Source organism: Peromyscus leucopus, chromosome 5 (assembly GCF_004664715.2).
Source record: "Peromyscus leucopus breed LL Stock chromosome 5, UCI_PerLeu_2.1, whole genome shotgun sequence".
Classification (NCBI taxonomy): Eukaryota; Metazoa; Chordata; class Mammalia; order Rodentia; family Cricetidae; genus Peromyscus; species Peromyscus leucopus.
In genome coordinates, this window is record NC_051067.1 from 127,779,334 (window position 1) to 127,921,614 (window position 142,281).

Here is a 142,281-nt window from a genome sequence, read left to right on the forward strand (position 1 = left end):
ATGGCTGGGCAGTCAGAGTGCACTTGTTACCCTGAGTTCCATTCCCAGCACCCACATGGTGGCTCAACTGCAGCAGGCTTTCTTGGACCGCCAGCCCCCAAATCATGACATGGTGACTTATTATGAATGCCTGGCCTTAGCTTAGACTTGTGCCTAGCTAGCTTTTTTTAAACTTAAATGAACCCATTTCTAGTCATCTGTGTGCTGCCCCCAGGCTTGTTTACCTATCTACATGCTGTCCATCCTGCTTTCCTGCTTCCATGCCTGTCTGTCTGTCTGTCTGGCCCCCAGCTGGCTGGCTGGCTGGCTCCCCTTTTCTCTCTGCCCACTAGCTCTGCCTATTCCTCCCCTGCCTAGCTATTGGCCATTCAGCTTTTTATTAGACCAATCAGGTGCCTTAGGCAGGCAAGGTGAAACAACAACACATCTTTTTATAATTAAACAAATGCAGCAACACATCTTTTCATAATTAAACAAATGCAGCATAAACAAGTGCAACATCTTTACATAGACAAATATCCTGTAGCACAAACAAATGCAACTCATCTTTACATGGTTAAGCAAATATTCTATTCCACAACACTCAACCATCTGTAATTCCAATTCTGGGGGATCCATCATCCTCCTTTGGCCTCCTTGGACACCGAACATGCAAGTAGTGCACAAAAATACATGACTATTAGAACACCTATACACATAAAAATTTTAAAATAAAATGATAATTTAAAACAAACAGCAAGGTTGATAGTACCTAAGGAATGACAGCTGAGGCTCTCCCTGGTCTCCACACATGCACACATGTGTACACAAACCTGAACACATATATGTATCTGTGCATACATGAACACACACAAAGGTGGTCCTGAGTGGTACAGGTATAGTAAGGGATATAAGAGGAGTACTGTGGGCAGGTACAGTGAACACAAAAGCATGGTGAATTATGGGAGTAATTTGGGTAGGATACAAGATAGGTATGGATTCCAGAGAATTACCTGAGCTGGGGACAGATAGGTGGATTATGCAGAAGGAAAAGTCACTGTAGTTAAGGAAACCAGTCACATGGCTACAATAGATGCGGGGGGGGGGGGGGGGAGGGCACAGCTTCTGGGTGGTAGGAGTGTATCAGTGCAGTTAGAGGTGACGTCATCTTTCCCCATCCATTCGATTCGAGACCAAGGCAGTGCTTCTTTGCCATGTTGGTTCAAATCGGTGATGGCTAAGACAGCATTACCCAACAGCACCTTTCCACTTTCTGGGGAGTTGATCAGCAGGAGTTGGCTCTGCAGTCCTTTCAGAGCAAGTTCAACTCGGGAGTTTCCTGTATAGGCCACTTCTGTCTTGCCAGCCCTGCCTGTGTCCAGCGTCCTGCACAGCTCCATGGACTGGACTCTGAAGAGGTGCACTGAAGCCAGGGCTCTTACTTGGTGGCTTGGAGCAACTCAGGCATGACCCTGATTTCCTTAGCATGACTTTCTGATGGTCACTTCCCTGTAGTTCAGCGGTTCTCAACTTTCTTAATGCTGCGACCCTTTGATGCAGCTCCTCATGCTGTGGTGACCCTCAACCATAAAATCATTTTGTTGCCACTTCATAACTGTAATTTTGCTGCTATGAATCATTAATACCTGATACGCAAGGTATCTGATAATGTGAAAGGGTTGTTCAACCCCAAGGGGTTGTGACCTGTAGGTTGAGAATCAGTGCTGTAGTTAGCCTTGGGGAAGACCTCATTGGGAGGCTTCACCCAGAGCGCTGCTTTAAGCTTGTACTCAGAATAGAGCTGTTTGTGGATCATTTTGCCTTCAAACCTCTTAAGTGTTTCTAGAATACTCAGTGGTCAGTATGCTGAGCTTTAGGTATTTACACAATATACTTGTCTGCCTTTTGTTAAGGGTGGAGCATAAATTTTTCCATAGGAAATTAAAAAGCAGAAACCAAACCTAGTCCTTTCTACTGGGATCTGCATACCCTTCCAAAATGGACTCTGCTGGAGCTCTGGTCCAAGCGGGCAGAGGCCTCAGCTCTCTAAGCCCTGATGGCTCATGGAAGTGGGACTCCACCTCCCCCGGGCTCTCCTTGAAAAGATGGAGTCAATTGATGCAGTGCCCCCTTTAATAGGTCATCTCTATCTCCTTAGATTTTTTTCCCTAATGTCACGTCTAAACTTGGGCTGGGGAGATGGCCCAGTGGGTGGAGGTGCCTGCTGCCAAGGCTGACAACCCAAATTCAACTCCTGGGACCTGTATGGTGGACCCCTGAAAGGTTTGTCCCATGATCTCCACACAACCAATGTGGCACATATGCCCTACCATATACACAAAATAAACTTAAAAACTCTAACCAATTGGACTCCATCCTGGGAGTTGGTTTGGCGATGCTTTCCGAGCCCCCGACAACCTGCTGGCAATGATCTACAGGCTTCCAAACCCACACGGCACTGCTTGCTGGACAAGGAGCCCAACTCCTAAGGTGGAAAGTACCAGACTTGTTCCTCTCACTGGAGTTTATCCTTTAACTCACCTCATTCTTGGAGAAGATGCTGACACCTAGCAGGGGAACATCACTGTAAACGTGGCCTTATGAGGCTCCAAGGAGGTGTGGGAAACCAGCCAGAACTCGTGTTACTCAACAGCCAGTCACTCATACTACCGAGTTGTATTTTTGGAAATTCTTACAAAATGGACTTTACACATAGTGGGCTGACAACAGAACCGCGGCCCCACAAAAGCAACAGATGACCGGAGTTCTTAGTTCTTTCATGACACAGCAGCACTGTCATTAAATGTCCAAAAGGCACTTTAATGTCAATCACAGACACTTACGAGACAGTAAAATCATGAAAGGTGGACTACAACCAAGTGTGCCGACAGCAGCAACCAGGAGTGGGGCCTGGGCCCTGGCTGGCACTCAGCAGGGTCACTAACTGCAGAGACCGACCTCTACAGCCCATGGGAGTGGGGCCTGGGCACTGGCCGGCACTCAGCAGGGTCACCACCCTATTTATCAGTCTTGCTCCTCAAATGAAAAAGACTCCTGTGGCACGTGAAAGTCTGCAGCTTCGGCAGGGTCCATGACGGCACGGTCACTTGTTCCCGCTCCTCTCTGGTGCTGACAAAGTACATCATTTAGCTACCCTGGAAGAATTTATTTTCTTGATATCAGTGGGGCTTAGAATCAATGTCCCATTTCTGAATTTTCCAACTTGTCCAACTCGTCCATTTGACAAAATGCTGGGAGCCGACTTCTTGGATCTCCTGGGTTGATGGTAAGAGAAAGGTGTCAGACAGTTAGAGCAAGCAGGACCACAGTCTGCGGCCTCTTCTTGTGCAGGCCCCACACCTGCACTGGTCTCTTGCCTCAGGAAGGTGTGGAACACTATTTCCAGGGCGACCCCTCCTCTCTGACGTGACCTCCTGCGCACCCCCAGCCATGTCCTCCAAGCTCCACTTTGCAGGACTCGCTAGCAGCAGACATCACAATGTATGACTTCACAGGTGGGTGCTCCCTCACTGCCATGTCCCTTGAGGGACACGACTCCCTTGGGGCGACTATACCTGGGCACCAACTCTTCCCTGGCACAGAGTGGGCACTCAATTGGCAAAGGCAGTCCTGTGAGAAGGGGCTGAGATGAACAGCCTGGTGTGAAGCACGGCGCCCAGAGGAGAGGGGAATCCTCACCCAAAGCTAAGACAAGACCCAGGCCCTTTGCCCACTATTTCCCCATTTTGCATCAAGATGTTCCACTGTGAGTGTGGGGCATGTCAGGCCAGCCATGCCACCCGGCTTTCTCAAGAGGAAGGCAAGGCTGGTCAGAAATGCCAACCTCAGCTTCTCATGAGTCACTGGAGGTGTCTAGCTTTGATAATAGAGACCAGAGAAGGTGCTGGATTCAGTTCTGATGCAGCTGGCCGATTTGGGGCAGTTTCCTAACCTACCTCCTCTTTACAGGCCCAAGCAGGTAACTGGAGAGGGCTGGGGTGCTGCACCCTCAAGATACCGTGAGGGAACCAACCACAGGCTTGGCCAGTGACGACCCAGCCACTGTGGCCACCACTCACCTGTCCTCCTGTCCTTTCCTCTTCTTTCTCTTGAAAATGTCTGTGTCCCGGGCCTAAATTAACATTAAAGACAATATGTCAGTGATGGATTGTGAACATTCAAAAACAGGGCAAAAGGTTTGTGACAAAAAGCCATATAAATGTCATTTTAAAAACATTTTCAAGTGGATATATTAAACATAAACCAAAAAGTGTCACCCTGAACCCTGTTAGAGAATGTGACAGGCTACTGGGATCTTGTGGTGTATACCTGTGACCTGTACTCAGAAGGCAGAGGCAGGAGTGACAATTCTAAGCCAGCCTGGGCTACATAGTGAGACCTGTCACAAAACCCCAAGGGTTTGGCTGTAGCTTCCATCACTGCCATGACCCCTGGAGGACAGGGCTCCCTTGGGACAACCACAGCCAAGCACCAGCACCTACTGGGCACAGGCAGGCACTCAACAGGCAGACACTGTGGCCACGTCTTTACCCATGACCAGGCCAGAGGCTCAGCTGGCCTGACGAAGTTCAGCTGATCTGACTGGGGGAGGGGGGATTTATTAGGCAATGCTGGTGTCCTGACTGCTTGGCAAGCTGACGGCCAGCATGCCAGCCACCAGGCAGCCCCACCCGCTCAACAGAGGCAAGTGCAGCCACATCACACTCACCACTCTCTTCTCTTCCTCCAGGGCTGCCTTTTTCTCTTTGATTTGTTTCTGTAAAACCTTATAATTCACGTAACTATTTTTCGGAGGCTGAAAGGGAAGAATAAAGACACACCATCAGTTTTTCTCCCACAAACATTAAAAGAGCAGTCCCAGTGCCCTGGCCTGCCCCTTCCCCCAGGCCTGGCCACAGCAGGCGGCCCCTCACCTTGGCCCCCAGCATGATCGCCCGCTCCCGTTCCAGGACTCTCTCCTTTCCTTTGCCGTAGCCTGTGATCCCAAAGCGGTGTACTTCCAAACGAGCCTGTCGGTGCACAGCAGTCAGACCAGCCCCCAACCGCTCCCAGCAGCTCTCAGCCGTGCTGCCCACAGCCAGAGCACTGCAGTGCGGCTGTGGCTGAGGAGGCACCGGCCGGCCCTCGAACCCCTGCTCTCTGGTGGTTCCTCCAGGTTTTATCTCACAGCTGAAGCAATGGATTGTCTCTGCATGAACTAGTGACAGCGCTGGGATTCGGGCAGCACTCGGTACTGTGACTGGATGCTCTCCGCCGAGCCAGTACCAGAGGGGCACTGCTTAGACGAATGCACTTCTCCAAACACGCTGTCCACACGTGGAGGCCGACCACAGCAGGTCAAACACAACTGTTTGCAGGAGGTGGTCACCTACTCTCGGTTGCTGAGTGACTTCCTCCTCTCCCTTTCTCAGGCATCTTAGAAACCTGCTACACTGTGGACACATGTCCCCGTCTTTCTAATTGCCCCTGCATCACTGGCCACTGTGCTGCAACCCTGTGGTAGTGAGTCAGTCACGTGAACACTGTGAGACTAGGTTCACCATTTCCCTAGCCTTGGGACAAGACTCTCCGTTAAAGCTGTCAGTTCATAATAAACAATACAAACTTTAAAAAGGAACTAAAAGCTACCTCAAAGTGCTTACCTTTTCTAGGTTAAATTCTTGAACACCCAGATCTTTTTCAAGAGCCCTTGTTTTATTCTGCAAAGAAAACCAATTTGTATTAGAAACTACCAATTAGCCAGGTATGGTGGCACAGAGCTGTAATCTGAAGAGGAAAGAGGCAGGCAAGTGGCTGCAAGTGTGAGGCCAGCCTGGGCTACATCACGAAACTCTGTCTCAACACAAACCACCCAACAACTCTGTGGATATGTGTATAAAATAAAAATTAAAACACAGCAAAACATCCCCTCCCCAAAGCCCCCCCCTCCCCCCCCGAGAAAATAAGAAATGTTGGCAAGGACACTGAGAAACTGAAGCCCTAATGCCCTGTAGGGAAAAATGCTAAAGGGAAGCTGCTATGGGCACTGTGCGGCGTTTCCTAGGGACAGTAGAGACACTGTGGGCACGTAATTGAGCAGTTCCACCCTGGCAGAGGCTTCCAGAGCTATCTGTGCACTGTACACTAATGTTCACAGTGGCAGTGTACACAACAGCTAAAATACAAGGGCAACCCAGAGTTCCAGTGACAGATGAACAGGTTAAGTGGTTTATGCTTAGCCTCTGTAAGAGAGGAGTCTCTGGGTTGGGTGTAGTTCAGTGGCAGAGTGCTAATGTAGCAAACATAGTCAACCGCTTCAAAAAAATGAACCAAAGAGCAGAACTCTGATACATAACATGTCACTGAGGAACAAGAGGGCACTGTGATATAAGCCAGGCACAGAGGGCAAGTAGTGACCCCATCTTAGAAGGGGCGTTGTCATTTAAGAGGGAGAGCAGAACAGAGGTGGTGGGCTGGAAGAGGGACAGCGGCAGCTCTGCAGGAGGAAGACACTCTGCAGCTGGCAGCTGGCGATGGCTGCTCACCAGTCATCAGTTATGTACCAAACCCTGTTGTGTGTATCTCATCACAAAGAAAAACTGTAAAAGAGGCCTTGGAGCCAGCCCACCATCTAAGTACCAATTCCACACGCTGCCCAGATCTTTACAAACAACTTGCGGAAAAGAGGTGGAGAGCATGCTTTTGTTCTGAAAGGTTATTTTTATTTTATGTGTGCCTAGTTGTATGTATGTGTGCTATGTGTGTACAGGAGTCTGAAGCGCTCAGAAGAGATGCTGTCTCCCCTAGGACTGGAGTCACAGATGGTTGAGTCACCTTGTGGATGCTGGGAACTAAACCTGGGCTCTCTGCAGGAGCAGCAAGTGAGTGCTTTTAACAGCTGAGCCATCTCTTCAGCTCTGAGAGCATGTGTTTAAGGACTCAAGGCTGGACGGTGGTGGCGCACGCCTTTAACCCCAGCACTCAGGAGGCAGAGACAGGAGGATCTCTGTAAGTTTGAGGCCAGCCTGGTCTACAAAGTGAGCTCCAGGACAGCCAGGGCTACACAAAGAAACCCTTGACATGTTTTCTGTTGTTGTTGTTGTTTTTTCTTTTTTTTTCTGAGACAGGGTTTCTCTGTGTAGTTTTGCGCCTTTCTTGGAACTCACTTGGTAGCCCAGGCTGGCCTTGAACTCACAGAGATCTTCCTGTCTCTGCTTCCTGAGTGCTGGGATTAAAGGCGTGCACCACCACCGCTGGCCCCTTGACATGTTTTAAAGACAGGATCTCACTATGTAGCTCTGGCTGTTCTAGAACTCATGATCTAAACCAGGCTGGCCTTGAACTAACAGATCCTCCTTTCTCTGCCTCCCAAGTGCTGGGATTAAAGATGTATACAACTACACCTTGTAGCTGGAAGGTTTCTCCAGTACTGCCTGGTCTTGAAGCCGTGCCCCCCTCCCCCCCCAAAAAAAAGGAATCAAGGCTTTAAGAGGGGAAGACGAAACAAGAAAAAGCAAAGAAACATCTGTCTGTCATGGATCAGACAGAAAGTTGTGCTTGGCAAGGAGCTGGGCAAAGCACAGCTGTCTAAGCAGACGTTTGGAATCGTTTTCCCTTTGTGTTCCTTCTTTCCCAGCGCCCTTCCTTCCCATCTGCTGGGATGACAGTTCTCGGAGAAGCATCATTCCTGGCTAGGGTGAAGCTTTGCTTCCTAATTGTGGGTGGCACTGCTGCTGCTGCAAAGACTTTCAAAATTGTGGCTTTCAAGTCATACCCCCTGGCCATGGCTTCAGTCTACAAGACCTCTAGAAGCTTGAGACCTGGAGACTACTGTCAAAGACAAAGACACTTGACCAACAACAGTCACCATCCAATCCCAGGCCCCGTCTGTCACAGCAGCAAAGGAGAGTTGTAAATGCCATACAACCTCTAAAAAAGACGTTGGCCCCCATGAGGGACAATGGTGCCAGCCAGGGTGGCTGTCCTGCGTTCTCAGGGCAGTGCCTGCCCTACATAGCAAGGCTATCCAATCACAATGCAAACCTCATGTCCCCTGCTTTCTTCTCCATAGAGGACCTGGGCTAGTGAACCTGTCTGTGGGCTAGCTGACTTACCCCAAAGCATTTTCTTCTGTGTTGCTTGGATTTAAAAAAAGAAAAAAATTGCCAGGTGTTGTTGTGGGATGTCTTTCTGTATGCTGTGAATATGTGTTGCTCTGATTGGTTGATAAATAAAGCTGCATTGGCCTATGGCAGGGCAGGATGGAGCCAGGTGGGAAAATCCACGAGAGATAGGGAGAGGAAAAAGGAGAGGCAGGAGACACCAGCCACCACCAGGAGAAGCAAGATGTAAAAGTACCGCTAAGTCATGGCCACATGGCAACTTATAGATTAATAAAAAATGAGTTAAGTTATAAGAGCTAGCAAGCAAGAAGCCTGACATAGGCCATGCAATCGGTAACTAATATTAAGCCTCTGAATTATTATTTTATAAGTGGCTGAGGGACCGTGCGGCCGGGCAGTACTGGAGAAACCTTCCAGCTACAAGGTGTAGTTGTATACATTTTTTAATCCCAGCACTTGGGAGGCAGAGGAAGGAGGATCTGTTAGTTCAAGGCCAGCCTGGTTTAGATCATGAGTTCTAGAACAGCCAGAGCTACATAGTGAGAACCTGTCTTTAAAACATAAAACAAAACATCACCCCACTCAAGAAAAGGAAATGTTATTAGTGGGCTATTGAGATGACTCAGCTTTGGATAAAGGCATTTTCCACAGAGCCTAATGACCTGAGTTTATTCCGTGAGTCCAACGTGGTAGAAAGAGCGAGCTAACTACCAGAGGTTGTCCTCTGACCTCCACACAGGTACACCATGGTGCCCATTACTCCATGCACAAATAAAATGTAGACAAGCTTTTAAGATTATTAGAGTGGGTGGGTAAGTAAACACCCTCTTTTTTTCAAACAAAGACAGTTTTAAAATTAGTAAGGACTTACTCACTTTGGCCAGTATGAAGTGCCTCAACTAGATGACTCTCTTCCTAAAACCTGATCCCCAGGGAGCTCAGAATGAAGAGGGTGAGCTGGATATGCACTCTGTTGTCATGGCTATTTGGCAATGACCTGAGGAGGTATCTTCAGGTCTGGTGATGCCTCTGGCTCCTCCCATTAGTCTTATCAAAGGCCACAGAACCCACATAACCTGTATTCTATCTCCCAAGCAGCAGCTAAGTACACAGCCTGGAAGCCAGAGAGAGCCTGGGGTCAGAACCTGACCTTGTGCTCACTTCAGATCCACAATCCTTTATCTGAATGGCCAGGGTCAGGGTCAAGTTCTGCCTGCTATATTGAACAGTGAGAGGCACAGGACCTTCAGGTGGACTGGAAACCCATCAGCATGTACCTCTATGACAGCTGGGGGCATATCTCAGAGGGAGAGGCTTGCCTGTGTGTGCAAGGCCCCTCCCTGTTCCATCCCTAGCACCAGGGAAATAAACTACTATCTGTAAATTTCATGTCAAACAGGGGAAACAGAAGTGATGCTGAGTGGCCCATGTGGTAAGCAGTGCACTTAAGTGCATACCAGCAACATCACCTCAGCAGACACCAGGCTCCTCTGTGAGCAAACACCTGGGGGAGTCCTGAGGCTTCAGGGAGGCAAGAAGGGGTCAGTGGATGGGAACAATCAACAGCATGTGGGGGCAATGGCAATGGTCGAGCAGTTCCTACAGCAGAGCACGGAGACGAGGACACAGGCCCTTCCCTTCCATCCTCCATTCCTGCCTCTGTCCCCACCTTTTGTTCTGAAACAGGGTCTCTTTATGTAGCCCAGGCTGACCTCTTGAATTCGCACAGATCTGCCTGAGGGTGGGACTGAAGGTGAGCTCAGCCATGGCCTGCTTTGGTCCCTTTTTTTTTTTTTTTTTTTTTTTGGTTTTTCGAGACAGGGTTTCTCTGTGTAGCTTTGCGCCTTTCCTGGAACTCACTTGGTAGCCCAGGCTGGCCTCGAACTCAGAGATCCGCCTGGCTCTGCCTCCTGAGTGCTGGGATTAAAGGCGTGCGCCACCACCGCCCGGCGCTTTGGTCCCTTTTTAGCTAGCCCACTAAGGAGCCTAAGATTCACAGAGCAGTGACAGTGGAGACTGGGCAGCTGGAGGAGGACAGCCCTACTGACACTGCCCTAGGAGCCAAGTGCCACCTGATGGCTTCAGACTACCTGACATACTCACTGCTTCAAAGCCCAAGACTGTCCTTCCTCTCATGAATCCTGTTAAAACAGCTTCTTCCACTGGCTCCTCAAGCCCCAGTCTAGGCCATCCCTATTTCCAACTCAGAATGCTGAGAACAGCCCCTCACTCACTTTGTTGGTTATAATTCATTCGCCACCCAGGGTTAGTCTCTTGAAAACAAGAATCAGATCACCTCCTGCCCCCACTGGAAATTGTCATAGCTGCCCACGTACTTAATTGATTTTTCCTTTGTTTTGTTTTGATTGGAAGGACCTCATCATGTGTTCAGGCTGGCCTGGAACTCTTGTTGGTTTTGTCTGTAATCCTGGCTGGTCTAGGACTTGCTATATAACCAAGGCTGGCTTGACTTCATGGTAATCCTCCTGAGTTCAGGGATTATAGGGTAAGGCATCATATCTGGATGTCTTCATGTACTTTAAAGTACAAAATCCCACAGCTGCCTCTAAGACCTGGGAAGGGATGGCTTCCCAGCTTCTGTGCGTCATCTCATGCCACTGTCCCCTCTGTCCTACTCCTACTGATCTTCCAGCTCTTTGAACCAGTCAGGCAAGGCTGTTTCTCTTGCTTATGTGGCTCCCCATTCCCCTTCCAAGTACCATTTAATACTGAGCATTACCTGCTCAGGGCCTTACTCCCCTGAATACTCTAGTATTAGTCTCTGCCTGTTCCTCTCAGCACCCTACTTGTTTCTGTACATTTGTAACTTTCTAACCACAAACAGCATAGCATTCACACATTCCACTGCAGGTCTCCAGGAACAGCCAGGGAGCAGGCGCACAGTGACCGTGGAATAAAGAATTGCTTACCTAAGTTTCCTAAGTAAAAGGACTTCTGTAGCCACTGTATCAAAGGCAGGGAAGCCTGGGGAGTGCACTTGCAGGTTAAGACATTTGGAGTAGAGCAGCACTGAAATAGTGCCATGATCCCAGATAAGCTCATTAAACCTGTGACAATGTGTGACACAGCTTCATTGTGGAATTTATGCCTTGGGCCCAAGTTCTGTGGGGAAAGGTCATTTTCTGGGTTTAGGCAGGGCCAGACAGCTGGATTATTTCCAAAATTCACCACCACCTTTTCCTTTCTCGAGTTCTCCAATTCCATGAGTGTCTAATGGAGTTCATCACCAGTCACTGTCTCTGCCACCTGCCTTATGATGGTGCTCCTGCTTTGAGGGAACAAGGCCCAATTAATCCTCTGCCACACCGCACTTAGCATGGCTACCTTATTGGCCTCACCTATTAAATTCTCCCCGTTTGCTTGGCATCCCCACACCCCTGCACATCTGTCCTCGGTCCTAGGCTTCAATGCTGACACTACAGCCTCTGCATGGGTGTATGTGTATCTACAGGGTTCACCTGACTCCTTCACTGCGCACACACGCTTTCAAAGGGCAGGGAGCATCTAGGACGTGAAAAATGTCAGCAGATGTAAGAAGTTCCAAACACAGAGGTTCATGAGAAAATCCAAGTACAAGGGAAAGACTCTTGCAGGGGAAGAGACAACCTGACAGCCTGCAGGCATTCTATTATTGAGGGATGGGGACATCCAGACTCACACAATGCCAACTCCTTTGCCCATTCTATTAGTAGGAAAACTTTCCACTCTCAAAAGAAGGGCAAGAGTGAGCACAAGAAGAAAAGGACACTTGAATTAGTGAGGAAGGGTACGGAGAAAGGTCATGTCAGTTTTGAAACTTGGTTAACACGGAAAATACAGCCTGGTCTACAGAGCGAGATCCAGGAAAGGCGCAAAGCTACACAGAGAAACCCTGTCTCGAAAAACCAAAAAAAAAAAAAAAAAAAAAAAAAAAAAAAAAAAACACTGAAAATAATGTTTTCCTACCTTCCCACACCATGGCACAACAGAAAAGACATATCCTTGTAAGCTTCTAAAGTAAGAGGAGATGGCCAAGGGCCATTCCTTGGCCCACCTGTGACAGGTCCCATTGTTGATCATTGAAGCATGAGTGGGAAGCTGACCTAGAGTCCTAAAGAGCAGGTATGACTGACTGCAGCCTGGGGTCCTAATAATCTGAGGAAGAGCTGTGAGCAAGCTACATATGAAATGGCATTTAAATTCAAAAGCACTAATGAATTTGTTTGTGTTTTGCAATACTGCGTAAGGAACTCAGGACCTCCTGCATGCTAGGCAAGGGCTCTATTACTGAACCCCTCAGTCCAAGGAGCACTGTTTAAAACAAGAAGAATGTGGCAAAAATGAGCACTAACACACATTCATACACCCATAGAGAACAATGCTGAACTGTAGCTATCAAAAGATAATGGCCGGCTGCGCGTCTGGAAAAGTCTAAAGGTTAGATTGTAAGCAAAACCGAAGTCATGTTTCGAAGACCTGTTACAGGTATTTCATCAGTTCATAAGACGTCAGTCTGAGGTGGCCAGCAGTTTGGTTCTTGAACGATCTATGAACCGTGTTCAGTTACTTGGGCGAGTAGGTCAGGACCCTGTCCTGAGACAGGTGGAAGGGAAAAACCCAGTCACGATATGTTCTCTGGCACCAAATGAGATGTGGCGATCAGGGGACAGTGAAGTATACCAAATGGGTGACGTTAGTCAAAAGACAACATGGCACAGAACATCCGTGTTTCGACCAGGCCCCAGAGATGTGGCGTATCAGTATGTGAAAAAAGGGGCTCGCATATTTGTGGAAGGGAAAGTGGACTATGGTGAATACATGGATAAGAATAATGTGAGGCAGCAAGCAACAACAATCATAGCTGATAACATTATATTTCTGAGTGACCAGATAAGAGAAAAGGCATGGAACGGATGATTCTTCTTTGATCATTGTTTGGTACAGTCTCCTTTCCAAATCATGTATAGTCTATAGTTTAAAGATAAAGATTAAAAAATTTTATATTAAAAAAAAATGGCCATGTCTCAATCTCAGAAACCTGTTTATGGGACCTTATCTGGAAAAAGGATCTTAGAGTACAATTAAGGCTCTCCAGAGGTGAGAAGCACCCTGGATTTCGGGGAAGTCTTAAAACCAATGATAGGTGCCCCGAGAGAGAGAGGTACAAGAACTACGGGCTTAGACCCATGGGGCTAAGAAGCATGTAAAAGCAAGTTAGAGACTACAGTTATACCACTAGGAGCCATGGGGTGCACAAAGCCACCTTGCCAGAGGCCAGGAAGGCTTCTCTAGCCCTAGAGTCCTCAGAGGGAACATGGCCCTGCCATACTTAGCTTTGGACTTCTGGCCTCTATAATTGTAAGACAAATAATAATTCTCTGTTGCTTTGAGACACTATGTGGTCATTTCTAACAGCTGCCTTAAGACAATGACACAAATCCCATTTTCTTTTTTGATAGATAAAGGTTTATGGGGCATGAGGAAGAATGGCATATATCTGGATTTTAGCAATGAATTTGAAAACCCATTAGTATATTCTTGGCAATGAAGTGGGCGGGGGACACAAGACTATTTGTAGGAGTAACTACTTCACCTTAACAGACTGAATTTGGGGTAAGATTTACAAGTTATCTGAAGGAGAGTGCTGCATAAGAAAATAAAATTACTTTTCCACCAGATTTGAGTTCATGGAGCAAGGGTTGGTGTTTTGGTCAGTGCTCTGTCTTAGAATAGTTGCTGGCATACAGCAGGAACGAGAAAGAACTGGTTTTCTTCTGAGTACTAACAACCAAAAGGCTTATTAAGTAGGAAAGGTTAGCTAAGCATGCCTGGGTTTATCAAAACCTGAAACTCTTCCTTTTGGGGAGGTCGGGTCTCATCAGATAGCTCTGGATGACTTGGAACTCACTATGTAGACCAGGCTAACCCTGAATTCAGAGACCCAACTGCTTCTGTCTCCTCCTGAGTGCTGAGATTAAAAGTGTAGCTATGTGAAAAATGTCAGCAGATATAAGAAGTTCCAAACATAGAGGTTCATGAGAAAATCCAAGTACAAGGGAAAGACTCTTTCAGGGGAAGAGACAACCTGACAGCCTGCAGGTATTCTATTATTGAGGGATGGGGACATCCAGACTCACACAATGCCAACTCCTTTGCCCATTCTATTAGTAGGAAAAGTTTCCACTCTCAAAAGAAGGGCAAGAGTGAGCACAAGAAGAAAAGGACACTTGAATTAGTGAGGAAGGGTACAGAGAAAGGTCATGTTAGTTTTGAAACTTGGTCAACAATGAAAATAATGTTTTCCTACCTTCCCACACCATGGCACAACAGAAAAGACATATCCTTGTAGGCTTTTAAAAGTGTAAGCCACCAATGCCTGGCTAACCCTAAAACTCTTAAGATAGTCTTGGTTCCTTGATTTGCAGCCGGCTATCTCCAAAGCACTTAGCAATTAATATTCGGCTGACTAGAGTGTTTCTGTATACTTGAGGTCTCAAGGCACTAATGTCCTAAATTGACCCAACATTCACACCAATACCGAGATGTCCCCTTTGTTTTGGGGTATTGGACTTGGGAACTCTGGTTGGTTGGTCGGTCAGTCAGCCCACCCACAGATGGATAAGAACCCAGTGCTGAGTCCTGAGAATCATTTACCAAATGTTAGAGCCTGAAGGTAGCGTTGGGGCCCCAGTTACAGTCTATGGCCACCTAAAGTACCCTAACCACCCAGGCACAGACCAGCAGATTCATTACCTTTGTGTGCTCCTCTTGATCTGATTTTGGCTTTCTTTTTTTACTGTTGCTTTGAAACTCCACCACTTCCACTAGCTTGCTGTTGTTCTTTAGGGGAGAGGGCGATACTGCAGTAGCGGCAGGGACTTCTGGTCCTGAAGGGGGAGCTGAGGGGACAGCAGGAGCAGAGTGCAGCTCTTCTTTGAGCTCCTTGAAAAAGCTGGAAGCACTCTTCCTCTGGCCTCTTACAAGAACTCCAGGCAGAGGAAGTGACTCTGCTGTCACATCTGCTATTGTTTCCACGTCTCTCTTCTTTTCTCTCTTCTTTCTGATCCTTTTATGCTCTTTTTCAACCTCCGTCTCTCCTGTTTGTTTCAACATAAAAGAAAATTTTAGAAGTATTTTGGTTTAGTTAACCCCAATACCCAATGAATGTCACTGTGCATATGGCCCAGGCCCAGGCACCCATGTGTACAAATAAACAAACTGTCTGGGACTAGAGTGCTTGCTGCCAAGCCTGATGACTTAAGCTTGATCCCCAGGACCCACATAGTGGAAGCAGAGAACTGACTTGCGTTAAATTGTCTTATTTTAACAGGGTGGAGGTGACAAATACACACCCATACAGATACCCCCCTGCCCATAAATAAATGTAACCTGAAAAGTAAAAACACAACTTTGTTTTTTTTTTTAAAAAAAAAAGAGAAAGAAATTGTTTTTCTTCAAGTAGGGTGTTTCTGCACCATTTTTAGAAATCAAAATGTCGTCATTCTTGCCTAGGTAGCTGTATGTGTATCTCTGACCATTATTAATACGATTGCTCTAGCCCTCACACTTGATCCTTACTTAGTGGCATCAGAATCGTTAGTTCCCAGGACTGTAACTCAAAATCCGCCCATTTGTTGTATTAAAAACATTTGCCCCCACAGGAGTATTGCTTTTTACCGCATCGCAGGGTTACAAGTACGTGTCCCTGTCTTCCTCTTTTCTTTCAGTTATGAATTAAAGAAAATACAGGAAAAATGCCGTAATTTAAATACCTTTACTTTCTACTAAATTTCTCATCTTCTGTTTGTTTCCTCTGCTCAGGCTCTCAACAGAGACCTGAAATCTGAACCAGAATTCTAGGCCTCATTACTGACCTACAGTATGAGCGAGAGCAAGAGCTCTCTAAACACCGGCTGTGTGCTCACTAAACGTGTACTTGGAGCCAACTGAACTCTGGCAGTATGGGTCTAAAAAACGGTCCGGGTCACTGGAGCAGCTAACAGTGAATTTCACCATATGTGGACATAAATCGGATTTAGGATTTTAAAAATTAGTCTTAAAACTAGGAAAGTCGAAGGTCAAGTCTTGTCTGTCCTCCACTCCATGGACACAGAGAACCTATCTATTCAGGACAAGTCAACCCAGCGCAAAATGTGATATTAGGCCCTAGGCCTTGAGATCCGAGTTCTGAAGGGTAACCTTTAACAAGTTCCGTTAGCTATTGGTGCTTGTTTCTCTGTAACAAAGAGATCCATGTAGGGATATGTTAAGGGTTGCTCTGACAGTAAATGGGAACACACAAGAGCATGTACACCCGGTACGTTCTTCTTCATTCTAAGCTATGTCTTTAACCGTGTAAATGAGCTTAGAATTTTGAGTAACCGCTCCAAAATAAACATAATACAGCGTTTGCAACGTGTTTGGTTCTAAAACTCAGGTAATCCACATGTGAGCTCTTCAGCCTGCGAGTAACTGTCCTTTTGCCTATGTGCCAGACAGTTGCCTGTCTTAAGTAATACGCTCTGATTTTTCTTTTCCGCACAGTGAGAAAGAGAGCGAAAGGTCGGCCAAGATGTGGCTGAGAAAGTCTCAGAGAGGGAGGCACCGCAGGGGTAAGTCCAGCCCGCCGGCATGGCGCCAGGAGATCGGGTGACCCGGGCTGGCCCCAGGTGGCCCGGGGTCCCGCCGTCCTCGGCCGCCTCTTCTCGGGAGCCACGCTCACCCAGGTCGTAGAGGTTCCGAAGCACGGCATCCAGGAGTGTCTCAGAGCTAGGAGGCTCGGTGGAGTCCGATTCTCGTTCCGCCGCCATGGGACTCTGCACGGATCTCCAAATCCAGCCCACAATCCACCACTTCCGCTTCCGGCGCTCCTGCGCGTGCTCCACTGGGCCCTGCGCGGCCTCCGTCCTGGTTAAGATGGCGGCGCCCGGGGTCCCGTGCGGTGGCCGTACTGAGTGCCACCGCCCTGGGCAGATTGGAGCCGCCCCGTTCGAAAGAACCGCCCCCAGCCGCTGCACCCTGGCCGCGTAGCAGACGAGCCCAGGCCCCGCCCGGGACGGCAGCCGCGCCATGGACGTTCCTAGCTCTTCCAGTTCCCGCTTCTCGGTCAGCTCTGCCAGCCCCGGCACTGTGCTCCTCTATGCGGTAGGCGCCTAGGGGACTGAGGCCCGGGGCGACGTCTCGGGAAAGGACAGCCCCTCCTGACCCCTTGTCCCCAAGCCCATAACCCCTGTCTTAGAGAGCAGGTCATGACGTCCCTCCGTGCAGGATTTGGGTACTTGGCTTGGTATCCACAGCAACCATGTGTCTGCGTCTCGGTAAACGTGTCTGCTTCTACAAGTTTCTGTCGATGGTGGCTCCCCTGTCCCTTTGCCCTGTCAGGCCTGGAGCCCCGCACACCAGCACTAAGGGGGAATTGGAGGCTCCCCTGTCCACCGAGGGCGTGTCGGCAGAGTTCTGCCGGTTGAGAAACCTGCAGGCTGACCTAGCCCGAGAAGACTTGGCTCTCCACCTCCTGCCTTTTTTTTTTTTTCTTCTTTGAAGTATTCCTGGGAGAAAAATATTCGACAAGAATATGCGAGTAGAGTTTTTTAACACTCTAATTTAGGAAGACTTGGAACTTCTGGAAATTACTGTCTTTTATTCGTTATTTTTCCGCAAGTTGTTGGATAGGACTCCCATTACCTCTGCCTTCACTACAACTTGCCTCTACACCCCCCCCCCTCCAGAATTACTTCCTCTTCTGGTTTTAACTGGTGGTTTGCCTGGTTTAGTTTCCAACAGAATGTTGGTCGCTTACAATATTCATGAGCTTACAGTATTCATTATCAAGGTGGAAGCTTTGTACCCCTTCACCCCGTGAGATTGTACAATCCTGGGGGACAGTTTATTATGTTGTGTGTATGAGTGTTTACTTGCATGTATGTATGTGCGCTATGTGGTCTGGAAATTGAGTTAAAATTGTGACCTGCCATGTGGGTGCTGGGAAAGGAATTGCTCTTAACCCTTGGAGCTATCTCTCCAGCCCCGAGGAATTTATTTTTAATAGCTCATTTTTGAAACAATCTTCGTGGTTTGTACTCTGCTTTGACATTAGCTATGAAACCCCAGGCTGTCCTGGACCTTGCAGTCCTCATGTCCTAACCTCCAGAGAGCTAGCACTACAAGTCTACACCACCACTCTTGACAAATAATGCCTTTAAAAGGATATTTCCATGGCTTGGCAATTAACACCAGTTTCTGCCTTAAGTCCAGTGTAGTGTTAGCTTGTGTAGAAATATCAAAAGAGAAGAAAAAAAAAAACCCACGAAAGAGCAAAGCAAACAAACTTCCTGGTTTCTAAGAAAATATTGCTACCTTGAGACTAGGACAATATCTTTTGGAATGTGGGCAAACTTCCTTCACTGTCTCTTAAGAAGTTTACATTTATGATTTCTGTGAACTGCTGCTTTGAAGCTCATGGCTGGAGCCTCTCTCATTGACCTCACCACACAGTTTGTTGGAAATACTTCATTGTTTTACAGTTTGTTCTTCTAACGCAGTTGTGTTGGGAAAGGAGATTATTGTATAGATCCAACTCAAGAAACTTCTTGGCCTTTAAATGGGTTTGTGTGGGGATTGGAATTTTCCTTGCATATGTTAATAAAAAGGAGTTGGTTTTTACTTCATCTATGTTTTCTTAATCATAAGACATTTGTCAACTTTCTGTGTGAATAACTAAGTCAACTGGCCATGAGCATTTCCACTTTTGAAGCTGGACAGTAGCCTCCTCCCTTTTCCACCTTTGGTGTTTTGAGACAGGGTTTACTCTGTGTGAGTTCCACCTGCCTCTGCCTTCCACCTGTGTGAGTTCCACCTGCCTCTGCCTTCCACCTGTGTGAGTTCCACCTGCCTCTGCCTTCTGCCTCTGCCTTCCACCTGTGTGAGTTCCACCTGCCTCTGCCTTCCACCTGTGTGAGTTCCACCTGCCTCTGCCTTCTGCCTCTGCCTTCCACCTGTGTGAGTTCCACCTGCCTCTGTGCCACCACGGCCTGACTCAGTCACCTTTAACAGATTCTGGCTAATCTCTGTGACTGCACAGCTGATGACCATGATAGCCTACTGCAGACTGCCTAACTTCTTCCACTACACTTTTAATTGTGCAATACTTTCTGTCTAATCTGTAGTTCTTTAGTGATATTAAGATATTGCTAATGATGGCAAACATTAGGAGTGCCTGCAGTCTTCCAGTTTTTATTTTCAGTGCCAAAGACTGCCTTGCCTCTAAGGACACAGGAAGTGGTGAATGTAAACAGTACAATTAAGTGGGATAAATAAGGGCAGTGACTAAAGCATGCATTGAATGTTGTTGGAGTCAAGGGAAGGGACATCTGGTTCATTTGGGGATTTTAGAAGGATTCTAAGAAATGACACCAAGACTGTGTTGCTGTAGTGTGAATGCTGGGAGGTGGGGACTGCTGAAGTAATTAGGTAAGAAAATCACTGCCTTGCATGTGTGGGGAAACTGATTAGAGAATGATAAAGAAAACAGAAGACAAAATTAAGAACATAAGCTAAAGATGTTTCCTAAAAGAATTTCACATATCATGGGTATTCTGGGTATTTGTGCCTTTTTATCAAGGATTAAATCTTCTCAGTGTGTTTATGCTCTAGAAAGCCTAAGAAAACCATTAGGCTTCTGGCATGATTATCTGCATTAGTAATGTCTTTCATTCTGAAGACTGTAGGTAGGAAGAAACTCAGGGTGGGGAAGATGTGTGACTCGTAAGCATGGAGATCAGTTAGGACAAATGACTAAGGCAGGCAGGGGGTGAAGCCCAGTGAGGCTGGGAAGCACAAAGCATGATGGTTTTATGTGTGATACTTAGGGCAGGAGATCCTTGGCCTTGGGAACCAGTTGTATCTGGGACGCAAAGAAAGTGGGGGCAGTCTGAAGTAGGCTGTTGGGTTCCTGTGGTTTGGCAACTGGGCAGATGATGATCTCTCAAAGATAGGAAGTACAGGGGAGGAGCAGGTTTAGTCAGGTAACAGAGCAGTTTCGATCTGGGATGTAAGATTGTCAGCTGTGGATTATCAAGATCTGGACCAGATACATCCTAAATGTTTGGGAGGCATCTGAGTAGAGTTAGGAATGTGGTACCCAAGCAAAAGAGGAGGGCATGGATTTGGCAAGTCAGTGATAGGTAGAATGTTTTTGAAGCTAGAAGTGCACTCTTGCCCTGAGAGAGTGTGTGTGTGTGTGTGTGTGTGTGTGTGTGTGTGTGTGTGTGTGTGTGTCAGTGTGTCCCAAGTGCACAATCCAGATCCCTGGTTGCTTGTTAAAGTTCCAGTGAAGGGTCCAGATCCTTAGGATATCCCACCTCAGACCTGCCATTGCTCCTGCTCTGATTTTATCAGTCTAGTCCTGCTCACTGGACTTCACCACCCTGGCTTTGTATTTCTCAGGAAGGAAGTGTTCATGGTCCCTTCTGTGTGGCAGAACTTTATCTTGCTGACTCTTTTTAATATCAAGGACCCACCTCAAACATTTCGTGAACCACTCAGTATAAAGTTTTATCTTCTTGAGCTCGTTCAGTGGTGGGTCACAGTGGTCTTTGTACTGGCTGGCCAGAGCTAATTGTTAAATATTCATGGTATTGGTAAGCCCATTGGTAAAACATAGCCATTAATGAAAACCAAAGGTTAAGTCACATAAATTTATACTTAAATATATTTTATACAAAATAAAGATAAGTATTACTGAATAGCATTTCCCAGTTATTTACTGAACATTACTGTTTTCTCTGTTTGAAAGTTGTCCTCTTAGGGGAAGGTAGCACACACTCCTGTATCATCTGCTGCTGCACATCTGGAGGTCATTCTGGTGTGAGCTGGCCTTGGTGGCAGTACATGTGCCACAGAGTGCCGAAGCCTGGGCTCCACTGCATACTGCCTGCCAGTGAATCACTCAGTGACCTGATCTTGTCTGTGTGTGCTGAAGGGCATTTTCCTGTCTGGATAGTGTCTGCTTGCCCTCTTAGTGCTGTATTCCCAGCCTGTAGCAAGGAGCCTGGTGCACAGAGAGCTCTGAGGGATCACTTGCTGAAGGAAAGCAGTGGAGAGGGAGGCTGTGGGAGGGCCCAAGGTACAACCCAAGGTGGGGGACGTACTTCATCCCGACCTTCCTACTGGACTGTGTTCTTGGGTAAGTAGCCATTCGAATGTGTTTACTTGCTGGCAGAAAGTAATGCTTCTGCATGCTGCTGTCCTTTGCACAGGAGGAGCAGGTGGTGGGGACCATGCTGATCTGGGTTCATAAAAAGGTGTGGGCTTAGCTTTACCGGAACTAGAGAACCAAGGTGATGGGGGTAGAGGGTTGGGAGGGTTGCCAAACCTCATTGTCAAGCTTTTTCAAAATATATATGCCCGGTCCTCTTGCCCTCTTAGTCCTGGACTCAATGCATTCCCTGCTGATAATGACACTGTCCTCTTTCCACTCCTGAGACCACTAATGGGAAGCTTCTAAGTTCCCACTTGCCCTTACATTATATAATAGTAGTTTGTTGAGTCCAGGTTTGAGCTGTTACTTTATTGAGAACTGTAAAGTTCAAGAAGGCTTTCCAGTCTTACGAGCTGCAATTAGCAAGGACAAATGACAGGTCCTGCCTTTGGGATCATTTTTAGCATGCATAGGTATGCAGGTACAGTGTGAGCACATATGTATTAGATGTGACTAGCAGGCAGAGAGGTCCTGAGCAAGGTGTGAGTGATTCTATGGAGAGTTCCTGAGAGCCTTCTCAGTGGAATGATGCTGCAGCAGGTACAGCAGAGCAGCAGGACCATCCAGACAGATGCCCACATGTCCAGAAGGATGCCAGCAAGTCCTCTTGTGGCAGAACAGCACACTAATCAGGGAGTAAACAGTGAGTTAACTGTGTCTCAGCGGACAGGTCAGATTTAACAGATCTTACCTGACTCTGAAAGTGACAGGCCTTATTCTGAGCAGTTGGAACTCATTTAAGTATTTTTAAGAGTGAGGGATAGCCTGTGTTTTGAAAAGCATACAATTTGCTGGCAGAAGGATGGACTCGGTACATTTAGGCAAGGAGGCTATTGAGATTATGAGTGCAGGCTGCCGGGTAGCCTAGCTGAGGGTAGGTCTGTGGATGCTGAGTAGATGTTATACATTCTCAAAGGCCACAATAACAGAATTGGGTGGAATGATGCCCAAAGGTGTAGCTCAGGTAGTGGTTAATAGTTAAGATTTCAGGAAAATAATCATGTTGTAGAACCACACCAAAAGTGGGTAGGTTTTGGAGAAGTGTTGGAAATTCAGAACTTATGATGGGAGAAGAGAATCAGGTGCAAGATTCGGAAGCACGTGTAATTAGTGTTTTAAGCTTGCTGTGGGGCCATGGAAGTGACTCAGTAGGAGAGCACTTGCCTAGTATGCTTGCTAAAACCCCTGGATTTCATCTGTAACCCCCCCCCCCCACACACACACAAATAAGATGAAAGGAGAGGAAACAAAGCAGCCAATCCAGGGAACAGGTGAGTACCCAGCAGGTGTGGAAGGCGAGGGACAAGGGCTGGAGGAGGTGAGGGGAGAACTCCCCCAGCTTAAGTCATTGAACTGGAGGAAGGAGGTAGGTTTTTCTCCAGAGAGAGCACTGAATTAAATACCAAAGTGGGGAATTTCACTGGAGGTAGGGAAAGAAGAGCAGGCGAGGCTGGCCCAGCCAAAGCAAAGGCTCACACAGAAAACGCTGTGGGGTTGTGTTTAAGGACAGTTGTGCCTTTTCATGTAATTCCAAGAAGTGAAATGCAACCTGAGTGTGCCACATTAAGGTTAATTACATTAAAATAGAGGAAGACAAAAATAATGGAAGAAATTTAAATGACAAGGAAAGACGTTTATGACATGTGAAAAAAAAGTTGGCAGTCTCAGTGTGTGTCTGTTGGGAGAGACATGTCCCTGTGCTTAGGAACAAGCATTCCTTAGAGTAATCTCTACATTAGGGGATTACACATAAAGTTAGAGGTTTTTTGTTTGTGCTTTCCCTGCATTTTCTGAATTTTTAAGTGAGCACAAGTCACTTTGGTAATTCAAAAAAAAAAAAAAAAGATGAAACGTGGTTAAAAAAAGATGTTGTGAAATATGGTAATTATGTAGCAATTAAGATGTTTTTAAACAGTATTTACTATAAGGTAAATTGTATTTGGCATGGCCCCTGTTTTGAATAAGATATACTCATATTTCTGTAGGTGTAAATAAAAAAAATATGGAAGCTACTTCTGGGCTACAGTGCTGATTGCCTAATGTTGCCATAAACAAGTGTGGCAATCAGTGTAAGGAGCCACAGATGCTACCAAGCTGTGTCTGTGCTGCTCCTAGGAGGCAGGTGACCCTGAACCTTGGGTTTCCTGTGGACTGGTGAAGACAGCTGCTCAGAGGTTGTAATGGAGATTGTTCTTATCCATGTCAAGCTCTCAGAATAGACCTGGCACTTAGCAGCTGGCAGCGGTCACTGTGATCATTATCATTATCACTCCTCATTACTTGGTCAGGAAAGCACTGTTCTAAGAGCACTCCTGTACTCTGAAGCCAGTGCAAGGGCTTGGTGGATGGAAACAAGCTGGACCCACAAGAGCTGAGCACAAGTGGTGAGGTAGAGCAGATTGCTTATTTTATTGACATAGTTTTGTTTTGAGACAGTCTCATGGTAGACTAGGCTGGTTTTGAACCTTGATGGTTTTCCCCTACCTCTGAAAGGCAAGGACTATATAGGCTTGCACCACCACACCCAAGTTTGAGGCTTCGGATACATGATTTATTTTTTTAAAGCTAAATAGAGGCAGACGAAACAAGTTTGTCAGTATAGTACTGAGTTTACAAAGATAGCCATCAGAAATAGGCTGGTCAATAGGCCGGGGCCTCTGCTCAGTGTTGGAGGGCTTGTAAAGCATGTAACAGGCCTTAGTTCAGTCCCTGGTCCAACCAAATCAAACCAAACCACAGGTTCCCATTCCTGGTGGATTAGCCTATAATCCCAGCACTTGGGAGGTGGGCAGTGGAGATGAAGATTAGGAGTTCAAGGTTGTTTTTGGCTATATAGAGAGTTTGAGGCCAGTTGGGGCTACATAAAGCCCTGTATAATATTAATAATTTGGGACCACATAAAACTATCTAATGATAATAGTTCAGTATCAACTTATTGATCATGGTGTTGACATTTTTTTTCTCTGTCTAGGAATCTAATATTAGAATACTCTTGCTCGAGTGCTGTGAAGTAAACATTTGGGCGGAGGGAAACTTTAGTAATCCATCCTTTCCCAATAGGGGCTCCTCACTGTCTTTCTTTTCCTTCACAGAAAGAGCTCAAAAAGTGGGATGAGTTTGAAGACATCTTAGAAGAGAGGAGGCATGTCAGTGACTTGAAATTTGCCATGAAGTGCTACACACCCACCTTGTATAGGGGAGTCACTCCCTGCAAGCCAAGTGACATCAAGTCCATTGTTCTCAATTCTGAAGAGATTCACTATGTCATTAAGCAGGTAAGAACATCGTTCTTCAGGCACAGCCAGCCTCCTCCACTGTAAGAGGGACCTTCTCTTGGTTATCTGAATTTATTTTATCATCTCAAATATACTTTTAGGTTTAGCTACATGACACTCCAATGTGTGCTGTCATTTTGTTAAGACTGGAAGGCTAGTCCAAGAAGTAGTATGGTGCCAGTGGCATAGTAAACTATGAGACACAGCTTGCTAGTGGAAGAGCCCACAGTCTGAATGTGCTAAGTAGTTATGAGCAAAGCTAATTTGGTGTAGAGAGTAGGGAAGGTTTTGTTGTTGACAGGAGCTCCAAGTCTTCCTAGTGAAGGGGGTGAAGAGAGTTCTTAGCTGAACAGATCACATCAGACCTCCACATTAAAACGTCAAGAGAAGCTCTGAGGAATCCTGTGTCTGGTCTCACTCCTGTATCTGTAGCTTTTCAAGAAGCCCACACTTTGGGAGCCACAGTTTGTTTTCAGAACAGGAGGTCGAAGAGAAGGTTTACGTAAAATGTTGGAAGTGGTTCAGTCTGAGCAGCGGAGGAGAGAGACAGTGGTGAAATGCAGCAGACTCCAGTGGTAAGGGAGGCTTAGCAGGGGCTTGGAAGCCCCGTGGAAGGACTGGGTTTTGTTTACACAGTGCCATGCCCTCAGATGCTCAGATGGAGTGTGCCATCCAGATGGATGCAGGAGCACTGTTCTGGTTTTACCGTAGATACCGACTTTGACCCATGCCCTTAATCGCTTCCTTTGCGTGGCCTCTCACATCATGGAGATGTTATCAGTTCTCTGTGGTTAGGCCTGTTTCATGACAGAAGACAAGTTTCCTCTCCAGTTAACACTCAGGGACAGTACTCTGGAGTACCCAAGGCATTTTTGCAGTAAGTTAACTCCAGTCAGGCATGTCTGGGTTAGATGGGCTGGGTTCTCAGATATGCATCATTATGTGGAAGCACCATGGCATCCTTACATGAAACTAGGGAGCACAGTTCGCATATCCCTAGGCTAAGTGGTATGCGTATATGGTGGAGCTTACTGCTTATTGATCCAAGTTGAACAAAACATAAGATTAAATCAGCAAGAAAGAAAATGATTCTGTCTGTCCTGATTAAATATTTGATACCTGAGGGTGTCCCTAGAGAAGCAGCATACTGCTTGTTTTGTTTTGATTTGGTTTCTTTGCCACCCTAGGGATGGAGTCCAGGGCTCTTTACATGGTAGGCAAATGCCCTACAACTGAGCTGCATCTCCAGCCCCATGCATATGGTTTTTTTTTTTCCAATGTGCATGGGAAGAGACTTTGAGACAGAGTCTCCTGTAGCTCAGATTGATCTTTAGTCCTTTTGTTCCTACCTTCTCGGTGCTGAGATCACAGGGACGCATCACCAGCTTGACTTAGAGTGACTTTTTCCTCCATATGTTGGGAGGTATGTGTGTGAATAATAGTGTACTATATAGTAAGTACGTATGCTAGTAGCATGCTTGTTTATCATTATGCAGCATTGCATGCTAGGCATAATTATTGGGGCTCTCCTTTTATAGGCTGGCGGTTCTGTCCTTCTCTCTGTGACCTTCTCCAGTGCCTCTTGTGTGGTGGACATTCAGGAAACCTCTTTGAACTGATAAGTGAAGCAGCATACCTTGACCCCTTTACAGAGATGGATGCAGCAAGGCTGGGCCATGACCCAACTCTCAACTCTTGCTCTTCTCTCGACCCCATCTTCCTCCCTTCCTGGTTTAAAACTCCAGAAGAAATCCCCCACTCTCTGTTGTTTTTCTTGATGGATTGGTTTTGTTTATGAGCCAGTTTCTCAGACTTGCCTAGAACTCATTTTGTAGCTCAGGTTGGCCTCAAGCTCTGGGTCCTTCTGCCTCTAGCTCCCAACTGTAGGGATTTCAGACTTGAAGGACCACACCTGGCCCAGGAAAGCTTTGTTGTTTGTGTTTCTTTATTTTGTACGGGTTTCTTGTTTGAACTTTCATCTCTCTATTTTCATCCACACCTTCCAGTTCCTCTGGCTTCTTCTTTTCTCCCCTGCCCCCTGCTGTTTAGTCCTTGGGTGACTTGGTAATGTAGACTCTTTGTTTGCCGAGTCACTGTTTGAGATAATCTATTGAATAAAAGGAAGGGGCACTGTAAGAGGTGATTGTTACCCAGCCCCTCCTTCCTGGGCTGTCAACTGAGGACAGATAAGGAGTAGATAAGGGATGTGGCAATACTGCACTCGTGTGTGTGTGTGTGTGTGTGTGTGTGTGTGTGTGTGTGTGTGTGTACGTGTACACAGACCAGAGAAGGTCAACCTTGGTTGCCATTTCTCAGGTGCCATGTGGATTCTCTTTGAATTTCTAGCCTTTAAACCTGCTTAAATTGAATCATTTTTCACTGAACATGTTGGTGTACCCCTGCAATCCTCGAAATCAGTGGGGGGGGGGGGTCGAGGAGTAGGAGGATGGTGAATTCAAGGCCAGCCTGTGCTCCATAGAGAAACTTCACCTAAAGCAGGAAAGAGAATGACTTAACATCATTTACTGTGTTAGTGAGTTGGGTTAGGTCTAGTCAAGAAGAGCACACACTGTCTTAGAGTTACAGCAGAGGGTCAGTTTGGAATTATTCACGTTGGTTTGAGTGAAAGGAGCTCTGGTTTCTGTTTTTCAGAATTCATCCCTGCTCTGCCTTCCTTTCAGCTTTCCAGGGAGTCCCTTACATCTGTCGACACCCTCCGAGAGGAGGCCACTGCAATCTTGGAGGAAATGAGCCACAAACTTCGTATGGGAGCCATCCGGTTCTTTGCCTTTGTCCTGAGCAAAATCTTTAAACAGATTTTCTCAAAGGTGTGTGTGAATGAAGAAGGCATTCAAAAGGTGAGGATCACTGGTACAGACATTCTTGTCCTCTGGTATAGTTGATTCTGAGACATCCCACTTGGACTGAATGCTGAGGGATGGGGGCGGCGGTTATGAGGCATCCACTGTGGGCCCAGGGGGCATGCTGTCAGCAGCTTGTCCTTCCTTAATGTCAGACTTACAGGCTTCCAAGTTAGTCGAGTAAGACTTCTAGACCATTTGTGTCACATGTTCACAGGTTACAAAAGTAATAGAAGGAATTTTTAATCTGCACTCATAGAGATTCTTCTCTAACATTTCCTTTACCGTCTCCTATACTGGTGTGATTTTCCTGTAAACACATGTTCTCTTAGGATATGGTGGTCAAGGTCAATTAACTTGGTTATAACACATGTGACCTTACTGCCAGCTCATCACTTGCCCCGGTTTTACTCTGTGTTGCTTCCCTGCTTCCTTAGATGTCTTTATTTAACTTATTTATTGACAGGATCTCTAGCTCGTATGAACTAGATCTCTTGAACTCCTCATATAGCCAAGGTGACCTTGAGTTTGTGACCTTTCCACCTTCATTTCCCAAATGTCCCAAATGCTGAGATAACAGGCCTGCACTACCTCAGCCTCTCAGGTTCTGGGATTGCAGGTGTGAGCCACCGTGCTCAGCCATGATTTACCTTTCTGTTTTCTGATTTAAGCTGTGATTTTAGTGACATGACAACTAAAATTCTTGAAAACCTGACTTTTTTTTTTTTCAAGCTACAACGAGCTGTCCAGGAGCACCCTGTAGTCCTGCTGCCCAGTCATCGGAGCTACATTGACTTCCTCATGCTGTCTTTTGTTCTGTACAACTATGATCTACCTGTGCCAGTTATTGCAGCAGGAATGGGTGCGTGCATAGTCTTCCTCCACGTTTTTAAACTATACAGACTTGGCATTCTAGGGTGATGATAAGGGTACCAGCTTTCCTGGGCTCCTGTCTCCCATGGTGGGGTGGCCTAATTTGGACCCTGTGTTGTAATCCCATGACTGAGCAGACATGGAGAGGCCTCTGTACACATGGGTTCTTTGGTTTAGATTTGAAAAGAGAGGCTGTCCCACCTTGTCATATTTCCTGCTTTTTAAAAGTTTGATAATATAGTCCAAGTGATCATTCTAGATCACAAATAGATATGGGCTTTAAAAAAAAAATGCTCAGTTTTTGTAAAATACATGTAACGTGAAGTCTTGGCTTGTTTAAGTGCAATCTTAGAGGCACTGGGTGCATTCCTATTGTTGCACCTCCATTGTTCCAGTCTGCCCCAGAACCCTTCGCGTCTTGCAAAACTGACACTTACTAACCAGACACTGTGCTTTGCTTTTCTCCTACCAGAGGCAGCCACTGTTCCACTCCCTGCCTCTGCAGCCACACACTCTACATACTTCATATACTCGAAATTGCCAGTATGCACCCTTCTGTGACTGACTGATTTCATTTAGCATAATGACTTCAATGTTATAGCTTGTATCTGGATTCCCTTCCCTTTTAAGGCTGAGTAATAGTCCACTGTATGGACGTACCACATTAATTTTATCCTTTAACCTATCTGTGGACACTTTATTTGCTTCTGTCATTTGGTTATTTCAGGTAACTGTAGCTGGAGAGTTTCTCTCCAGGTCCCGCCAAGCCCTCGCAGTTCTGCAGCCCGTGTATAAAATAAACACACAGACACTTATATTATTTAAACTGTTTGGCCTAATGGCTCAGGCTTCTAGCTAGCTGATCTTATATCTTAAATTAACCCATTTCTATTAATCTATAAATTGCCATGTGACTCGTGCCTTACCGGTATCTTAACATCTTCTCATGGAGGCTGTTGGTAGCGTCTCTCTGCCTCAGCCTTCCACTTCCCAGACCTCTCCTCTCTCTTTGTCCTGCCTATACTTCCTGTCTGGCTACTGGCCAATCAGCGTTTTATTTATCAATCAATCATCCACAGCATCTTCCCCTTTTTCTTTGTTTTCAAAAAGGAAGGTTTTAACTTTAACATAGTAAAATTATATATAACAAAACAATTATCAAGCAAGAATTAGAGTTAACAATATTTAGTCTATTTATAATATCTAGTCTATTTGTATTTGGTAAAATTAAAGAAGATATCCTATCTATCTTATATTTGTGAGTCTAAGGTTTTATATTTAACATCTCTTATCATAACTCGAAATTATAACTATCTAGTGAACTACGTCAAAGACCTCAGAAGAATAAAATATTACCTGAGAAATGGGAGAAGGACACAAGCAACTTTCGGGAGTCTTGCGAGAGTAGACAGAGGCAGCTGGTAGCCTGGACAGTCATCCAAAGTTTCTCTATAAAGTTGGGGCATCTGTTTTTAGCCCACAGGCCTAGAGTCTCTCAGTCACTTTTCTCTGTGTCCTGTAGAATGTCTGGCAGTTTCCTCTGCGAAGCAAGAACCTGAAGGACCATTTTGCCAAGCAAAGTTCAGTGGTCACCTTCCTATGGGTTCTGCATGTCCAGTTGATCAAGCAGTCCAGGCAGGAACAGTTTCTTGCCCAAATGGCTATTTTTGCCAAGAAGAAGACACTCCATATAGAGTGTCTTTTGATGCCCACCCTCCTCTCTGAAGTAAATTGGTGCTGCCTTTCCTCACTGTGTCTTAGTTAGGGTTACTGTTGCTATGATGAAAAAAAAAAAAAGTTGGGGAGGAAAGGGTTTATTTTGTTCCCAGTTCCATGTAACAGTTCATTATCAAAAGCAGTAAGGGAAGGAACTCAAACAGGGCAGGAATCTGGAGGCAGAAGCTGATGCAGAGGCCATGGAGGGCTGCTGCTTACTAGCTTGCTTCCCTGGCTTTGCTCAGCCTGCTTTCTTATAGAATCCAGGACAACCAGCCCAGGGATGGCACCATCCACAATGGGCTGGACCCTTCCACATTAATAACTAATTAAGAAAATACCTTAAAGCTGGATCTTATGGAGGCATTTTCTCAATTGAGGTTCCTTCCTTTCAAATGACTCTAGCTTGTGTCAAGTTGACACAAAACCAGCTAGGACACATTGTTATGAATGTGAGATTTAAAAATATTTACTTATTTATTTTGATGCTGGAAATAGAACCCCAGGCCTCAGGCATGCTAGACAAGCCCCTCTGTTATGGATGCTGTTTCCACGAGTGCTGTGGACATGGGAGTACATACATTAGTTAGGGTTTGTAAGCTGTGATAAACACTGTGATCATAAACTGCTGGAGGCCGTGGGAATATACAACAGATGGCAATTAATAGTTCAGGTGTTAACCCGTCAGAAGAGTAACCCTCTGATGGAAGAATCTCCTCAGCAAGACTTACAGGACCATAGACTGAAAATTGGTTTCTTCTGTCTGTAATTTCTCTCATGTGCCATTACATTTCTACCCTAAAAACTGCTATGGGTATTTTTCCCATTGCTTGTGTTTATCTCATGAAAATATTTCATCTTTGGGCATATTTATAGCTGTGGATGGTCAGGAAGATGACTTTTGCTTAAGCTTTATAATTTTTATTAATAGAAATAATACTAGGATATTTTTCATAACTAACATAGGAAAGTGACAGTATTCTCAGTCACAAAGACAGCTAATTTTAGACTTAAGAACAAATTCAAAACAGACTAGCTACCCCTGCAAATAAAACACATAAGGACAAGTTCCCAAGTGTCAGGCATGGAGCAACTCTGGTAGACATAACCCCCTGTGGTAATTGACTTTCTACACGTACTCCTTATCACTCAAGGCTTAGCAAACCAACTGTTTATTGTATACCTAAGAAAAAAGTTTCCTCTTTAAATTTCCTTAACTCCATGTTCTGCCCATTAATATGTATTTGTTCCAAATATACAACTCTAATTCAGGTAAACTTTTTATCTAAAAATATTTTATTGCAGTTGGCCACTCAAAAACAAATTATTGATCCAAGATTAATAGATAAAGCTAATTCCTAAAAAAGGCTATTCTTTTGTCATTACTCAAATTCAGAATATTTATTCACATTCAACAACATCATGTCAGAGAGTGGCTGAGGAGATTGGCCTTCTGACGTTCTTGTCATGTTGTCTGCCATTGTGTCCCCGATGGCTTGTAAATACCATGGTGACAAGAGAGGTACAAGGTCTCCTCCCAGCAGGTATCTGGCTCAGAGTCCCTTACATAATCCTACTAGATGGCCTTTGTTTTCATTTTTATTTTTGTGTGTATGTGTTGTATGATTGTGTGTACATGTGTGAGGATACACATATATATATGCATGTGAGTGCATGTTTGTGTATATGTGTGAGCATGGGGCGAGGGATGTAGAGCAGAGGTTGACATTGAATGTCTTCTTCTATTGGTTACCTTATCTCTAGAGACAGGGTCTCACTGAACCTGGACAGGCTCACTGATTCGGGTAGACTGACTGGCCAGTGAGCTCTAGAGATCTTGTCACTGGTTCCCTTCCGGCTCTGGAGTACACTGGAGGAGTGCGCGGCCATGCTCTGCTTGCCACGTGGGTGCTGGGAATGAGTTCAGGTCCTCATGCTTGCGTGGCCGACACTTGACACTGAGCCCTCTCCCCAGCACCGTTCTGCTGTTCTCCTGGAGTTAATCTCACAAGTATAACTATTGCCGTCACAAGGCACATGTCTTGTTCATGAACTTCTCAAGAGTGTTTACATTTAGATCTTTGTTCCCATATTGCCCCTACCTTGTGTTTTAGACTTCCTGGGAATGAAATTGGTCGGTGAGCTACTCAGGATGTCTGGAGCCTTCTTCATGCGGCGCACCTTTGGCGGAAATAAACTGTACTGGGCCGTATTCTCTGAATATGTGAAGACCATGCTACGGGTAAATGCAGGTGCTCCAGGGACCTGGAGCTGCAGAGCAGCTATCTTGCTCTTCACTTATGAATAGACCCCTAGCTGTCTTTTCCCCTCAAGGAGCATACCAACTCCCAGTGGTCCCTCATCTGAGAGGCGTCCTTGTTAAAATGTTGCTGTGAGTGGTGTTTGTTCAAAGGGCAGAGGGCACTTGGGATAAGGAGTCAGAAGAAGCCATTTCTTAGGCTGGGGATGTGGTTTAGTGGTAGAGTGCTTGCCTAGGAAATGAGAGGTCATGGATTCAGTCCCAGAGTGTACACATACACACACACACACACACACACACACACACACACACACACACACACACACGGGGTGGGGGCAGGACACAAAAGAGGCCTGTGTTATTTTGAGAGTAGACAATGGGTTTTGTGTATTTGTTGTGTTCTCTTTTAAAGAATGGTTATGCTCCTGTTGAATTTTTCCTCGAAGGGACAAGGAGTCGCTCTGCCAAGACCTTGTCTCCTAAATTTGGTAGGTCCCTTGTATATTAGAAGCCTATAAAAAAGCCCCAGACCTCAGGTGTGGTGTCACTCTGGCTGCCAAATAGAACTTGATACTTCTTTGACAAGATACTGTTTTCTTTGTAAATAGAACTGTTTCCTTCAGTGTAGTTGGTTTTGGACACTTTGGATATCTTTTTTTTTCCCCCTGCCTGGGAATGGGATTGGACAGAAGCATAGAGAATCAGAGCACTGGGCACAGATAGCAAGAGCAGACCCAGCCTGTCATCATTAGGGTAATTTGGGGCTCCCCTGGAAAATGGATTGCAGTTGTAACCTTCATGTATATTTGGTTTGATTTGTTTCTCAGTCAGTAGCCCATGCTGGCCTGGAACTCACTGTGTAGCTTCAGCTGGCCTCAGACTTGCTGCCATCCTCCTGCCTAAACTTCCTGAGTGCTGAGATGATAAGTGTGAACTGCTATGCCCAGTTTCTGTCAGTTTTGGGTGAGTTCGTGAGAGGCAATAGCTCAGATGGTGTGGAAGGAAGGCTGGCTGTATATGATGCTGGTTTGACTTCCTGACTGGGTTATTTCTCCTTTCATTGTGGGGTCAGTAACAAGACTGACCACCAGCTGGGCAATGACAGATTTTATTCTTGAGCAAGAATGGGAGATGTTGGAGACAGATTTAGGATTCACCTTCTAAATCCCACAGGTGGGAGGCTATAGGTACAGTGTAGAAGGAAGGAGGGAGATTGATATATTATTTTTGAGTCCTTGTGTGCCCTGCTCTTCAGTGTACATGGTAAAATATTTCTCCCTGTGCTTACAGGTCTCCTGAATATTGTGATGGAACCATTTTTTAAAAGAGAAGTTTTTGATACCTACTTTGTCCCAATTAGCATCAGTTATGATAAAATATTGGAAGAAACTCTTTATGCCTATGAGCTCCTAGGAATTCCTAAGCCAAAGGAATCCACCAGTGTAAGTGAAGATAGCCAAACTTGATTTTCTTTGAGTGTAGAGAATACCCTGGCTTACACATCCACTAATTTGCAGATGTACTCCTGTTTTCTTTCTCCCTCTTGTGATGCCACCAGGGGCTGTTGAAAGCTAGACGGATTCTCTCTGAGAACTTTGGAAGCATCCATGTGTACTTTGGAGACCCTGTGTCACTGCGCTCTCTAGCTGCAGGGCGGCTCAGTCGGAACCCCTATAACTTGGTGCCAAGGTGCAAGGCCTGTGTTTTTAATACCTGACACAGAAATGAGAAGTAAAACCCACAAGTGTGAATCGGGACACTTGAGTTGACGGCCTCTGAGACCAAACTTTGGCTTGCCTGAGCTCTCCCAGCAAATTGCCAGGGAAGCCCTGGCAATTACATGTTCATCATTGGAAAGCTTCAATTAAAGAACCTCATGCTTGAAGCCAGCATGGTGGGGCATGTCTGTAATACCAGCCCTCAGGAGGTGGAGGCAGGAGGATCAGGAATCCAAGGTTATCTTCAGCTACACAGCAAGTTTGAGATCAGCCTGGTTTACTTGAGACCCTGTCTGAAATAGCAAACAAATAGAGAACTGTTTGCTACACCCCTCCCCCAAAGTGCTCACCCATAAAACACAAAAAGATAAGCTATACACTGTGTGTGTCAGTGTGTAGCCAGATGATTGGTCATCCCCCCGGGCTCCAGCTTAACAGTGAGGAGAAATAGCACCATTGTTCAGAAGCTCACACACAGGGATGGTGGACATGACCACAGGGTGGCCAGTGTGTCCAGAGCACTGCTTTAGACCCTAGGAAGAAGTCCAGGGTCTGCAGCAGTGAGCAGGACAGTGCCCCTGTTCTCAGACACACTGGGTTCTCTAAGCGTTCAGGGCACAGATAAGCATCTGTGTTTGTATTTTTCTTTCAGTTAGATTAATTGATTTATTTTGTATGTTTGTGGGTGCATGCAGGTTGCCAGGCTTGGCAGCAAGCCTCTTTATCCACTGAGCCATCTCACCAGCCCAGGCATTTGTGTTTTCTTAACTTCAGGGAGTCCCCGGGGGAAGTAAAGCAGACATACCCTATTCCCAGTTAGCCCCTCAAGTGGCACTGTAGCTCTCGCAGGTCCCTGGCAGTGAGGTGCGTGGCCAGCAGCCTCGCTTGTTCCTCCAGAAGCAGATGTTCGTCATTCACTGTCACAGAGCCCTGGCCAGTTACTCCAGTGCACGGCAGCCTCTTGGCTGTCACCTCCCCTTGAACTACCTTCTTCCATAGCTTTGTGGAACCCCTGCACATTTCTGCTACCAGAATGGGCAGCGGAGATGCTGCCCACGTGGCTCTTGGAGTGCAGACCCATGATCCAAGCAGCTGTGCTTGTGACAATGATAGGTTCTGTTTTTAAAGTAAAAAAGAGGGGCTTTGCTTGCTTTTTTTTTTTAATTTTTTAAAAATATTTTTAATTTTTTTATTTCAACTGCATACTTTGGAGACATGGGCAGGTCACACTGTGAAGCTAGGGAATGCTGCTAGTATGTGGTCTGAGAGAATTTGGTTGGCAGAAGCATGGCACGCCTTCTGGTGGGGCCCTGGCCACCGGCGTGTGGGTAGCTGAGCTGTCGCTCTTCTGTGCCCCTCCTTTCAGATGCATCCCTCAGAAGCAGCCCGAGGATGTACATGCCTTTGTCACTGAAGTCGCCTACAGGATGCAGCTTCTGCAAATTGAAAACCTGGTTCTGAACCCATGGCTTCTGGTAGTTGCCATTCTACTTCAAAACCAGTTATCCATGGACCTGGACACCCTGGTGGAGAAGACTCTGTGGCTGAGGGGCATAACCCAGGTGTTTGGAGGGTTCCTGCTTTGGCCTGGTATGTCTATGGGAGGCACGTGGTTCGTAGACTAGCCTTTCCTTTCCTAATCTGAGACCCCGTGAGGGATCTCCTCGAGAGTGATTGCCCGTGTGTTGACTCACTCTGGAGACTAACCCTCTAGGACTGCAGGGCTATTTCCTTGACAGCTCCAGACAGAGAATAATGATGTGAGTCCTTCCCCGCCACATCCACTTCTTTTTAATTAACGTTTGGAGGGGTTGGTGTGTGTTTACCCATGTATGGTATGCATGAGCCTGTGGAGGCCAGAGGTTGATGACAGGTGTTTTCACTTTTGCTTCAGTTTTGGAGCCAAGGTCTTTCAGAATGTGGAGCTGGCCAATTTGGCCAGGCTGGCTAGCCAGCAAGCCCTGAAGATTTTCTTATCCTTGCCTCCCCTGTAGCTTCAGCTGGGATTACAGGTGTGTTTTACTTCCTCAGACTTTTATGTGGATTCTAGGAATCAAATGCAGGTTCTACTTGACTGACTGAGAGGCAGGGTCTCACTGTACAGCCCAGCCTGGCCTAAAATTCACTCTATAGCCCAGGCTCATCCCAGACTTGGGGCAGTTCTCCTGTGTCGGGATTACAGACATACCCAGCAAGTGTACTGTTTGCTACAATGTATCTAGTTGCTTTTAAAATTATTGTTGGGAGATGGGAGGTGTTGAGGTCAGAGTACAGCTTTGTGGAGTCAGTTCTCTCCCATCACCTTTATGTATGTTCCAGGGACTGAGCTCAAGTTTACTGAGCTTGTGTGGCAAGAGCCGTTACCCACTGAACCATCCATTTCACCAGCCCCAGGGTTGGTTTTGTTGTTTTCAGTACAGGAAACTGAACCTAAGGCTTTGTGTATGTTCTGTCCACTGAGCTGCAGCCTCAGTCCTCTTTAAAGCTCATTGGGTTTGTAGCCTGGCTGCTTTCTAGTATGCAGCTAAGGGCTTTCCCTAGCTCTCTAATACTAATTCAGTGAGCAAGCATGCCCATCACCTCAGCACTCAGGAGGTGGAAGCAGAACATCAAGAGTCCAAGGGCAGCCATGGCTACATGAGACCACGTCTTTATTTAACAAAAAAAAAAAAAAAAAGAAGAAGAAGAAGAAGAGCTGGGTAGTGGTGGTGCACACCTTTAATCCCCAGCACTTGGGAGAAAGAGGCAAGTGGATCTCTGCAAGTTCCAGAACAGCTAGGGCTACACAGAGAAACCCTGTCTTAAATAAAATAAAATAAAATAAAATAAAATAAAATAAAGCCGGGTGGTGGTGCCTTTAATCGTAGCACGCAGGAGGCAGAGGCAGGCGGATCTCTGTGAGTTCGAGGCCAGCCTAGGCTACAGAGTGAGTTCCAGGAAAGGCACCAAAGCTACACAGAGAAACCCTGTCTTGAAAAATCAAAAGAAAAAAAAAAAGAAGAAAAAGCTAGGTGTAGTGGTGCATACCTTTTAATCCTAGCATTCCAGAAGACAAGGGCAAAAGCAGATCTCTGTGAGTTCCAGCCAGCCTAGTCCACATTGCAAGTTTCAGGATAGCCAGTGCTACACAGAGACCCTGTCTCAAAAAGAAAGAAAGAAGAAAAAGAAAAAGAAAAAAAAAAGAAGAGGAACAGATCAGTAAAAACTTCACTGGAGAACCAGGGAGGTTCAGTGACTAAAGGTGTGTGCCACACACAAGCCTGGCACAACTTGGATTTAGTTCCCAGAACCAGGTCAACAACTGGGCATGGTCATGTGCATCTGCAGTCCCAGCATGCTTCCCATCCAGATGAGAGGAGGAGGAGGAGACAGGAGAATTGCTCACGGGCCAGGCAGCGGGAAGAATGCTCAGCACTTGGGAGCACTTGGAGTACACAGTGCAGAGTAAGAGTAGAAAAGAGACCTGGGCTGGAAGTGTGCTCAGTGCTGAGGAGCCCTTGATGCTCTCACAGAGGATCCAGTTCAGGTCCCAGCACCCACGTGGTGGCTTTCAGCCATCTGTAACTCCAGTTCCAAGGGATCACACCCTCTCTTCTAGCCTCATCAGGTACTGCACCCATGTGGTATGCTTATATACAGGCAAAATACTCATATACTGAAAGTGTAGAGACCCTGCCTCAAAACAGAGTGGGAAGACAAAAACCGAGTCCCAGAATTGTCCCCTGACCTCTGTGTACACACCATGTCAAGAGCGTGCACATACGCACCCCTCATTGGAGTTATGGATACTATGCTGTGAATTTCGGGGCTTGGGGGTGGGAGCCTTTCCCAGTACTTAGTATAAACTGAAAATCACAGACATTGCAGCTAGAGTGTAATCACTGAAAGACCAGCTCATGATTTTTAGCCAAGCACCTCCCAGTTCACAGAAGTGGACAAGCTGACCTGGGTCTCTCCTGGTTCTGGTAGGATAGGGCACTGTGTGATGGTGAGCTAGTGCTGTGGTCAGTGGGATAAGCCTGAGTGCTGTGGACAGCCCAGGGCCTGAGAATCCTTGGGAAGAACTTGGCCTCGGGGATTTTGGAGTTATGGCTTTGGAAAGGAGATCTTCAGAAGCTGAGGACAGATGAAGCTTGGCTCCTGGATGAGGAAGTAGTGGTGGGGCAGGAGCTGATGTGTGACTTCCGATAGTGCGGCGGCGTGTTAGAAAGCTGGCTTTTCAGTTCCGAACAGAAGGGGCGGGGGGGGGGGGGGGGTGTTTGACCATAGGAGTCTGCTGCCTTGGAGCCTGTAGGTTCTGGGAAGCATGGTGGAATTGGAGGCTGCCTTCTCATTGAGTTCACTCTGCTGCTCTCTGTAGATAACCAGCTTCCTGAGGAAGTGATCCAATCCAGCATCCTCCTGCACTCCAACCTGGCCAGCCTTGTCAAAGACCGGGTGGTTCTGAAAGTGAACTCTGGCAGCTCAGAAATGGTCAATGGACTTGTGTTCCAACACACCACCCTCCTCATGTGCTCGGCCTACAAGAACCAGCTGCTCAACATTTTTGTCCGTCCGTCCTTAGTAGCTGTAGCCTTGCACATGACACCTGGGCTCAGGAAAGGTAATTTTCTTGGAGCATGGCCTTGAATTTCCAAAGAGGCCAGGCCCCCTAGTTCCAGAAAGGGAGCAGCATTGAAGCCCTGTTAAGTGCAGCCCCCCCGCTATAATAAAGGAGGCTGCCCTGCCTGCTTACGGGTCCAGAGTGGGAAAGGATCGCATCAAGTGGCTTAGCCCCAAATACTCAGGTTGAGGCAGGAGGAGCTTCCAGGAGTTTAGGGCCAGCCTGGACTATGGAGCAAAACAGTTTCAAAACAACCAAAAGAGATAGTTCAGTGGTTAAGAATGTGTCTGTTCTGTCAGAGGAGCCAAGTTAGTTTCCCAGCACCAATGTTAGACAGATTACAACTGCCAACAACTATACTCCAGGAGCCCTGACACCCTCTTCTGCTCTCCATGGGCCCCTGCACACATAGGGCATACACACATGCACACATATGAATAAAATGAAAATAAATCCTTAAGAGAAAAATAAAACTTCAGAACTGGAAAGACCTAATGACTTCCTAATCAGTACTGTACTTTTGGGCTGGGAAGATGGCTTAGTGGATAACTGTTTGCTAGGCAAGCTTGCTTGCTGAGTTGAGATTCTTAGAACTCATGGAAAAAGCTAGGGGTGGTAGCATCTATATGAAATCCCAGCATTCCACAGGGAGGCGGGAGGCAGAGAGCGGAGACCGGCCCCTAAGCTTGTGTACCAGCTATACTTGAGGGTTCAGCTCAGCAGCAGTCGAGAGGCTCTGCCCACAGTGAGGTGGAGATCAAGAACCAACTCCTGAAACTTGCCCTCTGATTTCCCATATGCGTGTTTGTGGCACGCATGTGTCCTTAAACATACAATAAACTAACACCAGCTGTGCCTTTTATAAATAAGGGCGATTAGGTCCAGAGAGTTCTGTAATTCCTAGAGAGGCTCTGCACTGGGAACACCATTGTCCAGGTGCTGGTCTGATGCAGTTTCTGCTGTGACACCCTAGCAGAGGCAGATAGGACACCTCCACCATCACTGTACAGCACAGCGGTATCAGATCACAGCGAGTTGAAATGAGTTATGCAGACTGGGTCTACCCAGATCTGCCTGAGGATCATGGGGCCCCACCCCAGAGAATCTTCTTCAGTTGGTCTCAGGGACACACCGTGGTCTTTGTGTGTATGTGTGTCTGGTGATTGACTCAGGCTTTCACACAGAGTGCTAAGTGTGTGTGTGTATGTTTGTGTGTGTCTGTCTGTATGTCTGTGTGTGTCTGTGTACATCTCTGTGTGTGTGTGTGTGTGTGTGTGTGGTGATTGACCCAGGCTTTCACACAGAGCACTAAGTCACAGTGAAGAAATGGTAACAGAAAAGGGGAAGTGCTGTGGGATAGTCTTTCTGTATGCTGTGAATATATGTTGCTCCCATTGGTTAATAAATAAAGCTGCTCTGACCCTATTGTAAGACCAAAAAAAAAAAAAAAAAAGGGAGAAGCTGGGAAATCAGGTCCCTTCCTTCTTTGCTCAGAAGGAAGTCCCTCTTCTGAGGAACGTCTAAGGATGGTGACATCATGCCCATTTGTAGACTGAGGGTTTTGAGGCCTTGTTTAATTTATATTCAGCCCTTTTAAACTCTGCTGGCCTGTAGTCTGTCCTTGGGATAAACTAGGGTTGGCTTCACTTCCTCTAAGGACTCAGTTATCTCCTTGTTGCACACATACACACATTTGAAGGGCTACAGAGTCAAAAGCAATGTCTTAATGTTGTAAAATGGGTTCTTTCCAGAGGATGTCTTCAGTTGCTTTTCCTTCCTACGCAACGTGTTTTCAGATGAGTTCATCTTCCTTCCAGGAAACACACTCAGGGTAAGTTCTGACAGCTCAGAGCAGGCATGCCACAATGCATGTTCCAGAAGTGACAGATGAGGATCTCCAGCATGCTTCAGCACAGCAGCCTATTTCCTCTGAGAGTGGCCTGCCTGGCAGTGGGACAGCTGTGTGGTCTGTGGGTTTGCTGGTGTGGGCAGAGGCAGACAGAAGGTGCTATAGGTTTCTGTGTGCTATGCTAAGGAGAGGCTTTCCCTGTGCTCTGGCAGTTGGGGTGGGAGAAGTGAGGGCTGGCAGGGTTTGAGTCTAAGTCCACTTGTGGCTATTTTCTGGAGTTGCTATTAAATTTAAGGAAGTGTTGCAGTGCCAAGTGAAGAACATCTGGTGTGTGTGTGTGTGTGTGTGTGTGTGTGTGTGTGTGTGTGTGTGTGTCCTGGGCCACTGTTTCACAAACACTGTATGTTTACATGTTTGAGCTTTGGCTCTTGAATGTTGGACCAAATGCTCCCAGCTTCGGTGAATAGTCAGGCGGCTCTGGGGAGCTGTAGGACTAGAGATGCTGAGGGTACACAGACCAGCATGTCCATGTGTCCTCCCCTTCCCCTTTCTAGGACTTCGAGGAAGGCTGTTACTTGCTGTGTAAAACTGAGGCTATACAGGTGACTGGGAAGGACATCATCATCACAGACAAAGGGAATGCTGTGCTAGAATTTCTTGTAGGACTCTTTCAACCTTTTGTGGAATCATACCAGGTATGTGAAGTTTGCAAATCCTGCATACCCCCATGTCAGTATTGTAAGACTTTCTTCCTGAAATTATTTCTGGTGTGAAGAGTGAGCATGTGCAGGTGAATAGTGGACCTAGAGAGCTAAGTTCCATGTCTACTTAGGGACAAGCAGGAGGAGCTGGGCCTATCATAGGCTGAGGGTAGCACCCCTGTGAGCCCATGATTGCCTCAGAACTACAGTCATGCTGTGTCTTCCTGTGTTCTTTGTATGGCTCCGTGTTGATACATAGTGGTCGCTAAGTGAGCACAAGACTTGAATGCCTTCTCCTTTAATGTTACTGAACACTCATTCTGCTTCTGGGGGGAACAAGAGCAGGATCCTGTTCCGACAAACCAGGAGAGGGCACAGAACTGGGTTTGGATGCTGTGGCAGGATTCCAGGGAGGGAGGGAATTTGAAATGGTGGGGTATGCCAGCCTTTCAGAAAAGAGGCATCTGTGTCTCTCAGCACTTTGCTTATCCCCTGGCTCTGAGCACCTGTGATGGTGGTGGATCATAGTAACTGTAATCCCAGAGGTGTCCACATCCTCCCACAGTCTAGCATGGAATGAGTACTTGATAAACTGGAAATCAGCCAGTGCTTGAGGACCTGCACTCTGTGCACTCAGAAAGAAGGGCAGAGTCAAAGACAGTAGGTCCTCTCTCCCTAGGCAGCCCAAACTGGAAGTGATTGTCTTGCAGTCAGCTGAGATGAGAAATTAAACTCTTACCAAATGTCATTTCAAACTGTCCCTTTCTAATTGTAAGAGCTGCTGGAATCAAAAGAGCTATCTATGTTAGAAGTTGCAGACCATGGAGGGTGGTGTTCTTAAGGAGGGTGGTGTGTTCAATGTGTTCTTATTTTTGGCAATCTCCTTTTCTCTGTTCCTTTCATTCTCCATCTTGAAATCAGATACTTTCCAAATACCTCTTGCATGAAGAAGAGGCCTGCTTCACTGAGAGACAGTACTTGGTTGCAGCTAGGAAGTTCATCAGTCAGCTTCTGGATCGAGGTCAGGCACGTCTCTGTGGGTGGTGGCTTCTCAGCCGAGAATAGGAATGATTGCTGGCCCTCTTCCCCTCTTTGCAGGTGCCTCTCAGTGTTACGATGCCTTGTCTTCCGAGCTGCAGAAAAATGCCTTAGCAGCTTTTGTGAGACTCGGGGTGGTAGAAAAGAAGAAGGTGTAAGTACCGGGTGCTAATGGGGTCAAGGTGCGGAATGGCACTGAAGCCGGAGAGCCAGCGACACAGGAATGTGTCCTTTAGGAAGTGTGCAGTGCCACGCGTCCCTCCCTCTTGCCCTCAAGATCAGTGCAAGTTTCCGGGGAATCCACACGTCACAAAATTAAGAACGTACTCTAGCCCAGGTTTGGCTTGACCTCAGACTGCATTTCCTAGATTGATTAATTACAGAAAAGAGCATAGGGTAATTTAGTGTGTACATGCACATATATGGATGGAGAGGGACAGAGCTTCTTATTGAATGAGTATCCCAGTGATAAAGCTGAAGCCAAACTCCTAATTGTATCTTATGTGGTCAGAAGGTAGGTGTGTGTGTGTGTCTGTGTGTGTGTGTGTGTGTCTGTGTGTCTAGAGCAGTGGTTCTCAATCTTCTTAATGCTGCAACCCTTTAATACAGTTCATCTTGTGACCCCAACCATAAAATTATCTCATTGCTACTTCATAACTGTAATTTTGTTACTGCTATGAGTCATAATGTAAATATCTGATATTCAACCTCTGTGAAAGAGTCTTCCAACACCACCTCCCACCCTGCCTCCAGGGGTCAGGACCCACAGGTTGAGAACTACTGGTATAGAGTCTCCTCAGTGAACAAGTATTTTGAAGCCAAACTCTCGTCATTGTGTATCTCGTGTGGTCAGAACAGGAGCAAGAAGCCTGTTTCAGCTACTTCAGACTGGGGCTGTTGTTGTACCTGGGCTGTGGTAGAGCACTTGCCTACCACGTGTGAGGACCTGGAATTGGTCCCAAGGCCTGAAGGAATAAAAAGTAAGATTCATGACACAGACCTTTGGCAGTCCCGTGATAGGATATACAGTTAGGAAGAAGTTATAGTGAAAAGATGTCTCTGTCCTAGTTCACACAGTAACCCAGCTTTTCTTCTCTTTAGAGATAGTAACTATGTGTTTAGTGTGAACGAGCCTGCCACAAGCAAATTAGAAGAAATGCTCGGTAAGTACAGCTGAATAGGCTTAGACCCATTTTCCCTATTGTGTAAGTAGACATTAAGGTATGCTGTGGCATGAGTATTCTTATGGAAGGAACAGCTGTAGATTCTAATATAAACAAGCTGAGTATAGGCCAGAATTTCCTTAAGGAAAAGTGCCAATCACGGCACTTGGTAGATGAGGCAGGAGGACTGCCATGAGTTCAAGACCAGCTTTGGACTGCATAGTGAGTACCAGGCCTTCCAGGGCAAGACCCTGTTGTAGCTGTAGTTTGTTCCGGTCCCACCTGGGCCTGCAGCCACTCAGACCCAAATAAACACACAGAGGCTTATATTATTTTCAAACTACATGGCCTAATGGCTCAGGCTTCTCACTAGCTAACTCTTACATCTTAAATTAACCCATTTCTATAAATCTATACTTTGCACATGGCTTATGGCTTACCGGTACTTTACATCTTGGTTTTTCTAGTGGCAGCTAGCAGTATCTCAGCTCTGCCTTTCTCCTTCCTCTCTCTCTAGTTGGAATGTCCCGCCTAACCTTATTCTGCCTCACCATTGGCCAAACAGCTTTATTTATCAACCAATCAGAGCAACACACATTTACAGCATCGACATTCCATAGTACCCTGTCCTAACAAAACAAACGAGGTAGAGGAGGGGGCAGGGAAAAAACAAACAGGTGGGCGTTGGGGAGGAGTGAGAAAGATGGGAGACTTTAAAATGGTAGGGGGATCAATGCTGTGTGCACTGCTTACAGTTTTAAAAGAGCAGACTGTTACAAGGCCAGAAGGGAAAGAAAGTGCAGCACAGAGTGTTAAGTAAGAGGACACTGTGAACTCCAAATGGGCAGTGCTTACAGCAAGGCCAGCTGCTCAGGCCTCCTCTCCATCAGCACAGCCAGCTGCTCAGGCCTCCTTCAATTGTCATGCATCCTTTGTGTTCAGCTCTGGTGAGGAGGATTCTGTCCTGGCTCAGACTTTTGTTTTTCCTTTTTTAATAAAGGATTTTATTTTATCTGTATGGGTATTTTTACCTGCATGTATATATATGCAGCACATGTATACAGTGTCCATAGAGGCCAGAAGAGGGCATTGGATTCTCTAGAACCAGAGAGCTGTTTTATGTCTAAGTGCAACAAATGTTCTTAACCACTGAGCTGCCTCTCCAGTGCTGCCCCGCCCCTTTTTTGAGACAGGGTCTCTTTATGTAGCCCTGGCTGGCCTCAAACTCACTATGTTTGTAGACGAGGCCAGCCTCAGACTCACAGAGATCTGCCTGCCTCTGCTTTGCCCCCTGTCTCCAGTGCTGAGACTAAAGGTGTGCGCTATCATACCTGGCCTTGTTTTTGTTTTCTGAGACAAGGTCTGATACTGGATCCCAGGTTGATCTAGCCTCACACTCACTATACTCACTCTGTAGCTCAGAGTGGCTTCAAATTCATGGCAATTCTGTCTCAGTTACACCCATCTATGGTGATGTTTACTATTCCTCTGAGGTCTTGGGTACTCTGGGTGAATACACTTTCTAGTACGTGATGGAGCTAAGAGCCCTCTGGATGCTGTAGGCTGAGAAAGAGGAACATCTAGAAAAGGCAGCCACTGGCTTTGTAAAGAAAGGTCAGTAGAATCCAGAGGAGCCAGCTAAGTGATCAGTGAAGGTCTCAGTGTTTGCAGCTTGCCTTGCAGAGTGAACTACGGCCTTACTACAGAGCTATGGCAACAAGCAAGACCACCATTATCTCATTAGCTGTCTCTTTGTCTTAGGTTGTAAGACACCAATAGGAAAACCAGCCACTGCAAAACTTTAATAATCATGAAGCAGCTGTAGAAAGCACAGTTCCATAGTGACAGTCACAAAGGACTTACTTTGCCACACATGGGCATCAAGAGGAGGATGTGTCTTCTATCTCCCTGAGACCTTGTGAGCCGTGCTTCTGCCAAGAGGAGGAGATGACCAGTGAGAGCATCAGTGTGATCTTCCTGACATGACGACTGCGGCACTCATGTCAACCTGTGTGTTCTGAAATAAAACAGTTTTTGGAAAACATTCTTGGAAAGCAGAGCTCAGGCCCCATTCACTGCCACTCAGTTTCCACACATGCTCCACTTTCAGGCCGACATATGAATATGATAGTATAACAGCAGCTTTGACCACTCACCTGTGCAGGAAAACACTGAAGAGGAGACACAGGTGAGTGTCCAGCCCACAGCCTGAAGCTGGGAGCCTGAGCATGACAAGAGAGTCCTCTCCTGAGCTCCCTGAGGGTCCCAGTCAAAACACAGGTGCACTAAGAATATTGCATATGGTTACCTTTAGTCTGTGTGGGTCAGGTGCATATAAAACAAAGGAAGTTCATGTCTAGACTTAGGCCAGATCTCTGAGACATTTTGTTTGGGATCAGCAGATCTTCCAAAATCTAAAAAGCAGCACAGTTCACTGTTCTTTGTCAGTGCATTCAATAAACTGTTCTTGCTGAAGAACAACAAACAGCTTTAAATCTAACACACTTCCTTCCATCAGAAGCATTTGGATAAGGGACTCAACCTATATCTTAGAGTTTTACTTTAATTAAGTTGCCTCAAACAAGTACAAATTTGACAGAAGTGTGTAATAAATTATCTAGTTTACTTTAAAATTTACACCCAGTGGTTTTATTAACAAATTGAACTAAGTGTGTACAACAAAGAGATGCTTACATGATGTGCCATGAATGCATGGAGGGAAGAGGAGTTTAATTAAATGGGATAGCTCTTCAAATTAGTCACTCTGGAAGTGACCGAGGACCCCGCAGCATTGGTGGAACTATAACGGGGTGGGGCTGAGTAATAGAGGAAAAGACTATGGGTGTGTGTAGAGAGAATTGTGGGCGCAAATAGGTCCTTGGGGCTGCCAGATTGGAAAGCAGGACCTGCAGAATGCATCTAGCCATGAATTTCTTGTTCTCTGAGAGCTGAAGTCCAAGATCAAGGTGCGTCCACAGTAGGTTCACCTTGGCTTTGGACGTGGCTGCTGACTCTGTGTGACTCAGGACCTCTTTGTCTACCCACAGAAAGTAGGCTGGATATGGTGGTACATGCTTGGATTCCCAGCAGGATTGTGAATTTAAGGACTCTTAAGAAAAGCCGGAAATGACCACTATCGTCATGAGAGGCTCTCCCTCATCAGTATATGAATCTGGGTTCTAGTTCAATCATCAGGGACAGGCATTTGAAAGTAAGACCCAAGGAAGGTCACTGAAAAGCCCACCCAGTGTAGTCCTATCTCTCCAAATTCCCCAGGTGGTGCATCTATTCCAGAGCCTAGGACAGCCATTGCACTGACCCACAAGTGACAAACAGGCCATTTGGTGTCATTTGCTGCTTTGGGAAGCTAGAGGGGATCCCTGCATGTTGAAGTGAGCAGTACCATTGAACAGTGATCCTGGCTGTGGACTCCAGGTCACAGCTCTATCAGCCACTGTCACTTGCCACATCTCAGCACACCATTCTGCTGAAGTGAGCTGAGCTGTGCACCAGCCACGTGCTGGCCTTGAACTCACTTGGGATCCTGACGACTCAGCGCTGAGATTACAGGCATGCACCACCATGCTGGTTTATGCAGTGATTTTGCAGTGCTGGGGACTGAACTCAGGCCTTTGTGCATGCTGGGCAAGCACTGTACTGAGCCTTATCCCCAGCTCAAAAAAGGATTATTTGAAGTATATAAATCTGGGGTTGAAGAGATGGTTCAGAGGTAAGAGCTCTTCCATTGGACCTGAGTTCAGATCCTACCACCCATATTGGGTGGCCCACAATGCCTGCAACTTCAGCCCTGGGAGATCTGACACCCTCTTACGTCACCACAGAGACACACATTCACTTTTTTTTTTTTTTTTTTTTTTTTTTTTGATAACACACTTTCTCCCAACACTCATGAGTTGGAGGGGAGGGGAGCTCTGTGAACTCAAGACAAGCCTGCTCTTAAAAAAAAAAAAAATCTCGGGGCTGGCGAGATGGCTCAGAGGTTAAGAACACTGGCTGCTCTTCCAGAGGTCCTGAGTTCAATTCCCAGCACCCACATGGTGGCTCACAACCATCTGTAATGAGATCTGGCTCCCTCTTCTGGCCCACAGGGATACATGCAGACAGAACACTGTGTACATGATAAATAAACAAACCTTTAAAAAAAAAATCTCACCACAATAAGGCTACTTTTTAATCACAAAATGAATAATTATGATTGTTAGAAACAAATTTTCCTGTATTATTGGAGAGAATACACAACTTTCCCGATCATCAAATTTGGCAGTGTTTATCTAAATTAAGAAAGGATAGTTGTCTGGGGTTAGGTCGACATCACAGCAAATGAACCAAAAAAGCATCATGGGTAAATACGGGACCCACTCTGTTACCTCCGGGAAAATGGTGAAGAAAATTGAAATCAGCCAGCATACTACATTCACTTGTTCCTTCGGTGGCAAGACCATGCAGAAGAGATAGACCTGGCATTTGGCCTCATGGTTCCTGATGAAAACTGACAAGAGGGACTCACACCTACTATGCCATACCTGCCACAGTCAAGTCTGCCACCAGAGGACTGAGGAGGAACTGAAAGGCTAGTAGAAGCACTACCATTGGAGATCACCCCCTCAAAACAGATGGGTTAACATATGTAACAAAAAGGGGACAGTTTGGCACAGCAACACCTAGAAATAGATTATATACATATATTCCCATAAATAAGGAAAGGTGCATACATATATATGTATACACACATCTATCCATATGTAAGCTTTTCCAGGTTTTTAGAAATGTTTTACATGTGCATGTGCATGCACACGCAGTACCCAAAGAGGCCAGAAGAGGGTGTCATTCTCTGAAGCTGGAGTTACGATTTTGCTTACTGGAAACTGAACCTTTGTCCTCAAGAGCAGTAAGTGTTCTTAACCACTCAGCTATCTCCCCCAGTATCATCATTATCGTGTGTGTGTGTGTGTGTGTGTGTGAGAGAGAGAGAGAGAGAGAGAGAGAGAGAGAGGGGGGGGGGGTGTCTTTCTACATAGTCCTAGCTGTCCTAGAATTAACTATATAGACCAGATTGGCCTCGAACTCAGATCTGCATGCCTCTGCCTCCCAATAGCTGGGACTAAAGGAATGCACCAACCACTACACCTGGCTTTGTTTTCAGGCAGGGTCTCACTGGATAAGCCCTGATTAGCCAGAGATTTTTCCTTCTGCCTCCTGAATGCTGGAATTAAACATGTGTGCCATAAACTGGGCGTGGTGGCGCACGCCTTTAATCCCAGCACTTGGGAGGCAGAGCCAGGCGGATCTCTGTGAGTTCGAGGCCAGCCTGGGCTACCTAGTGAGCTCCAGGAAAGGCGCAAAGCTACACAGAGAAACCCTGTCTCGAAAACCAAAAAAAAAAAAAAAAAAAAAAAAAAAAAAATGTGTGCCATCACATCCAGCTGGAAATATTTTCAAGTCATAAGCCCCTGAAGCTACCAGAAAATGAAAAAACATGATGTATTTAACTATGGAGACTACCCCATCACAGAAAAACCCCAGGGAAGTACAGTTAACAGTGAGGAGGAGATGCTTTGAAATACTAGAGTGAATAAAGCAAGAAAGGGACTGTATGAATTCTGTGGGAGGGTACACACAGTTTGTCAGGGTCACCTGGCAGAGACTGTTGGGGCTTTCCACAGGGTGAGGACCCTGCTGCTTTCCCTTACACACCTCTCCCAAGCTCTGCAATCCCTTCAAGCAGGTCTCTTCCAGACATGCCCACAGCACACACTGTGAGAAACTGCTACATTTGAAAGTACATTGTTTCTGCTGAACACCGCTGGTTTTGTTAACTTTGTCCTATTTTTAAACATAGGAAGAGACCAGCAACATGAAGCACAGCATTTGGTCCTTGAACTGTATAATGGCTTCCTTATTTTCTACCCACTGTTGTGAGATTTTCCTCAGTCAGCGATCTGCAGGTAGCATAAAACTTGACTTTTAAAATTCTGACCTTGTACACCTGAAATTTCCCACTCAAGGATATCCTAAAAAACTTGGGCTTTCTAGGGCCTGGGTTGTTGCTTTAAATACTTGCTTAGCATAAGGGCCTGGGTTTAATATCCAGCACCCTCAAACTTAAAGAAACTTCATTTATTCTCAATTCTGACAGTATGCAAAATACTTAAAAACATCTAGTAGTTCTCTGTCCTCCCCACATAAATAAAAGTAAAAGAACATAAGAATACTGAATAAATATAAATAGAGCTGCCAGGCATGGTGGTTCGACACATCTTTGTAATCCCAGCACTCTAGGGGCAGATGCAGGAGGATCTCTGAGTTCACTGCCAGCCTGGTCTCCATAAACAGTTCTAAGCCAGTCATGGCTAGAGTGAGACCCTGTCTCAAAATAAGTACATTTTATAAAATGTTGTAGTAGCAGTTCTATCCAGTGTGAGGACACTGTAAAGCTTTATTTTATCAGACAGTATAGACGACTTAATCTCACAGCATATCAAAGTATACAGCAGTACTTTCATCGTCTACAGCAAGCCCCAGGTTCCAATCCTAGCTGAGATTGCAAGGTGCAGGATGAAAATGCTGGTAATCTATTGACAGGCAGCATCTTATCAGAAATGACTGAGCACTGAGTGTCAGGAGGCTTTCATCGGAGACCAAATTCCCAACTATAATTAATCCCACCTGGTTCCTGGTCTATGCCGTTAGTTTTGAAGCAAACAAGAAAAGGTAATTAATGTTGAAGTGGGGTATCAATACGAATGGAACTATTACTGTACCAAATGATCCTTCAAGCTTTAGAACTTGCTTGGAGTCTGATGAAACATGGAGTCAGAGGAGCTCTGACCCCATCTGAGGAGGGCAGTGAATTCAGGTTTCTGACACCCAAGGTAGATCCAGTCAGCTTACTGCACAGATTTCCCAGATTCCCTCTGCTACACTGAGGAACACATTAGCCCATTCTTAGCATAATAAAATTCTCTACTTACATTTCCATAAAGATACAGCCATTTATTATTATGTGAGGAAATACATTGGCATTCTTACAGCTCTATGCCCTAAGAGAGCTTTCCATTCCCCACACTGTATTCATACAGAACATTTCATATATTAAATTCCAAAAGGTACCAAATAATCATCACAACAGCACAATTCCATGAAATTCAAGTTTCCAATGATCTTAAGACAAATTAGTATTTTTGTTTGGCTGGAACATCATTTATGGTCATGTAGAAAATCCTAACAGAGCCTGGCATAGTGGCACAATCCTTTAATCCTGGCACTTGGGGGGCAGAGGCAGGAAGATCTCTGTGAGTTCGAGGCCAGCCTGGCCTACATTGAGAGTTCCAAGACAGCCAGGGATATATAGAAAAACCCCGTCATTTAAAAAAAAAAAAAATCCTAACATGAAAAAAAGTCAGTAAAAATCTGCAATGGTGATTTCCAACTTTTTAAGTATGTAGAGCTTAAAAAAAAAAAAAAAAAAAAAAAAATTGGTCTGAAATGAGTTAACTAAGCCAAGGAGTTTTATAACCCTAAATCACTGCAGAAACCATTTAAGGTTTTACATAATACTACCTTTTTTATTCAGATAAGGAATAACCCTTAGAATCAATGGTATAATAACATGGCATCATGGACAAAAACCACAGCTAGAAGCTAGTGGGAAAATGGGTCTTCAAAACACTCTCTAGCCGGGCGGTGGTGGCGCACGCCTTTAATCCCAGCACTCGGGAGGCAGGGGCAGGTGGATCTCTGTGAGTTTGAGGCCAGCCTGGGCTACAGAATGAGTTCCAGGACAGGCTCCAAAGCTACACAGAGAAAACCTGTCTTGAAAAACCAAAAAAAAACAAAACAAAACAAAGCAAAAAACAAAACTACTCTCTAATAGAGGAACATTAGATAACCAGTATAGAGCAGAGCATTATATAAACCTTAGCTTCCCAACCACCTACTTTTTCCTTTACTGAACAATCTGAAATAAGCATTATGATCTGGAACTCTCTTAGAAGTTGTTGGTTGTTTTTGAGGCAGTCTCTCTACAGAGCCCTGGCTGTCCTGGAGCTTACCTTGCTGACCAGGCTGGCCGTGGATGCACTGCCTCTTGCTCCCAGTGCAGTGACTACAAGTGTGCACCAGCATTCCTGGCTCTTGTGTTTTAAAGTGCAACACAGCATTTGAGGAGTCACAAAAGGCCCCTTCCCTGTGCTTGAGGCATATTCATCTCCCCTCAAAGTTACATAAAGAAAAAAAACTAAAAACCCACCAGGGCAGAGGCTGTGGCTCAGTGGGTAGAGTGCTTGCCTAGTGTACACAAAGCCCCAACAGAGCATAAAGTGGGCGTGGGGCACACACCTGCAATCCCAGCCCTTGGGAAGTGGAGTTAGGAGATTTAGAAATTCAAGGTCTTCCTTGGCTACAAACCAGCTCCAGGCGCCAGCCTGGGCTGAAACCTATCTCAAGAAAACAAATCTTTGCTCAAAGCAGATATTCTTAAGCAGTGAGATTTGCATTCTTTCTCTAATTCCTAATCTACAGAGACCCTGAACTCCCAGTAAATATTCAAATACAGAGTTCTGCATTTGCCATAAGTCTCAGTGGCTCCTAAATCAGGCTGGTGGTGAGGTGTCTGCAGGGGCCCAGAGACACTAGACTGCTAGGCTCCTTGGTGTGGGCCTTTCACTGTGACTCTCACTTCCTGAACATGGCAAAAGGTGTTGTAACAGCAAATTCATTCAGTTCTGGAATATGTTAAAAGTCAACGTAGTCCTTGTGATTCCCAAAAAGATGGACCCTAGTAAAATACTATGATGCCAAATAGCCATGGAACATGCTACCTTTCAGTGACTTGGATGCCTGCAGAGTTGGTTTATGAAGGCTTCCTTCCACGTACTACAAAGACTGAAAAATCTGGTGCCCACTTATTCCAATTACCCCAAACCAATTTTTCCAACTCATTTCTCCTCTCTAAATTGGTTAGTTTAAGGAGTACATAAAGCCAGTGCACTGACCATCAAGAAACTACAATTTTGCTGAATTAGGAGGCTTTGTAACATGTACAGCCCTATGGATTTACATATTTTTCTAGGTAGCATAGAAGTGCAATGTTCCTGGATGTCCTGTGAGAGGTGTGTACCAACTCAGAGGGTAATCTGAAATGCCATGGTGTGACTATACATTTCATACATTCCTTTAGGAGTTAATATAAAAAGCATGGTATATGCTCTAATAATTCCAATATGGGGGGGGGTGGGACTTAACACATTTTCTTTCTCCTTTGACTGTATTTCTAAGAGGACACCATCTATATACTGTTTGTGACTCTGAGGAATGTGTTGACAATTGTAATGTAAATACAAATAATGCATCTGTAGCACATGTACACACACACACACAGACACACAGCAGACCAGGGCCTCAGACCACAGAAGTGGTGCTCTCGGGATTCACCCGCAGGAGTCTAGATGCATTCCGCAGGTCCTGCAGCTGCTTGGCAGGCTTCCCCACACCTTCCTCAAACCTCCTCTCCACCACTGGGAGGACAGTTTCATAAAGAAAGGATGCATTCTGCCTGATGAATGCCTTCTTCTCTGGGTCCTGCTCACACCGCAGGCTGTAGTCCACATGCTGCACAGCAACCAGGATGACTTCCACCAGACTCTCCAGGAGCACCATGTGTAGCTCTGGGAAGTACAGTTTCAACGCCTCCTCCAGGAAGCCCATGGTCTGCTTGGTGAAAGCTACCACTGTGTAGCTCAAGTTCACCCAGCAGTCATCTCCCGTGTACTGCTCAAAGTTACTGACCCCACAACTTCTCATCTCCTCTTTGAGCTTTCCTAGGGCCTCAGGAGTCATCAGGTTCATTCGACGCCACATCTCCTCCGAGTTTCGGTGCTTGGTGGCTTCGATGATAATCTCCTTGTAACTGTGCAAGGCCCCCTGGATGTCCTTCACCAGCAGGGCATGGATGATGAAGGTGAGATCCAGTCCAATCTCTCCCAGCTGCTGGCAATGCTCCTTGGCCACTTTCACACACTCAGCTGCAGTGGACAGGCTCTCCTTGCTGTCAAAAACTTGCTTGCTGAAAGCGTCCACAAACATGCCCATTGCAGATCTTGCCCAAACCACAAACGCAGAGTAGCAGCCACTGTCCGTGCCGGCAAAGTCTGTCTCAAATTCCCTTGCGGTCTCCAGGAGGCTGGTAAAGAAGACGTGGCACAGCTTGTGAATGTAGAGCAGAGTGGCGCCCTCAATTCGAAGCTGGCGGATGGCAGTGTGCACGGCTGCGGCCCTGTTCCTCAGAAACAGCTCACAAGCTTTAGTGCACTGGCCCAGCCGGATCAGCTGAGACACTGCCCTGCGAGTAGCCTTAGGGCCACCTCTCAGAGAACGATCCGGGGAGAGCTCAAACACCAGCACCTCAGTGAGCTGTCGCACTCGTTCATCCACTTTGGCCCTCAGCTCTTTCACAGGAGGTGGGCTGGGCTTATCTTCCAGGTAGTGATTCAATTTGTCCAGCAAGTCCACAGCGCCCTCAAAGTCCCTCTGCGCAATACAGACATCCAGGTCTTCAGGCAACTCCTGGATCCACTCCATGGAGAGGTCTACCTTTTCCTCTTCCACCTCGGGGGTGGCCAGTTCTTCATCATCCTCGTCCTCAAACGGGTTGCTGCCTTTGGAAGTGACTGGTGGTGGCGCGCGGGGGGCCGCCGCTTCCTCCTGCTCCCTCCTCCTCTTGTCGCTGAGCGCCCTCTTGGTTTCCTCCAACACTTCCAGCCACTCACGTTTAATCTTGGCATTTTCTGCCTGAAAGATGCGGCTCTCAGGGAACATGAGCAGCTTGAACATGTCTTTCATAGGTGGATTGTCCTTGACGTTGACCACCGCCAGGCGGTCCAGTGGGTAAAGCGCGTTATAGCGGTACATGCCTCGCCGCTGTGGCAGCCAGGTAGCCACCAGCAGACAATCGTTCATGAGGAAGCCGTGCACGCGCTGCAGCTGGGCCATGTGATCCGCCTCGTATTCCACCAGATCCCCGTTGTACACCAGGTACTGGCCTGGCGTCTCCAGCAGGTCCCTGCAGCCCTCCACCTTCTCCAGCAGTGTGGTGAGTGTGCGTTGCTTGCCCTCCTCGCCCGCACCAGGGCCCTCGCGGGGGCCGCCCGCCGGCCCGGGCAGGAAGCCTGCCTGGGCCGCCCCGCGCTCCCGCGGCCCCGCGCCCGTCGTGTCTTCACCCGCGGAGGCGCCCGCGGCGGCGGTGGGCAGCAGTGCCAGCGGGATGCTCTCCAGACTGCTCTTCTGCTCCGTCAGCAGGTGGCTCAGCTGATACATCTCGCTTTCCAGGTACGAGATCTCGCGCGCCGTCTCGATGAACTGCCGGTAGTTTTGGTAGACGTTGCGCTTCAGGTTCTGTGCCGTCTCCTCAGCCAGCGCCTGCACGCGCTGCCGGTGTTCCTGCAGGTCGCGGTCGCCGTCCGACTGCTGCGACAGTTGCTTCACGTACAGCCGCGCCTCGAAGCCCCCGGACTCCAGCTGCCTCCGCAGGCGGCTCGCCCCGCTGTCCGACATGGCTGCCACCCGCCCTGCGCCCGCGGTCCGCAGTCGCTGTCACTCGCCGCCTTTGGGCCCCACCCGAGCCCGGTGGAGAAGACGGCAGAGGAAGCGGGGCGGGAGCAACACCCAAACGCCTGCGCCGGGGCTGAGCGCTGCATTGCGCCTGTGCTGGAGTCGAGACTCCCATCCTGCGCCTGCGCCTAGGGCGGGGTGCCGACGGCGCGCCTGCGCGAAAACGGCAGTGACATAAGGCGCGTGCGCGGTCGAGCCAGTACGGAAGTCAGAGCAGGCTCTGGCACGGACCAGACTTGACGTGAGTCTCAGGACTTCAGGGGCGTTCAGGAGGCTACCAGCTTCCTGGAGCCGTCCCTAGCCCGTGCGCCGCATTCCTAAGCCTGTGCCCGCGGGGCGGCTCCGAGCCGCTTTCGGTTAGGCGTTCGAGGCGAGCCCGCGAGCACCTGACAGCCGGGCCCGGAGGTCTCGCGAGACCCGTGCGCTGCGCGAGCACGACCGGCGTCTTTGGAGTAGCCGGGGCGGGAGTGGCGCGATGGACGAGGATCTGGTGGTTGCCCTGCGGCTGCAGGAGGAGTGGGACGTGCGCGCGGCGGCGCGGGAGCCCGTGTCGTTGGTGGATTCGTCCTGGGAGCTGGTGGACCCCACCCCGGACCTGCAGGCGCTCTTCTTGCAGTTTAACGACCGCTTCTTTTGGGGTCAGCTGGAGGCGGTGGAAGTGAAGTGGAGTGTGCGCATGACACTGTGAGTGAGCCCCACGAACGGCTCGGAACGTGGGGAAGGGCGAGGCCGCTGAGTTGTCGTTGGTGTCCCCGCCTCGCGGTGGAGGGAGAGGTCACTGGGAGACGTGCCTACACCCGAGTGGGCCGGGCCTAACGGCCCTCAGGGATGTGCCAGTGATGATCCTTTTTTACCCACTGAATTTGAGAAAGTCCCATTCGAGATAGTAATCTGCTCTTCACATACACCATCACATAGAAAGCAGCCCGCAGTAAAAAGCAGGGTAAGATGTAGTGTACATCTATCTAACTTCACACCAACCCTGTGACACTTTTGGAGAAGTGCCCCTGCAGACGTGGTGGCGAAACCATTCCCTGCAGATGAATGCCTGTGTGGAGCCGAGTGGGTGACAGAGTGGGTGAGGGTGAGCAAGTGTTACTGCCTGCAGCCAAGTGTCCCACTCAGGAAAGCCATCTGCCACCAGGGACTTTTTCCTGTGAAAAGTAAGGATTTGCTTTGTTTTGTTTTGTTTTTGAGACAGGGCCTCACTATGTACCCCTGGCTGTCCTGGAACTCACTGTGTAGATCAGGCTGGCCTGGAACTCAAGAGATCTGCCTTAGTGCAGGGATTAAAGGCATGCACCACCACGCCTGGCTAGGGTTTACTTTTTGGTCCGTCTCTGATTCTCCAAATCAATGGATTTGGTGAACCTAATCCATCGTTGTGACTGTTTTCCAGGTGTGCTGGGATTTGCACCTATGAAGGAAGAGGAGGAATGTGCTCCATCCGTCTCAGTGAGCCCCTTCTAAAACTGAGACCAAGAAAGGACCTTGTAGAGGTATTCTTTGCATAAGCCTGGTTCTCAGCCCAGCGGTTTGTGGGAATTTTCTTTTTTTTTTTTTTTTTTTTTTTCTTTTTTTTTTGTTTTTCGAGACAGGGTTTCTCTGTGTAGCTTTGCGCCTTTCCTGGAACTCACTTGGTAGCCCAGGCTGGCCTCGAACTCACAGAGATCCGCCTGGTTCTGCCTCCTGGGTGCTGGGATTAAAGGCGTGCGCCACCAACGCCCGGCTTTTTTTTTTTTTCTTTTAAGACAAGATCTTGATAGTAGCCCAGGCTGGTTTCAACCTCAAGATCCCGTTGCCTGAGTTCTGAGGGACAGCTGTGCACTACCATTCCTGGCCAGGATATCTTGTTGCTTTTTAAGAGACAGTCTCTGTTACCCAAGTTGTCCCTGGTCTTATAGGCTTCTCTTGCTACAGTCTCCTCAGTAAGCTGGCATGCATGTACCCAGCTATTTTTTAGGAGGGTGGTGGTGAGGGAGGCAGAGTCTGATGCTGCCAAGCTGGTCTCAAACTCCTGATCCTTCTACCCCCAACCTTGAGTTCGGGATCACAGGTATGCATCATTTTTGCCCAGCATATACTTAGCTTTGTGCCCATTTAGACCTGGGCTGTTTGCTCTTTCTGTGTTACCATCAGGAGTTCCTTAGGTTCAAAACTCAGAGCCCGTGATATGTGCTGCAGAGTTGTCGAGTCATCTTTTGACTTGGCGTACTGTGGGTTTCTCCATCAGAATTTTAAAGTTTTTATGTGGTTGGATTCACCAACCTTTAGGGTTTGAGTTGGTAGATAAATAGGCCTTTTTGAGCAAATGTTATTCCTTGAATTGTTTCCTGGGATCTGTAGAGTTTGGAATATTATATGCAAAGTTTTGTGTATTTGGGCCTACAGACAGCTAAGACTCCAAGAAAGAGAATGCCTTTTCGTCTTCAGACATGCTGTAGAAAATTATTTTGCTGGTTTTCTGTTTCAGACTCTTTTGCATGAAATGATACATGCCTACTTATTTGTCACTAATAATGATAAAGACCGGGAAGGACATGGCCCAGAGTTCTGTAAACATATGCATCGAATCAACCAACTGACAGGAGCCAATATAACGGTAATCTGAGCTACACATGTTTGGGGAGCAGGGGGAACCAGTAAACCAGTCTGGCCTCAAATTCACAATTCTAACTCAGCCTCCTAAGTACTGGGATTGTAGGTTTGTGCCACCAAGCCCAGCAGCCATTCAGAGTTATAGTACTTATATTCATTCAGTGAAATGAAGATTTTCAGCCTTGAACAAGAATCCTACAGAAATAAATGGACGTGTCTCGGCTCTTGGGGTAGAATGGCTAAAGAGCCCGCATTCCTCTTCCTTGAGGCCTCCGGCAACTCCAGATTAGCATTTGAGGCATGCTTTCTTGGTCCCTCCTGCATTATACTTTTCTAGACCTTCAGGAGGAGCTCCTCCTGCATCTGTGACAGTCCCTCTTCAGAGGTTCTTTGAGTCCTGACAGTGTAGGATTGGAGGAGATACCACAGCCAAGGCTGAGGTGTGCTTCCCTACACTGGTGATCATGCTTGTACCACTGAACTCTTAGGGAACTATCTGTTGCCATGCAAATGGTGTGACAACAGGGCCTGCTTTTTGATAGCTTGAGAGCAAGGACATGCAGTGTATTAGCACAGCTTGAGCACTAATTAAATATTATATTGTAGACTGTGGGAGTTTTCGGTTTTCTGTAGGAAGGATCTGGCTGTTGTTCATCCCTTTAGCAGTTTATATTGTTTCTAGAAACTTACACTTAAAGAAATCTGTATGCTTTCTTCTGAGAGACAGATTCCTCCCAGTTGGTCTCAATCCTTTCTCCTTGTTAGAGGCTTATTACAGTGCTATAGTAAACCACTGTTCAGTCCTAGCTTTTGATAATGTTGTTCAATCGCTGAAACATTTAGTATTCATAGAATCTATGTTTCCCCACACACACCAAAATCTTTTGTCTTGTATGCTGCTATCTTATACATTAGAAAGTTTTACTTAATTACCTAATGTGTCCCTTTAAAGTGAACTTTTGAAAATAAACTAAACTTTCCCAAAATGGAACTTTTTAGAAATAACTGAGAAGTGGAATATTTAAAAAGCAAACAAAGACTCCTTGGGCAAATTATCTCTGTAGAGTGGCTAGCTTGTGTCTTAACTGCTGGACACTTGCCTCTGCCCAGGTCTACCACACTTTCCATGATGAGGTGGATGAGTATCGTCGGCACTGGTGGCGCTGCAATGGGCCCTGCCAGCACAAACAGCCCTACTACGGCTATGTGAAGCGAGCAACCAACAGGGCACCGTCTGCCCATGACTACTGGTGGGCTGACCACCAGAAAACTTGTGGAGGCACCTACATAAAAATCAAGGAGCCAGAGAACTATTCAAAGAAAGGCAGAGGAAAGACAAAACCAGGCAAGCAGCCAGCATCAGCAGTGGAGACTAAAGGTACATCTCCATCTCATCTCCCATTTCTGTGACCCTGGCTAGTGCATGGACAGTACTGCCTGTTGGGGAACTGGGTTAAGGTTTGTGCAGGACTGTTCTTTTCAGGTATAAAACCACAAAGTGATGGTGGGAACGTGCTTCACTCTGTGGAAGTGAGGAAAGGTGAATTGGTCTCCATTTGCAGTATCTGAGGGAGTCAGTGAAAACGGTAACTGAAGAGCACCAGAGTGTGAGTCCTGACCAAGCCGGCCCTTCCTGTCTCAGTGACTACTGCTGTCTTAGGAAAGGAGTTTGGCCTGCATTTGTCCCTGTGACATCCTTAGGAACTGCTCTGTCCTCAGAAGCTCTGAGGAGGCGGCAGTGGTTACCGAAGTTCATGCTTCCCCTTGCAAGGTTGTCAGTTGGTGGGTAGGCCTCAGGAGCCCAGCTGTAGTTCCTAATCTGAAGTGCTCAGAAGTCAAGGGACTAGAAAATTGGTGCAGAGGGACTGAATCTGTGGGAAGCCGGGTAAGGAGAGCAGATTAGAGGAATCCGAGCTCTTTGCTGGAAAATTCCTTAGATTCTTCTATCCATAGTTCCTTCCTCTTCCTGTTCTTGCAGTATGGGGCTCTAAGTGAAGGTTGCCTTCTCTTGTCAAAGGTGACACTGCACAGATCTGAGTTAGAAGGAAGTAACCCTTCATTTTAGATAACCACCATTTGCTCAGTGTTCATCACTGTGGCAGTGTGTTGAGGAAGAGTCTTCTGTTTCCTTGCAGACAAGCCGTCCAGAGGGGAGACCCAGCCACTCATCCCATTCAGTGGAAAAGGGTATGTTCTTGGAGATACGAACACTTGTTCTTCCCCTGGGAAGTTGAACAACTCATACATGGTTAATGAAGCCAGAGGTCTCTCTAGTCAAGATCATTCAGCAAGTGCCTTGAGACTCAATTCCAACACTGAGGTGAAATGTGAACAGAATGGTTTCCCGAGTAAAAAAACTCACCTGGTCTCCCCTATCCCCACTACTAGTCACCAAAGTGTCCTGAGCAGCTTTTTCCCCAGAGTCTCTGTTGCCAACCAAAAGGCTTTCAGAAATGTGAATGGATCCCCAGTAAAGAGTGGGACCATTGAGGATGGCACTAAGCAGTCAGCCTCATCCGGTTCTCAGAGAAAGGTTCCACCTTCCAGAGCGTCCCTGAGAAATGCCTCCAAAGTCATGGCATCTGCGACTGTGACATCCTCATCCATATCTCAAGAGGAGAGTGGGTCTGAAGACCAGTTCCCAAACAAGCGACCCAGGTTGGAGGACAGGATTGCTCCGGATACTATCACCAAGGAGCAGACACAGAGTGGTGGTGGTGATCTTCAGAATAGCTCACAGCCCACAGCCACCAGCACAGTTCAGAATTCAAGCAGCTCATGCAGTCAGCGACGGCTGGTCAACTGTCCGGTTTGTCAGAGTGTAGTTTTGGAGTCTCACATCAATGAGCACTTGGACCGCTGCCTGGAAGGTAACAAAACCAATCTCCGACCTCGAAAAGTCTGAAATGGAGTGGGTCCCACACCACCTCTTGGCTTATGGTGGTGTTGCCCTCCAGGTGAAGGACCTGTGGGTTATAGCCAGGCTTATTACACCAACAGTGTTCTGTTTTACATACACATAGTGAGCAGTTGAGTCTGCATCTCCATCCAGGTGTGATGCTCCGACCCTATAGTTCTAGGTACTCAGGAAGCAGAGGCAGATCATCGCATGAGCCCATGACCCTGGGTAATGTAGGGAGTTGCTGTCATCCTATGTGTCAAGGTGCTGTGTTCACCCATGCCTTACCAGGACTTTGGCTCAGTTTTTCCTGTAGAAATGTATGATTTTAGGTACTTTTGTTCTCTCTTGTTCTTGAAGGTTTTAGAGTATTTTATTTGTATAGTCTTAAGATAGTCTTATCAGGAGTCCTGACAGTCAAATACTTTTAATATTAAGGTTCATATTTTGAGCTGATGTTAATCTTTGACATCAGATTCTTTGTCCAGACTGTATGAAACATTAGTAGTTGTTCTAAAAGTACTCAGAGGTCTTCTTTTTTTCTTTTTCTTTTTTTTTTTTTTTTCAGAATCGTAGCTGTGAATAAGCTTTCTATATTTTAAAAGAATTTACTTTCTATATAAAGGTGGTAGCAAATTTTAAAGACTTCTATATTTTCAGTAATTTATATTTTAAGTATAAAAATATATATATGTAAAATATAATCTGTCCCACCTTTACTAAAAAGTGGCAGCAGATTTTAAAGACCCTCTTGTATTTAAAAGAATTTTCTAACTCCTGACAGCTCATGCTTAAAATCCCAGCACTTGGGAGGCTGAGGCAGGAAGATGGCTGTGGGGTTTAAAGCCAGCTTGGGCTATAGTGAGACGATGTCTCCAAAACAAAACATTTTTACCTCTGTCCCATCTATATTTGTCAAAAGGTGGCAGCAGATTTTAGAGTAAAGTAGATACAGAATATATAGTACAGTTATTTTGGAATGTTACAGCAGTTACTCAGTTCTGTAGGCCAGATTTGATGGGGACTTAAGTGAATCGTTAAAACTTGGTGCTAAAAAGTAACTGATATATTAACATCTCACAAAGCTGCCCAGTTCCCTGGAGAGCAGAAAGATGTATGGAAGCAGCATTGTGAACTCTGTGCCATGTGAGAAGCAAAAGCACTATCATCTGAGCACTGGGAAGTTCTTGCTTCATCTTTCCGTGTTCAGCAGAGGGACACAGATACTTGGCTCAGTTTGTCTTATAGCTGTCCCTCCACCTTGCTGACGTTGCTACAAAGTCATTTATACATTGTAAGGTGCACAAATTATGTGAGCATCTGGTGAACCTGGTTTGCCTGGTGTTCCACTGTGTAACTTCCTCCATTACGTCCCCAAGAGGGGCCGGGGGAGTCCTGTTGTAGTTGTCCCTTTAGAGTGCCTACCTTCTCCATCCCCAAAGGTCACAGTTTACCAGAGAGTGTGAAGGTAGTGTCTTTGTTACTGTGTGTAAATGTTCATTTTCATTCCTCTGTAGAATTTAAAGATACCCGAAGTTTCCCCCTCACCCCATTGGTGAACCATTGGAAGTATCCCAGTGCAGGGCTAAGTAATGCTGACACACCCACTCAGGAGTGGAACTGGTCTCAGGGCGTCTCTGTGTTCAGCTCCAACAAACTCTGAATTTCCCTCCTTCAGCAGTGTACAAGTGTCAACTTTTCAGCATTCTTGACAGGATCTTTAGTCTGTCAGGTTGGAAAACAAGTTTTGATATTTCTTAAAGCATGAAGTTAAATAGTATTAAATGTTTTTATATAAATGGCTATTAAAGTTTTGTGTTTGAATATATGCCATATTTTTATCAATTTAACAAGTTACAAGCAATTAAATATTTTCTGAGCCAAACTGCATAAAGTTCTAGGGCTATGAAGTAAGTGGTAGTTCATGCCTTTCAGGAGCTACATCCTCAGAGGGGGAAAGATGCAGATTAATCTCAGGGCCCTATAATAGTGCCGGGACAGGGTTCTACCCTGGCAGTTTTTTCGTGAATTGAGTTAGCTTGTTAAATGGGAAGGGCCTCAGGAGGCAGGGAGGTATCTGGGCACATCCTGTGTGAGATGCAGGAGGAAGAGTGCAGATAGACAGGCCTAGCCAGCATAAGGGTGGGATACAGCTGTGTTCTCTAGTACTCTGTGCAGTGCCAGTTGATGTAGGCAGGGCAGGAGGGAAAGAGGATGAGCTAGGTGTAGAAAGTACCTAAGTGCAGTTGGGAGGCAACATCAGGTTCTGAAATGCTGGAGAGAAAGTGGAAATTTAATGAGCCCATACTTGTTAGAGAAAATTTACCCCTAAGAATAGTTATCCCTGTATCTGTCATTTATATTTACATTTATCAGTGAAACATGCTCCATTTTGTTTGTATTCTTTGGAAGCAAATTTCTAACCTCACAGTGGAGCTAAAGTTGGTTCAGTTCCCCACTGTAGGGCCACAGCCATAGGTTGTTTCTGTAGAAACTTGTCTTTACATCCCAGTTCCATGCTGGTTAACAAAGCAACATGAGAAACCTTTATTTTGCCAACTGTGCACACACACACTGTGCACATACTCAGATCTTAACTGGGATCTGAGGTAAATGGGAAAACACTAACTGAAACCTTATCTTCTCTCATTGTTCCAAAGCTCTAAGATTGCATTTTTTCAAAGATTTACAGAATTTAAAAATAAATGAATGTTTTGATGTAAAGCGGTTGATGTGTCTTTCTGATTTGATTTTTGTGGTGCTGAGGATGTAACCTGGCTCCTTATATGTACCTGGTTAAGTGTTCTACTACTGAACTGTATCCCCAGTCCTGACATGGTCTCTTAAGATTACCTAGGCAGGCTACCCTGGCCATGCACCACCACAGCCCTGGTGTTCTCATCTTGGTTACTGAGTTGAGGTCTTTTCCTCCCCTTTCCTTGATTCAGAGTATTCGACCATGCTCAGTTTGGCTCATAATCTCCATAGACTAGAGAAGATGGCCATAGTCAGTAAAATGGTAGAGTAAAAGGGAAGATCAGCTGGGAAGCTGTTTACAACAAGTACATCCTCCTGAATGGTGCACTCTACAGAGCAGACATCAGAGGTGTAGGCATGTCATCTCATACGCAAACCAGGGTGTGGAGCACAGAGGAATCAGATCCCACATTTGCTATCTTGGTTCTCCGTCTTCCAGTAGCAACACCACCTGCTTGCTGTAGGTAATAAATGCAGGATGTTTAGCTGAAATTCCTTTCAAAGCTCGCTACTAGAAGCCTTGGAAACTTCCTTTTAATTCTTAATTTCTACTGATCCCACCTCTCAATTTTTTTAACATTTATTTTGTGTGTGGGGTGTGTGTATGTGGTGTGTGTATGCATGCATGCTCAGTGAACAACTTTGAGGGCTGTCAAAGATTTAAGATAGATTTCTTTTATGTGTGTGTACTATATTAAAATAATTCATCAACAGCTGGGTATGGTGGTACACATCTTTAATCCCAGCATGCAGAGGCAGAGGCAAATGGATCTCTGAATTCCAAACCAGCCAAAGCTACACAGTGAAACCGTGTCTCAAAAACTAAATTCATAAATACACATTTGTATGCTTACATATACAAGCATAAGGCCAAGAATGTAATCCCAGCAATCAGTAAGGCTGAAAGACTGAACGGTTTGGTCTCAGAGTGAGAGTCTGTCTCAAAAAAACAAGTATCTAGTTTCCTTTAAATAACCTGGACCCACAATGACTTGAGTATTTCCATAGCTGCTCCATGGGACCAGAAGTAGAAGACGGAGGGTTGGCTTCTCCACACACTAGGGAAGCCGTGCATTCTGAGACTGCTGGGACCACGAGCACCGTGAGCTCAGAGCACAGATGTGTGTGCTCTGCTTTCGAAGACTTCTAGGGCTGCATTTCTACTCCACTGTGTTTTCATTGAATCCATCCTTCCTTGGGCATCTTATAGCTCCCCCACCCCTTTTTAAATTTTCTTGGGGAGAACTTGCTCATACCACGGCATGTATGTTGGTCAGGGAGAAACTTTCAGGAGTCACTTCTCTCCTACCACATGGGTTTCAGGAAGGGAACTCGGGTCAGACTTGGCAGTGTTAGCGGCCATCTCACTGGCCCTTACTTAGCCCTTGGAATTAACTTAAGACAACTCTTTTCAGTCTTCTCGCTTCTGTTCCCTGAAGGGATGACTATTCCCCCTGCCTGCCTTGCCTTTTAGGTTGTTTAGTTCTGAGAGTCAGGATTCCACCATGTGAATCCAGTTGCCTGGACTCCTGAGTTGGGCTCCCTTTGCAGCTGTAACTGCAGGAGGGTACCACAGTGCTAGACATGGTTCTCCAATTCCACATGTCAAGTTTTGGCCAAGAAAATGCTCATTTGCATGCACTTAGGTTTCTTGTGCTTTACAGTTAAGACTTTTCACCGACTGCAGCCAGGTCTCAGCTTCTATCCTTCCCTTTGGAAAGGCTTGGTTTTCCTTGCCTGGCAAGCACAGTGGACCTCTGGCTGATTGATCCCCTTCAGCGGTGAAGTAAAGTTGTTTCCCAGAAGAGAACATGACAGGAATTAAATATGTGCTGCCCTGTTCCCACTGTAATAGGAGCACCCGGAAGAAAGCAGAGAATGCCCCCAGGTGGTGGGGTGTGATTTCACCAGGGCTGAGAAAAGCCACAGGCTGATGCAAGCAAGCCATGAAACTGTAGAGACCAGGGATGAGAACATTCCAGAGACTTGGACAGGCCCAGTAGCATAAAGAACCAGTAGTGGGGCATCCCAGGATCCACACAGCAGAACAATATTTTGAGAATCTAAGGTTTCCAGTGGGGGGTTCCTGTACTGAGTTGAGTTGTGGGCCAGAGAGCATCTATTCTGCCCACATTTTGGGTATCAGGAGTTGTTACATGGAGTCTGGGAAACAGGAAACCAAACATTGAAAAGATGAGTCCAAGGAGCCAAGTGGGCAGAAAGGGCCACCAGCCCAGGCAGCTCAGGTTTCTAGCTACAGGACCCAGGTGGAAGTGAAGACATGCAGAGAATTAAAAGCTATCCCAGGCAGGGATGATGCCTTAGAACTAAAGCACAGCATTCAGGGAGGCTGAACAGGACTGCTGTTGGAGGCCAGCCTGGACAACACCAAGACCCCGTCTCAAAACTAAACAAAAGGCTCAGAAGGGTAAATCAGAACTAAGGAGACCATTACTTCTGTTTTATTACATTGCCACTCAGTCTTCATTTCTAACTCACTCATCTGACCCGCTCTAGTGCACATTTCAGTAGTTGTCCAAATGCCCCGAGGAGTCAAAACATTGAACACCACACTCTGTTGTTTGTTTGGGTTTTTCTGTTTGGCGACAGGATCTTACTATGGAGCGCTGGCTAGCAGGTAGGCCTCAGATTCACAGAGATCCTCCTGCCTCTCAAGTGCTAGGATTGAAGGTGTGCTCCACTATACGTGGCACCACACTAAATCTTAGAGCTACAGTACGTCCTATTACTCTGGCCTAAGAACTGGTGCCTCTGCATGTGACCACAAATGAAAGGATCGTGTGTGTAGAGCTGCATTCCAGTGGCCCTGCAGGTGCGTACCACGCCCCTCCTTCAGCAGCACAAGGGTGCGAAGAAGACATATTCAACAGCTATGGTGTTCAAAGCAACTTGAAAGCCCACGGAGAAAAGAACTCTGATATTGAGAAGGCAGGTGCAGCTCACTAACCATGCAGCGATGTCTCCACACCTGGAGCATCTCTCCTGGCTGTTCTCTTACTTACAGAAGGTAATTGCTGCATGCTGTGGACTAGACCAAAGATGCATGGCAATAACTAAGTGACCAAGGGGCCCATGATGAAAGCCAACAGATGGTGATGGGCTACAAACAGAAGAAAGCTGGAGGTGACAACAGTTAAGTTTTTTCAAGAACATTTATACATCTTTTTAATTAGATTAGCTTTACAAGCAACGTGAGAAGCTTTCATAGGAAACACCGCGTCCAAACCATGAGTCTCTATGCAAATCCTGAAGTGCTCTGCCTATTACGGATAAAGGTCTGTTCCACAGCTGCTTAATGTGTTGAATAAACAGCATCATAAAGCTTTCTCTTTAACCAGGATTAACACACAGAGGCCACAAATAGTTTTAAATAGAGCCCTGTTTTGTGCCACAAACATGAAATTGAGAGTTTGAGTATTAAGTGCATGACTATCCTGATTTCTTGATCTTTTCACAAATGACCTCCAGGAAAGTACATAAACTTTCCAGAAGATCTATAGTTTAAATTTTGTCTGGCAAGCACACACCCTCTTGGCAGCAGAGTCTGGGACTTGGTACACCAGTAAAAGTCCAATACAAAGTATACCAGGGACTCCCACATTGAAAGGCTGCTGCTCCAATCAAATGTCTTCTCCCACCAATGCCAAACAGTTTCTCCCAACTCTGAAACATGGTGCTTTTGGAAGGGCCACCAGGTGGCTGACCTCGAGCTGGCCCTCGGCTGGCAGAGGCACTTGCTGGAGAGGTTGTCAGCGGTTATTGGGGTTGAAGAGAAGGATGTGGGACAGAACTGGACTTCCTGCCATGAGCCCCTCACACAAGCACAGTGCTGAGTAACCCCTAATCCACACTCAGCTTTACTTGATTTTTTTTTCATGTTTTACATGAACAATAGCAATCTCTTAATAAGAATTACTGAGCTTTCCACAGAAAAGGTTTCTAATTGGATTCAAACTAGACAGCTGCTAAGACTGGTGTACGGTGAAACACACAGAAGTAGTTCTGTATACACACATTTTGGCAAAGATCAAGGTTAGAGATAAAACACCCAAGGGGACAAGGAGTTACACCCCAAATCTGTGCAAACCCAGGCTTTCTAAGGATACTGTAGAGGTGACCAGTCTGGCAGGCCTGGTGTGGTTGTGCCACACCGTCCCTCTTTTTTCTAAAGAGAGAAAAACCCATAAAACAAAGTGTCTGGTTTTACACTTCTTCTCATTTCTAAGCTACACACATGCCTTTCACTGGTTGTGAAAATGACACATAGCTGTCCCAGGAGCCGGTGACCATGCTTGAGGCTACAACCACACACATGTCCATGTGCCTGGGGCCCCTGGGTGCTCTGCAACAGAACAAGGCTCTGATCTGGGAGGATCTGGAAGCACAGTCGAACTAAGGAGAAACCACGGGGAAAACTGTGCAGTGGGACAGACCGATGGCAGGACAGACCTGAAGTGGAAGAAAGCCCTTTGTCTTGGGAACCAGAGCAGAGAAGGACCTCAAGTTTATTTAGTGCCAGTCACTTAGCTTTGAAAATTAACTTAAAAGATAAACCCTTCTCCTGTGGCGTTTTTCTTCTCATAATTCTGTAAGTTACTTGGTAGTCAGTGGTGACCATCTACTGTTAGGTTTCACTATCATCAAGGTGTGACAGCAGAGACCTTTACAAATTCAAACTACTGTGAGACAGGCCAAGAAAAACCTGTGGACTTCGGCTGCAACTCAACGCCCTTTCTTTACTTACAGTCAAAAGAAAACGAATCATCATTCACTGGCGACAATCATCGTAGGAGGTCTTTAGGGCAAAATTTAATAGCATGAAGAGGTTTACAAAAATAGATTGATGTTACTTTGAGGAATAATACTGTAATTTTTTTTTCTTAATTCAGTTTTGATAAATTGTACCTAATACAAAAATTCCCCGAATTCCAACTTGATATAAAAAAGAGATGAAATGAACTCAGTTAGATGATAGATCTGGCAAAATAGAAGAATGAAGAAAATCCTACATAGGGCCCTTGTTTCGTGTCCAGATGGAAAAGCCACTCTCCTCAGACAGCGTCTCCTCTTCAGTCAGTGGCCAAGTGCAGTCACAGATCTGGAGCTGACCCCACAGCAGTCACAGCAGACGGAACCCTCTGTTGGACGACACCTGGCAAAGTTGCCTGGCTCCCAGCTGGAACGCCAGCCAGGAGTCTCTGCTTATCCCATCCACGAGTCCACAGAAGGCAACGAAGCGGCTGTAGGTGGTGTGAGCACTGCTGGACCTAAGGCCCTGCTAGACGTCTTTGCTGACTGAATTAGGCTTATTGAGTTCAACCCTCACACCTTTTTCACCTGCAAGAAAAGGAGAAGCGTTCACTGATTAAGCTACCAGAGCTCCTGTGACCACACCCCAAACATCTGAAGCAATACCTCCTCATTTCTCCAGCGTCCCATGAGGTCCATCCCACCAGCCATTCCCACTGCCACTGTGGCAGGTGCACAGCTCTGCAGATCTCAGAGGGCAGGCAGAGACACCAAGAGACACAGCGCCGCTGTCTTGTCACTTAAAGCCACCTGACTATAAAGTAGTGGGAAACCACAGAATGGACGCAAACCATAGCTCTGAACGTAGAGAAAGTGCACTCACATCCTGTCCTTACACTCCTACAAAAAGCTGAGCGGAGTCCTTAGAACTCAGTGAGTGGGTCCTGTGACCGCTGGGCAGACTTGCAGAGATGTGAGAGGTGAAGCAAAGGCGGGCAAGGGCTCCATCCCTGGGCAGCCCAGGCCACTGTCCCAGGCCACGCAGGCACAGGACAAGTGCATGGCCTGCACACAGAGCCGACAGCTGGGAGTCTGCACACCTGTCTTCCGGGCTGGGAGAATATTTTGTTCACCGGTTCTGTGCTGACTCTCCTTGTGGCCACACATTCTTTAGAGGCAGTGTAGAAAAGAAGGGATATCCCTTATCTAAGGGAGAAGGGGAGGGGACTAGGTAACCTGAGGAGCACTGAGGAGTAGCTTGAGGCTCTTAAGGGCCATCACAAAAAAGATCAGTTTGTGTTTGAGTACTAACTCATACTTGCCTCAAACTTTTGCTAAGCTTTGGACAATCTCAGCAGACAAGAATAAAGACTAACTAAAGAAATCCTTTTGAAAATAAGGGAATTAAGGAATCTGGCAAAACACTCCTGGACTGTGGCCTTTGGAAAACACCGTCCCCAATTGTTCCGGCAGCCTGGCCCCCAGCCGTGTTTACCTGTGAGATATTTTACTTTAGCTCTTGCTCGTTCATCTGCATCAAAATACCAAACAGTTATTGCGTACCTAGAAGGAAATTTAAGACAGGATCAGAATGGTCCCTGGGAAGACAGTGCTCCTGACAACTTCTAATGCCCAAAGCATCCTCAGACTGATGTGTGTAGCGGGCAAGTGTGGCTTGTCCATCCCACAACTGAGCTGCAGCATCCAAGGGAGGCTCACAGCCTCTCTCCATGCTCACCCAGCCTGCATGGTCAGAAACAGAAGAGGGGAAAGGGCCCAGAGAGCAGGGACAGGGACCGGGACAAAGCAACCCAGGCCAGCAGTCTAACATCTCTGACTGCGTCACTGAGCAAGAGTTAAGCCACACTCAGAAACTTCTAGGATTCCTACCTAGAAAGTCACACTGAGTTTTGACACTGGGTTTGGCTGAACCTTTTTCTAAAAATCCTCACCTAACTGGACTACTTTATCCCACAAATAAATGTGGTATGACAGGTCTGTTCTGAGATAAAAGCATGTGGCAGTACCTGCTGATGTAAACAGTGGAGTGAGGGACAGACACTGTGGATGTGAGCATGTGCTTCAGGCCATTGGTTCCTCACTGACATTAGGTAAGAATATGTGGATCCAGGCCAAAGTTCATAGGAAAAGCAACAACCTAAATAAACAGCCGCCTAACCATGTCAACCCTCCTGCAGATCCAAACGCAGGCAGAGCCAGGTTGACCAGTGGTGACAGTGTACTCTTCCACTGGCCCGCAGTTGCCCGCTCTGCCCAGGCCCCACCCCTTTCTACCATGGCCTCTTCCGGGAAACAGGGTTACATGGAGAGTTTTCAATCTCTCTTGCCCCGTGTCCCAGGCTGTCAGTTAACTGCCAATTAGAATTTTGACATAATCAACTCCTCCCAGGGCCCTCAGTCCTAACCAGAAAACCCTGCTACTTTCTTCTGCGTGTGGCTTCCAGAGCTGCCTTCTTCACATCCATTTGTCTCCAGACTTCAACAGTCTGCCCTCTGCCTGAGCTGTACAGACCAAGCTGGGCTCTGGCCTCTGTTCTCTGGCCCAGTGGCCCCTCTCCTGACTGTACCTCTAGCCTCCTATGAGTGCCGTGCCTGGACCCCAGGTTTCTTGTCAGGGTACCTATGACTTCAGGCTCTACCATGCAGCTGCTGCCCACAGTGATGTGATCAGTGACGGAAGCACAGCTCAGAAGCGGAAGAGAAAGGACACCCTGGATGGCAGGCATGCACCAGGCATGGCAGCACGTGTGTGTAGCGCTATCACACCCTTCTCAGCGTGCAGCACACACTTGTGCTCTCAGAATTACTTTTCAAAAAGCTCTTCTTTTTCTTTTTCACTTTTCTAAAAGTTCTGAAAACACCCAATGATCTAGAAATGGGCAGTGTTAGCAGGTGCACCATGCAGGAGGAGGAGGAGAAGGAGGAGGTTCAGTACTATTCTACCTCAAGCAAAGAGCAGTTAAGAGAAGGCTGACACTCTTAGGACCAAGTACAAATAAGCACTATCATCCAAACTAAGAAGAGGGCATGGAGAGCAGGCAGGCACTCCCCAGAAACTTTGGGGTTCACCCTTCGACTCACCCCTGCCCTGCCACACTGTCAACCAACTTTCTATGAACAGAACACTACCTTGTAGCATATGCTGGTTGTACTTCGTGAGGGTTGCGTCGGTCAGACCAGAAAAACAGCAGTCTATCAAATTTGGGTTCAATGTCAGCAAACTGGGCTTTGCCTTCTGGGAAAATTCGAAGTATACCTCCACTTACCTGGGAAAAGAGAGTATGTCAGTATGAGCCACCAAAAATGGGACCAGGTTAAGTTGGGGATTGGGAGGAGGTAAGTAACTCAAAATGCTTAGCTGGATTACTTGTGAATATAATTATGTTAATTAACAAGGTGTAATGGTGAGTCGAGACTCCATGTACAACACTAATGCATGGAAAAATTCCTTTTTGTTGTAAGCACTTGAAACAGACAAATACACAAAATCTCCAAACCTGCCTGCAAGTTTTGAAAACCAGCGAGCATTTCTGTTCACACTGATGTCAGCCACTTTGCTGAGTGGCTTCCCCAGTAAAATGGTTGGTTCATCCCATCAGATAAACAATCATCGTGCTTTAACTTACACTTAACAAGCAGGTGAACTTACGGCCTTGAATTTATTTTTTAATCTATGTTTATGTGTATTGTGGGAGTTGCTGAGTCCCATGGATCAAATTTAGATCTCAGGCTTGGCAGCAGGTGTCGGGTCCTACTGAGCGTCCCCACTCCTCTCATTCTGGTCTCAATTCTAATTTATGATTCTAATTTATGCTAAGAGCTCAACGTCACCCACACAACTCATTTACCTGGACCACAGCTTTCTGTGGCGACTGGACAGTCATCACAGACAGTAGTCTATCAAGTGCACTGGGAGCCATGCGGACTCTTCATGAGGACCTGGGGACATGCACCACGTGGTCCTTCTATTTTACACTATGAGGAAAAACACTAGACTAAAATCACCAATCTGGAGATATTCCGTTACTCGTTTTTGTTTTTTGGGACAATAACCCAGGCTTGTGTCTACCCCGCTCGCTATGTAGCCAATGATGATCTTAGCCTCTGATCCTCCTGATTCAACCTCTCAAATGCTGAGGTCACAGGTGTGTACCAGCAGCCCAGCAAACCAATGCTCCTGAGCAGCTGGGCTCAAAGTTGAAGGGCCCGTGAACGCCTTGCCCTGAACCTAACCTAGAACTCACAGTTAGACAGTAGGCGAGGGGATGTCAGACACTAGGAATATGGCCTGCTTCCTTGCTTTTGTGTGTCACCCAATGCCAAGACATCCTGCAAACACTTAGAGAACACTTAGATTGGGAAGACAAATGCATCCTCTCTCTCCACCCTGCTGTTTAAGTGAACTGGCTGGTTGACACTCATCTCCCACTGGAAACTTTCCCTGAACCAGGCAGCCTTTCCATGTCACTGATGGCCTTGAACTCCTGAATCTCCTGTCTCCACCTCCCAAGCACAGGGACTACTGGTGTGCTCCACCAGACCCACTCCCACCACAGTACCACTTATAGGTACATACCAGACAAGGCATGCCACTATGTTTTAATACATTTGTGTTTGTTTTCAGACACAGTATTATCTGTTCCATTTCACAACAATCCAAGACTGAACCAGACATGAGAGAGAACTGCCCTCTGTTAGTCCAGCCTCACCCATAGGAAGTGCAGATATTACTGTGAGGAAAAACCATTACTGCTGAATTCAGTTGCATACCTTGGCATCCCAGTCTTTATTTAGATAATATATACATGTCACACATCTTCCATCTCCATTTGGGTTATCAACGTGACGGACATAACCTGTTCCGTTGCCTGGGTAACAAGCAACCATGGCCTGAAAAACAAGGTAAATGGTCCATGAGTGAACATGCTTATGAGACAGAACTCTGACTCACACCTCAGTGTGAGCATAGTAAGATCCCATTTTGTGATAAGGGGAGGTAAGGCTATTCTACGCTGACATTTATAAAGAACACAACATAGGCCAGTGAGCAACCCAAAGTGTGGAGAACCCAGCTCAGTGGCAGCTGTGCAGCAAGAGAATGAGCCAACACGGAGGGTCGGGAGACCAAATGATGGAGACCCTGAGCTATCATAAGCCAGTGGCCACTGCTTTAAATAACAAATCAGAAGAGTTTCTAGACTTCACTGTCCTGACTCTTATATACTCTGGAAACTAAGGTGAGGTGGGTTTTTTTTGTTTGTTTGTTTTTTTGTTTGTTTAATTTTTATTTTATGTGCATTGGTGTTTTGCCATGGGTGTTGGGTCCTGTGGAACTGGAGTTACAGACAGGTGTGAGCTGCTATGTGGGTGCTGGGAATTGAACCTAGGTCCTCTGGAAGAGCAGTCAGTGTTCTTAACCATTGAGCCATCTCTCCAGCCCCAAGAAAGTGAGTTTTTGACCTGCTTAGTGGAGCTCTGTCTTCCAGAGCTAGCCTTGGTACCCAAATTTGAGGAATGAACTACCCCAACCTGTTGCCACCTGACTCTGAATGGTACTGGTTGAACATAATTTAGATGGCCAACTCCAAATACCCTCTCATGTCAATGAATAACAGAAACTCAGACTCAGTAACAGCGATTAACCCCTCCTGGGTGAGAACGGAAGCAATGTTTTGCTCAGCTCATCAAGACATAGATTCGGAGATTGTTGGGTGTGATACATCAAGGGGATAAAGTCCACGGAGACACCAAGTACCTGTGTGCTCTGGGAGCATGCATGTGACCAGCTAACGCTGGGGGGAGTGAGTCAACAGAAACCGTACAGTTGGGAGGAAAACAGGGCACTGTCGGGTCACAGCTTATGACACCCATGAACTCAAGTTGAGGGATCAAAGGAAATTGAAATATCAACAAAGTTATCGACCATCAGATTTAAATATGTGACAAATGCTAATTTTTTCTCCTCTGAATTTACATTCTTCTTTTATCAACCCCTCAAGGGCACAAGTATTTGAACTTAAAGTGACTTGGACGTTCGTTTTTTGACTGAAATTTATGCCACTGTCGGATACTGATGACAGAAAAGCCCCAAAAGGCTTGTAGGGAAGAGGCAATCAGCAGTCCACCCTGCCAAGCTGCTCAGTGCCACTGTGATTTACGCAACACCGCCTCCACCTTCCTGTCAGCTGATGGCAGTTCAGAGTACAGAACTGGAAGGGAGGCTATCCATTGGCAAGGGAGACCGCTTCCAGATAAATCCCCAGGAATGGTTACCTAATGTTTCAAAAGTCATCCACCATTAGATTTAGATATGTGACAAACACTAATTTTTAAAATTCACAGTCAACTGACCAGTGGTTCATCTCTTAACGGACTGGGAAGCATTTTGAGCCTGAATCTTTGAACACAAGGGCCATTGCCCTAGATACCCTGACGGCCTGCCTGCTCTCCATCACAGGCAGGAAGGACTGCTGGTGAGCATCCCTTACGTCTCTATTTGTCCTGACTCGGGATGGACTTCATCAACATTTGTTTTAGTGTTAGTGGCTAGCGATGACGGAATGGCCTGGGATGAGGGTTTCAGACTGCTCAGCGAAGGAGCCCATCACCAGCTGCCAACTGTCGGAGGGTACCAGTTCAGCAGCAAGACCCTCCCACCTGTAGAGAGTGGGGTGGGGAGGAACTTAAAACCTCAACTGTCTCCTACTGTGATCTCGGTTCAAAAAGTAAACTGGGGAGTGGGGTGAGATGGCTCAGTGGGAAAACCATTTGCTGTGTGAGCCAGATGGCCTGAAATCAATTCCTGGGGCCCACGTAAAGGTGGAAGAGAACCAACTCCACCAAGTGTCCTCTGACCTCCACACATGCACACCTCCCCGACATGCACATAGCAGTTTAAAGTCAGTTTGGACCCTGAACCTATCTGGTAATTCCAGTAAGGAGGGGATGGGAAGTCCTCCTCGGCCCACCCACACTGGCTGCCCATCTATCTCTTCAGTTAGCAAATACATTTTCAGACTTACCATACATGTCCATATACATACAGGCCCTGGGAGTAATATGATGATCAAAAGAGACAAAGTTCCTTGCGTTCATTGATTCATTCATTCATTACCTGGGTTTCAGAGACAAGGTTTCACCATGTAGCTCAGGCTGGCCTGCCTTGGCCTCCTGAATCCTGGAGTCACAGGTGTGTAGTGTACCCAGCTATTCTTGCTTGCATTTATTATAAACTCTAGGTCAGTGGTGTCAGCCCATAGACATATATAATGTAAGGTCAGTGTGACGGCTATTCTTGGTTGTCAATTTGACTATATCTGGAATTAATTAAAACCCCAAAATGGCTAGCCACATCTGTGAGGGATTTGTGCTTAACTACATCATTTGGGATTGGAAGATCCACTTCTAATCCAGATCATTGAAGTGGGAAGACACACCTTTAATGCAGATCTTTTGAGGTGAGATGACCCACCTCTAATCTGGGGTACTTCTGCTGGTAGCCTACATGAAGAGCATGGAAGAAGGAAGCTTGCTCTCTTTCTTGCTTCTTCCCACCCTCGACAGGAGGTCCATTTCTTCACTAGCATTAGAGCCTACTTCTCTGGGATTTTGGCGAATACTGAAGACCAGCTGAGACATCCAGCCTCACAGACTGAATAACTACTGGATTCTTGGACCTTCCATACATAGGCAGCCATTGTTGGATTAGCCAGACCACAGCCTGTAAGTGCTTCTAATAAATCCCCTTTCTGTACGGAGAGACTCATTTAAGTTCTGCTACTCCAGAGAACCTTGACCAATACAGTTAGGTAATGCAAAGTTATTTATCTTTTCCCAAGACAGGAAATCCTAGAACATGGCATGTCTGCTCCCAGGAGCTGACTGGTGATTGGGGTTCAGAAGGAAGGGCCATCTGATGAAGCACAGCTGTGCCTGGGCATCACCCATGAGGACAGCAGTCTGGGATACTGTGGCCCAAAAAGCCAGAAGGGGATCAAGAAACACGGGACTGTAGATACTATTCTGAAACTAACAAAAAGTTAGATGTCTAATGCACATCTGTAAGTCCAGCATTCAGGAGATGAAGGCAGGAGGATCACTCAATTATAGGCCAGCCTGAGCTAGAGAGAGACCCTGCCTCAAACAAAACAAAAACAAGCCTCAGAAGTGATAGGAGCTAATGGCGAGCACACCTCACTAATGCTTTAAAATCAGACCTGTACAAGATGGCGCCAACTGTGGAGAGTTGGCATCACTCAGCAATATTTGCGGCTGCTCACCATCAATCAGCCAATGCACTCTAAGTAAGTGTATCCACCACACCAGGTGAGGGGCCCAAATCGTAGCTCTCAAAGATCTTCATCCACCTGTCAAGGAAACTGAGGCCAGAAAGGCTAGTTTGTGTTTTCACACCAGGTGGATGCAGGGAATCTGGTTCTAGAAGCCAGTCCCTGAAGCAAGGCCAAACTACAGCACTGAAGGGTTCCACAGACTGGGGTGACCAATGCAGTCTCAAAGGGAGAAATAAAGGAGACTGTACAGGGTCGGGCTTCGTGGCACAGACCCAACTCCGTTCACAGAAGCAGCTGGCTAAGGAGTGGGAGGAGGAGGAGAGGATGGATCACATAGAGGACAGAGTGTGGATGAGACAGCACCAAGTCTCAATTTCAATTCAGTGAAGTAAAAATTCATTTCATTATGCTAATTAGCTTTCTAGTCCCTGTGATATCTCCACCTCCTGCATCATCATACTTGTCTTAGTACCTAGTACCTTAGTACCTTGGGGCCCCAATGCTCTGGGGATGCAGATACTGGGGACGGAAGAACAGGGCCACTAGGCCTGCAGTTAGCTTGCCTCCTCAGTCACCTTGCCCGTGTCAGCCCTAGGACAGGCAGCAACAACTATGGAAAGCTACACTGAGTTCCAAACAAAGCTAGCATACAAAAAAGCCAGAAGATGGAGCAGTGTGATGGCCGGACCCCAATGGTGTCCTGTCCCTGAGCTAACTCTGCAGGCACCAATTCTGGATGTCTCTACTTCCCGGGAGGAAAACATCTGAGGAAGCAAGCTATGAAACTACATTTTTCCTCCTTTCTGATATGAAAACACACAGGACAGAGGACATTCTCACGAGGGCAAACACCATAAAGTTGTTTCTTTTCACCCAGAGAATAAAAGGAAGGAAGAGGTTGGCCATCTCTCTCTGGAGTCCAAGGTGTGTTTATTTCTGGCAATGGACGGCTTCAGCATGAGGCTGAACCAAATACGTTTCTTTGCCTACCCCACTTCTCCCTGAAGTGAACTGTTTGGAAACAGATTGTTTGATGCTAAGAAAACCAAAACTTGACAGGTTCTGAAATTATTTTTCACTCTGAACGAGAGGAAAAGGTCTGTGATCTGACAGTTCACCCTGCCCGAGTTTCTTGTCTCAAGCATGCAGCGGGTGCACTCCAGAAAGGTGATGCTGGCCTTCACCTGTCACTCCCTCCAGGTCAAGCACACTCCCATCTGGTCTTCACAGCCAACACCCACCCCCCTGGCCCTTGTGTGCTGGCTTGATTGTGAGTGCACTTCTTTTATTCTTCATTAAACAGTCTCCCTCTATAGCCCAGGATGGCCTCAGACTCAAGATCGTTCTGTACCAGCCACCCCAGGGCTGGGATTCTAGGTGTACAGCACACACTTGGTCATGCACATACACACACACACACTCATGCACGCACTCCAGCACACACTAAGCTATCTGTGTCTGTAGAAGAGTTCTACCCAGCATGCTGTGGTTTCATCTGGCACTATCTGCTGCATGTTTATAAGAACGTTCAAGTACATGCTGCAGGTGGCTGCACACGGCCCTCGGTTGCAGGTAGGAAGAAATCAAGTTTCCTAAAGCCTCACCTCCCCAGTGACTCAGCACAAGGCCAGCAACCTTCCATGTCTCTTGAGCCCTCATTCCCACCACCTCCAGAGCAATCCTCTGGGGCCTCAGCCTCTTTCTTCAGAGCCCCCTGTGTCTTTGGGCCACAGTTTTCTGTTAGCCCAAGTTTACTCTTCATATCCCAAAGACTGCTGAGACTCCAACAGCTGGTCTACCCTGGTCGTCTGACCAATATGATGGCATGTCAGTCATCTGCAGGCAGAGCTTCACACGCTGCTATTCAGTGTCACATCTGGATAGCCTGTCAGCATAGGAAATTCATTTTAGTTCTACAGGGTGACAAGACCCAGTGCTCACTAAAGTGACTGATGGGGGTATGATAAGAATGGGGGCCAAAACTGTAAGGACACGGATGACTAAAGACTAATGACTAAGCTGTAAACAAATTAATAACAGAGGAAGAACCAACCACTCACACATGTGGCCACTAGCCGGTGAAACACAACCTGGACACACTAAACACAAGCTTTCCTCTTTACAGATCCCACACCCAGGGTCTGTCTGCCCAGAGGAACTGAGTATATCCTAGCTCACATTTATTTCAATAACTCACACCAGTAAAAGAACTCACCAATTAAGCTTTCCTACCAATCCTCCTGCCTCAGCCTTCCAAGTACTAGTATTACATGTATAAGTCACTATGCCTGGCTTAAATTCTGCTTTAAAAATGGAAAACAAAAACCCAAAAACAAAAACCCAAAACCAACCACACAAAAGCAACAGACAACACTCAGGGTTTATCAAGATATGAGTATGCACGTGTCCTTATGCTGAGAGCCTCACAGCATCTTCCATTTAATCCTTGTGGCTCCTAGAGGGCACTACTCCCATTTTTAAAAAGCCGGCTATAAGAGGGGTGGGGAGACAGCTTGGCAGAGCAAGCATCTTTTTTGTTTTATTTTTTAGACAGGCTCTTAGGTTGAGTTGCCTCAAACTCACTGGCTAGCCAAAGGTGACCTTGAATGCCTGCTCCTCCTGCCTCCACCTCCTCGGTGCTGAGATTATAGGCATGCATTGATAACTACATCCCAGTCCTACTCTCAAAAAGTTATCTTTTTAAAAACAACAACAAAAATGAAAGAGCTAGGACTATGGGTGACCATCAGCTTCAAAGAGCTGCTAAGCAGCTGAGCAATACAGAGGAGGAGAGATGGTCCTACAGATTCCACAGGATGCAGGACAGGCCTGACGGTTGCAGCCGTTCCTGGGGGCACATTAGAGGAAGACTGCTGATAAAGTGGTGTTAAATCTCTAACACACAAAGAAATCAGAAAGGGGGCGGGGGGGGGGGGGCTGGAGGGATGGCTCAGTGGTTAAGAGCAGAGGACCCAGGTCCAATCCCCAGCACCCCTATGGCAGCTTACAGCCATCCTTAACTCCAGTTCCAGGGAACCTACACCCTCTTCTGGTCTCCTAGGGCACTGCACATATGTAGTGCACAGATATATATGAGGGCAAAACATTTACATACATAAAATAGAAATAAATCTTAAAAAAGTTTTGTTTTGTTTTTTAACGTAGAATGACATATCACAGACAACGAGGAAGGGCTGGAAAGACACAGTCCTGGTAGACTATGCTCTCTGGGCCCCAGAACTAGGTCAGACAGACCACAGGAACATGACTAAGTGTGTACAACTGGCTAAACTGTGTTTGTCTTCCTAGAAGGGAGCAAGACATGAAGGAGGATTCAGAACAGAGGGGCCTGCCAGGCTCTCTACCTGAGCTCTGACTGTGCCGCCGCCGCGGTTAACTGGCTGGGTCACTCTGGACCAATTACTTATTCTCTCTGTACTCAGCGGCCCTTGCCTGTAAAGTGAAAACAGCAGCAGCACACTGCCTGCAAAGCTAGCCAAGCAGCACACGAGAAGTGCTACAAACTGTGCCTGGTGCACAGACAGCAGGAACACCAGCTGCACCTAACAGCTCCAGGACCCTGGAGAAGTTGGTCTCCATCCTGGAGCTGTTTCTTCATTTCACCTGCCTCGAGGGGAGTGGACAGGGAGCCGGGCAGGCATTCGCAAGTGTCTTTGTTATAACATCTAAGAGGTCTTGCTAGAGGCCAAGCGCATTCAATCCTTACAGTGACTGTATAAGACCCTGTTCTATGGAGGTGTGGTCAGAACAGCAAGGCAACCTGAAGCCAGACAGTGGAGGCACCTGGCCAGATGGTAAGCCCAGGTATGCTGGACCCTCTGGCCTGGTTCTGTGTGCTCCCCCCTCATGTTCAGGCAACTCTGAAGCTAAGCATGTGCCGCCTTGCTGAATATAAACGTTTATTTTTTTCAAATGGGAAGTAGAAGACGGCTGTCTCTAGCTGGGCACCACTGCCATGCAGAAGAAGATACAATGTGGCAGAGGCAGAAGTGCCCAATGTCTGCTCTGTCTGCCCTCACATGGTGGGGTACCTGCCTACCTGGCCCGGCTGCACCCTGCTGCAGCACAACCCAGCACACCCTGGGGTGCCATCTCTATCTCCTGAGAATACTCAATTCTAACAAACAGGATACTCAGAAAAACTCATTCTGATAAGGAAATGCTTGACATGCGACTATGAGTCTGTCCCCCCCCCCCAAAAAAAAAAAGTATTAAGGAAACACTGGATATGGTTTTACAAATATTATTACAAAAGTTAAACGAAATCAAGAGACATTTCCACAGTCCCCAGAGATGAACTAAAAATGAAACAACCCAACTGGAATTTCACAGACCCAAAGACGGTCTAGGAGCTGTCAGAAATAAAGACTTGCAAGGCTGAAAGGCCTTTTATAGGGTTAAAGGCCATTCATAGGGTTCAAATACAAAGCACAAACATTTTAAAAGCTGGGTGTGGTAGTTTAATATGCCTATAAATACAGCACTTAGGAATCTGAGACCGGTCTGGGCTACACAGTAAGTTCTCAGTCAGCCTCAACTACGGAGTGAAACCCTGTCTCAAAAAACAAAAATGAGAGAAATTTTGTTTTGTTTTTGTTTTTCAAGACAGGGTTTCTTTGGGTAACCTTGGCTGTCCTGGAACTCACTCTATAGACCAGGCTGGCCTCCAACTCACAGAGATATACCTGCCTCTGCCTTCCTAAATGCTGCGATTAAGGGCATGCACCACCACCGCCCAGCTGAATTTTTTTAAACTCAGAATTCAATTAAAAAATAAGTACTTTCCACTATGAGAAACTCTTTAACGCAAATGTCACCTAAACTATTCTCAAAATTCTGAATTAAGATACTAGGTAGTTGGGCTAGAGGTCACCACAACATGAGAGACTGCATTAAAGGGTTGAAGCATTAGGAAGGCTGAGAACCACTGGTCTAAGAGGAGCTCACCCTGAGATTTGAACTTTTAAAAGTTTGTTATTATCACTTGTGTATGTATTGTGTATGATAGGGAGGGGTGTCATGTGGGGCACTGTGTGCCTGTATAGGTCAGGGGACAACTTTGTGGTACAGACTCTCTCTCCTTTTATCTCGAGTGGATTTGGATGAACACAAGTCACCAAGCTTACACGGCAAGCACCTTCACCTGCTGAGCCTTCTTTCTGGCTTCGGACTAGAGGTTTCTGCCAAAGCCCCTGGAAGAAACATGTTTGTCTCCTCACCTAGTTCCAGGGTTTGGCACCAAGGCCACTGAGGCTACCCTGATGTCACAAGACAGAACCAGAGAGGTTGAGTTCTCAGTTGCTCAGAGCTCTGTGCCAGCTAACACCAGGTTGTCAGTCAGTTTCCTTCAGGCTTGCAGAAGCCAGGCTGAAGACAGCCTGAGTGCGATGCTCTGGCCACCTCCATTTAAGAACACCTCACACCCTGGTATCAGTCAGCACCCAGGAGCAGGTGATTCAGAACACAGCAGCCCAGCTTAAAGGACACCTGGCTCTTGTTCCTAATCCTGGTTCTGCCAATTACCAGCTACGTGACTGTGGGCATTTGTGAGGCATTTCCTCATCTGTAACCTGACTTGACATGGCCCCAGAGGCAGCCTGGAGGATGTGCCAATAAGCATTGGCTGCTCAGCCTCCACCTGACCGCGACGCATGGAGAGTGGCTGCCGTGTTGAGCAATCATCGAGGGCGGCCTCTAAGGTGCCAAATCCTCACTTCCAGTGGTGGGAAAGCCATATCCACCAACAAAAGCCGCTTTCCGGCTTCAAATCCAGCATCTCCCAATCTCATCTCACCCCAGACCTCCTCCTAGGCTATCCTCTCCACACAGAGAGCACTGGAGTCACCTGACAATCCCAAAGTCCTGGCCAATACTGCAGCCTAGCAGGAAAGAACACTCCTCTCCACAGGGACGGAGGCCAGGAAACATCTGCTCCCATCCACGGGTGTAGCCTTTCTTTCCACTGGCTTCAGGGGACCCCGATCCTCAGCCCTTCCCTCTAGCCCATCCTCCTTGTGCCTTTCTCTCTCTCTCTAAGTGTGACAGACGATCGCCAGCTGGCTCTTCCTCAGCCTCACCCAGCACACACTACACCTATGCTGCCTGGCACCACCAGAAGAGGCTACGACTGCACGCACGGTCCTAACTGTGGTTGACCCTTGACCCTTCAGACCTTCCTGGCCACTCTTCCGCTCTTCGTCACACTGTCGGACATTCCTCAGAATGTTCCTTCAAATTTCTTCTCACTCCCCCGTCACCATTTCAGCCCATGACAGAGCAACACACAGCATGAGGCGATTCTTGGCACAGAAGGGCTGCTGAGATTTGAACTGCACACACACCACCTGAGACCCTTGTTTAAAATGTGTGTTCTAATTCAGGTTTGACTGTGGCCTGTGGTTTTGCAGTTCCTCCAATAAAGCCCTGCAGCTGGTGTGAGGGCAGCACTCTGAAGCTGGTGTGAAGCAGGACCTCATTCTCACCCCATCTCACCTCAGAGCCCTGCTACTAGAAGCCCATGCCATGACCTCTTTCATGTAACCTTTGGCATTTGCCTCTCCATCAGTGACTTCCTTCCTGAACATACAACAGACTCTATTTTAAAATGACTCTTGTGTTGTCCTTCCAGCTACAGTCTTTGCAGCTCTACATGGACTCTGCCGTCAGGCTTCTATAAAAGCAAGTCTATCCTATAGTCCCCAAACTTACCTAGCTAAAACCTAGAACTTCCAGGCCAAAATAAACACCTAGCAGTAATCTTTCCTAGCAAGCAGTGAATGAGTCTTAAGCCTTAACAATGCCTGCCTATTGGAGGCTTCAAACCTTGGCATCAGACTGGAGACTGACAGCCTGGCTTCCTGTTCCACGTGGAGTATCAGGCGGTGCTTGCTTTTCCATCTGAGGAAGCCCTGAAAACTTAGCTTCAGAGACCCAGGACATGACCCAGAGGATATTGGCTACTTGCCCAACATAATGATGATGTCTGCTTGGAATGCAAAGATTCACATATGCCTAGGAGTTCGCTCCAGAGCTCTGGGATGTCTGGGTGCAGTATTTGGGAAACAGTGGGTTGAAGGAGTCCTGAGCCTGAGCACATGCATGCCTAGGAGGCTGCTGGAAATGCAGATGTCCAAAGATGGCTGTAGGAGCCTCAGTGTAGCTGAGAATGTAGAGAAGAAGCAGGAACAGGGACAAGAGCCTGAATGAGTCAGCACTGAGGTACTATGTCTGGGAGGATGTGGGGACCATGAGTGACAACATAGAACACACCAGATGGAGCAGGTTTTGCATGGAAGAAGAGTGAGAAGTTCTCATAGGGTGGGAAAACCTAAGATGCCAACAGTGACCCATTTAACGGCAGCTGGGGTCTGCTCTGGTCGAGCATGAAGGAAACTATTAGTAAGTGCAATTAAGAACCAACAGCGGGCGGCGGCGGCGGCGGCGGCGGCACGTGTTTTAATCCCAGCACTAGAGAGGCAGAGGCAGGCAGATCTCTGAGTTTGAGGCCAGCCTGGGCTACAGAATAAGTTCCAGGACAGCCAAGGCTACAGAGAAACCCTGTCTTGAAAAACGAATAACAAAGACAAACAAACAAAAAGAGCCAACAGTGGGCTGGGGATGAGGCTCAGTGGTAGAGTTTGACAACTGTATGCAAGGTTCTGGGTTCAATACCCACCACTGCACCAAGGAAATGAAAAGAAGACACAGAGCCGAGATCAATGGGCTCAGCGATGGCAAGAACAACAGACACCATGCACCAGGTCACAAACCGCGCCTGCTGCTGACTGTCAGCCTTGGGTTCCCATCTGACTGGCATATGAGTCACTTTTCTTGTTGCTGTGACAAAATGCCAGAGAAAACCAACTTAAATTAAGAAAGGCTTGATTTGGCGTGCAGTCTGGAGGCACAGTACCATGTAGGGAAGGCTTACAGGAGCTTGAGGCAGCTGGTTACAGTGTCCACAGAGAGGAAACAGAGGGAGATGAGGGTGGGTGCTCAGCTCTTTCTCCTTTTCATTCTCAGCCCAAGACCCTGGTCCATGGGACAGTGTCACCCACATTCAGTCTTCCTGCCTCAATTAACCCAGACTCAAATTCCCGCATAGACACGTTCAGAGGTTTGCCTCCTCCGCCCCTCCCCCCACAGGGTTTCTCTGTGTAGTTTTGGAGCCTGTCCTGGATCTCACTGTGGACCCGGCTGGCCTCGAACTCACAGAGATCCACCTGACCCCGTCTCCCCAGTGCTGGGATTAGTGGCATGCGCCACTGCCTGGCAAGGTTTGAGGCTTAGGTGATTCTGGATCCTGTTAAGTTGATAATCAATGTTAACTATCACCATTGACTAGTGGTTTGATTGGTCTGTGCCATGATTACCTGAAGCCACCCTGAGTCAGACCCTGTCATCTCTGATCATCTTCATAATTCTGCAATAAAAGAAACCTCTCTGGCTTGGCAGACCGGAAACTGGATCTGACGCAAACCCAAGGTCAGAGTAAGTAGGTGTTGTCTAGAGCTCAAACCCAAGTCGTCTTTCCCCAGAAATCCCAGGTCTTCTGGTTATTATAGCGGATTTATGTCTTCATTATTTCTTTGACAAACATTTTTGATTTATTTAATGTGTAGGGGTGTTTTGTCTGCATGTGCGCCTGTGCATCACTTGTGTGCCTGGTGCCCATGGAGGCTCGAAGACGGCGTCAGCTTGCCTAGAACTAGACTTGCAGACAGCTGTGACCCATCATGGGATGCTGGGACTCAAACCTGGGTCCTCTAAAAGAGCAGCCAGTGAGTGCTCTTGACCACCGAGCCATCTCTCCAGCCCCCGAAGTCTTCCCGACACATCACTATGCAACACATAGGACAGCAATACCGACACCGCACCAGTGTGTATTGGAACTGCTGAGAAGAAAGGGAACAAGCAGAGGAAGAAGAGTCAGGAGCTTCCAGAAAGCCAGGGCTGCTCAGAATCCTGTGAAGGAACAGAAGAAAAGCAGAGGGAAGGACAGGACTCTGATGGTAAAGTACTCTCCACACACCGGTCAGCTCATCTAGTCTCTTGATGGTGGTGACATGGGGTTGATCACATCTCTAGTGGGAAACTGAGGAAGGTGACCCGATGGCATCATATGGTGAGCCAATAGCAGGCCAGGGTTCTGAATCCCTGCTGCCTGATGCTGAATGTCATGTTCTCTGACTTTTGAATTCCTCCGTCTGAAACAACACATGGATCCTCCTCCAGGGTCAAGAGCTGCAGAGTGGCTGAGGAGGAGGGAGGGCAGGACAGGAAGGCAGACCCACTCCAAACAACCTTGACTTTGAAAAGTCGGTTTCACAAGATTTGTCTCCTACCCGCACTTGAAGGCTCACACCAGGAGGTCAAGGAGCAGGGAAGTAAAGGCAGACAGTGTCCCATACTACAGACACCCTAGGGAAAGTATTAAAATGGGACCAGTGTGCCGAAGAGCACGGAGGACTAAAAAGTCCTTTTTCTTTGCAAACTTGCTGGTAAGGAGAGGTGTTCAGAAGAGGTGACAAACATTCTGGGTACCAGAGGTAGACGCTGAACATTCGGACAACTCCTTTTGGTTGAGAAGATGGTACACTCCAGGGTTTGTTTATGTTTAATTTATTGAGGGAGGGAGGGAGGGAGGGAGGGAGGGAGGGAGGGAGGGAGGGCAAGAAAGAGGCAGGTGGAGAGAGCGAGTGAGCAAGTGAGCGGCCCGTGTATGGAGGTGAAGGACCCACTTTTGGGAGTCAGTTCTTTCTCCCCACCTCCAGTGGGTCCGAGAGCTGGAGCTCAGCCCGTCACCTTGCCAGCCTCAGCCTCAGTTTTCTCAGACCCAAGTGAAGTGTCAGGGCACTGTGCACGTTGGCCCTGGACTCACTGGGGCCCTGACAGCCCGTGACTTTCTGAGATGCGTTCATGGCTGCAGAAGCTGTGCGGCCTGCACTAACTGGCCTGTGACACGAGGGGCTGGTCTGTTCAAACAACCACATCCACACACGAGCGAACCCCCTCAGCCAATGGTTGGCGCCAGTCTCTGTTCAAACTAGATAACGTTTCGATGGGACCTTGCTACAGTGATTTCAGTAAAGAAAAGGAGTGGCTAGGGAGACGGCTCAGTTGGTAAAGCGCTCACTGCACAAAGGTAAAAACCGGATCTGAACTTGGATCCCAGCAGCCATGTGAAAGCCTGGCTCTGGAGAGGCAGACACAACACCCTGAAGGCTAACTTCCTCCCACTCCAGCTCAATCAGTGAGCTCCAGGCCAATGAGAGGCCCTGTCTCAGAAGTGGTGGAGGGTGAGCAAGGAGAGAAGATATCAGATATTGAGCTCTGACACTTGGATGGATGGATGGATGGATGGATGGATGGATGGATGGATGGATGGATGGATGGATAGATGGATGGATGGATAGATGGATGGAACGGGGACATGGACACATGGACAGACACACACACACACACACACACACACACACACACACACACACACACACACAGGAGAAAAGCTTGTTTTGATGACTCAACCTATCATACTTATCTCAATTTTTTTCTTGTTTTTGTTTTTGAACTTATTAGCTAGGCTTGACCTTGAACTTGATGTGATCCTCCTGCCTCAGCCTGAGTTCTGGGATTATAGCAGCTTCACACTCAAACTGATTCTGGTGTATGGCTTTTTGGCTTGAGATATTCAACAAGGTGGTTTTTGTTGTTGTTGTTGTTTTGGGGTTTTGTTTTAAATTATTCTGTGTCTGCCTCTTCAACTATAAAATGGGAAATAACAGCATGGTAACCTAAGTAAAGAGAGCATTGAGTAATGCCTGGTACCACATAAACACTCTCAATGACTGTTAGCAGCATACACATACGGAATTGCTCACCAATGCAGCGATTCTACTTGTAGAACGGTTTCTTAACTAAAATCTACAAATGATTTGTTGCAACCAAAAGTGAGGAATAACCCAACCACGTCTATGGCTGAGCTACTCTGACAGCACCAGGTCTCAGTGGAATAACACCCCCCCCCAACAGTGGGGTCTCAACAGTGTGGCCTCTATTAGCTGCCTCGGGAGTGGCGCACTGTTTTATCAAGGACAAGAAGTCCTTTTACGATGGCATCCCACTGCACAGCATGCTGCTTATCTATCTGCAGATGGAGGACACTTGGGCGCCTCCTATTTTGGGCAATAATGAATGAAATGCTCCTGGCTTTGTGTGGGCAGGTTTTTCACTTCTCTTAGTAGCAATGAAATTCCTGGGTCACATCATGAGTTTATATTTAACTTTCTGAGCCACAGCCAACCTGTTTTTACAAAGCAGATATGCTATTTTGCATTCCTGTAACCAACACATGCTTGTGGCAACCTACTAAGGAGTAGGTGGCTCCACATCCTTGCTAGGCTGAGCCCCTCATCCTTGTCCTTGTTGTGCTGGCCCCTCTATAAAGGAAGCGTAAGAGTAAGGAAGAGAAAGGAGAATAAGCCCAGAGTAGAGAGCTTACAGGCATAAAGGGAAGAAAACACAGGCTAGAGAGACACTGTGGTTTTTACTTCCCTGACAAGGAGTCAGAGGAAAGACAGGGGCTTATGGATCCACACAGCTTCAAACTCCTGGTCCTCCTGCCTCCACCTCCAAAGTGATGGAATTACAGGTGTGTACCACCACACCTGGTTGATGGTACTAGAGACTGAACTCCAGGCTTTGTTCGTGGTGTTTAATCCCTTCTGTGAAATAGCTTTTCAGATCTCTTTGTTGGGTTGTTTCTCTTATGTCTGGGTTTTTAGGTTTTGTTTGTCTTATTTTTGAGATTTTGTTTTATTGCCTACTTAATGTGGGGGGGGGGTTGTGCACTTGAGTGCAGTTGCCCATGGAGGCCAGAAGAGGACATATATCCCACACAGCTGGAGTTGCAGGGAATTGTGAGCCACTGAACAAGAGTGCTAGGAACTGAATGAACTTCCTATGGTAGACCTCTGACCCATCCAACGTCTCTCCAGCCCATTTATCTAATTTCTCAGTTATAAGAAATTTTACACAATTTTCACATGCAAATCTCTCTCATTCTGTAAATATTTTCTCCCTAATTTGTCTTTTCATGTTCTTAACGGTATCTTTTAAAAACTTTTTTTTATGTTTATGAGTACTCTGCCTGCATGTATGTATGTGCACCATATGTGTGGAGGTCAGAAGAGGTCACCAGATCACCTAGAACTGAGTTACAGATGGTTGTAAGCCACCATGTAGATGCTAGGAACCAAGTCCTCTGCAAGAACGTCCAAAACATCCCTTCCGTCCCTTTCTAAAAAACATTTATTTCTATTATTTAGAGTGTACAGGTGCATTGGCACCATGGGATGTGTGTGAAGCCGGAGACCACTCTTAGGAGTCAGCGCTCTCCCACCAATTGTGGGGGCCGGGTATTGAACTCAAGGTGTCAGTGCAAACCCCACCAGCTAAGTCACCCCATTTGCTCCCCACTCCTGGCCTTTTTTTAAAAAGCAACTAGCTTCTTAACGGTATGCTATGGTAAGCAAAATATTTTAATATTGACAAAGTCCAGTTTTTCAATGTATTTTTCTTTTTTTTATTAAGAAATTTTCTATTCATTTGCATACCAACCACAGATTCCCCCTCTTTCAATGTTTTTCTTAAGAGTCTATCTTTTTTTAGCATTCTAATAATACCTTTATCTAAGTTCATAAAGATTTTCTCGTAAACTTTATAGGCTTGGGGCTCACACTGGGAACACGACCCACTCTGAGCTAACTCTAGTGTACAGCGCCAAGGTTTACTTGTCCATGTAGCTGACACTCTAGCAACATCTACTAGAAAAAGAGCAAAAATAATGCTGCATTGCATCGTCATAGTTGCTTTATTTTGTTGTGGTGGGTTTTGTTTTTGTTTATTTAAAAAAATAATAATCTGAGCTGGAAAGATGGCTCAGTGGTTAAAAGCATTTATTGTTCTTAGAGAGGACCTAGGTTCAATTCCCAGCACCCATGTGGCAGTTCACAACTGTTACTAACTCCAGTTCCAGTAGATCCAATGCCCTCTCCTGACCTCTGAAGACACCAAGCATGTGCATAGTACATATATACATGTGAGCAAAACAGTCATATATGTGTTTTATATATATAAATATATATGTGAGAGTACACACACACACACACACACACACACACACACACACACACACACACACACACACAAATTTAAATAGAAAAACTCAATTCAGCCAAGCCTGGTGGCTCACATCTGTCATGCCAGCACTTTGGTGACTGAGGCAGGAGGATTGCCATAAGTTTGGGATCATCCTGGGCTACATGGTAAGTCTGAGGCCTACCTGAGCTTTCATGAGACCCTTATCTGAGCATGCATGTACACACACAAACCAATTAATCCTGCAAGTGTGCATCTACTTCTGAACTCCTACTCCAGTCCCATCAATCCAGATATTTTTCTTTGACTCACAGTTATTGAAGAATATCTAAAATTGTCAAGATCTATTACTGATGCTCCGCATAGCTTCAATCCTTGGTGTTTACTGAGACCCGAGACACAGCTGGGCACATGGTACTCAATGTCCCACTGTTACTGCAGCGTGAGCAAAGTGTCACCCGAGCCTGGTGACAGGCTGAGGTTGTTCTGACAATGACTGAGAAATACGTACTAAAGTCTCCTGCTGCCACAACCGGCCACCTGCCACTGTTCCTTTTAGTTTTTGCTTTCTATAGTTTAGAGCATGGTAATATATCTACAATAATAATAGTAAATCTTACAGAGTCACAAAGCAATAACTTTTCCCCATGATATGTGAGATTTCTACAGCTGAAATACACACTTGCAATACCCAAATGCTAAAGCAGCAATGGCTTTAAGGGCAGACTCGGGCCATACTGAATCATGCAATTATTCTCACATCTATACCTGAGAGCATATATTTCTACAAGAAAAGTACATATATGGACACATAGCCTAACTTCAAATAAAGAGCTTTTTGTAAATGGGTAACACAGTCTTATCCAGTGTCAACAGGAAAGCTATTTTTCTAATACAGAAGCAGAGGAATCTACATTTCACAGGTCTGTCGTTTTCACTGTGAAGAACAAATGGGCATAGTGGCTCATACCTGCAACCCCAGCACTCAGGAGGATACAGCAAGAGAATCATCCCAAGTCCAAGGCCAGCCTGGGCTATACAGTAAGCTCCAGACCAGCCTAAGCTACAGGAGACTGCTGTCCCCTGCACAAAGCACAACAACAAAACAAACTACGACGACAAAAACCAGCCAGGGACTGGAGAGATGGCTCAGCAGTTAAAAGTGAATATTGCTCTTCCAGAGGACCTGAATTCAATTTCCCGTGTTAAGCAGTTCACAACCACCTGCAACTCTAGCTCCAGGGAGATATGATCCTTGGACGCCAGCAATACACACACACACACACACACACACACACACACACACACACACACAATTAAAAAGAATAAATCTTAACAAGAAAACCAAACCAAACAAAAACTTGGACTCAAGAAATTTCTTAAGTCAAAAGTAACACAGGCTTTTTCCTTCTTTCTTTTATTTATTCATTCATCCATCCATTCATTCATTTATTAATCTGGCATGAATGGACTCTGGACTGTCTGGGAATTGTTCATTCATTCATTTATTTATTTATTAATCTGGCATGAATGCACTCTGGACTATCTGGGAATTGAACCCGGGTCCTCTGGAACATCAGTCAGTGCTCTTAACCACTGAGCTACCTCTCTCCTCTCTAACACAGGCTTTTCAAAATGTACTTTTTACTAATGAGAACAATTACTACATGACTTCAACAGTGAAGATGTCAAGTCAGTCTACAATTGACAGTAAGCCAATGGCAGATGAGACTAAGAATAGAGAAGTCACATGGGGGAGTGGAACATGGCAAAAGTACCCCTAAGCACCTGCATTATTTTATGATTTGGTTCTAAAGTTTCCTCAGGCCGGGGGTGACTCACAGTGCAACGCCCTGGCAGGTGAAGACCATGGATTGATCCTCAGCAATGAAAACAAACTTAAGGAAGCTGGAGTCCACACAACTTAAACTCTATCTTAGAGGCTGGAGATATGGCTCAGTGGTTAAGAGCACTTGCTGCTCTTGCAAAGGAACTGAGTTCAGTTCCCTGCACCTACGCGGCAGCTCACAACTGTCTGTGTAACTCAAGCTCCAGGGGATCTGACACCCTCTTCTGGATTTCAAGAGCACTAGGCATGCACATGGTGCACATACAATACATGCAGGCAAACATTCATAAAATAAAGATATATCTTAAAAAAATACTATCACTGACAAATTACAAAGCAATCAAGTGTTTTACCACAGAACTAGAGCAGCTCATCTGGATGAGATTTGACCCCCTCCACACACACACTCTAGCTTTCAAAAGTAATACCCACAATATTCAATTTTTACATGTAGCCCTAAAAATTAAATTCACCATTACCAATAAAACACATATTGGATCCCCTGATCCAGTGTTCTTTGCTGGAGTCATTCAGGATGGAACAGGCTGTGTGAATGAGTACACAATGCCCTTAACCACAGATCAGCTTTCCTCTCACCGGGCCCAGGCCATGTGCCAACTGCCCAAGCAACAACAGATAGGCTTTAGTTAAAAATAAGCTTTAGGTTCTAGTAAAAGCCAACCAAGAATTCTCACTCCAGGGCTGGGGAAATAGCTCAGTTGGTAAAAGTAGAGGCCATGTAAGCATAAGGACCAGAGTTTATTCCCCAACACCCACATAAAAAGATGGGTGTGGTTGCACACTCGTAAGCTAGTGTTGGAGAGGGAGAGACAGGTGGATTCTCGGGCTTGGTGGCCAGCCAGACTAGCCTAATTGGCAAGTTCAGGTCTCAGGGAGAGACCCTGTCTTTCACATGGACAGAGGAAACTGCACTGAGCTTGTGAAACACTGGCAACCATACCAGGAGCCAACAACGGGAGAAACCCCACTAAAGATAGAGGCGTCGTTCTCAAAGCTCCTTATGCGCCTAGTAGCTCCTTTACCCGTTTTTCTGTTTCTTAGGTTCATACTGCTCCCAATTCACTGATGGAGCTCCTGGGCCAGTAGCAGGGACTTGTTCCATCCAGAGAGCCCGAGGACTAAACGGGGACCAGCCGGGCCCCTGAGCATTGCTGGCTTCTGTCAGCCGGCCCCTTCCCTTTCCCAGACAATTCTAAGATGAAGAAACGTCTGCAGGACTGAATACCTTTCACATTGTGTAACACTGAAACAGTCTCTGGAAACCAGCCCCCCAAACAAATGGTTCCTACACGTTTTAAAGACCTTTCCACCAAAACATCAAGGAATGCTTTGGAGCTAGCAAGCACAGGAACTGCCTTTAACATAAGCAGAACAGAATGACATGAGGCCGGGGTTTTGTTTTTGTTAGTAGGGGCATCCCAGCTCAGAGACACTGGGATATCTACTAAGGCCTTTCATCTTTAAAAATTCAGATGAATTGTCCTACAACGCCAGTTACTGGTAGAATCAAAAGTAAAACATACTTGCACATATGCCATGGGAAGAGAGGAGAGGGACAAGGCAGGGAGGAAAAGGAGAAATTGCCATCCAGTATCCACCCCTAGTAATAAAGCGACTCTGCATCCTTTATGGTAAAACTGCACATCTGGATTCCAAAGCAAGGGCTGGCCTAGAAATGCGTATGCAAAGGTGTGCCCTGAGCAGACAACACACGCCACAGCTTCTGTGTTGGCATACACAGATGGCTTTGCTTCTGTGAGGAGACCATACAAAGCCAACAACTTCTGAAGCCTACATACATGCCTAGCGGAGTCTCTTAATTCATATGCCTATCCTCATGGGGGAACCACAACATACAGTTCTAAAGACACCAGGAAAAGCAGCTCAAATAGCTTGAGTGGGGTATGTGTGTAATCCCAGCTACTTGGGAGCTAAGGAAAGAGGACTGCAAGTTCCAGGCCAGCCTCGGCAATTTAGGGACCCTGTCTCTTGGTTTGAGTCTTTGGGGATATCCTTATAACAGGAACTTTAAAAAAAAAAATTCTATTTATTTTGTGTCTGTGTGTAATACAGACCACATACCATGGCATGCCATGTGAATGTCAGAAGACAACTTGCCCTTCCACCATATGGGTCCTGGGGATCAAAATCAGGTCCTTAGGCTTGGTGGCAAGTGTCCTGACCCATTGAGCCATATCTCCAGCCCCTATAACAGGGATTTAGCATGGGGTCGCTACATGAGCGGTAAACTATGCACAATCACTTAGGGAAGAAGTTGACAATTTCCATCAGACATCTATCGGGTACACACTCAAAAGTCAGGAGCCAGTTTGTAGAACTGCCTCAGCTAACCTTCTCACAGGACCTGAGGATAGAATTTAGTCATCAACACAGTCTCTAGATACACCTTTACTCAAAGTTCACACCAGGCATGGCAGTGCATATCTGTAATGCCAGGCACTCAAGAGACTAAGGCTCGAAGAGGGGTGTAAGTTCGAGGTTAGTCCACGGTGCACAGTGAGACCCCGTCCAGGTACCACTGATCCTGGCATATAAATGACCTGTGGTAGGTACTAGCTCTGGGGCCACTTCCCTCACCCACTCTGTACTCAGAATGAATGAAGTTCAAACGCCAAAATTAGGCACAATTAGGATGTGGAACTCTTTAAAAAAATGTTATCTATTATTTAGTTAGTGATTTTGTGTGACTGTTTTGTTGGCATATATGTATGTGCACCATGTGTGTGCCTTGTCCCACGATGCCAGAAGAGGGTGGCAGATCCTCTGAACCTGGAGTCACAGGCAGTGTGAGTTGCCACGTGGGTGCTGGGAACTGAACACAGGCCTTTGCAAGAGTGACAGTGCCTTTAACCACTGAATCATCTCCCCGGCCATAACAGGTGAAATTATAAGGGTGAAAATGTTTGAATACTTATCAAAGCCAAACTGAAGTAAATGCTCAGTTGGGTTCTTGCCACACCTTCCTGTCACACTGTACAGCTCCATCAGCTGCTTCTGAAGTCAATTAAACATCGGAATCTAGAACATGTGATCAGAACCAGAAGGCTCCCTGACCCTAAGGGAGACATTTCAAGCCTGGGTTAAGGACATGCACTCTTTTATTAAATCAACCCTTTTATGAAGAGGACAGAAGGATGGCAGATGCCCTGGAGCTGCAGCAGCAGACAGTTGTGAGCTGCACACGGATGCTGTGCTGAATCGACTTGCAGGTCCTAACCACTAAGCACCTCTCCGGCCCCTGGTTAAATAAACGCTTCAGCCGACCCTGAACATGTTTGAGACCTAGTCTTCGACAGCTCCAAATGCGTATCAACACCACAGTGATGCCTGAAGTTTAAAGTTGTGCTTTAGAGTATTCCATGCATCGGCTGGATGGGATGTTAACTCTGACCATGTGCTGGCCACAGGCCTTCTCTTGTGGGTCACTTTGAAGGCCTATGTCCAAGAGGTCACTTTCAACATCACACCTTACAAGCTGCTAGCTTGGGGACATAGGCATTTCCTGCAGATTCTCAGGCACCTGTGGGGTGAGGAGGCAGGGACACAGGCCACCCCTGTGCAGGGGACAGGTCATCAGAACCCTGCCTGGCTCCTATCACAGGGACTGGCACAGACTTCATTTCATCTTCAAAGCAGACCTTTCTCCCAGTACTTGGGAGTTAAAAATAGTTTAAGGCCAGGCTGGCCTGGGCTATTTTTATCTGGAAAATTAGGGGTCAGAAACAACATGGTAAGCAGAGAGGGGGGCTGACCACAATAGGAAAGAACACCCACAGACTTGAGGGGGGAAAGGCTCCTACAGATTGAGATACAAGTTCAGGCAGGTGGTGGAGGGTGGTGAGGGACAGGCCAAGGATAGCCAAAGTCACTGAGTGCTGGCAAGGTAAGTGCCTAACACACTGAAAGCACAGACTTGGGGAGCTCTAAGACAGCGTAACGTCACAGCTGCTCTGCACTTACAACTTGTGAGGTCTCAGGCTGGCCCTGAACTCCCCAGGCAGCTGAGGATGACCTTGAACTCCTGACCCTTCTGTCTCCACCTCCCAAGTGCTATGATTATAGGTGTGCACTACCACAGTGGACAAGGACTATGTGTGTGTGTGTGTGTGTGTGTGTGTGTGTGTGTGTGTGTGTGCGCGCGCGCGCGCGCGCGTGCGCGGTATATGCACATATTCAAGTGTGCACGTGGCCGAGTGTGTGCATACAAAGGCCAGAGGAAGGTGTGGGGCATCCCGCTGTCTCACCCCCCCCATCTTACTGCCTTGAAATGGGGTGTCTCGGTGAACTGGGGGCTAGGCTGGCAGTAACCCGAGTGATTCTTCTGTCCCTGCCTCCAGAGCATTAGGTTTATAGGTGTATGTGGCCACACTCGGCTCTTTACAAGGATGCCAGGGACTCAAACCCAGGTCCTCATGTCTGCACTCTTACCCACTGAGCCATCACCAGCCCCGGAGTGGGGTGTGTTGTTGTGGTTGTTGTTTGTTCTCAGGAAGATCAGTGGAGATCTGAATCAGTTTGGGGTCGGGGGAACCACACATAGGTGAAGGAGACTTAGCCAGGCACTAACGGAGGTGTATGGTCTAAACGGCTGAGGGAGAATCAGGATGGAGGCCCACCGGAGACTTGATTCACTGGTATGCCGGGGAGTGAGTGCCAGCCATGAGGAGATGGCATAGTTTTCACAACCCACAATAATCAATTCAAAGAATCCAATCACATCCTTCTGAGCATGTCCAACCTGTGGTCCACGGTCACATGCCCCAGGATACCCTTGCGCGCAGCCCGACATAAATGATAAATTTACTTCAGACTCAATGAGAGGTGTCCCCCTCCCCCACCGGGGTGTGCACCCAACTGTGTAGTTCTCAGACACGAACTCTACAGACAACTACCCTGTGTCAGTATCAATATCAAAGACCGGACATGCCTGCAAATACACCCAAAGCTTCTAAGTACGGCTTTTATAAGTGCTGGCAATCACTTTCTTTTCGTGTATTACCTGTGGCAGAGTGCATGTATGTATCTGTATTCACCTGTGCATGGGCACACGTGTGTATGCACAGGTCTGAGGCAGGTGTCAGGAGTCTTCCTCCTTGCCCTTTCACCCTATCCTTTAGTGCAGCATCTCTCAATCAAACCCAGAGCTCACCAATCAGCTAGTCTCTCCAGCCAGCTTACTTCTGGAGCCCGTCTGTGCCTTCTGAGACTGGAATTACAGGCGGCTGCCATGCCTCATGACACAGGTTCCAGGTGGGAATGCCTGTCCTTTCACTGGCAAGTAGTTCAACCACGGGGCTGCTGCCTCCCCAGTCTTCAGTGTGGGGTCGACTTATGATAGGTTGTGCATGGCAAAGAAATCGTAAAACAAAACGAAACAAAAAACAGCAGTACAACATGGTGTGAGGGACTGGATATAAAACAATTAAAATCTCAATGAGGGTGTCCAGGGCGAATTTCAGACCTAACACTCACTGAGTCTTGTGATACAAGCAACTGGGAACACTCATTTGATAAGACAAGGTGCTGTGCCCACAGGGCTTCCCACTGTGAGGGGTGTGTCATCAGTGATAGGAGCTGTCAGGGTCCCAGCAGGACAAGAAACAAGCCGCAGGACACTGCACCACCTCCACATGGCAAGAGCTGGGGAGCCACAGAGGGAAGGGACGAAGGAGGCCACGTAGGAAGCACGTGGCAGGGAATGAAATGTTCTTTTCAAAAGGCAGCAAGGGACAGAAAAGACTAGAAGGGAAAGATGTTATAAGAAAGGGTTAGGTCTAAGCCGGGAGGTGGTGGTGGCACACACCTTTAATACCAGCACTCGGGAGGCAGAGGCAGGCGGATCTCTGTGAGTTCGAGGCCAACCTGGGCTATACAGTGAGTTCCAGGAAAGGCTCAAAGGTACACAGAGAAACTCGAAAAACCAAAAAAAAAAAAAAAAAAAAAAAAAAAAAAAAAAAAAAAAAAAAAAAAAAAAAAAAAAAAAAAAGGGGGTTAGATCTTTGGAATTCTCCCAGGCAGATATGAAACTGGGTTTGAACAGGAAAATGGAAGTGGTAATAAGGTGGATCTGTAGTCTAGGCTAGCCTTGAACTCACTACATGGCTGAGTATGACCCTGAACCCCTCATCTTCCTGCCTCCTACTCCCAAGTGATAGGATTACTGACATATGTACTACACTTGGTTTCTGGGGGGATGGAACCCCTGGCTTTGTGCATGCTAGGCAAGTACTCTGTCAAGTAAGCCACTCCAAACAGATTTTTAAACAAGTAAAACTGTAGAAAATGACAGAGGGAAAAGGGAGGTACGTGACTTTGAAACTCCAAAACTCCATGCTTTTTCCAAAATGACAGCTTCTTTGGGAGAACCGTTCCTAGCCTATGGATTGCCAGGGTTGCATGTATGTATGCTCCTGTATGTCCCAAAACAGCAGACTACCCAACCCTAGCTCAGAGCTTTCCCTCCAAAAGATGGGCCCAAGAGGGCAAAGAGAATTGCGTTGTACCCACACCTAGGGGCCCACACAGGGCAGATACATATCACATTGTATGTAGGCAGATGCTACATAAACATAAAGGTCATATACAGAACCATTTAAACCTGTTCCTCCATCCACCTAATCCCTATCTGCCCTATCAGCCCTCACCCCTTCTAACAGAGGGGAGATCAGTATGAATCACCCTGACTTTGCTAAGCTTTCCAAAAACACAGGAAGGGCTGTCTCTGACCCCTGTACAGTCAGTCAGTCGTCAGTGTGGGAGACTGATATAGGAGTCTGCAGATCCTCCCAGATGAAACTGTGGCCGCTGCTGCAGGTGTGTATGAAGAAGCCAGGTGCTAGCATTCCACTGTCCTGGTCCCACCCACTTCTGAGGGGCTGTAGTACTCCCAATGCACCTAGCAGGAAGGTGACACTTTCCATGTTACAGAACATGTCTAAAACCCTGAGCAATCAGGGACAGTAAGAGTTTGAAACCAGCAACCCCAGAACCTGTGCTTGCTAAGGCCTGTGGTCATCCAGGCAAGAGCACAGACTAGAGAACAAAGGAGGGACAGTTATGATAGTGTACACCTATAATCCCCCAGCACTCGGGAGGCTGAGGCAGGAGGAGCTACTGCTCAAGGCCCTATCTCTAAACAGAAAAAGAGACTAAATAGAGATGAACTGCAGGCCATGACATATCATGAGCACACATCTGAAGGTGAACCATCATTAACTGCTACAGCGTAACTCAATTATAACAACAAAACGGGGTGCAGGGGAAGGAAATGCCCCCCATGATCAGTTAGGAAGATGGGGGCTTTAGACTCCTGGGAGCTTCTCTGTGGCTTTTTGGCTTGCCTCCTTTGTGGCCAGGAACCCAAGCCTTCCTCATAGTCAATGAAGAGCGGAACCTGCCAGAAGCAGGGTGTGGGGCCGGGTGTCGGTCCTTCTCACACAGGCACAGCATGCAGCACTCAGGCCCTGGCCTAGGACATGCCAGCTGTGTGAAAAGGCGAGAGGTCCAGTTTCAGCGAGGAAATGTGAAATGAAATCAACTGGTAGGGGAAGACTCCGGTGAGGCATCTGTTGGGTTTTTTGTTTCCTTTTAGAATGCAACAGGCCCCCAGACCTTAGCAAGACTGCCACCAAAAACCCAGCACAGAGGCCCCAACACCTGCCACAAAGGGAACAAAGACAGAGCCCCTCAACGTACTAACCTCGCGTTTTGGCTTCTGTAGATCCACTTCTTGCTAACTGAAGTGTGACAACCAGGATGTGGCTTGTTTGTGTGTAAGAGACAAAGAGCTGTAAAGGCTCAGGGCTGCGTGATTTGGGAGAATTCCTCATGCAGCTGCTTGGCTGGCAATAAAGACCTCCCTTTTGGCTTCAAGGGTGTCTGTGAGGTGGTCCTTGGCAGGCTGACCTTGCAAGGAGAACTGGGTGGCTGAAGCAGAGCCAAAGACAAGCTAAGGACAGTACTGTAAATGATCAGAACATCACCCGGGCAGGTGGCTCCAAGCATGAAACGGGGACCTTGTAGAAAAGAAGCTGGGGACAAGCACAGGGAGGCAAAGAAACTAGAAGAATGGTCTAAGCCAGGTATGGTGGTAAATGCCTATAATCCCAGGAAGGGAGATCGGGAGTTCAAAGCCAGCCTGGGCTGCTTAGCAAGTTTGAGGCTAGGATTGACTACAGGAATCCCTGTCTCAGTGCTTTCTAGGCATCACAAGGAAGTTCAGTTCCCTGCACCAGAAAAGTATCTAAGAATCTGTTAGAACGAAAGGTCAAAAGTGAAAAATTAAATAAAACAACCAAGTTGATAACATCAACCCAAAGACACACATACAACAAGCATAGGCTTCAAAGTCCTGCTAGAACAAGAGCCTGGTGGAGGAGAGGAAGAGAGAGAGACAGACGGACGGATGGACGGACGGACAGCAGGAAGACAGGCCCACGAAGGGAGTGGGGTGCCCTGCTCTAGGAACACAGCTCCAACAGCGACAGGACAGACAGGGTGGAAAAGGAGGTCAAACTAGAGTGTCAGACCAGCTGAAGCATTTGGAAAGAGGAAAGTAAAGTGAGTCACATGTTCAGTCCCCCCCCCAGAAACGGCAAAAACAGAGCACAACCAGTTCTGCAGGAAAGGACCACTGAGGAACAGGAGAGGGCTGAGGCCACCTCCGCTGGCTTGTCATTAACAGGCCTTCCTTGAACAAGTCACTTAACCTCTCCAAACTTATTTTCTATTTGCAGGGTGTGTGTGTGTGTGTGTGTGTGTGTGTGCATGCCTGTGTGTGAATATACACTCGTGTGTGCATGTGTGCACCCAGCCAAGGGAGTGGTTGGGTCAAAAGAGGCTCTAAGCCTCTTTTCTCCAGCTTACAAGAGGTGGAGAGAGAGGGAAAGCAGTAATCTCTTAATGAAAGAGTCGGGGCTAGATCTCTGAGTCCAAGAGGCCAGCCTGGTCTACATAGCAAGTTCCAGGCCAGTCAGGGTTCCATGGTGAGACTGTGTCTCAAATAAACTAAGAAAAGAAAGAATCAGAAAACTGGTATTTTTTTTAACATGGGAAGAGTAATAGTTAATAATAGTTCGGCCCACTGCTTTCCAGAAAAGGTGCATTGCTTGTGTGCAGGTTACAGAGATTCCTCACAGCAAGTGTGAAAGGCAGGCAGTACTGTGAATACCAAGTGAGGCTCACAGACACTGAGCCACTAGCCTAAAAGCACAGCCAATCATGGGGTCCCAGCAGCAGACCTAGCATCCCACCCAGATCCAGCAAGGACATAGACCCACATGCCTTCCTTCCTTCCTCAGTCATGCTACAGATGTTTTTGTGAAACAAGGTCTCACTCTGTGGGTCTGGTTGGCCTGGAACTCCTTTTATAGACCAAGATGGTTTCAAACTCACAGAGATCCTCCAGCCTCTGCCTTCCAAGTGCTGGATTTAAAGATGTGCACCATCATACCTGGCCCCACAGTAACCTCTTAACCTCTAAGGAACATCTTCTGCTCAGCTGCCAGGGACCAGCTGATGCAGCTATCAACCACTGGCAGGCTGCTCCCATTTCTATGTCCAAGGTTCGAGGACAGCAGTTCTCAACCTGGGCGTCACATATCAGATATCCTGCATATCAGATGTTTACAGTATGATTCATAACAGCAGCAAAATTATAGTCATGAAGTAGCAACAAAATAATTTTATGGTTTGTGGAGGGGGCACTCACAACATGAGGAACATATTAAAGGGTCGCAGCAGTAGGTAGGTTGAAAATTGCTGTACCAGGAGGAAAGTGAGGCAGGCAGAAGTAGCGAGGGACAGAAGCTGTCTGGTTCTGTTCTTTTTAGGCTTACGAACGGGAGATTTGCTTCTCACAGGTCAGGAGGCTTTAGTCTGCATCCAGTACAGCACAGTCCAGGCCTGCCTCTGCCTCTCACTGCAGGGTTTTATCATCTAAGAGGATTGCCACCTCTCTCTATGGTAGCTGCAATAAAGCAGCAGGATCGTCCTCATCCTATTCTTTGCTCTCAAAGCCGTCCAGAGCTGACTAATTAACTGCAGCACTAGAAAAATCTGAGTAGTATAAGGTGCTTGTTCCTCTCATCCCATTACTCATTATCTCTCTCTCCTTTGCAGTGCTGGGGACTGAACCGGGGTGCCTTCACACACCAGGCATGTGCTCCGCCACTGATCTGTATCCCCAACATCTTTTCCTTACACATGTTCTTAAATGAACACAGGAAACTTGGGATTAAATTTAAAAACTTTATACATGTTGTAATTCTAGTAATTCCACTTTAGTGGTTTGTTTTGTGTTTTTTTGGACACAGGTTATCTCTGTGCAACTCATGCTCAGACTCACTATTCTCCTGCCTCAGCCTTTTTTTTTTTTTTTTTTTTTTTTGAGACAAGGTCTCACTCTGTAGCCCTGGCTGGCCTTGAACTCAGAGATCTACCTGTCTCTGCCTTCCAATTGCTGGGATTAAAGGCATGTGCCACCACCACACCTGGTGTTGCAATAATTTTAATGAGGAACATTCTCCTTGAGAAAAAATGGCAGCAGATGAATACAATGCTCCCCCGGTCCCATTCCTCTACACCAACTCCCTCTACCCAGTTAAAGCGCCTGTGGCTTCTGAGAGCGCTCAGACATTGCTCTGTACAAGGGGAAGACTGTGGCTCCTTACCGCTGACGTCACCATGAGCCTTCCTGATGGAAGGAAGGATGTGAGAAAGGGTAAGAGGTTAAAGGGAAGCTTAAGGGCGAGAAAAGGGTGAGGATCCCAGAGAGAGCGGAGACGAGAGCTGGGTTGCATCAGTGGCGACAATCACGTTTCTGGTTTTCTTCATCTTCCCTTGGGGGTTCCTCTTTTCAAGCGGGTGGACAAGCAGTGGCCAGATGCGCATGTCTGAGGCGGACACTGGGGAAGTCAACTTGGCAAGTCTCACAACTTGATGTCCATGTCCTGACATACATGTACATGATGTAAGTGACAGAACTCAGAGCTTAGTTGGAAGACCTGACTTAAATACTGGTATCTGGGAGTTGGAGAGATGGCTCAGTGATTAAGAGTACTCACTGGCCGCTCTTCTAGAGGACCCGGGTCAATTCCCAGCACAGTGGCTAACAACTGTCTGTAACTCCAGTTCCAAGGGATCCAATGCCCTCTTCTGGCCTCCACTGGGCACTGTTCATAAGTGGTGCACAGACAAACACATGCAGGCAAAACACTCATACACATCAAATAAACAAATAACCAGGTGGTGGCGCACGCCTTTAACCCCAGCATTTGGGAGGCAGAGGCAGGCGGATCTCCATGAGTTCTAGGCCAGCCTGGTCTACAAAGCGAGTTCCAGGACAGCCACGGCTATACAGAGAAACCGTTTCTATCTTGAGAAACTAAACAACAACAATAATAATCCTAGTATCTTACAGGACTTCCAGTAAGAGAAGGATATTCCTCAACCTCACTCATCTAACCTAGGGGTGGGAACCAGGCACTGACAACCTGCTACTGCTTCAAAAGTCAAAGTGAGAAACACACACTGAAAGGAAGCTTAACACCGATCTCACAGTACAAACACAAAGACATTCCCGAAGGCAATCAAATATTACAGCCTCCTTCTGACAACCCCTACGAGCAGACTTAAAAGTTGCACTCTTAAGTTATACTCTTAAGTCTGTCTCGTAGGGGTTGTCAGAAGGAGGCTAAACACACAGCCGCTTTTAAGTATATGAAGTAAACACCTAATAGTCAAAAAGTTTACAAAGCCGGACCCAGAGTGCCACGACGGACTCCCTCACCATCAACAGAAATGTCGCCTATCAGAACTAGAGTTCCAGCCATATGCTCAGTGAGGAAACACCTTCTCACCTGATGTCTCCTACATCCAGTGCAGAAGGAAAACATACGCTCCAAGTCTAGCTTGAACCTGAGCCATTTTTGCCTGAGTGGTGGGCCCTGGTCTGGCATGAGCTGACCTTTACCCCAAATCTAAGTCAGGGATGCGACTCACTGCCCAACACTGCCATCACTGTGACAGCGCCCGTGCAGAGACTAGTCTGCAGCTTGATACAGCCGACTTGCTGAGTATTTGGGAGGAGTGTACAATTGGTGTCTGCATGCTCAAAAGCAGTGGTTTTTTTTTAAAGAAATACTTAAATTACATATTCAAACATGATTGCCCAATTTTTTTAGCCAAAAAGTTCAATAAGGGGCTAGTATGATGGCTCAGCAGGTACAGGTACATGTGCCAAGTCTGATAACAGAAGTTCCATGTCCAGGACCCACTTGGTAGAAGGAGAATCAATTGCAGAAAATTGTCCTCTAACCTACGCACACAATAAGTAAGAAATGTCATTTTTAAAATGTGAGGGTCAATGAAAGGAAGTCCTTAAGACCATTCATAGACACTGAAACTGTATCCTTGCAATGAATGAGAAGCGTAAGCTCAAATTCAGAGTGTAAACCCCGTAAACCTCCCTGCTACCAGGCATCGTCCTTGCCCTCGTGGTAAGACCTCCAGTCAAGTGACTTAAATCAGCACTGTTTCCTTCAGCCACTTCAACCCATGAGGAAAGAGGTGTCTATTTCCCAACAGCTTCCCAGGAGAGCTGCTGCCCTCAGACCCAGGCTGTCTGTTGGCTCTTCCCCACGAACAGGAGGGAAGAGGCTTGCTAGTTCCTCACCTAAGGCAAGCAGATCCGGAGAGACCGAGGAAACCACCTTCCTTGCGCCTCTCCCTGGGACTTATTGCAGACTATCCCCGCAACAGTAGCTCTTTCTTGTAGTGACAGGGACATTCAGATGGGACCCAGGACAGCCTTTGTCTTTAAATGTAAATGAAAATCTCACTGAAACCCCAAACTGAGATCCAATCAGACGTCCACCTTCTTCCCAGCTTTATTTTATTGGACTTTCAGAGACAGAGCTCCAGTACACCCCAGGCTGGCCTGGAACTGGAGATGTAGCAGAGATAACCATAAACTTCTGATCTTTCTGCCTTCAACTCCAAAGAACTGGGATCACAGCAGTGCGGGCATGGTCTGCATGTTGCTGGGGACCAAATTCGGGGTTCTCTGCATGCTAGACAAGCACTCTATCAACTGACCTACATCCCCAGCATGAAGCTTAATTTTAAGCAACTTTTTCTTGAGCTCACTTGATATTAAGACAGGTGCCCTCATCCAGTATGGGGCTAAGAAAGCTGTAAATTGCCTTCTCGTTATATTTATTGTATTTTTCCCTTCCAAACATGCTCAGTCTGACAGTCCCATATGGCTGTCAGCATAGTTTGAAACCTACACAAGGAAGAATTACTAGGAAGAGGCTGTGTGTACAAACTTGTGTGTCGGGGTTTTCCAAAACCTCTCAAAACTCTAACTGGAGTGGGAGGGTGGATCAGGTTGGCCCTGGGGGGGTAAATCAAAGAAAAGATTCAGATCTGGGAAGGAAAAGTGGAGAGCCGCTGTCTGCCACAGGAGGGAGGAGCAGACTGGAAGGAACTGCCACAGTAAGAGAGAAAGAAAAAAAAAAAATCCCACTAAACCTAAAGTTAAAAGGAGCCCTCCGACCTCCAACTCCGTGTGGGTTTTGTTTAAGGAAAAAAAAAAAAATCCAGGAAGCCACAAAAACAGCTTTTTCAAGAGAAGGATCACGTTAACAAAGCGAATAGAGGAAACCTGTGCTCTGAGTGTAACCTACCTACTATGAGCCCTGGGAACGGAAACCCCTCTTTCCCGGTTTGGTAGTGGGTTTCAAAACAGTAGGGACAGCCAGCAAGATAAAGGTACAAGGGGGAGGGGGAGCAGGCCGTCAAGCTTTTCCTGAATACAGGGAGTCTTCCGACCACAGGCTTTTAAATGGGCCTTTCTCGGGGCAGCTGACAAAACTCCCAGCTAAACACTCGCAGTGTCCGGCTCTCAATGAGAGCCGGTGTGCGCTGAAAACCGCGGGGCTTTCAACTAGCTCAGGCACGCAGGCAAGATGCACCACCACCCACACCCGATGTAGCCGGTACCCCAATGCCCCCCATTAGTGACCAGGGCTCCAGCAGTGTCTGAACTGTAGCGAAGAGTACTACAGGGACAAAAGAAACCACGCTAACGCGGAGCGCCCGCCCCAGGTCTGTGGGGGCGAAGGGGTGGTCCTCACAGACCCTCCTCCTTCGGGCGCGAGCCCCAGCCACTTACTTTCGTTCGACCGTTTATCCTGTAGTTGCCCAGCTTCCCGCTGCAGTGGCGGATCAGGTCGTCCATGCTGCTCATGAGCAGGCCGATGGTCTCGCAGCCGGGCTCCTTGCCCTCAATCCAGGTGATCTGGTCCCCCCGGATGTCCTTGGAAGAGTCACTCTTCTGGCTGACCAGCTGCCCGTCCGTGAACTTGCCGGTGTCGTGTAGGGCGCGCACCTCGTCGCCGATCTGCTGCCCGGTCTCCTTGCCCAGGAAGTCGTCCACTACACAGATACCGTGCTTGTTCATGCACGGCACGATGTACTCCAGCGCCAGCTTCAGCGCCGGCAGCGGCTTGGTCTGCCCGTTGGGCCGCAGCCCACCGCTGGGACTCAGCGCCTCCCCGGGGCCGCCGCCTGATGGGCACAGGCTGGCACGCTCCGGGCCCGGAGACCTGCTAGCCGGAGGATCCTCGGAGCCGGGCTCCGCCGGGCCAGGGCCACTCCGGGCCTGTGCTGCGTCCTCAGGGCCCGGGGCGCTCGAGGCCGCCGCGCTGTCCCCGCGCCGGGCCGCCCCGCCGGCGCGCGCGGCTCCGGGGGCCCCACCACCGGGCGGGGGCGCGACGCGGGGCTGCGCCGGCGCGGGCTGCGCGCGGGGGGCCTCGCCGCCCTGGCACACTAGCTTGTGTTTCTTCCAGTCCTGGCGCTGGTGTTCCTTACAGCAGTAGAAGGAGTTGCGGCAGCGGCCACAGCGCAGCAGGTTCTCCATCTTCCCGCACAGCTCGCAATACTGCCGGTCGCGCTCGCTAGCGCTCAGCACGCCGGCCCGCCGCTGTCACTGGCCATAGCCGCGTCAGGGCGGGCCGCGGGCCGGGAGCGGGGCGGCGGCGGGGCCGTCGGGGCGCCCACCCGGGGCCGCCGCCCGCTGAGGGAGGCCGCGCGCTCCCTGGCCTCGCCTGGGGCCGCCTAGCGCCGCATCGCGCCGGAGAGAGCGCGGCCTGCGCGGCGCTCGGCGCCCTGGGCGGGCGGGCCCAGCCGGCTGCGTCGGGGCGGGCAGGCAGGGCGCGGGCCTGCGGGCGCCACTCGCTCCGCGCGCGCTGCACGTACACCACGGCCCCGGCGACCCGGCGCGCGGGCGGAGAGGGCGGGGGCCGCGCGCACGCGGCGGGCCGGGCCTAGCGGGCGGGCGCGCCGCTTCCTCCGCCCTCCCCTCCCGCCTCGCGGCTCCGCCCGGGTCGCGCGTGGCCGCCTGCGTGCGCGCGCGCGCGCCTCCACCTGCCTGTCGGGGACCCGCGGGCAGCGCTCCGGGACTGCTGCGCGGCGGCCTTGGCCACCTTGGTATTGCAGAGGAGGAAACGGAAGCTCAGACCTCCCGCCGGGCCGCTCAGTGCTCCGGGCAGGCTGCGGCGCGCTCCCGGTCTGCAGCTCCCCGGAGGCCGCAGAGGGCACAACAAAGCCCCCCGCCCCCCCCCCCCGCGCGCCCTCCCTAGCAGCCCGCGTAGGGACCGACTACTGAAACCCCCGGCCAGGTTCTGGTTTTGCTTTGTTTGGTTTTAGTTTTCTGGCGTCCTTAAACTCTGAGATTTTTCCCGGTTCCGGTTCGAGACCTCCCGGGTTAAGTAAGGTAATCAGGGCTCGGTTCCAGATCCGCATTCAGGCCTGAAGCTCTCAAGAGCGTTATTACGTGAACGACTCTGTACACGATCTTAAAATCTCGCATTAGAATCTGCAATAGTGTCTGTATTACGAGGATCAATACAGTCTTTGTTGTTTTGAGATGCAGCCCCGTAGCCCGCAAACTTGACTCTCCTGCCTCACCTGCCACAATGGTAAGGTGATTAGCGTCAGCCCCAGCTCAGTATCTTGATTTTGTTTGTCCACAGTGTTGGGAATTGAGATGAACACACTTGTTTTTGTTTGTTTGTATGAAACCTTAAAACCTCCCTGAACCTGGCGTGGTGGCGAACGCCTTTATCGCCAGCATTCGGACAAGAGGATCACTGAGTTTGAGGCCATTCTGGTCTACATAGCGATTTCCAGGACAGAGAGACCCATTCTCAAACACATACATACATACATACATACACAACAAGCCAGACCTTTTTGTTTCCACCTGTCATTTGTAGGAGGAGTAAAGGGTGGAGCTGGGGCAAGGAGACTGGCCTTTAATTAGAGCACTGGAGAGGGGGAAGTAAGATCTCTGCCAGTTCAGGACCAACCTGCTCTACATGGTAAGTTTCACATCAGCCAGGGTTACAGAGTTGGGCACAGCCACCCTGCTCCCCAAACAGTCAGCAGGACTATCCCAGGCACAAGCATTTGGCGTAGTGTACTCAGGGCACATATTTAACTGTGAATAAATTAATGTAAACACAAAAGGAGGGCTACGGGTGTGGCTCAGCTAGCCTCTTGTTACATGCCTAGGACCTGGGTTTGATCCCCAAAAACTTCTTCCCCCCGAAAGTAAGTAAATCCTAGTAGAATCAAAGAGTTCTTCGGCCTCCTTTTGTTGTAGTAGGCACACATTTTAACTTCAAAAGAGTAGGAATGCTCTTAGCAGGCAACAACAAACGGGTATTTGTTACAAGTCTTATAAATTTACGTATTTGTAGGTATTAAAGTTCCCCCCCCTAGTCCAACAATTTTATTTTATTTTTTTTACAGTTTATTTGCTTAGTATATATATGTACGTATGTGGGTGTGTACAGTCCACAGTGTGTCTGGAGGTCAGAGGACAACTTTCAGGAGTAAGTTCTCTTATTCCATCATGTGTGTTTCTAGGATCAGACTCAGGTTGTCAGTTGTGACTGCAAGTACCTTTTCCTGCTGAGCCGCTGGCCCTGACAGGGTCTTAGAAGGTTACCATTAACCATTGGGTTCCTGGTATGCCAATGTTTACCTCTCTACATGTCTGCCTGTTTTTATTTAATTCTACTTAAAGACGGCAGATTCAGAATCTCAGTTACAGAGTCTCAATCCCTGTGAAACAAGTTCTAGACCCGCATATCTCAAAAGGCAAACATTCCAGAAGAAAGTCTATTAACTTTTTTGTTGCAATTAAGCATATAGAATCACAAAACAAACACATAGTTAATAGAAAGTCAAATATAAAATACTCATTTCAAATATTTCCAAAGGTCCACAATAACTTAGGCCCTAATTCTCATCTAGGAAGGTCTTACTGAGTATGCCACGGGTTAAGTTACATGGATTCCAGCCTGGATTTCCATCACCATGGTAGCTGTCAATACAAAAAAAAAAAAAAAAAGTTTTAATTTTTATATGGGTCAGGCAATCTGGTTGAAATGGGAAGTCGTGTTATCAGGCCCATTGGACAGGTTAGAGGAGTGCCATGGCAGAGTCTCTGCTGCCCAGATGACACTTAGGCCAGGCCATCAGGAGCACCATGGTGGAAACTGAAGGGAGAATTAAAGGAAGTGCTGCGTCCTCCACCCCTGTGTGACAACCTGAACCACAGCTGACTGGCTACCTGAGTGGCCACCCTTTGTTCTTGGCGGATGCTCCCCCAAGTTAAGAAGCAATAGCACCAGAGAACTGATGGGGGACTCAAAGGTAGACACAAGGCTGGGAGTGAGCCCCAAGGAAGACTTAAACCAGGAAGTGATAGCGGCATATGCCTGTCAACCCAGCTACGTGGAAGACTGAGGCAGGAGGATTGAAATTTTAAGTCTTGCTTACAGAGTGTGTGCCTGGGCTACAGAGCAAGTTCAAGGTCAGCCTAGACGACTCAGACCCAAAGTCTCAAACTAGTAAGTTAAAAGAGGATTGGCAATGCAGCTTGATGACACGGTTTGTAGAGCATGGGCACAGTCTCTTTGTAGCCCAGGCTGGCCTCAGATTCAGGATCCTCCTGCCTCACCCTGCATTCCTCAGCCCCCGCACCAGTCCACAAACACACACCGAGGAGGAAATGACTCTAGGCTTTCAGGAAGCCCATGAGGAGGACTTGCCTTTGAGAGAAGTTCAGTTTCTTAAACCGTTACATTTGCCCTAAATCCTGAAAATCCTTAAACATTCCTAGCAGAGTGTCTTTTCTACTCAAGAAGCAGAATGCCTGATTGTAAGGACCTGTGGCTTCCCCATGTGACCATCTTGTTGGAATATGATGCAGAGGGCCAGTATAACAGGCAATTCACCAAGATAAACAGGAAGACAGTCTCTGAGTTCTGGGGAAAGGGACTGGAAATCAGAGCCATTTTCTAACTCTAGTTTTGGGACACACACACACACACACACACACACACACACACACACACAAACACAAGGGTATGGCTGGAAGCAGCACCTGCTGTCCATGAAAGGGGATCTGCCAGGCACACGTTGAGCTTCCTTCCTGCCAAATCGTTCTCTAGTGAAAATAAATCGTTATATGAGACTTTATGTCCAGGAAAACGTACCTGTGATTAAACCTTAACACTTTTGGATTTTAAAGTTGCCCAAAAAATTTAGGCTCAAATTTTCTTAAAATTTTTCTTTAAGAAAATTTCTTAGGGGTTGGGGATTTAGCTCAGTGGTAGAGTGCTTGCCTAGCAAGCACAAGGCCCTGGGTTTGGTCCTCAGCTCCGGAGGGGGAAAAAAAAAGAAAGAAAATTTCTTTAAGAAAAATTTTCCTGCCAGGCATGGCCATGGTGGTGCATGCCTTTGATACCAGCTCTCAGGAGGTAGAGGCAGGCAGATTTCTGTTAGTTTGAGGCTACTCTACTCTGAATAGTTCCAGGACAGTCAGGGCTATGTAGAAATACTGAAAAAAAAAATTTTTTTTAAATTGTGTGTGTGTGTGTGTGTGTGTGTGTGTGTGTGTGTGTGTGTGTAGGGCTAAGGGCATCTTGTGGGAGTGAGTTGGTTCTCTTATTCCCTTACATGCGTTTCAAGACTCCAACTCAGGTTTTCAGGCTTGGTGCAAGAATCTTTACCCAGTGAGCCATTTTGCTGGGCCCAAGAAACATTTTTTTGTTCTTTCTCTCTTTCAGGTAGTGTTTTGTAGCCGAGGCTAGCCTCAAATTTGCTATATATTTAAGAATAACCCTAAACTTCTTACCCTCCTGCTTCCACCTCCTAAGTGCAAGGATAGGTGTGGAGCACCAAGCCTGGGTTGTCTGGCACTGAGGATGGAACCAGAGGCTTCGAGACTACTCGTTAAGCACTCAACCTACCGAGCGACATCCCCAGGCCCATGAATTTTGCTGCCGTTGTTCTGAGACAAGATCTCACTGTGTAGCCCAGTTTGGCCTTCATGCCCAGTTTGGCAGTGATGTTCCTTTGTCATCCTTCAGGGTACTAGGGTGACAGGCTTGGACCTTCACACCCAGAAGAGATGTTTTGAGAGGTGTCTGCTGGTAACCGCTTGTCTGCTGGTAAGGGTCCTCAAGAGAGGAGTACCTAACCGATCTTCAGATTTCCTCAAAACATTCGGGACACTGCAGCAGCTGAAGCAGGTGGCAGTGTATCTCTTGAGCGCAGCCACAGATTGTATTGCAGGAGAGAGCCTGGGTTGAGTAAGATTTCCTTCCCAATCAATCACAGGCCCTTTATTTGGGCATGCATACTACAAGACGCTGTTCAGTGCTGGCTGCTAGAGCCCTGAAACATGTTGTCTTCACAGAAAAGCTGTTGTCAATCTGTGGGTCTTGACCCCTGTGGGGTCCAGGGACCCTTTCACTTGGGTTGCCATATTAGATATTCTGCATACCAGAATAACAGTAGCAAAATTATAGTTATGAAGTAACAATGCGAATAATTTTATGGCTGGGGATCACCACAGATGAGGAACTGTATTAAAGGGTTGCAGCATTAGGAAGATTGAGAACCACTGCCACAGAGGTTGTTACACGCCACACCAGTATCTGGGTGATACGCGTTTAGATATGTGTTATATATTGATTACATATAATGTATGTTTTTAAGGTTTTGTTTTGTGAGACAGGATCTGGCTATGTAGCTCTATGTTGTCCTGGAACTCACTATGAAGTCCAGTCTGCCCTAGAACTCACAGAGATCCACCTGCCTCTGTCTCTGAATGCTAGGATTAAAAGTGTGGGTTATTACACCCAGGGTTTTTTTTTTATTGTATTTTGCTTTTTTAGGGTTTTATTTGAATTTTATTATGATTGTGTGTATACATATGTGCATGTGTGATGAGGAGCATGCGTGCCGTGGTGCTTGGCCAACAGTCATAGAACTACTACCTGGTTCTCTCCTACCATCTGATTCCCAGGGATCAGATTCAGGTTATTAGGCTTGCCAGCAAATGCCATCTCACTGGCTTCAGTGTTTTGTTTTTTATTTTTTATTTTTTTTTAAACAGGGTCTCATGTACCAGACTGGAATCAAACTCACAACATAACTAAAGATAGCTTTGAACTCCTGATCTTCCTGCCTTTACCTCCCACGTACTGGGATTATAAGCATGTACTTGATTTTATATAACTTAAATAGCTTATATAGCTCCTATAAAGCAAGTTTCAGGCCAGCCAAGGCTACATAGTAAGACTCTTTTCTCAAAAAATAATAATAAGGACTGGAGACATAGCTCAGCAGTTAAGAGTTGCTCTTCCAGAGGTCCTGAAGTCAATGCCCAGCAACCACACGGTGGCTCACAACCATCTGTAATGGATCTGATTCCCTCTTCTGGTGTCCATGGAGACAGAGTACTCATATACATAAAAATATATGAATAAAGAAATCTTTTAAAAAATAATAAATAAAATCTTGGGCCAGGCAGTGGTGGTGCACGCCTTTAATCTCAGCACTTGGGAGGCAGAGACAGGGGGATCTCTGTGAGTTCAACGCCAGCCTGATCTATAGAGTGAGTTACAGGACAGCCAGGACTACATAGAGAAAACCTGTCTCAGAAAAAATAAAAAATAAAAACAACAAAATCTTAGCACATGCCTTATAAACCCAACTCTGGGATGTGGTTGGAGCCAAGTGGACCCTGGGAGCTTTTAAGTTAGCCAGTCTAGCTAGAACAGTGAAGAGACCTACATTCAGTGAAAGACTCAGTCTCAAAAAAAGGTGGGCTAAGATATTATACTACATATACACAGGCCCTGCTGCCCCCAAACAGTGGGCTGGGCAAAAGGCTCACTTGGTGATGCAGCTTTCCTTGGGGCCACTAAACCACATCCCTGCTCCTGTTCTTTGCTGTTTTCCACCAAGCACTTCAAGGGACTCATGTTGTCCTTGAAACAAACCCCCATGCTGTCATAGACGATGTTTGAATTGTTAATTCAGAATACAAATAAACAAATGAAATTTGTAGTCATGGCCATTTCATTGCCGAACCACTGCCCGCAATCCCACAATATGCAGAAAACATTGTAACTGACGACAAACCAGAAAAATCCCCAGGAGCTTATATCAAAGGATACATGAGGACCAGCCAAGATGGTTCACTGGGTAAGGGTGCATGATACCAAGCATAGTGACCTAATTTTGATTCCCTAGAGCCCACATGGTAGAAGAGAGAACTCACTCCAGAAAGTTGTTCTCTGATCTCCACATGTGCCATGCCATGCACCTACACACAGTAAATAAATGCAGAATATAAGCTTTGTGGTGGTGGCACACACCTTTGATCCCAGCACTTGGAAGGCAGAGGCAGGTGGATCTATGAGTTTGAGGCCAGCCTGGTCTACAGAGTGAGTTCCAGGACTACACAGAGAAATCTTGTCTCAAAAAACCTCAATAAATATATTATTTAAAAAGTTGAGGGGTTGGGGATTTAACTCAGTGGTAGAGCACTTGCTTAGCAAGCTCAAGGCCCTGGGTTCTCAGCTCTGAAAAAAAAAAGTTGAAGGTCTGGGTATGTAGCTGAGTGGACAGGGTGCTTGCCAAATGCATGGAGCCTGAAGTCTGATTCCCGGGACCTCATCAGACCAGCTGTGATGGTGTACAACTGTAGCAACCCTCAGGAGATGGGATACATGAGATCCCGGCCCAAAAACAATAATAAATGACTTATGTATGTGGAACATACAGTTCCTTCATTGTCAACAGTGCAGGTACAACTGGATGGTCCATTTTTATGCATAGAGGAACAGAAGTTTAACAGTTATGGCAGGTAACCTCTAAAGAAGAGGAGAGGGTGTCAACCATCTAGGAGAATGAAGGTGCTTCATGGTGGTGGCAAGAGCTGTGGGGAGACCTGGAAGGGCTGGTTTTGGGGACACCACTCCAGCAAGCGTACAGAGCCATGACTTTTAGAAAGATAGCAATGCAAACTTCCCAGCTCATGCCTCATCTATAGTTTAATGACGTGGATACCAGCTCCAGTTCAAGATGAAGAGGGCCCTGCCAGGGTTTGTGACTCACTGCCAGCTTGATGTCTTGCAGGGAGACCCACAAAGGCCCAAGCAGCTCATTCCTCTAACTGCCTTCTCAGTGCTCTACCAATGACCTCCCCCTCAGGCACCCTTAACTGTTTGTTTATTCCTTTATCAGTTACTGTCCAGCAATCCCTACTTGTTAATGGTATTAAAAGAGCCCTAGTGGTGTGTCCCTGAGGTCACTTCCTATAGCTAGTCCACACTGGAGCTGCACAGACAGACTGGGAAACACTGGCAGTCAGTTCCCAGTTGACCCACAAAGTAGCTAGGATTTAAGAAATGAGATATAGAGTGGTCGCCATGGGCTGGCGATGAAAGACCAGCAGGGGTTCTGCATTGATGAAGAGCATCCAAAAGACCTCACTTGATCAGGACAGCCTTTTTTATTTCTTTATATTTGTTTTAAAAAATGTAATTAGCAGATATATAAATAATGAGTTTTAGTATGACATTCTTGCACATGAGTATAATGTATTTTGCTCACACCCCTCCCAATCTTCCTCTTGTTACCCCTGCCCCTCCTGCTGGTCCCCTTCCTCTCTACAGATGATTCCCATTCTGCATATGAAAAAAACATGTATTTCTTTTTCCCCTTTATTACTTTCTCTTGCCCCCCCAATGGTCCCTTCTTTCCTTTTTGCTTCACACACACACACACACACACACACACACACACACACACACACACATGTATGTTCAATCTAGATTCTGTATATGAGGAAAAAAAACATTTCCTGTTCTGAGTCTGTATCTTAGTTATGGTTTCTATTGCTGTGAAGAGATACCATGATCACAACAACTCTTATAAAGGAAAACATTTAATTGGGGTGGCTCACTTATAGTTCAGAGGTTCAGTCCATTATCATCATGGCAGGGAGCTGGGCTGCATGCAGGCAGACATGGTGCTGGGGAATTCTATATCTTGATCCAAAGGCAACAGGAAGTGAATTGTCTCACTGAGCATGGCTTAAGCATATATGAGCCCTCAAAGTGATACACTTCCTCCAACAAGACCACACCTACTCTAACTAGGCCACACCTCCTAATAGTGCTACTCTCTTAGGGGCCATTTTCCTTCAAACCATCACAGTCTGACTTATTTCATTTGATACAATGATCTCTAGTTCCATTCATCTTCTTGCAGATGACATCACTTTATTCTTCTTTATGGTTCAGTAAAACACATGCTTTGTTATATAGGTGTAGATGTAGTTTTTCGTCCAGACCACCAGTCAGCTCTGTCCCACCAGCTGGCTTTCAAATAGCTACACAGAGACTTATTATTAATTATAGATGCTCAGCCCATAGCTTAGGCTTGTTACTATCTCTTACATCTTAACCAATATTTCTTACCTACTCTCTACCACATGGCAGTACCCTTTTTCAGCACAGTATGTTCATCTCCTGCTTCCGCTGTGTCCTCATGACTCCACCCTTCTTCTTCCCCAGCTCTTTTGTCCATGAGTCACACCTAGCCACTACCTGCTTAGCTATTGGCCAGTCAGCTCTTTCTTAACAAAGAGAGCAACACATCTTCACATGTAAGTTTTATTACCCATGCACACACATACCCCACACTTTCTTTATTCATTCATCTGTTGATGGGCATCTAGGCTGCTTCTGTGTCTTGGCTGCTGAATGGTGCAGCAATAAACAGGGTTTGCGAGTATCTCTGTGGGATGTCTACTTGGCCTTCTTCAGTGAATCCAGCAGTGATAAAAATGAGTCACACAGTCCGGGACAGAGTTTTGAAGAACAGGCACTAGTCACACTGCCCAGAATTCAGTTCCTGTCTAGTTTGCTCCCTCAGCTGTCCCCTCCCCGAGGGCCACTCTAGTGGGATGTGCTGCTGTGTAGACCTCTGAGCTGCTGGCATGGCAGCCTCCCTGCCCCCACTCTATCTCCTGCTTCCAACCACTTATTCCGAATAAACTTTGTCAGCCCAGAACTCACATTGCTCCCCTGCATAGTAATCATAACAACCTTCAGCAAGGTCTCCAGTCACATATACAGGAAGAAGATGGAGCTTTTAGTGTCTGGCTGCCTTCTCCCGTCAGTGGCTCTGCACCCCTCTTCAAGTCCCTGCCTCCCATCACACACACACACACACACACACACACACACACACACACACACACCAGTCCTTCCACACACATGTGCTGCTCTTTCATATCCATTGGGGCTACATTCTTTGAATTCCTCTTACTTTTTCTTCCACTGAAGAAATGAATAGACAGATACAGAGACAGGAACAGACAGACCTAGTGACAGAGATAAAGAGGAGGAGGAGGAGGAGGCAAGAAGAAGGAGGGGAACAGCTTAGTTGAGTGTCCAAAAGGTTTGAAAACTTCTTAAATTTACAAAAGACCTCATTGAAAGCAACCCTGTGCCTTCTGGAGGAGCCCACTCAGAACTCGAAGCATGCCTGGGGAACTGAAAGGAATCCAGGCAGAGGTCAGCAAAACCAAAGGAACTTAAATGCAGCCTTACTGCTAGCCCTTTAAGGATTGAAAAAAAAATTTTTTTTTTTTTAAATCTGGTGAAGCCCTGATAATGGAGCGCTCTCCAGTGATGAATGGGCCACAGGGCTGCACAAGTATGTGGGCTTCACATTCCTGGAGGCCGAAGTCCTGCTGCTGTCAGAGAGCCAAAGACAAATCTCCAGAAAGCACAGCCAGTGACGGCCTTGGGGGTGGGGCCCGGATGAGAATTCCATCCTTCAAACACACACATCCTGGAAAGAGTGAGGGAAATTTTGCATTCCAGAATGTTTGAAAGTCAAAGTTTGGAAGCTTAATTAACATTCTGGAGAACAAATAAGCTGGAAAAAGAAAAAAAGAGAGAGAGAGCTGAGGTACAGCTCTGTGGTAGAGTGTTTGTCTAGCATATACTTGGCCCTGGGTTCAACGCTTAGCACTGAAGTTGGCCTAAGCCTGGGGGGATGACCACTGGTCCTATGGAAACCAAGGAAGGACTCCTAAGTTTGAGAAGACAGACATCTATATAATGTTAGAAATAATGGGAAAGGATGCTACATGATCTCCACAAATATCACCGTGAAGTTTGAGGCAAGGGAGAGAAGTGAACTTCAAAAAGGTAAAGTTATAAACGTAGAACTACGGGGCCGGAGGGATGTTCAGAGATTAAAAGCGCCTGTAGCTGGGCGAAGGTGGCACATGCCTTTGATCCTAGCTCTCAGGAGGCAAAGGCCAGCCTGGTCTACAAAGCAAGTTCCAGGACAGCCAGGGCTACACAGAGGAACTCTGTCTCAAAAACAAAACAACAACAACAACAAAAGAACACCTACTGCCCTTGCAGAGGATCCAGGTTTGGTCCCCATGACTCACCTCCTATAACTCTAGTTCCAGGGGATCCAACACTCTCTTCTGACCTCTGAAGGCATTGCATATATGCGATACAGGCATATATGCAGGCAAGACACCCATGCACATAAAAGTCTAAAAAAAAAGAAAAAGTAAGGATGTGAGACAAGGCTAATTTGCTTTATCATAATAACCATTTCACCTCTGTGCCATCCCATGATTTTCCCTTGATGTTTGTAAATCTCAAAAATGCAAGACAAAAATATTAAAACAAACAAAAAAACCCAAAAACCAATGACAGAGTGGGGTATGGTAGTGCTTGCCAGCAATCCCAGGACTTGAAATGATGAGTTAGTGGGGTTTTTTTTGTTTGTTTGTCTTGTTTTTGTTTTTCAAGACAGGGTTTCTCCGTTAGCCCTGGCTGTCCTGGAACTCACTTTTGTAGACCAGGCTGGCCTTGAACTCAGCGATTCCCCTGCCTCTGCCTCCTGAGTGCTGGGATCAAAAGCATGTGCTATGACCACCTAGGTAGTTTGGTTATTTTAAGGTACCAAATAGTGATGATGATGATGATGATGATAAATAAAAAGAAAAAAAAAAAAACAGACTGAAGAGGAGCATGCAGCTGGGCTTGGAATTGGAAATTCACTGAGAGAACAAACCTAATTAACACACCTCACAGGAGCCCCCCCCCCCTTCTATGAGGTAAATGAGGCTGAACTTTTTGTTATTGTTTTTGTCTGTCCCACCCCCATCCCCAGAAAGGGTTTCTCTGTGTAGCCCTGGCTATCTTAGAACTGGATCTGTAGACCAGGTTAGCCTCAAACTCAGCAATCTACCTGCTTCGGCCCCCTGGGATTGAAAGTGGAGGCTGGACATCAGGAATTGTCTTCATTTGAATCTGATAGCACATAATATATTATAAAAGAGAAGAAGAAAGCTGTGAGTTTCTGGATAACTGGTAGGGCATAGAAATGTGGAGCTGAGGGCTGGAGAGATGGCTCAGCAGTTAAGAGCACTGGCTGTTCTTCCAGAGGACCTGAGTTCAATTCCCAACAACCACATGGTGCCTCACAACCCCACCTGTAATGAGTTCTGGTGCCCTCTTCTGGTCTGCAGTCATACATGCTGTATACATAATAAATAAGTACATCTTAAAAAAAAAAAAAAGAAAGAAAGAAAGAAACGTGGAGCTGAATGTGAAAGAGCCATGTGTGCTGGGTGTGTAGAAACTGTCAATGTTAGCTGGAAATGTTAGAGACTGGTAGTTTGAATGTAATTGGCACCCATAAGCTCACAGGAAGTGGCATTATTAGGAAGTGTGGTTTTGTTGGAGTAGGTATGGCCTTGTTGGAGGAAGTATGTCACCACTGAGGTGGCCTTTGAGATCTCATATATGCTCAAGCCACACCCAGAGTCTCAGTTCACTTCCTATTGCCTGCTTACAAGATGTAGCTCCTTCTCCACTCTCAGGTCCTTCTCCAGCACCATGTCTGTAACATGCATGTCAACATGGCCCACCATGATGATGATGGACCAAACCTCTGAAACTGCAAGTGAGCCACCCCAGTTAAATGTTTTCCTTTATAAGAATTGTGTGGGTTGGGCTTGAGAAAGGGCTCAGAGGTTAAGAGCACTGGATGCTCTTCCAGAGGTCCTGAGTTCAATTCCCAGCAACCACATGGTGGCTCGCCACCATCTGTATTGAGATCTGGTGCCCTCTTCTGCATGCAGAATACATCTGTATACATAATAAATCTTTTTTAAAAAAAGGAAGGAAGGAAGGAAGGAAGAAGGAAAGAAAGAGAGAGAGAGAAAGGAAGAAAGAAAGAAAGCAAGAAAGAAAGAGAGAGAGAGAGAGAGAGAGAGAGAGAGAGAGAGAGAGAGAGAAAGAAAGAAAGAAAGAAAGAAAGAAAGAAAGAAAGAAAGAAAGAAAGAAAGAAAGGAAGGAAGGAAGAGTTGTGTGGCCATGGTGTCTCTTCACAGCACTAGAAACCCTAAGACAGAAAGCATCTGTGACCCAAAGCAAGGATGGAGTGTGAGCTAGGCAAGAACCAGGAAGAAAATGGAAAGGGGGGACCTCAAGTGTGTGAGCTGAAATTAGAGGCTCTGAAAGAACCCCTAAGCAAACAAGCATTCTTCAACAGAAATAGACCCACGGAGAACATTGAAGTTGGAACAGGAATACTCACATAGAGAGCAGAGACATTTATAGCAGTTAATTCACTTTCTATGGATGGCCACCTGTTGTTTGTCTAAGAGGCTGTGCCAGAGGTGGGCCTAGAACTGCACAGCTGTAATCCCAGCCCTTGAGAGATGGAGACAGGAGGATCGGGGTCAAGGTAAAACTTGGTTATAGGGCAAATCTGAGACCAGCCTGGGCTACACGAGACTGTCAACAAGAAAAAATGAAAAAGAGAAAGGGAAGCAAAACTTTGTTTTGAAGTCGATGTCATAGCCATGAATTTCCTTCACAGAGGATTCTTCTGAGATGATTCAAGATTTGGGCCAAAATAAGGTTGCCGGAAGGAGGGAGGTGGGGGGGAGAAGGGGAGGGATTGAGTCCAGGAGATTTGTTTTGTTCTAGGCATACTCTGATGGAGCCTACCCTGACACCTGGAGGCATTTCATTGGCTTGCTCTTCTTTTGGTTGTTTTTTTTTTTTCTTTTGAATTTTTGTTTGTTTGTTGAGATAGGGTTTTATGTTAGCCCAGGCTAGACTTGAACTCCTGACCCATCTCCTCCTCCCAAGTGCTGGGATTACAGGCTTGCATCATCACACCTAGCTTACTCCACTCTTAAACAGATACATCATAAGGAGATCTGGAGAAGCTGGTGAGATGCCTCAGTGGGTAAAAGCACACCACCAAACCTGACAGCCTGAATTTGACCCCACAACCCCCATGGTAGAAGGGCAGAACCGGTCCCTGCCAGCTGTGTTCTGACCTCCACACATGCCACAATGTTCAAGCACATGCACATCCACTCACATAGACATAAAATAAATAAATGTAAAAGAGAAACTAGTAGCAAAATTGGTAATAAATTGTGTGTGTGTGTGTGTGTGTGTGTGTGTGTGTGTGTGTGTGTGTGTTTTAGGAGGGCTAGAGAAATGGCACTGTGGTTACAGGTATGCACTGCTCTTTCAAAGCACCAGGTTCGGTTCCTAGCACCCACAATGGGCATCTCACAATTACCTGTTCCTTCCACTCCAGAGGATCTAACACCTTCTTCTGGTCTCTGAGGGCACCTATACTCCTATGCATACCTTCCCCCACCCCACATACATAGAGACACATAATTAGATTTAAAAAGTCAAATAGTTTTAAAAGGAGAAATATGGAGACTGGGCAGAACTCCAGAGAAAAAACATCTGGCCTGTTAGCATCTTCAATGATGTTGGCAGCAGAGGAGCCTACTGCTTCCGACCTGAGAAGCAGAGGACCCCACCAGCTCTCTCTCAGGACACTGGGGAGCCTACAAGATCTCCTTACATTGCTGAGGAAGTGTACCCAGCCATTCCTGTGCTCAGACATAGACAAGCTACCTTCAGGAGCCAGGGAACTCTGTGTAAACGGCCAGGTAGAAAGTATCGTGGATTTAAATGTACATTGAGCTGAATAGATGGCTCAGCAGTTAAGAATGCTCCTTGCTCTTACCTGAGTTTGGTTCCCAGCACCCACACCAGGCAGCCCTCAAGCCTTCCACTCTAGCTCCAAGGGATCAATAATCTCTTCTAATCGCTAAGGGCACATGCACTCAGTGCACATACCTACATAGATACAGACTCCCATGATTAAAAAATAAATAAAAATAAACACTGTAGGGTTTTTTGTTGTTGTTCTGCTTTATGAGATAGAATGTAACATAGCCCAGGCTGGCCTCAGACTTCCTGACCCTCCTACCTCTGCTTTCTAAGTACTAGAATTGCCGGTGTGCATATTCTGTAGGTCTCTGGAGTCCACATAGTGTCACAACCACTCCGTTCCACCATTGTGTGTTGACAGCAGACACAGAATTCTAAAGTTTCAGCTGGGTGGTGGTGGCACACGCTTTTAATCTCGGCACTTGGGAAGCAGAGGCAGGTGGATCTCTGTGAGTTGGAGGCCAGTCTGGTCTACAAAACAATGTGTGTGTGTGTGTGTGTGTGTGTGTGTGTGTGTGTGTGTGTGTAATTTATATAATTCAGCCTTTAAAAGGAAGAAAATTCTGATACTACAATGTAAACAAATCTTGAAAACAGTACAAAGTGAACTCTGCTCTTCTCCATGATTCCTACCTGTAGGAGAATTCAAAGCAGTCAAAATCATAGAAACAAAGAGGAGGATGGTGATTGATGGGGTGGGAGGCAGGCAGAAAGCTGTTGTTTGCAGGGGGTAGAATTTTGGTCCTGATGGACAGGGGGGTGCTGGGGTCTATTGTGCCCCACGATGCATTCAGGGGACCATATTGCACTTAGGAGTTTGGGGGAGGGAGAATTTTGTGCTACGAGGGGTTTGTTACAGTAAGCAAAGGACAAAGCACCTAGATGTCCTGGATTCCAAACCAGCACTTTAATTCCAGATCCTCCAAGTGGGAAAAAGTTAAGAAATGGGGTAACTCCTGTTTGTAATCCCAGCTGTGGAGAAGCCTGGGGCAGGAGGATTGTGAGACTGAGGCCAGCCTGGACTAGAGTGAGTTACTGGAGAGGAGAAAAGAACAGAAGAAAAGTGAGAGGTAGCAACAACAGATGTAAAACCCATCTGGAGATGATGCCGTGAGTGTGAGTGCAAGCCTGTTAGGATCAGATGGTAGACCTTTCAAACAGATGCCGAGGAATCGCAGAGGTGGGGACACTCCGAGCTTGGACTAAAAGGGACAGAGAAGGAAGAAACCTTTGCCACTCTAAACTACTGAGTACAGACAAGCAAGAAAACACAAAAGGAAAACAGGGATGCTGCCGGGTTTTGTGATTTCTTTTCTGAGTCCTTTTTTCTTTTCTATAAGAGTTGAATGGTTTGCAGCTGAGAAACTGCTTTTTCTTTCTTTTCTGACTCATTCCTTCATTCTTTCTGTCCTCCCTTCTCCTTCCCCCTTCCTCCCTTCTCTCAATTCCCTCCTTCCTACACAGAGGAACCTTGTCTCCCTCCCCATCCCCTTCCCTTTTTCCCTCCCCTTTCCTTCTTTCCCTCCCCCTCCCTTCCCTCTTTCCCTCCCTCCCTCCCTTTCTTCTATCCTTCCTTTCCCACACAGAATCTTATCATGTAGCTCTAGGCTGCCCTGAAACTCATTCTTTACACAGACTGACTTCAAACTTTCAATCCTCCTGACTCAGTCCAAGTGCTGGGATTATAGGCATGAATTACCACTCCCAGTCTGCCCTAATTCTTAGAAAGATGTTTTCCCTGGACATAGAATTCTAAAGTTTCAGCCAGGTGGTGGTGGCACATGCTTTTAATCTCGGCACTTGGGAGGCAGAGGCAGGTGGATCTCTGTGATTTGGAGGCCAACCTGGTCTACAAAACAAGTTCCAGGACAGCCAGGCAGGGATACACAGAGAAACCTAGTCTGAAATCCCCTCCCCCCGCAAAAAAAACCAAAAAACAAAGACAAAAATCCCAGAATATTTTTGTTATTTCTCTGTATGTAGCCTTGTCTGTTCTGGAACTTGTTCTATAGACTGGCCTCAAACTCACAGAGATCCACCAGCCTCTGCCTCCCTAGTGCTGAGATTAAAGGCATGCGCCATTACACCCACCATCAACCCAGAATTCTGAAGTTTCCTTCCTTCCTTCCTTCCTTCTTCCTTCCTTCCTTCCTTCCTTCCTTCCTTCCTTCCTTCCTTCCTTCCTTCCTTCCTTCCTTCCTTCCTTCCTCCTTCCTTCCTTCCTTCCTTCCTTCCTCTCTTTTTTTCTCTGAATTAGGGTTTCTCTGTAGCTTTGGAGCCTGTACTAGAACTCACTCTGTAGACCAGGCTAGCCTCGAACTCAACAGAGATCTATCTCTGCCTTCCAAGTCCTGAGATTAAAAGCATTCGCCACCACCGCCCAGCAAGTTCTTTCTTTTAATACTTTATATTTTATTTTCCTATTTCCTCCACTGTTTCTGTGAAAAGCTAGCCACTATCTGCCGTATTTAGTGTACATAGTTATATAAAATTATACTTAAAAAAATGGTGTAGGCCAGCCTGGAATTTGCGCTAATCCTGCAGCAGCCTCCTGAGTGCTGAGGTGACAGATGTGAATCACCAAGCCTAGCCCCAGCAGTCCCTCAAAGTCAGGAGGGCTTTGGTTTATATTGGGCCACCTCAGAGCATTTGCAACACTAGGCTGCTGATTCCAATACTGTGGCCACCTGCTAGGGAGACATGCAGTGTTTATCCGCAAGTTTCATGCATACCAAACAACAAGGCATTGGTAAATAAAAGAGCACATTACTGGGCCTTGTGACCCAATCCATATGACTGAAGTTGCTTCCCACACTCACATTCAGTGGCATCCAACAGAGTCTCAACCAAAACCTTGAAGGCCCTGAAGTGGTCTAACTGAAGCTCAGGGCCTGTGGGTTTGGTATTGTAGATACAAGTCTGCTTGGGCAAGCCAAGGACTCACCCACAGATGCAGATGCCTGAAAATGACATTTTACTGACTTTAACAAACCTGGTTAAGTCAGTAAAAAATTTTTACTAATATATTTCTTGTAGATGGCCATCATATGCACATCAGGAAATGTCATTCCCTAAACCTAAAAAGAGCCAAGACATCTGGACGTTTCCTTCCTACCAGTTCTTAGAGACAACATCTTAAAAAAAAAAAAAAAAAAAAAAAACTTATTTATTTATGTATTTTTTTCTATATGCATTGGTGTGTTGCCTGAATGTCTGTCTGTGTGAGAGTGCTGGACCCCCCAGAATGTTACAGACAGTATTAAGCTGCCATGTGGGTGCTGGGAATATGAACCCAGGTCCTCTGGAAGAGCAGTCAGTGCTCTTAACCTCTTAACCTCTGAGCTGTCTCCCTAGCTCCTAGAGACAACATCTTCTAACTGTGGAACATTCACTTAGGATGCCAGTTGGCTAATGAAGATGGAAGGGTGGCAGGGTTGAGTTAGCCACAGCTTCTGGGGAAATCTTCTCTCTTAGCATCTTTCACTATTGTGAGAGATCATAGACTTGCTGTAGGCAGACAGATACGGGGAAAGGCCATGGCTAGGTAATAAAGGTGGAGAATTTCCAAGATGGTCAGATTCTCCCTCAACTTCCTGACTTGAGACAAAAGCCTGGCAGCTTTGGTCTCCCACCAACAGGGCTCCCCCACTGATGGATTGGCTCAAAAGTTCAAGGCTGGATCAGGACAAGGACCAGTCAACCATCTTATCTGTCTTCAAACTGATCACCCCTAAAGCAGGGGAGAAAACTCTCCAGAGGCTTTAAAACCCCCAGGCCTTGAGAAGAACCCAGAGTTTCCCCTCTGCTTTGCAGAGGGTCCCTTTCTCTGTCTGTCTGCTGTGTTCATATTTCCTCCCCCTCCCCCCAGTAAACACCTTCCTTTAAACTGTTGATTCTGTCTGTGGTGCTTGAGATTTCTCTCCTGCTTCCTGTTGCACTGCAGACCTTTCCTGTCTTTTCTTGAACTGTCAGAGAAAATGAACCCATTTCAAGACCCCCTAGACTGCTTCAGTAGACTTAAAAAAAATTCCTTAAACACATGGTACTGTCAGAGCAGATTTTGAACTCCTTTGAAACAAAGGTGACCAGTGAGCATGTACTCACACGATGCCAACTTACCAGAGCATTGTGGTACTCATGTCACCAGATCTTCGCAGCCAGCGTCTCCTCCCGTGGGGACTCTGCCACTGAGGCCAGCTGCTGTTCCACCTGGCCCACACCTCTGCTCATTTGTCTCTCTGGCTGCGATTCTCCTGGTTGTTTTTCCTTGGTCTTTCTGCAGCTTCTTGGATTTAGGAGTTGATGCCATCCCTCGGGGTTTAGAGTGAGGAAAATTCTCTCCTCGTCGGTTGGTTTCCTCTCTAGTCTTTCCCTCTCCTTCTGGGACGTTGGTCACCTTATTACAGTTCTTTGGCCTGGGAGCTGCGCACAGAAGTCAGAGGACAAATTGCTGGAGCGAGTTGACTCTTTCTCCCGTGTGGACCTGGAATCAAATTCAGCCTCTCAGGCTTGTTGACAGACGCCTATACCCACTGAGCCAGCCCACTGCCCCCTGCTTCCTTTTTATGAGCTTCCCCCACTGCAATTTGGAAACTTTATGCTTTCTTTATATACATATACATACATACATATATATAATATTTATGGCTGTTTTGCCTGACTGTGTCTGTGTACCTCATGCCCACAGAGGCCAGACAGGGTGTCAGATCCTCTGAAACTGGAGTTAGAGCCTGCTGTTGGCCACCATCTGGGTGCTGGGAATTGAACCTCAGTCCTCTGTATTCTTAACTGCTGAGCCATCTCTCCAGTTCCATTTTCTATTTTCTTTGTCCCCCGTCCCCACCCCCACCCCCCCGAGACAGGGTTTCACTGTGTAGCTTTGGAGCCTGTCCTGGAACTCACTTTGTAGACCAGGCTGGCCTCCAACTCACAGAGATCCACCTGGATCTGCCTCCCAAGTGCTGGGGTTAAAGGCATGTGCCACCATTGCCCGACTAAAGATTTATTTATTCATATATTTTATGTATATGAGTGCTCTATCTTCATGCACACCAGAAGAAGGAATCTGATCCCATTACAGATGGTTGTGAGCCACCATGTGGTTGCTGGGAATTGAACTCAGGACCTCTGGAAGAGAAGTCAAGTGCTCTTAACCACTGAGCCATCTCACCAGCCCCTCTATTTTCATTATGCAAGTTAACCCATCCTTTTTCTTCTGCTATATCTAGTTTGCAGTAAAGATTATCTAACAGGGTCTTCTTTATTATTGTTGCCTTTTTTTGTCTTGTTTGTTTTTAAGACAAAATTTTAATGGGCATGGTTACTACATGCCGGTAATCCCAGCACTCGGGCAGCAGAGGATCTCTGCATTCAAGGCCAGCCTGGTCTACAGAGTGAGTTCCAGGCCAACCAGGTCTGTTACACAGAGAAACCCTGTCTCTAAAAATTCAAATAAATAAATAAAAATAAACAGAGACAGTCTCTCAGGTTGACCTAAAACTTGATATGTAGCTACAGATGACCTTGAACTCCTGACACTCTCAATGACTAGGATTACAGGTAGGTGTCACCAAACTCCAAATTGTCTTTTTTACCAATATCTCTGCCAGGTATGGTGGCGTATATCTGTGATTCCAGTTGGGGTTGGCCTGGGTAACATAGGGAGGAGAGAACTTGTCACAAAACAAGGCAAAAAACAACCCAAAAACAAAAAACAAAGCCCCAAACCTACTACGTGAAATGCAAACTTACCTAGAGCAAGCCCTGGGAACTGTGAGGGTGCCCAGTTCTCCTAACTTACTGGGGTCGCCTTCGTGCAGGGCTTGTACTCCTGTGTGTGTGGGACCCTTCCATGACCAGAGACTAGAACACAGAATCCAGATTTGCGTGTCACCACACAGCCCAGATTTACAGTTCTCTTTTAATATTGTATATGCATTTATTTACCTATTTGTGCATGTGTGTGGGGTGGCAATCAGAAGACAACTTGTGGAAATTGGTTCTTGACTTCACCAAGTGGGTCCTGGGGATTGAACTTAGGTCATGAGACTTGGCAGCAATGTGCCTTTATCCACTGAGCCATCTCACTGACCCACAAAAATTCTTTTCAAAATTTTTATTTTATAATATTTCACTTGTAGTGGACATTGACACCATTGTTTATTATTATTATTGTTATTGTTATTGTTATTATTACTATTATTGGTTTTTCAAGACAGAGTTTCTCTGTGTTATCCCTGGCTGTCCTGTAGACCAGGCTGGCCTCCAACTCAGAGGTCTGTCCACCTCTGAATGGGATTAAAGACGTGTGCCACCATCGCCTGGCAAACACCGTTATTTTTACAGTAGTCAAACCACCTCACCTTCTCACATCTGCACAGCCACTAACAAGATTAGAGCTATTATCTTCTTTCTCTTTCTTTCTTTCTTTCTTTCTTTCTTTCTTTCTTTCTTTCTTTCTTTCTTTCTTTCTTTCTTTCTTCCTTCCTTCCTTCCTTCCTTCCTTCCTTCCTTCCTTCCTTCCTTTCTTTTGTTTTTTGAGACAGGGTTTCTCTGTGTAGCTTTGGAGTCTGAGTCTGTCCTGGAACTCACTATGTAGACCAAGCTAACCTTGAACTCACAGAGATTCACCTGCCTCTGCTTCCAGAGAGCTGGGATTAAAGGCGCGCGCCGCCACTACTCAGCTTTGTTATTTTCTTTACTGTTTGCACCTGTGACCTCCCATCAGTCAGTTCCAGAGGGCAATCTGAGAAAGTCAAGGATGGATGCTAGGGACTCCTAGAGGAATGCAGAGGGAAAATAAGGGGTTAATATTCATCATGTGACACCAAGATGAGATCTCACCCAGGCTATCATCTCAACGTAGGCATAGTCAAGACCAAGGACATTTCAGATCCTTCAGCTTCCGGTCAGCATGCCTGGAGGTGCTCAGCATGTCTAGATGTGGCGATTCAGGGCAGGGAAGGGCGCCCTGGAGTCTGATGAAGGGAAAGGAGAACTTGCAGGGAGCCTGCTTCTAGGGCTTGGGAATTGAGAGGAAAGGAAAAAGCTATGGGTAGGGTGGTACTGTGTTCTGACAGACCTTCCAGCCAACCTTGTCAAGGCCACACCAGACTGAAATGAGATAGGATCCAGAGGCCCATCAGAGGGAGGCCTTGAGTCTTCTTTGTGGATATTCTGGTTCTGGAGTGGCTAGGGGAGAGCCAAGGAGGCTTGTATCCCCTAAGGGGGTGTGCGGCATGTGGCCCAGTGGGAATGGTTGGTTTCATGGGGACTTGAGAAAGGGGCTCCCAGCTGGGAAGCAGAGCACATAAGTCTAGAAGTAAGAAAACAGCAAAACCACAGGGCCCTTCGTGACAGTGAGGCCAAGTGACACCCGGAGCTCCAGCCACCTCTGAGCAACCCAAGGACGCCCCGCTGCAGCCCTCAGCCCAGACACTAAGGAGACCAGGTGTAATCATGAGGGGATGTGTGCTGACCTGGAGGCTAGAAGAAGGAGGCAAGTCCACGGTCAAGAGGAAGCCTTTCCTTGTGGCTACATGGCCACAGCCAGCCACACTTCTCTTTGGTGCAGAGAAGCAGGAAAGGTTGAGATGAAATCGGAGGCTGATTCTGTCCATTCAGATGAAGGCTTGCAAAGAGGATTCTTTGTTAGTAAACTGCTCAGAGTTCCATACTAGGCACAGTGTGTGCCATCCTGGCCGGACAAAAGGGGCCAGTGAGGAAGACTGGCACCAATCACAGAAAAGGAGAAGCGGTGTTTGTCTGTGAATCGCAGTCTCCATGAAATGCACAGGCCAATGTCCATGTCAGAGAACTCTCTAATGTCCTGTTGTGTGAAGTCAGGTGTGGTAGCACATGCCTGTCGTCCCAGCACTAGGGAGGCCCAGATAGAAGGATTCTTGCGAACTTGAGGCCAGCCTGGGCTACAACTGTGAGTTCCAAGAAAGCCTGGGAGGGAGACTCTATTACAAAACCAGACCAAACTTCAAAGGCTATTTGTCTTCTAACCAATTAAGTAAATGCTAAAAACATGTGATCCACACTCATTTTTAATATGACTCACAGGATACAGGCCACACACATGACACAAGGCAATATGTCATGATTATAATAGCAAATCCCATGCTTTAAGGACCCTGGGCTGGTTCCAACAACAAAGAGAGCAGGCTGTTTCACCCCCAAGGCCCTACTCTTGAGAAAGAGCAGACAGCTCTTCTTCCCACAGTTCTTTCCAGAGCTATCAGACTTGAAACATTCACTGGGACACTGCAGTGAGTCCTTCGCAGGTTCGCAGCATTCGTTGGCCAGGACAGGATCAAACAGGACCAGTTTTTCTCCTTCATTTCCAGTTAAAACTATTTACAAATTCACTGGGCTGGGCCTGTAGCTCTGTGGCAGAGAGCTTTGCCGAATGTTTAACACCCTGGGATAGATCACCATCACCTTAAAAAACAAAGAAGGGGAGATTTCTTAGTGGTTAAGAGCACCTCCTGTTCTTTCAGAGAGCAGAGTTTGTTTCTTAGCACCCATATCCAACTGCTCACAACATCTGTGACTCTAGCTCCAGGGGATCTGACTTCCTGTTCTGGCCACACACATGGCATAAAACATATACATTAAAACAACAACAACAACAACAAAATCCCACTTTTTTGGCGGGGTGGGGACGGTTCAAGACAGGGTTTCTCTGTGTAGTCCTGACTGTCCTGGAATTCATTCTGTAGACCAGGCTGGCCTCGAACTCAGAGATCGCCTACCACTGCCTCCCAAGCTCTGGGATTAAAGATAGGCGCCACCACCACCTGGTAAATCAAAACAAAACACCAACAAATTATTATCACAAACCTTCTGGGTTGAAGTACAAGGAGCGGGAAGTAACGCCACCCCAGGGCCATTGCTACAGAGAGATCGTTCCTTCCATCAACCTTAATGCCATGCAGAAAGGAAAATGTATCTTTCTAACTTTTACCCAGGCTGGAAAGGCCCTAAACATACTTCGCTTGTTCTTGTCAAACGTATGAGCAGCTATACTTCTGGTGTGCAAGAGATATCACAGAAAGATAATGGGCTTGCACACAAGGACATCAGACATGGGATGTCCAGTGAAGGGATTGTCACTAAGTATCTCTTTTAATCACTCCAACACTTGGCTTCCTGGGGAATCACTCATCCAGGAGGTACACATGACATTAGACAAAGTGTCGTTGATAACAAGGATAGTGCTTGGTTCAGGTTCCGTATCCATCCACATCACTGGACCAGACACCACTCCAGTCTCTGTCTCTTGTCTGGACTGATCCGAGTACTTGTTCCTTTGAGTTTTCTCAGACCTACAAAGTCCCAGTCTGTCCCTGTTTCTTGAGTCACAGAGCCTTTCCAAGTCTGCTCATCCTTTGACCTTGTCCCTGGAACCTCCCTGTGTGAAAGATAAGGCACAAAGTCACCAGCAAACATTTCTCACCTCGGTAATCCCTCACTAACCCAGCCTGTGTCCTGGGGACTAAGGCCTCTTCCCGGGTGTTCCACTACCTGTGGCTCCCTGTCAGCACCTGGTGTTTTACAGATTCAGTTCCTCACACATTGGATACAGTGTCTGCAAAGTTGTCCCTCAATTCGGCCTTGACCTTTAATTTACCATTCCTAGTCACAGACCGTCAGACGGGAAAACAAACCGCTAGCTCCCTACTTTCCTTCTGTTCTTCAGCCACTACAATCAACACAGATCATCACCCCTGTAACCATAAAATGTGTGGGGACATCCCATTCCAGCAAGCTAGCTGGTGAGTTCTGAGGTAAATCATCACTGACTCTGTCAACCACACACACTCCCCCCAGGTGCTTGTGTGATGGCTAACGTTGTGTTTTGAGTTTAAATTACTGCGTGTAAGAGAGCTATAAAACAAAAATGCCTGTAACCTGTAAACCCCACCTGCCTAGACACAGAGAACTTCCTGGAATGTTGGGGGCTGTTTATTCATGTAAGATAACAAGCCACGTGTTTTTGTTTCTGTAAAGAAGTTTGGTTGCCCCAACTGCGAAAGATGTGCTTGATCACAGTAGGTGAGAGGCAAGAAGTATGTCAGGAAGTATGGTTGCCCCTGATTGTACGAAGGTGGAAAGTATGAAGCCTTGGGGGTTTTGCCTTTATAAGCCTTTGACTAATATAATTCACAGCCATACTCTGGGAGTCCTGGGTGTGGACCTAGCCAGTGGTCATGTTCTTGGCCAGTATTTAATAAAGCTTGTTTCAGATTTGGCTCAGAAATTGTGAGAGTGTTCTTATTCTCACCAGGTGGGATTAACACTTGTCCCAAGTCCCACGTGGGCTTCCTTGCTCCTGACACTCTGGATATAAATTGGAGTTTCACAAACTCTTATGGATTTCAATTAATTAATTAACATTTGGGAGACTGAAACGAGGATTATTATAAGACCAAGATCAGCCTGGGCTACCTAGGAAATTCCAGACTCAGCTAGAGCTATATATCAAGACTCTGTCAAAAAACCAAATAGAATACCTAGAAAGGGATAAAAGATGAAATGACTTATTCCCAGAACCCACTGAGGGAAACGTGTTTGCCCATCTATCATGAAAAGCATTAAAACAGAAACAGGGGAAGAGGTACCCAGGGCAAGATCTGAAGGAGATCCATGGAGCGTCTCTGCCTCTCAGGGTGCCGCCCTCCAGGAACTGCCCCATGACCACCTAGCTGTTGTAGCGCTTTCTGAACCCTGACCTCTGAGGTTTCTGTGGAAACATCAGTACGTATTTCAAGAAGGTAGGCTGGATGGGGTACCAAGCAAGGCTGACTGCCCCAGCGTCCCTCCCTCCAGCTGTGAGACAGGTACCCTAAGATGCCTATCTGAGGACCTGCCATTGGAAAAGGGAGGCCAGAGGGTTTGTTTGTGGCCAGCTCCCATACCTACCTACAGGCAGGGGAAGATTATAGTTTCTGGGACCTACCTCAGAAAGGGAAATTCTAGTTTCTATGGTCTGTCTTGGAGACACACAATGTTTTGTTGCTGAAGGAAGGAATAAAATGCTTTGTCTCATATAAACCATGCTGGTTGGGTTTTGTCAATTTGTCACAGGAAGAGGGACCCTCCGTGAAGAATTACTTTCATCAGATTGGCCTGTAGGCAGGTCTGTGGACCATTTTCTTGATTGCTGATTGATGGAGGAGGGCCTAGGCCACTGTGGGTGGTGTCAGTCTTGGGCAGATGGTCCTGGGTTGTGTAAGAAAGAAAGCTGGAGAAACCTAGGGAAGCAAGCCAGTAAGCAGCGCTCCCCTGCTTCAGCACCTGCCTCCAGTGTCTTGGCTTGGCTTCCCTCAGTGATAAGTACTTCGACCCTTTCCTCTGCAAGTTGGTTTTGGGAATAGTGTTTTATCACAGGAACAGAAACCAAAGTAGAACAGACCTGATGTCCAAGGCTTATTATTTGTCACGGAGACTACAAAACTCTACTCCCTGACGCTCTGGTGACAGTCCAGTCCTTGACAACTGGTGCACCAGAAACTGCTTGACAACAGACTCTCGGGTGGAGGTGGGCAAGGTCACAGCAGTTTCTGACTTCTGTGGTTAAACGCCTTCGGTGCTGTTGATTTCAAGCTACCGGTAGATAGCATGCCCTTAACCTGAGAAGAGATGTGCACTTACTTCTCCAAAGCCTCCGTGAGCTGGCCCTGCATACCTCTGCCTAAACTGAGTAGAGGGCCGTGAGCTTGATGCTGAAGCCGGTTTTCAGATGTGTTTGCTGGGCTCAGTGCTAGCTGATTCTCTGTAGAGATGAAAGGCACTCATTTTCACGTGGGTAGTAAGTCTCGGTTCAGTCTTCCTAAATACCTTGAGACGATGGTCTTTCACATGAGGAAGAGTGGGGAAGGACTTTGGTTCTGGGAGCCTGATGGTAAGAAATAGCACTGGGCGGGGTGGTGGTGGCTCATGCCTTTGATCCCAGCACTCTGGAGGCAGAGGCAGGCGGATCTCTGTGAGTTCAAGGCCAGCCTGGTCTACAGAGCGAGATCCAGGACAGGCACCAAAACTACACGGAGAAACCCTGTCTCAAGAAATCAAAGGTGTGCCATGCCCTGCCTTAAATGACAAGACTGTCCACTGTTGTCTGCTATGTAATTTTACAGATGTCCAGGTGCAGCCATCTGATCCCACCCATAGCTCACAAGCTCCTGAGAGCTGCTGGGCATGCGCACCCAGGCAGCTTGGCTCCTGAGTGGAAATGTGGAAGGGAACTTTGGTTTGTTCTATACACACACACACACACACACACACACACACACACACACACACACATATGTTTTTTGAGACAGGGTTTCTCTGTGTACCTTTGGAGTCTGTCCTGGAACTTGCTTTGTAGACCAGGCTGGCCTTGAACTCACAGAGATCTGCCTGCTTCTGCCTTCCAAGTGCTGGGATTAAAGGTGTGCGCCACCACACCCGGTTTAAATTATATTCTTTTGGCTAGCACACATGTTCTCTCTGTCTCTCTTTTTGTCTCTCTCTCTCTGAGACAAGATTTCTTTGTGTAACAACCCTGACTGTCCTGGAACTCACTCTGTAGACCAGGCTGGCCTTGAACTCACAGAGATCCACCTGCCTCTGCCTCCCAAATGCTGGGATTAAATGTGTGCACCACCACCACCACCGCCACCACCACCACCACCACCACCACTACCACTGCCTCCCGGCCATTACAGTGTTTTCAACCATAGGTTGTTCTCAATTCTCCCTGACAATGCTCTCCCTTGCACTCTGGCAGCCTCTGAGGCTGACATCCTCCCCTCCCCACAGGGTTCTCTTCTGCTTTATCACGTGTAATATTCCATCAGCCTCCACCCCAAGATCTGGTCCTCTCTTTAGGATCCCCTTTCTAATATCTGTCCCTTTACTGGGTGGGGATTTGGGTATCCTGGAGTGATCCCTCCTGTAACACAGTACTGGATTTCTTTTTTCTTTTTCTTTTATTTATTTATTTTACTTTAATTTTTATTTTTTTGCAAGTAGTGGTAACCCTGTCCTGGATTTTGCTGTTCACTATCTTGCAAACTGAGGTGCCAAGGAACTGGGGAGTGGGAAACACCCCAGAAAAGCAATGAATATATAGAGTTGGCCCTCATCACCTGCAGATTCAAACAACCACACACAGATGGAAAACAGTTGAGGAAAAAAAAACACATAGAATTAAAACCACAAGAATAAAAATGACAGTTTTTTTTTTCTGTTTTGTTTTATTTTGAGACATGGGTCTCACTATGTGGTCTTGGATGGCCTGGAACTCGCTCTGTAAACCAAGTTCTCAAACTCACAGAAATCTACCTGCCTCTCTCTCCCTATTTCTGGGGTTAAAGGCATATGCCACCATGCCCAGCCTACTAAAAATTAAAAATGACATATTTAAAAGTTTTATTTTTGTTATTTTTGTTTTTTGAGACAGGATTTCTCTGTTTAACAGCCCTGGCTGTCCTGGAACTCACTCTGTAGACCAGGCTGGCCTCAAACTCACAGAGATCCACCTGCCTCTGCCTCCCAAGTTCCCAAGTGCTGGGATTAAAGGTGCGTGCCACCACTGCCTGGCTTATTTTGTTATCCTTAATTATATGTGCGCATGTATGTCTGTGTGTGGATATGCACATGTTAGTTTGAGGTACCCTCAGAGGCCAGAAGAGGGCATCAGAACCCCTAGGTCTGAGTTACAGATAGTTGTGAGCCACCCAGGCATGGGTGCTGGGACCCAAACTTGGGTCCTCTGCAAGAGAAGTATTTGTTCTTAATGCTAAGCCATTTCTTTAGCCCCTAAAACAACACACTAAGAAATATTTATTTATTTTTTGTTTTTGGTTTTTTGAGACAGGCTTTCTCTATGCCACGCTGGCTGTTCTGGAGCTTGCTCTGTAGACTAGTCTGGCCTCGAACCACCTGCCTCTGTTTCCTAAGTGCTCGGATTAAAGGCATTCACAACTGCTCCATTTTATATAGTAACGAGTGTCCCTAGCTGTGGGTGTTTTGGCGGGTTTCTAGAGTTGGTTAATTTGTGGATGACATCTCAGATCCTTCTGATTTTTACCTGCTGTGAGTGAGGCCTCCACAAATACATTGGAGGGGAATTCATAGCAGAGCAAAACTGTTCACCATGTCAGCCGGGAGGCAAAGACAGAGAAATTCAGAGTCCCACTACTCCCTTCACGGGCATCCCCCAGGAGCCTTAGGATTCCCCACTAAGCCTGTCTCTCAACATGTCCCATCAACTCCCAAGAGCACCACCCTGGGACCAAGGCTTTGACACAAATCCAAGCCATATCAGGACCTAAGAAGCAATTACCAGATTCAGAATGTCAGAGTTTGTCCCTATAATTTCATCACTCAGGAGACTGAAGCAGGAGGATTGCTGTTAGCTTGAGGTCAGGTTGATTACCTAGCAAGACCCTGTCTCAAGAAGGAAAGAAAAAAGCAACTGAGAGACAGACTCTGTTCAGTAAGCAACATAACAGAGTAAAAAGATTACACAATCCGGGAGGTCCGAGTTCAAACCTCTGCTTGGCCGTTTATTAGGTATGTGACTTTATACCAAATACAAGGGAGAGAGCGTACCATGAAACTCATCATAAAACCTTTGGCCCAAACAGTTCAGAATATTTTCCCATAACCTTTTACTTTATGGTTTTGATGGTGTGGGAAGATGGCTGAGATTAGAAAATGGCCTTGGAGCCCATTTGGACCAACTCTGAGGCCCAGGATCCAAGTGCTGAGAGATTGTGAGTTGTGGGTCAACCCCAACTTCCAATGGCTTCATGCAGTGACACCCCCCCCCCCCCGCCACCTATGAAAAGCAGTCTCTGACCCTAGTGTGCACTTGAAATGGAACCCTGCAAATCATTGTTTTTTCCCCTAGCTATCTGTACCTATGGTGAAGTTTTGTTGTTGTTTAATAAATGAAGACATTAATAACAACAACTAAATGAAATTAGTGTAAGGCCTGGTGTGAGGGCACATGCCTGTAATTCAGTACTTCAGAGCTGGAAGTAGGAGGATCATGAGTAGTAGCAGCCTGGGCTACTTAGAGAGACATTATTTCAGAAACATTAATGAACATCAGTTCGATTTCTCGGCTTCCTGATCCACCAGGGTGAGGGCAGGCAGCATCCAACACCATGGACAGGAGCTGGGCTTGCCGCTGTACCTTTCCCAGCAGCGGGGATTGCAACCCCGAACTGCAAGCCAAGAGAAACCTTTCTTGCTTTAAAAAGCATTTAAAAAGTAAAACAATGACCACAGCCTGCTGCAGTAAAGTTGCTGTGGATGTGGTCTGTCCTGGTTTCCCTCTGATGGAAAGTGACTTAATGGAGGGAAGGCTTTATTTGGCTCACACTTCCAGGTCCTGGTCCTTCGCTGAAGGGAGGTCAGGGCAGGACCTCAAAGAGAAGCTAGGCAAAACCCACAAAGAACCTTGCTGCTTGCTGGCTCACACACAGGCCTGTGCTTACTAGCTTTCTTATACAGCCCAGGCCCTCCTACTTAGGGATGGTACCTCCCAGTGCACAGTAGGCTGGCTCTTCCTCCATTAATGAGCAAGATAATTCCCTACAGACATGGCACCAGCCAATCTGATTGATCTCAGTGAAGACCCTCATTCTCAGGGGATTCCAGGTTGTGTCAAGTTGACAGTTAAAGCTAACTGGGATATTCATATATTCTCCCTCTCTCCTCTCACTCCCCTCTGAAGCAAGTCTTTCTCTGTACTGTCAGCTCCCAAATAACAATCATGAAAGCTTGGCCTCAGTTTAGGCTTGTCCCAGGAGCTCTTTTTTTGTTTGTTTGTTTTGTTTTGTTTTGTTTTTGTTTTGTTTTGTTTTGTTTTGTTTTGTTTTGTTTTGTTTTGTTTTTCGAGACAGGGTTTCTCTGTGTAGCTTTGCACCTTTCCTGGAACTCACTTGGTAGCCCAGGCTGGCCTCGAACTCACAGAGATCCGCCTGGCTCTGCCTCCCAAGTGCTGGGATTAAAGGCGTGCGCCACCACCGCCCGGCTTCCAGGAGCTCTTATAACTTAAATCCATTTATTTTAATCTACATTCTGTCACACGGCTCTCCATACTTCTCATACTGTTTTCCCTGAGTCTGGCTGGTGACCCCGAGTCCTCTCTGTTCCCAAAAGTTCTGCCTAATCTCTTCCTGTCTAGCTATTGATCATTCAGCTCTTTATTAAGCCAATCACAGTAATACATCTTCACACAGTGTAAATGAATATTTTACAACACCCCACTCTGTCAAAATATGTCATTATGGGGCTGGAGGGATGGCTCAGCAGTTAGGAGCATTGGCTGCTCTTCCAGAGGACTTGAGTTGGATTCCTAACACCTACATGATGACTGAGAACCTTCTGTAACTCCAGTCCTAGGGAATCTGATGTCCTCTTCTGGCCTTCAAGAGCACTGTATGTACATGGTGTACAGACATACATGCAGGCAAAGCACCCATACAAATAAAATAAAAATAGAGGGAAAAAATATTAAAATGTCATTATACTTTCACATTTCCTTTAAAAAAAAAAGCATGTCTCAACTTCTTGTTGGCATGTCTCAGCTGCCAACGTCACCATTCTTGTGCTTTGAGGGTATTTTGAAATAAAGTAAAGGTCACATGGACATTATCACTGTCCATTTGATAACCAAAATGGCTTCTGAGTGACTAATGGGCAGGTAGTGTATACAGTGTGGATCCACTGGATACAGGGTAACTCACAGCTGGGATAAGAAGCAGCAGGAAATCCATCACATTTTTTAAAATTTATTTTTATTTCATTTGCATTGGTGTTTTGCCTGCATGTATGTCTGTGTGAAGGGGTCAGATCTTGGAGTTAAAGACAATTGTTAGCTGCCATGTGGGTGCTGGGAATTGAACCCATGTCCTTTGGAAGAGCAGTTAGTGCTCTTAACCGATGAGCCATCTCTCCAGCCCCAATCCATCACATTTTGCAGGAAGTATACAGGTTAAAATTTACCAATGGTTAATTTCTGGAATTTTCCACTTTAAAATTTCAGACTGTAGTTGACTCCAGGTAATGGAAGCCTTAAGAAACAAGGCTGTGATGAGGGGAGCTGAAAAAAAAAAAAATCGGGCTGGAGAGATAGCTCAGAGGTTAAGAGCACCGACTGCTCTTCCAGAGGTCCTGAGTTCAACTCCCAGCACCCACATGGTGGCTCACAACCATCTGTAATGGGATCTGGCGCCCTCCTCTGTATACATAATAAATAAATAAATAAATCTTTAAAAAAAAAAAATCAAGGCACCAGGCAACACATTAGTGAGAAAGAGACCATACTTCTGTTCTCTAAGGAACATGCACCACCACAACAACTGTTAATCAGTGAGTCACACTGAATGCCAACCTTGAGCATTTATGAAAACAACCCCGCCCTCCTTTGTGAGGTAGCTTCTCTGTGAGAGAGTACCTATTCAGCTTGAGAGTAGTGAAGCCCAAAATCACACAGCTCAGGTGGCCGCGCTGGGGTTTTACTTACTACTTTTTCATGTGTCTGGGTGCTTGCGTGTGTATCTGTGCACTCTGAGCATGCAGTCAGTGCTCAAAGAGGCCAGAAGAGGAGAAAGTGTCAGATCCTTTGGAGCTGAAGTCATAGATAGTTGTGAGCTGCCATCTGAGTGCTGGGAACTGAACCCAGGTCTTCTGCAAGAGCAGTAAGTACTCTTAAATGCTGAGCCATCTTTCCAGACTGGATCTGGGATTTGAACCAAAGTGACCCAGCCCCTGAACTGAGAGGGGTCAGCTTCACAGGCAGTGGCCTGGGCTGGCATGGTGTTGCAGGTCTTCCCACATGTCTTAGTACTTTGCTGTTGCTGTCTTAAGGTATATGGTGGGTTTTGCATGCAGGGTCCTGAGTTTTGATTATGCACTGGCCTCCACAAATTACAGGCTGGTAGCAATGCTGAACTGTGGCAACAACGGAATAACCAGAGCTGGTGATGGGCTGTACATGATAGCCAAGTGCTCCACCACTGACCCACATGCCCAACAAAAATAATCCCTTAAAAAAACCCAAGATGTTAAAACAATTATTTTACCTAAAATAATTAATTCACTATTTTTTTAAAAGTAGGATATTTTAGAAAGTACTATAATATATAAAAATGTGGAAATAATATAGTTTTTCACATTTTTAAGTTTTTTTTTATGTTCGTCTTAGAGGAGACATCCATGTTCTTTTCTATCTGCATGTGATCTGTTTTGAAAAATCTGGCTTCATATTGGAAATGGAAGTGGTCTTTCAATATTTTAGTTAGATGACTGTGAATATTGTCTTTTGGTGTTAAACTAAAAATAATTTTTTTGTGTGTGGTTTTTCAAAACAGAGTTTCTCTGCCTATCCCTGGCTCTCCTGGAATTTGCTCCATAGACCAGGCTGGCCTTGAAGTCACAGAGATCCACCTGCCTCTGTCTCTGCCTCCTGAGTGCTGAGATTAAAGGCATGAACCACCATCCCCACCCCAAATCTCTGGCTTAAACTAAAAAAAAAATTTTAAATACTCATTGTTTTGAAGACTTTATTTATTGAGACAAGGGCTCACTATGTAGCTCATGGTCTATAACTCCCATGTAGACCAAGTTCTCAAACTCACAGAGGTCCACCTGCCAAGAGTTGGGATTAAAGGCATGTGCCCTCATGCCAAGCTCATTTTACTGTGCACTATTCATATGTGTTTGTCTGTGTGGGTTTGCACACGTGACTGCTGTGGTGGTATTGTGTTCACCAAAATATTGTGTACTCTAATAAATTTATCTGGGGTCAGAGAACAGAAAGCCACTAGATACAAAGGCTAGAAAATGGTGGCACTCACACCTTTAATCCTAGCATTCCAGAGATAGAAATCCCTCTGGATCTCTGTGAGTTCAAGGCCACATTAGAAACAGCCAAGCATGGTGACACGCCTTTAATCCCAGAAAGCCAGCCTTTAATCCCAGGGAGTGGTGGTAGAAAGCAAAAAGATATATAAGGCATGAGGACCAGAAACTAGAACATTTTGGCTGGTTAAGCATGTGGCTGGTTAAGCATTCAGGCTTTTGAGCAGTAATTCAGCTGAGACCCATTCCGGATGAGGACTCAGAGGCCTCCAGTCTGAGGAGACAAGACCAGCTGAGGATCCGGCGAGGTGAGATAGCTGTGGCTTGTTGTGTCTCTCTGATCTACCAGCATGGACCCCAATAACTCACCTCGGGTTTGATTTTGTTAATAAGAACTTTTAAGATTCCTGCTACAGACTGCATCTTTCCAAAGGGACCATCAAATCACCCTGGAGTTACAAATGGTTGTGAGCACCTGAACATGGGTATGGAGAAACCCAACTCAGGTCCTGGGAAAGAGCCCCAGGTATTTTTCACCACTGAGCCATCTCTCCAGTCCCCAAAGAAGCCTTAAAGACAAAACAAACAGTTCCTGGCATGGTGGCGCACACCTTTAATGCCAGCACTCAGAAGCAGAGGCAGGTGGATCGCTGAGCTCCAGCATAGCCTGGTCTACAGAGTGAGTTCCGGGACAGCCAAGGCTACACAAAGAAACCCTGTCTCAAAAAATCAAAACCCAAACTAACTACCCAACCAACGACAACAGAAAACAACCCTCAAAACAGTTCAGAAATTACTTATTTAGTCAAATATTTCCTAACTAGGAGAAGGGGCATAGCATCTAAAGACACTGATCTCTAGGTTGGCCCCAGGCCAAAAGGGAATGCTCTCTCTGTCCATAGCCTCCACCCATCCCCTACAGCCTTTTACATCAGAGCCAAGTATAGCCTCTCCTTTCAGAGGAGGAATCCCCAGCTCAAGACACTTCCTCAAGACCAGGTGGCTGCTTAAAGCAGAAGGGAAATTAGATTGTTACAGATTCTGCAGGTCCCAGCCCTTCCCCTCCAACCTCCACACTTCCCATCGTGATGTCACAGGGAACACAGCCTCATGGACAAGTTTGACTTGGTAGAAATGATATGGCACGTTCCTCTTTGTTTTCAAGACGTAGTTTTACTTTTAACCCAGTGACTGAGACAGTGTCTGAGAGGTTGTAGGTTTCTAATAACCTGGGGGGGGGGTGTATGAAAGGAGACCTCTTCTCCATAGAGTCATGAGCCAATGGGTGGAGTAGGTATAGGTCTCAGTTGTGGACAGTGCCTGTTGTGACATCTGAAGAGCAGGATTGCAGAGACAGGTGCAGAGTCTGCTGATAGTCTGTGATCACATACAGACACTGCATGCCTGGAACCCCAGTACTCAGGAGGCTGGGATGGAAGATTGAGAGTTCCGGGCCAGCTTGGGTTATACAGCAAGACCCTCTTTGAGAAACAAACCATGCAACCTTGAAAACATAAGGCCAGGGGCTGTAGCTTGTTAAAGAGCTTGCCTAGCACGCACAAGGCCTTGGGATCAATCCCATGTGCTGCTAAACAAGTCAATAAATCGGAAAGACAAATAAAGCAGTTGTTTTACCAGGTGCAGCATACTTATAATCCTATCACGGGGGAGGCAGAAGGATCAAGAGTCAAAGTCATCTACAGACTAGCCTGGTCTACATGAAATTCTGTTCGCAAATATGTATGTAAATAAAGTAAATGCCAAGGTTATTATTCATCATCTGTGTGTTGGCAGGTGGGGCTTGAGTGATGCAGGGGCAGGTGTGGGATTCTCGGAGCATCTTCTCCAGCGTGTTCCTGCCCAGAATGTCTAGACTGAAGGTATGAGATGAAGTTAAGAGTTACACTTGAGGCTGGGCAGTGGTGGCACGGTGGTGGCGCACGCCTTTGGTCCGAGCACTCGGGAGGTAGAGCCAGACGGATCTCTGTGAGTTCGAGGCCAACCTGATCTACAGAAGGAGATCCAGGACAGGCACCAAAAAAAACTACGCAGAGAAACCCTGTCTCAAAAAACCAAAAAAAAAAAAAAAAAAAAAAAAAAAAAGAGTTACACTCGAGCCTGTGAGCACAGGACTGACTCGGAACACTCAGGACAGAGGTAGAGCTATTGTTTCTCAGGCAGGCTGGGACCTAGAGTCCCCACCCTAGATTGGCAGAAGAGCAGAGTATGTTCTGCTAACACAGCCCAGTGCTCCAGGCTTCCAGGAGAGTACAGTTGAGTAAAACGTGACTCCCTTTGATGCAGAGTCATCTTGTCCCAGAGATGCAGATCTGCTTCCTTGTTTCACACTTTTACCGTGGGACTTGAGAGACGGCTCCTCGCTTAAGGGCTCCTTGCTGTTCTTCCAGAGGACATGAGTTTGGTTCCCAGCACCCACATCAGGCAGTTCACAACTGCTTGAGATCCAATGCCCTCTTCTGACCTCTGTG

The 142,281-nt window shown here is 46.8% G+C and overlaps 5 protein-coding genes and 1 pseudogene across 9 annotated transcripts; 3 read left to right on the forward strand and 3 right to left on the reverse strand.

Moving 5' to 3' along the window:
- Window positions 1-2,640: 2,640 nt before the first annotated feature.
- On the reverse strand, window positions 2,641-17,198 carry C5H1orf131 (chromosome 5 C1orf131 homolog). 2 transcript variants are annotated; one of them, XM_028889782.2, is made up of 7 exons: window positions 16,825-17,198; window positions 14,856-15,199; window positions 5,643-5,699; window positions 4,914-5,009; window positions 4,709-4,795; window positions 4,059-4,111; window positions 2,641-3,254 (listed from the first exon to the last, which is right to left on the reverse strand). In XM_028889782.2, exons 1-7 carry the CDS (start codon window positions 17,171-17,173, stop codon window positions 3,122-3,124), a joined length of 1,119 nt encoding a protein of 372 aa, XP_028745615.2. In that variant the 5' UTR covers window positions 17,174-17,198; the 3' UTR covers window positions 2,641-3,121. The 2 variants fall into 2 exon arrangements, with proteins under 2 accessions (XP_028745615.2, XP_037062251.1); XM_037206356.1 differs by lacking the exon at window positions 4,914-5,009.
- LOC114707137 lies at window positions 12,478-13,116 on the forward strand (annotated as a pseudogene).
- Window positions 17,139-45,898, forward strand: Gnpat (glyceronephosphate O-acyltransferase). 3 transcript variants are annotated; one of them, XM_028889778.2, is made up of 16 exons: window positions 17,139-17,246; window positions 24,453-24,635; window positions 27,317-27,493; window positions 28,229-28,358; window positions 32,200-32,327; window positions 32,758-32,833; window positions 33,636-33,787; window positions 33,904-34,034; window positions 35,430-35,653; window positions 38,424-38,666; window positions 40,418-40,497; window positions 41,070-41,210; window positions 42,138-42,237; window positions 42,315-42,408; window positions 43,356-43,417; window positions 45,179-45,476. In XM_028889778.2, exons 1-16 carry the CDS (start codon window positions 17,172-17,174, stop codon window positions 45,220-45,222), a joined length of 2,040 nt encoding a protein of 679 aa, XP_028745611.1. In that variant the 5' UTR covers window positions 17,139-17,171; the 3' UTR covers window positions 45,223-45,476. The 3 variants fall into 3 exon arrangements, with proteins under 3 accessions (XP_028745611.1, XP_028745613.1, XP_028745614.1); XM_028889780.2 differs by lacking the exon at window positions 17,139-17,246 and adding an exon at window positions 21,193-21,285 and having other exon boundaries at window positions 45,179-45,898; XM_028889781.2 differs by lacking the exon at window positions 17,139-17,246 and having other exon boundaries at window positions 24,556-24,635; window positions 27,288-27,493; window positions 45,179-45,898.
- Window positions 45,899-52,675: 6,777 nt separating this feature from the next.
- On the reverse strand, window positions 52,676-55,111 carry Exoc8 (exocyst complex component 8). The gene has a single exon (XM_028889817.2). It carries the CDS (start codon window positions 54,986-54,988, stop codon window positions 52,838-52,840), a length of 2,151 nt encoding a protein of 716 aa, XP_028745650.1. The 5' UTR covers window positions 54,989-55,111; the 3' UTR covers window positions 52,676-52,837.
- A 105-nt stretch (window positions 55,112-55,216) lies between these two features.
- On the forward strand, window positions 55,217-63,268 carry Sprtn (SprT-like N-terminal domain). Of its 2 annotated transcripts, none has more exons than XM_028889820.2 (5): window positions 55,217-55,729; window positions 56,445-56,544; window positions 57,519-57,647; window positions 58,754-59,021; window positions 59,779-63,268. In XM_028889820.2, the coding sequence occupies exons 1-5, from the start codon at window positions 55,521-55,523 to the stop codon at window positions 60,546-60,548; spliced, it is 1,476 nt and encodes a 491-aa protein (XP_028745653.1). In that variant the 5' UTR covers window positions 55,217-55,520; the 3' UTR covers window positions 60,549-63,268. The 2 variants fall into 2 exon arrangements, with proteins under 2 accessions (XP_028745653.1, XP_037062252.1); XM_037206357.1 differs by lacking the exon at window positions 55,217-55,729 and adding an exon at window positions 55,736-55,988.
- Window positions 63,269-66,453: 3,185 nt separating this feature from the next.
- Window positions 66,454-106,466, reverse strand: Egln1 (egl-9 family hypoxia inducible factor 1). The gene is given in 6 exon segments (XM_028889818.2): window positions 66,454-68,657; window positions 69,565-69,632; window positions 71,220-71,356; window positions 72,861-72,980; window positions 105,628-106,424; window positions 106,427-106,466. Coding segments are annotated over 6 exon segments (1,206 nt in total). The 5' UTR covers window positions 106,452-106,466; the 3' UTR covers window positions 66,454-68,598.
- Between the last annotated feature and the right edge of the window lie 35,815 nt (window positions 106,467-142,281).

Coding starts and splice junctions, on each gene's coding strand:
- Gnpat (XM_028889778.2), top strand. CDS start 17,172: ATGGACGTTCCTAGCTCTTCCAGTTCCCGCTTCTCGGTCAGCTCTGCC. Junction 24,636..27,316: donor TTCACTATGTCATTAAGCAG/GTAAGAACATCG, acceptor CCTTCCTTTCAG/CTTTCCAGGGAGTCCCTTAC. Junction 41,211..42,137: donor CTTTTGTGGAATCATACCAG/GTATGTGAAGTT, acceptor TCTTGAAATCAG/ATACTTTCCAAATACCTCTT.
- C5H1orf131 (XM_028889782.2), bottom strand. CDS start 17,173: ATGGCGCGGCTGCCGTCCCGGGCGGGGCCTGGGCTCGTCTGCTACGCG. Junction 5,700..14,855: donor ATCAAGAGGAGCACACAAAG/GTAATGAATCTG, acceptor TTTTCTTTGCAG/AATAAAACAAGGGCTCTTGA. Junction 5,010..5,642: donor AAGAATTTAACCTAGAAAAG/GTAAGCACTTTG, acceptor GTGCACCGACAG/GCTCGTTTGGAAGTACACCG.
- Exoc8 (XM_028889817.2), bottom strand. CDS start 54,988: ATGTCGGACAGCGGGGCGAGCCGCCTGCGGAGGCAGCTGGAGTCCGGG.
- Sprtn (XM_028889820.2), top strand. CDS start 55,521: ATGGACGAGGATCTGGTGGTTGCCCTGCGGCTGCAGGAGGAGTGGGAC. Junction 56,545..57,518: donor CAAGAAAGGACCTTGTAGAG/GTATTCTTTGCA, acceptor TTTCTGTTTCAG/ACTCTTTTGCATGAAATGAT. Junction 59,022..59,778: donor ATCAGCAGTGGAGACTAAAG/GTACATCTCCAT, acceptor GTTTCCTTGCAG/ACAAGCCGTCCAGAGGGGAG.